At 36.9% G+C, this 121,896-nt stretch overlaps 7 protein-coding genes across 11 annotated transcripts in view; 4 read left to right on the top strand and 3 right to left on the bottom strand.

Annotated features, from left to right (window-relative positions):
* Positions 1-341: 341 nt before the first annotated feature.
* On the top strand, positions 342-22,922 carry ptprh (protein tyrosine phosphatase receptor type H). The gene is made up of 18 exons (XM_058376867.1): positions 342-561; positions 5,257-5,320; positions 7,471-7,728; positions 8,338-8,601; positions 9,550-9,813; positions 10,308-10,571; positions 12,282-12,545; positions 13,004-13,258; positions 13,476-13,566; positions 15,827-15,874; positions 15,973-16,054; positions 16,152-16,242; positions 16,342-16,415; positions 16,497-16,634; positions 17,466-17,588; positions 19,978-20,138; positions 20,537-20,672; positions 21,622-22,922. The coding sequence occupies exons 1-18, from the start codon at positions 508-510 to the stop codon at positions 21,769-21,771; spliced, it is 2,781 nt and encodes a 926-aa protein (XP_058232850.1). The 5' UTR covers positions 342-507; the 3' UTR covers positions 21,772-22,922.
* A 1,917-nt stretch (positions 22,923-24,839) lies between these two features.
* Positions 24,840-31,136, bottom strand: si:dkey-197c15.6 (putative nuclease HARBI1). The gene is made up of 2 exons (XM_058376868.1): positions 30,108-31,136; positions 24,840-27,761 (listed from the first exon to the last, which is right to left on the bottom strand). Exons 1-2 carry the CDS (start codon positions 30,859-30,861, stop codon positions 27,274-27,276), a joined length of 1,242 nt encoding a protein of 413 aa, XP_058232851.1. The 5' UTR covers positions 30,862-31,136; the 3' UTR covers positions 24,840-27,273.
* A 4,844-nt stretch (positions 31,137-35,980) lies between these two features.
* zgc:101569 (uncharacterized protein LOC449822 homolog) lies at positions 35,981-44,350 on the top strand. Its single transcript, XM_058377009.1, has 7 exons — positions 35,981-36,266; positions 36,348-36,452; positions 37,694-37,858; positions 38,042-38,139; positions 38,850-38,994; positions 41,975-42,124; positions 43,033-44,350. Exons 1-7 carry the CDS (start codon positions 36,230-36,232, stop codon positions 43,254-43,256), a joined length of 924 nt encoding a protein of 307 aa, XP_058232992.1. The 5' UTR covers positions 35,981-36,229; the 3' UTR covers positions 43,257-44,350.
* Positions 44,351-47,554: 3,204 nt separating this feature from the next.
* On the top strand, positions 47,555-79,798 carry bmp6 (bone morphogenetic protein 6). Of its 2 annotated transcripts, none has more exons than XM_058375924.1 (7): positions 47,555-48,384; positions 64,574-64,769; positions 71,758-71,906; positions 75,861-76,055; positions 76,388-76,464; positions 78,879-78,989; positions 79,121-79,798. In XM_058375924.1, the coding sequence occupies exons 1-7, from the start codon at positions 47,982-47,984 to the stop codon at positions 79,268-79,270; spliced, it is 1,281 nt and encodes a 426-aa protein (XP_058231907.1). In that variant the 5' UTR covers positions 47,555-47,981; the 3' UTR covers positions 79,271-79,798. The 2 variants fall into 2 exon arrangements, with proteins under 2 accessions (XP_058231907.1, XP_058231906.1); XM_058375923.1 differs by having other exon boundaries at positions 76,385-76,464.
* A 2,158-nt stretch (positions 79,799-81,956) lies between these two features.
* Positions 81,957-95,375, bottom strand: txndc5 (thioredoxin domain containing 5). The gene is made up of 10 exons (XM_058376357.1): positions 95,064-95,375; positions 94,306-94,458; positions 92,582-92,687; positions 92,254-92,350; positions 91,535-91,650; positions 91,321-91,407; positions 87,154-87,303; positions 86,557-86,639; positions 85,224-85,353; positions 81,957-83,139 (listed from the first exon to the last, which is right to left on the bottom strand). Exons 1-10 carry the CDS (start codon positions 95,249-95,251, stop codon positions 83,017-83,019), a joined length of 1,233 nt encoding a protein of 410 aa, XP_058232340.1. The 5' UTR covers positions 95,252-95,375; the 3' UTR covers positions 81,957-83,016.
* Positions 95,376-96,028: 653 nt separating this feature from the next.
* Positions 96,029-102,232, bottom strand: bloc1s5 (biogenesis of lysosomal organelles complex-1, subunit 5, muted). The gene is made up of 5 exons (XM_058376358.1): positions 102,040-102,232; positions 99,796-99,878; positions 99,540-99,669; positions 99,038-99,096; positions 96,029-98,900 (listed from the first exon to the last, which is right to left on the bottom strand). The coding sequence occupies exons 1-5, from the start codon at positions 102,056-102,058 to the stop codon at positions 98,727-98,729; spliced, it is 465 nt and encodes a 154-aa protein (XP_058232341.1). The 5' UTR covers positions 102,059-102,232; the 3' UTR covers positions 96,029-98,726.
* Positions 102,233-112,198: 9,966 nt separating this feature from the next.
* The window catches only part of tfap2a (transcription factor AP-2 alpha), an 11,649-nt gene continuing 1,951 nt past the window's right edge, over positions 112,199-121,896 (top strand). Inside the window, exons 1-6 of one of the 4 annotated variants that reach the window (XM_058377008.1) lie at positions 112,199-112,341; positions 116,782-117,195; positions 118,125-118,176; positions 119,594-119,822; positions 120,219-120,337; positions 121,568-121,709. In XM_058377008.1, coding sequence (XP_058232991.1) covers positions 112,309-112,341; positions 116,782-117,195; positions 118,125-118,176; positions 119,594-119,822; positions 120,219-120,337; positions 121,568-121,709 — 989 coding nt within the window. In that variant the 5' untranslated portion in view covers positions 112,199-112,308. Of the gene's footprint in view, positions 112,342-114,118; positions 114,271-115,226; positions 115,518-115,728; positions 116,249-116,781; positions 117,196-118,124; positions 118,177-119,593; positions 119,823-120,218; positions 120,338-121,567; positions 121,710-121,896 lie in introns of those variants that run through there. The other 3 variants (XM_058377005.1, XM_058377006.1, XM_058377007.1) reach the window with 3 other exon arrangements.

Here is a 121,896-nt window from a genome sequence, read left to right as displayed (position 1 = left end):
CCTTTCCATAGGTCTGTGCTTTCACCTGAAAGATTAGCCTGAATAATTATTTATAATTTATTTATTTTTAATTTGGCAGAAATATTTCATCTAAATAAAAAGAGTGTGCTTTTTTAACAGTACAGTATGGTTAAAGCAAAATGGGTCAAATTAATCGGGCATAAAAAAAAAAATATAAGACATATAAGTTCATGTGCATTAATACTGATAATACAAGAATAGAGATTCAAATAAGGAAGTACAGTTTAGGGAGGGCAAAGTGCTTGTTTATTCCCAGCAGCATTAAAAAGAGAAGTGCCATCAAAACAAGGTGTGATAAGTCAGAGTCAGGGAGTGATAGGGTGTGTTTCTACAAAAGGAAACCAAATACAAACTAGGAAGTACTTTTCTATTATCCATGCACAATAACTGTTGTACTAAAACTGAAGAGGAAGGTGATCGTTAGACTGTAGTGTGTCAGCAGTGCACCCCATTAAGCTTTCTGCACTGCTAAAAACTGGTTTCATCATGGAATGGATTTGGGTGCTGCTCTTTCTGTATCACTTTGTGGTTCCTGTGTGGGTGAGTTCAGTTCAATATTTTTTTTTCAATGACAAAAAATTACTTTATAGAAATATATAAATTCAGGATACAAGTTTGAAATTTATCCATAATTAGCAAGCCAGAGGAAAAACTCCCTGGGACGATATGAGGAAGAAACCTTGAGAGATTAAGCCTTGGTTTGCCCTGGATAGAGATGCAAATATATATGTATATATTTACACACAAAGAAATTTTGATCAGATTTACATGACATGTACTAGAGAAATTATGTTTTAATTGTACAGTTTAAGAGGGAAAACAACTTAGAACGCCAGTTCTAACACTAGTTGACCATTACACTCAGTTACGTTTCCTAATCCTCAGAGAAATTACCCTGATCTATAGACCCTTTTATGGCATATATTGTAAAAAAAAAAAAAAAAAAAAAAAAAAAAAAAAAAAAAAAAAAACATTAACAGCAGCTTGACTGTTGACACAGTTCTAAACTTTTAACTCTTAAATTAAATAGGCATGGCAATCTATTTTTTAAGCAATTTTTCAATTTCAAGCAATACATTTTTGCTTTGTTTTTTTAACCTAATTTGGTATACAATATTATATAATATATATAAGAAAAACAGAAATGTTTGTAAAATTTACTAGAAATAATTTTATAGCTATAATAATGTTTCATTCCTGAGGTGACAGCCATCTAGAGTGATCCACAACAACAACACTAATATAATATACTCACCAGTCACTTTAAAAAGGGCACCTGTAAACCTGCCTATTTATGCAGTTATTCAATCAGCCAATTGTGTTGCACAATGCATTAAATCATGGATATCAATCAGGTCAAGACCTTTAGTTGATGTTCACATCAAACATCAGAATGGGTAAAAAAAAAAAAGGATGAGCTGAGAGTGGATGAGCTACAAGGGCTGAAAAAAGTCCAGGTGAGCCTGTGCACATGATAGCCTTAGATTCCTGCCAATACCCATGCCACTATCAAAGCCACATCTTTTCTTCATTCTGTTGTATGATTTGAACGTTAATCAAAGCTATTGACCTGTACTGGCATGATATTTTAGATTGTGCTGCTGTCACATGATTGGCTGAACTGCACACATCTGCAGGTGTACAGGTGTTCCTAATAAAGTGGATGGTGAGTGAACATGCTAAATTGAGACCTTTTTAATATTAATAATTATCTATGATATCATTTAAGCCTAAATCATTTGCATGTTCAGCATTGCAGAATATGGAAAAACTCACTTATTTCTGCATATTGCTCTGTAAAGGTTTTAAGACTATTTTCCTATGGAAAAATAAATTATAAAAAAATTAAAAAATAAATAAAGAAAGAAAGAAAGAAAGAAAGAAAGAAAGAAAGAAAGAAAGAAAGAAAGAAAGAAAGAAAGAAAGAAAGTAATTTTATTTTCCAGCATAAATCATGAACTTCAGTTTTATCACAAAAATGTACGGTGTAAATAAGTTGCAGAGATATACTATATACTAATTATGATGTAAACCTATACATTATATAAGTGCAGAACAGACTAATAAGGAAATAGCAATAAAAAGTTGGATTACTGGAATAACGACTGGGTAATTTTATATATTGCCACAATAAAAAGACAACCATTCCGTGTCAAAGTACAAAGCCTTGTAGTAATTATGTTTGCTGATGTAAGTGATAATGTAATCATCCTTTGGCTTCTACCTCAATGCTCCACTCCACCATTTCAGCATGAGGTGGATTTTCTACACCCTCATTATGTACTGGAGACAAGCTTATTAAGCTTCTATATTAAATTAATTAATTATCAAAACTTTATACCCTTGTGAATCAGTATTACTCTTAATACTCTTAATTACTCTACAGACCAAAATACACTAAAACTAAAGTGCCACTGGACGATAATGTTAATGCTACAGCATACAAAGACATTTTAAACAATTGCATACTTGGGGCAGCATTTTGGAGAAGGCTCTTTCCTTTTCTAGAATATGTCCCCTTTGCATAAAATGATGTCCATAAAGACATGAGTTTAAAGAGTTTGGTGAGGGGTAATCAGAGATGTGAACACCTTTAGGCACAACTGGACTGTTGTGTAAGGGAATCTACAGTTTCTGCATTGAAGGAACTTTTCAATTTAAGGAATATAACTTTAATAAACTTATTGAATAAACTTTATTCACTTTGATCAGCTCAGAGTGGGAAAATATCCCCCTAATGCTTCCATAGCGGAGCAACAATTCATCCAGTGATAAATGCACAGTAACAAGATTGGCAGCTTAAGACTTAATCTATCTATCTATCTATCTATCTATCTATCTATCTATCTATCTATCTATCTATCTATCTATCTATCTATCTATCTATCTATCCCTCCATCCATCCATCCATCCATCCATCCATCCATCCATCCATCCATCCATCCATCTAGAAGTCTATCCCATGAGTTTGATTCAAGTTTAAGCAAAAAAGGGGGCAATATATATATGTACATTGTGGGCCCAAAATCTGACATAAAGCTGAAATAAAATTCTTTTGAAATTACCACTTAGTAATACCCTTATTGACTTAACACATGTCTGGTAGCATGAAATGAGTGGAGTTTGAGTGGAGTCTTTGCCCTGTTGCATGTAAACATTTACCTCAATAGTGCATTGCCTACAGTGAAGTGAAGCCAGGACATATTTAAAAACAAATATAGGTCCAGAAAAAAAGGAAACTGGCTTTACATTATTCCCACTTCCCCTCTTTGTGTGCACAAGAAATAATACATTTCAGTTTTTAGAAAAATGATTCAGACTCTGTCTGTGGTTACTTGTGATTGGTCTCTTATCAGGTTTTTTCCCTCACAGCCAGAGACTGTCTCTTTATCCTTCTTTATTAATTTAACTATGTAAATTACAGCAAGTAGAGCTGTTAAACAACAAACAACAACATTTAGAGCTCCATACTGACTTCTTCTACTGGAGTTGGTGTAGCAGAAAGTCAAGTTGAAATGTGATGAATCAGAATGTGCCCCAATACAAAAACTAACAAAAAATAACAGGTCAAATAACAAAAATGTGTCCAAAAATGTGTCTGCTGTTTAATGTGTGGTGTATGAGTGGCAACAGAAATTAATTAAGTAACAAAAAATTGTTCTGCAATAACCTGTCTTGCAGGGTCAATATTCTTGAATATTAACCCCGTGAAGCTGCCAACAAACAGTTTTGGGGGAAACAAGAGTCAAGGTGCATATATAGTTTGCAGTGAGTTGGGCAGCTATGGTTTTATGCATTTTTTAAGCAATCTGGGTACCCCAACATCTTTTACTCGTGTCACAGACGAGCCAGCAAGCTGCACACCAATAATGTGATCTCTTTCACACTCTGATATGTCTACCATTATGTTGCATGGATTGTAGTATTTTATGTACAGCTGTGCTACTGATCTTCTAATTCAACCTTACTTATGGAAAATCAGTGAAAACTGGACACCAGGCCACACACCAACACCTTCCAACACTATATTGTTTCAGTTTCATTGTCCAACCCCTTCACATGCTGAAAACATAACAAATAGTAGTCAACTATCTGCTATTCAGTGAATTTATTTATTTTCATGGAAACTCTAGGGATTCTGTCTCTTCTTGAAAATTCCAGAACACCATAACAATCCAAAGGAATTTAATAAAGTTGTTTCTTGATATTGGTAAATTGTTTAAACGAACACACCAGTTTCTTAATTTTTTTTAACAGAATACATGTTTTAACATTGTTTGCTTCAGAGCTCTATTCTGCAAAGTATCCATAATAGACAAAAACACTCTGTACATACCACTAATTACACAATCCTGGATTGGCTTTGCCATTGCCAGGAGCAATTTTTACTAGCTTTGACTAGATCATCTTAAACACGTTGAATCATTATGCACTTTAAGGGCAATTTTGAGCTAGAATTGGGCAGAACCACAATTACTTGTTGAGATCATTCATTACTTGCTAGCTAAAGATGCTGGTTTCACTGTTGAGCTATTTATATATTTATAATACTGACTATACTGATGAAATAGAGAGAAAGGGTGTCCATTGTAAAACTGAAGGAAGTCACAAGGTCTGATGTGTAACTGCATTTGTATGCTGTTAGGAGAAATCCATTAAGAAACAGTAATCCTGAGCATGCATTAATAGTGCCTGTGGGGCCTTCTACCACCATTGTCACTTGGGAGGCTCATATGGTTTTTCAGGTGTTTGAGAGATAGATGTTTGTGATGGGCTTAAGTCAGTGGAACACTGGTTGCAAAGGGTGCATATTAGAAGAAGGACTGATGTACAATGCATCATGGGAATGAACGCTGTGAGAGAGCAGTATATGTATAATTATATACGCTATGGAACACTGCTGCAGATGCATTAGGAATGTAAGCTCTAGTTGTTTTCAAGTCTAGAATAGAAAATGTATTTGTTTAACTCCTTTATAGTTCTTGGGTGTTTTACCTTACGAAAGTACTTGTTCATAAATCATAGTAATACTTATATGTAGATTTACAATTCATTCATCAATAATTGTAGGCACTTCATCACAAAATACTTACTCTATTAAGCTATTTTATGTTAAGCACATTAAGATTCGGGATTTAAAACAATAATACTATATAGATGATGTTTATTATTATTATTATTATTATTATTTTATCACTCATGGCTACTTTATTATTTATTTCATTTTGTTCACAGGGACTCTCAACAACAAGTGTAACTACTGCCACTACCACTAAAACCACACTGTCCACCCCACCATGTAAGGTTTTTCATTTTTATCTTTTATTTTAAAATGAAATGAAACAGCCTTTATTTGTCACATATACATTACAGCACAGTGAAATTCTTTCTTCGCATATCCCATCCTTGGAGGTTGGGGTCAGAGCGCAGGGTCAGCCATGATACGGTGCCCCTGGAGCAGAGAGGGTTAAGGGCCTTGCTCAAGGGCCCAACAGTGGCAACTTGGCGGTGCTGGGGCTTGAACCCCTGATCTTCCGGTCAACGACCCAGAGCCTTAACCACTTGAGCCACCACTGCCCCATTTTATTTCTTCTTTTATTATTATTATTATTATTATTGTTATTCTTATTATTATTAATATTGTTATTATTGCAAAAAGAACATAATTGAGGGGACAGCATTAGCTGCGATGTATAGATATTTGTTCAATGGTTTGGAAACATGGAAATGGAAAAAATGGTTTCATGTGCTTCATTGTTATAATATATAATATAAATTGTGATACAGTATCAATATCGATACAATATTATATTATATTATTTATGATGCCTTGCTCAAATTGTAGAAAGTGATAACTTCACCCCTGTCCTGTGGAGGTTGTTTTTGACCTTGACCTGTTTGATGTCTGGTTGTTAATACACCATTGGTTTCTTCATATTTTAGGACAGTCCAAATTATTTTACTGGCTATGCCCAGTGCTTGGGCAGTGGCTCTCATTGATTTTCCATCTTTTCTCAGCTTCAAAATTATTTGCTTTTCTAGATGTAAATATAAGAAACTGAATGCTGAAATTCTGATCTAGAGTCTCATATTCATATTTTGATCTCAATTCCAAATGTTTTCAGTGTACAGAAAAAAACAACAGAACTGGCCTTGTCATTCCAGTACTTTTGGAGGGTACTGCATTAGCTGCCTTGTATCTATTGTAAGAAAAATAAAACGATGAGGGCGTTGAAGATAATAAAGATAATACTTCTTAATAAAGAAGTTTATTGCAGTGTCGCAGTGACAAAATACATGAAGTTCTTTGGGTTCATTGGAGTCAAGAAGAACGCAGGACAAATCCTGCTCAAACATTTTATATGGTGTTTCATGTGTGTAATTTAAATGAGTTTCACTTTAAATGTAAATTATTATAAGAACTGAGTATCCCCCGAATGGCCAGGTGATACTGTCATCTAGCCGGATGTCCTTAAATGGTAATCACGGTTACGTACACCTTGGATAGGTATTGTTATACTATAGTATATAGTATCACCCAAATGGTCAGGCAATACTAAATGGTAATCACGGTCACATATACTCTTTGTTCAGTGCTAGTCCTTGATGTCTTGCTGCTGCTCCCATACTAATAATTGATTGGATTAAGTGTTCTAAATGTTTGGTAACGCTGCTTTAAGCCAATGTAAAAATACCAAATAGATAAACTGAATTGAATTAAACATTTCTATATGATATGTATGCTTTTTTGGGAATGAGCTCTTTCAGATGTGTACTGTGGAGTGGAATCTGGGTTGAGGCAGTCTGGAGTTTCATACACTATCCATAGATTATGTTGTTCACTACATTTAAAAATTGTTTTCGTGAACACTTGACTGCATAAATTACTTTCTTGCCTTGTATAGCATAATTTCAAGGACTCAAAAAGTGCCACATTTTGAACTGGTAAAAAGTTTGTGAACATCTGCCCATATATACATTTGTTGACCCATACCAAAACCCTGGTCATTAATATAGAGATGAGCCTTGCTGATATAACAATTTCCAATCTGTTGGGAAGGCTGTCCACTAGACCTTTTGAAACATTGATTATATGTGCTCATTCAGCCACAAGCACATTAGTGAGGTCGGGCAGCTGAGAAGGCCTGGCACAGAGCTGGTGTTCCAATTCCTCCTAAAGGTATTAAGTGGAGTTAGGGTTTGGGCTCTGTGCAGGTCACCCACGTTTGGACTCCTGGGTCCAGCAAAGAGAAAATGTAATTCCACATATGGATGTGACAGTCAGATCTTAATGTACATTACTGTGAAAAAGTGTTTGGTAATTATGTAGGAAAAAATCTTCAGCCTTTTTATATGCTAGCCTTTGACTTCAGATGTACTTGTGATGTGTCACACTCAAAATACATTATAACAATAATTTTTCTAATTCTTTTTCTGTTTCTCTCTTAGATCTTAATGATGTTGACAAAGTTTTTGTAATAAATCGCACTGAAACAACACTAGCATTGCAATGGAACAGCACCAACAGCAATTACAATTACACCCTAATCTACAATAATCAGACAAACAATATCAGTGGATCAGTTCTTGGTTCTGTAGTGACACACACAGTCACAAATCTTACTTCTGGGACTGAATACAGCTTTACACTCTACACTGTTTCTGGTAATGACCAGAGCACTGGACTCAAATTTACTGCTGTCACAAGTAAGTGTGATCTCTCAGTTAAACTTTATTCTAACTTTAATTTGAACATTTACTGTACAAAATGTGAAGGTTTGAATAAAAATTAAAGTCAAGGAACCAATTAGATATGGTTCTTAATTTCCTTGTTCTTAATTTTCTTTAATTTCATCCTGTGTCCTAATTTATTCAACTGCATATTTACTTCTTTTTTTTTTACCATAATTTTATGTACCATTTTTTATTGGACAGTTTGTTATTTGCCTATTTAAGTGTTCTTAAAATAGGATTTCCAGGATTAAATATAAATATCTAATTAGGTATTTAGCAGAATTTGTCAAATTATAAAGATTTTAAAATATGTTATGATGCAGTTCTGAACAGATCAGTTATCAATAGTCTTTAACATTAAAAGTAATCTTGCTCACTGCACAGTGACATAATATTTGCATTTCATTTCAGATTCTGCACTTTGCAGAAGCATGGAAAATGATTATACATGTACAGTTGTTAATCAATTATGCTGCATTATTTTCGTTTTTTTTTCATTATTATTATTGTTTGGATATCAGAGTGATTAAGTGACATTTGGAAAGGTCATATTCTGAATTCTGCCATCTTTATTTGTTGCAGACCCTGAAAATGTTAAAACAATTTCTGTAAAGAATCGCAATGAGACTACATTAATATTGAAATGGAATATAGTAAAGAACAACAGCATTTACAATTACACACTGTGCTACAATGATCAGAATGTCAGCATCAGTACATTGAAAGGAGTTTCTACAGTGACATACACAGCCCCAGATCTTACTGCTGGCACGGAATACACCTTCATACTCTACACTGTATTTAAAGGAGTTCAGAGCACTGGATACAATTTTACTACTGTCACTAGTAAGTGTGAACTCTCTTCACTTAAACTTGAGTTTAAATATCTTTAAATTAGTCTTTTGCAGTACAATTCAGGTAAAATGTGTTTTTTCTTTTAATATTTTAGAAAATGAAGAAATATTTTTCAGATTTCTAAATATAATTCATGTATTAAATTACAGAGCACTGAAATGAAAGAAGAGTTTATTGGTGTAGCTACCAATTAGAAATGTTTTTTTTAAATCCCATGATGCTTACAAGTTTATTTCAACCTGTGCCCTGTCTGTAGACTTGTCTAGCTAATATATTCTGTTGCATATTTACTTAACCATAATTTTAATGTACTAGTTTAAAGTTTAAAAGTTTTAAGCTTAAAATATGGCTTTCATAATTGAATATAAATGTCCAATTATGTGAGAATATTGGTTAAATTATAAGGATTGTGAAATGTATTATTATTCAGCTCTGAACAGATTAATTGTAATATAGTCTCTAGAATAGTCTTTATTATCTAAAACAGAAACTGATTCATTTTAATGCTACATGGCATTGGGATTTCCCAATAATATTTGGTGTAATTTGATTTTTAATATAACTTAACCATGATTTAAACTGTGAACTTTGCATAGACATAGAAAAAATTATACATAAACACTCTTATGTTCAAATGGTTGTTTATTTTAATTTTCTAACCATTTACAATGCAGAATTATTAAGTGGCACTGGGCCATAAAAATGACCATGTTCTTATACTGAAATTTACTTTTTGTTTCTTGAAGCTCCCCAACAGGTTATTAATACTTCTGTAAAAGTCGCAATAAGATTGAATGTACTGTTGTTGATTAATTATGCTGCTTTTCTTTAAATTATATTCTTTTCGTTTGTTTGTTTTTTTACTATTTGGATATCAGAGTGATTAAGTGACACTGGGAAAGTTTTTATTCTGAATTCTGCAATTTTTATTTGTTGCAGCTCCCAAGAGTGTTAAAACAACTTCTGTAATGAATCGCAGTGAGACTGCATTAACATTGAAATGGGATAAAGTAGACAACAACAGTAATTACAATTACACACTGTGCTACAATGATCAGAACGTCAGCATCAGTAACTTGGAAGGAGGTTCTACAGTGACATACACAGTTCCAGATCTCACTTCTGGCATGGAATACACCTTCATACTCTACACTGTATTTAAAGGAGTTCAGAGCACTGGGTACAGTTTTACTACTGTCACTAGTAAGTGTGAACTCTCTTCACTTAGACTTAAGTTTAAATATCTTTATATTTGTCTTCTGCAGTAGGATACAGTATTACTAACTAATATATTCTGTTGCATATTTATTTAACAATAATTCTGATGTACCAGTAATTTCCATAACTGAATATAAATGTCCAATTTAGTGACAATATTGCTCAAATTATAAGGATTATGAAATGTCTTATGAACAGATGAATTGTACTATGGTCTCTAGAATAGTCTTTATTATCTAAAACATAAACTGATTCATTTGAATGCTACATGTCATTGGAATTTCACAATATATTTGGTGAATTTTGATTTTTAAAACAACTTAAACATGTTTTAAACTTTGCAGAGACATGGAAAATGATTATACATATACAGTCTTTCGTTCAAATGGTTATGTATTTTTAGTTTCTGACCATTAACAACACAAAATTATTTAGAATCACTGGGCAATTTAAAGTGACCATGTTTTTATTTCTTGAAGCTCCCGAACAGGTTGACAACATATCTGTAAAGAATCGCAATGAGACTGCATTAATATTGGAATGGGATAAAGTAAAAAACAACAACATCTACAGTTACACACTGTGCTACAATGATCAGAATGTCAGCATCAGTACATTGAAAGGAGTTTCTACAGTGACATACACAGTTCCAGATCTTACTGCTGGCACGGAATACACCTTCATTCTCTACACTGTATTTAAAGGAGTTCAGAGCACTGCGAACAATATTACCACAGTAACTAGTAAGTGTGAATTGTCTTCAGATAGATTTAACTTTAAATAACCTTAAATAAAACTTTTGAGTTTTCACAGCCGCCAACTTTCAACACACTAGCAACCAGCTTGGTTAGCATAGCAACACACTAGCAACCACGTGGAATACCATAGAAGGCCCTTAGCAAGAATGAAGAATACCATAGCAACTACCTAGAATAGCAACATCCTAGCAACTAAATGGATTAGCAAAATAACAACTTAACAACCCCTAGTAATTCCCTGAAAAATCATATGATCCACCAAGCAACATCCTAGCAATCAAGTCGGTGAGCATATTAATTACCTAGGGATGCACTAGGAACTAATTTATAATAGAAAGTTATCTATAAAATAATCTATAATAGAAACCTCATAGTAATATCCTTGCAGTCAGCTAGGGTAGCATAGCAACCACCCAGATTGTTGTAGCAAAATTTACATTATGCTTTAACAATTTATTACTTTAACCTTTAAACTTTAAACCAAATCTGATTTTTAATATTTTAAAATTATAACTATTATACTCTTTACCCCTTATATGCTAAACTGTTAACCTTACAGAATCTCAGTTATTACTGCTCAAATTAGAACATTGCTTGTATTTAACTTGCATTTACTGTGTTTACTTAAACTGCAGACAGTTTTACACTGATAGTAGTCAAAGTTGGTAGTCAAAGAAAACATGCATCATCCTGATTAGTTAATCCTGTTTCTCACCATAGTATTTGGTAAATATTCAAACACATTCAACTTTCAAATTTTAAAAATAGATGTTTGTATTGTCCATAATGACATTATAATGTTGTCATCATTGACCTTTATTTACCATGCAAAGCAATATTTGACTCATAATATTAAGAGTGGATGGAGAAATAGTTGTGTGTCACTGACATAACAGCTATAAGAGTAGCCATGATACCTGATCACTATTCAGCTAGCAATGAAACATCCCAGTTCATCAAAGTCTATGCCCATGAGATCTGCTCCTTTAACTATGAAAAAACTATTCATAAAATGCTTAGAAAATGCATCATAAAATGGACTTAAACACTGAGACTGTGTCTGAGAACACTAATTAGAAGGCTGGTCCATAACGTTTTTAAAACTTGTTCCATAGCTTTGTAAGAAAAAGCTCTGCCCCCTGCTGCAACAAACTGCCTGCACCTTTTGATTGACCATTTCAGCGATCTCAGGACAGCCCTTCATGTGCCAGTGCCAATCAATACTATAGCTAATGATATCATCTAAACAGGCAGCAGCATACAACCCTTGTGGGCAGAGGATTCAGTCCATGAGTCGCTGGAATGTTGCTGGGGCTACAAACAACTGCAAAGGAAGGGTCATGAATTGGTGTAACCCAAACGGAGTGGCGGTTTATTTTTCACAAGATATTGGAGTGAAGATGTCTACCAATATCCCATTATCAAATCCAGTGTCGAGAAAAAGCAAGTCACAATTAACCGATCAAGCAGTTCATCAGTGTGAGGCATCAAACATGTTTGCATCAAACTTTTCCAAATAGAACCAGACCAACCCATCTGCCTTGGGAACTAAAACTACTAGGCTGAACTTGTCGTTGTGTAACTTGATATTAGCAAAATATGATCAAAATGAACGCTGGAAATGCACAGGGAACTGTATATTACTCATTTTTGCTGTTTGTATTTAATTGTATATATTCTCTCCCTTTTTTGCAGCTCCCCAAAACATTACCAAGATTTCTGTAAAGAATTTCGGTGAGACTTCATTAATATTGGAATGGAATAAAGTGAACGACAACACCCTTTACAATTACAGACTGAGCTACAATAGTAAGAATGTCAGCATCAGTGGGTCAAATGAAGGTTCTGTTGTGACATACATAGTCACTGATCTTACCGCTGGGACTGAATACATCTTTACTCTCTATACTGTATTTAAAGAAGCGGAAAGCAGAGGTTCCAACATTGCATGGCACACTAGTCAGTATGTCTTTTGTTTCTGATATAAAATATGATATATTGCAATCAGTGTGTGAAATATCCTATGATATTCAGGGAATCCCTATGTGTCTTGAACAATATGTATTACCCTATTATCGTGGAATATAAATTCATTCAGATGCTATTAATTATGTAGCATAGGTATTGGCATAGGTATTAGGTACCAGATGAATTACATCATGCACAAATAGGATAAGCATTCTGCCAAAAAAATTATAAAATAAAATAAAATAAAATAAAATAAAATAAAAACTGTAATATTCTGACCAGCATTCCTAACAGCTATTGTTCATGACACTTGTAGTCAAACAGATTAATTAGGCCAGTATTTTGCACCTTGATTGCAATTTCTTTATATTTATTATTGAATTTTAATTCATTTTATTTATTGATTTTTAATTTGAGCTGTGTATTTACTATGACTCTTTTCTATCTAGTTCCAAATATTGTTACTGGATTACACTGTAAGTATTCATCAGGGGGATATGGTCTAACTCTTGTTTGGGATCCTCCAAATGGTGGGAGGACGGCAGTACAGGTCAACATGAGCAGCACAAGCTTTAGAAACACAGGGGAAAGACTGTATATCGATGGACTGCTGCCTGCTCAGTGGTATACCTTTACTGCGTCTGCATTCTCTGGACCTATGCAGAGTATCCCAGTTTCAATTACCTGTCAGACTGACCCCAGAGGTAAGAAAGACTGGACATCTGACAGATGACAAATTAAAGGAAAAGCTGTTCGGGACCTCCACTACAATCATTACAAGAACGGTTCTGGGAATATCTTTTGTTCTCGTTCTGATAATCTGTAGTGTCCCAACATTTAAATCCTTTAATTTGTCACCCATTTGGATATATTTGTAACTCCACACTTGGAATATATAACTTTAAATATATATTTTTACAGGTGTCATAGCGGGTGTAACATCTCTTCTGCTGGTCATTCTCATCCTCTGTATTGGTATCTTTATATGGCATCACAAGACAAATATATCCAGGTGGGTGTTGCTATTGGTTTTGAGAGAGAGAATGTTACCACACATGGTAACAATTAGGAGGTTTCCGACCATGATTATTTTCAGTGCTGTCTCATTTTCTGAAAACAACAATAATTAATAATAAATAATGAATAAAACAAAATAGAGTGTACTGTTATAGGAAAATAATGCCTGTGAAGATGGTGTGGTATGGCCTACGGCTTGCCTATAACAGACAAGGACCAAAGTGTTTTATTCATCTTAGGCCGAAGTAATTTATCAATTATAACAATTTTGAATATATTGATGAACATTTATGCAATTTATCACAGCAAAACAAAAAAACAACCCAGACAGTGCAAAGGTAAAACCTAAGCAAACAAATCTGATAATTAGACAAATGATTAATCATGCTCTAAATAGCATGATAAAAATTTTTAATATAAGACATTTTGTTGACACTTGCAAAAGGAAAAAATGGACAATACCATTTAACAAACCTATGAAAAGTAACCTAGGCAAAATTATAGATACATCTCAACATTGCTCCCATATGTGGTCCTTCCCAGACTGTTGGCACAACCGTCTAAATGTCTTTGTATGTAACTTTAATTTAGCATTAGATCTTGAGTGGCCTGCACACAGCCTTGACTTCAACTGAAAAATACCTCACTTTTGGTGAATGCTTTTGTGGTTGGATGCGCATGCTCATGTTTTAGTCTGGTGGAAAGCCTTCACAGAGGAATGCGGTTGTTATTGCAGCAAAGGAACTGCCAACTCCATATTACTTCCCACCAGGTTTTGAAATGGGGTGTTCAAAAAGTGTATATTGTGTAATGTAAGTTTATAAGTGTATATAAGTATATAACATTAATAATAAATATAACATTAATTAACATTAATTATAAATCAGGTCAATATATAAATAATAGAAGTTAAAAAAAAATTAGCCATGAATGAAACACAGATGGCATTTACATGTGCAAGTAAAATGTGCAAACTTAAGTAGCAAGGTATAAAGTGGTGTGTACAGTATGGAATGAGATGCAGTATTGCACTGGAGGGAGTTCAAAGGTAGATTAATTGTTTAGCAGATGAATGGGGGAATAAAGTGTTCTTGTGCCTGGATGTCATGGCCGAATTTTCAAAGTGGTGGTGTTTTTCAAGCTGTGGGGGATCCAGAGTAATTCTACATGAACATGTTTCTTTATTCTGGATAATCCTGTCAGCAGTTATAACTGTCCATTTTGGTTTCCTTCTATCCAGTTTGATGGCTGAGCTAAATCAAACTCCGATCGAATTGCACGTCACAGACTCAGTGATAGCTGAGTAGAACTGTGTTAGCAGCTCCTGTGACAGGTTGAACTTCCTCAGCTGGTGAAAAAAGAACAATCTCTGCTAGGCCTTCTACACAATAGAGTCAATGTATGTCTCCCACTTCATGTACAGCCCAGGAATTGAAATGACTTCACTGTATCCATAGTGCTGTCCAGGATAGTGAGGGCGGGTAGTGCTGGGGGGTTTCCTCCTGAAGTCTAGAGTAAAGGTGGACTCATCAGAGTCAATACATGTTTCATATTGTCCACAGCCCAAGCTTTACACTGCTGACACCATTAAAGCCAGTGCTTGTCATTGGAATGAGTGAGCTGAGGTTTGGCTATAGTAGTCCAATCATGAATATTGACCCTGTGGCACTCCTGATGAACAGTTTTAGTGGAAATAATAGAGTCAAGGTGCATTTTTAATTCTGCAGTGAGATGGGTAGCTGTGGTTTTATGTTTTTTGAATTTTAGTTAGTACCCGGACATCCCTTTTAGACAGGGATTCCTTTTGTGTCGATAATTACTCCTGTTGAATGGGGTACATCTTTTGTGGTGGTATCCTGGTATTACCCTAGATGCGCTCCATATACTACAAAGACTTGCAGTCCTGGTCACAGTTGTGCCAGCATGATGTGCACCAACAATTTGTCTTCTCTGATATGCTAATGTTCTGCTATTTCATGTATGGAATGTGAAATCACTAAAAATTGGCCACTAGGCCATTCATATAAAGACTTAAAAACCCTAGCACTATGTTGGCCAGTGTTTCAGTTTCATTGCCCAATCCTTGTGTATATTTTGACATGTACCACCTACCTAGACCACATATATGAGCATTAGCTAAAGCTTTCAATCTGAATCTGAATGATTTTATGCACTGTGCTGCTGCCACATGACTGGCTGATTGGATAACTGCAATTTTTGTTAACAGTTTAATTTGTGCAATTGCTTTGTTCCAGTTTGTTTGAATCCTCAAATGAGACCAAAGTATCCAGTAATAAGTACAAGTAAGTGGATTGACTATATATATTTTTTTTAATTTACACATTTTAAATTAATTTGGAAGGTCTGCATATTCAGCATAGCTTTTTCATTTTTTCTTTAGACCAATTCCCCTGAAGAACTTTCCAATGCACTTTAGCTCAATGAGCTGTGATGAGAACCGTGGTTTCAGTGCAGAATATGAGGTACAGAAACATATATTGTGTATATGTAGGTGTTTATTCTAAAATGGCATGCAAAATATGTTTGGATAAATAATGCTTTTTCACATGATGTTTACAGGATTTAAGTACAGTGGGTGCAGATCAGAGTTGTACTGTGGCTACACTTCCTGAAAACAAGGGCAAAAACCGATTTACCAATGTTCTAGCCTGTGAGTGTTAAGCACAAGTAAACAGAATTTACACATTAAGTGAAAACCTTTTGACCAGTTAAAGGTTGTTATAATATTCATTTTCTTTTTACTCTCTAGATGATTCATCTCGTGTGAAACTTGCTGCAAATCCTGGCTCTGATTCTGACTACATTAATGCTAACTACATTCATGTAATTCTTTTACCAACACACTTATTGTATTACATATTTAGTAATAAAGCCAGGCAATAAAAGACCTGATGCTGTTTTTAGGGTTATGGCAAGAAAAATAAGCAGTACATTGCTGCTCAGGGTCCCAACCCCTCCACTGTCAATGACTTCTGGAGAATGGTGTGGGAGCAGAAGTCTTCAGCCATTGTTATGCTGACCAACTGTACTGAGGGAGGAAAGGTATGCTTGTGAAAATGTTGAGCAAAAGTGGCCACTAAAATACACTTTTAAACAATCTCCATGTAATGAATAATGCTTTATTGTGATGATGAAAAGACCATGACTATGCAGTACTCTCTCTGAAGGCTTGCTACTTCAGAGTTTCAAAGCTGAAAGCACTTCCTCTGCTTGGGGGCTATTTGGAACTTGTTAAAACTTATTTTTTAAATCTGAAGCCAGAGCTCTATCATCACACAATCTTTGACACATATGCAAACAAGAACGAGTATCTTAACTTGACAAATGCCAGGTTCTTTCATTAATTCATCTTCTGTATCTGCTTTATGCTGTGCTGAGTTGTGGTGGTTTTGGAACATATTCAGGACCACTCAGCATAAGGGAAAATTAACCCCAATAGAAATGGCAGTCCACCACAGGGCACCATTCACACACACATTTATACCTAGAGACAATTTTACTAGCTAGTTCCTAGTTATTGGACACTGGTAAGAAAACAGAGGACCTGGAGAAAAATTACATAACCAAGGAAAAAACTGGCAAAACTATGCACATACAGTAAGACAAGCTAAGATATAACTCTAGCCCCTGAAGTGGTGAGGCTGCAGTGCAACCCAGTACACTACCATGCCACCATACTCCAGCTTCATTAGTTATGAATTTAGAAATGCAAACAATTATACATTCTATAGGCTGTTACTTCAGTTAGTAATAAAGCATATTAAAAACATTATTTGCCTCAGCAAAGCTTTCAGATGGTTTATTCCTTTTAGTTATAATATCCTACTGTAACATAAATTTTCTGAAATGTTCATATTTTCCTTTTGGTTCCAGATTAAATGTGAGCATTATTGGCCAATGGACTACATGCCCTGCCTCTATGGAAAACTTATGGTCACTATCCAATCGGAGCAGAAAGAGAGTTGCTGGATTCAACGAGAATTTGTTCTCAGAAATGTGAGCCTGATGATCAAACTATCAATACAGCATAACCTTTGATATTATACAGTATGATTGAAAATCATTATATTAGAATCAGATTATATATTAGATATATCAGACTATCAGAATATTAAATGATAGCTAGGAATTTTAACTTTCATGTCTTGATATTTACATAAGTATGTGTTAAACAATTTTGAGCATGGCACCTTTGGTGGCAGATGGCACAATTTTTAAGTGAGCAAAAATACTGGTTTCATATCTCCTTTTTGGGAGGTGAAATAGATGTTCAGTTTGGGTAAGGTCTGATGATTGACATTGCCAATTTAAAAATATTTACTTCTATCCCCTTTTTTTGTACTGGCAGTGTATTTTGGGTTAATGTCTTGCTGTATGATGACCTTCTCAGCCACACTGGCTTACATAAATTACATTTCTCTGTAAATTGGCAGACAAAAGGTTTCTGCAGACTTCTGAATTCATTCTGTTTCTATCATCAATAAAGATTAGCAAGCCCATTCCAGAAGCAACTCTGCAAGCCGAAGCCATGATACTCCCTTCACTGTGCTTGACCAATAAGCTTGTATGTTTTGGATCATGGGTATTTCCTTCCATTCTACACATTTTGGTTTTTCCATTACTTTGGTAGAGGTTAATCTTGGTTCTAGTACTCAAAAATCAACTCAAGATGGTGGCACAGCAATAGCATGCAGAAGCCACTCCAGATAAAAAATGGTGGTATTATTTTCTTTAGCTAGACTTTTTCACAGCATATGGACATCAGAAAAATCTATGCATAATGATAAGCTATGTGATCAAGACTTCTGTTAGATTCAGACCATTTTATTTACCACAGGAATTCACCACTGTTTTTATAGTCGAAATGGAGGCACTTTGTGAACTCAATGGGGCTATTAGGGAACTGCAGAATGCTGACCTTGATGGACTGTTTATTGTCACCAGAGATTTAAACCATGCATTAAATCTCAAATCTGTGCGCCCTAAATTTAACGTGTGCATTGCAACAAGAAGGAAGCACATGCTGGATCTTATTTACACAAACATCCCTGGTGCATATGATGTGGAGCCCTGTCCCCACCCTTCCTATTCAGACCACATCTTTGTTATGCTAGTTCCAGCACACACACGACTCGTCAGACGCTCTAAACCAAGTGAAATCAGACGCTGAATCAAGTGAAAACCTGGCCAGCTGAAGCCATGTTTTCTCTTCGACTTCACCAACTTGGAGTAATACATGGCATCAGTGACCAGCTACATCACCAAAGGTACATGCACTGCTTAAGACCAGAGACTTGGCCTTCAGAGCAGGTTACATGGTAACCCTAAGAACAGGGTATCGAGGGCATCACTAACTAAACTACGTCTTTGCTCAGTTTGAGCTACAGAATATGGCAGCAAAGAAGACCAACTCTCCTCCCAATTATTTGGTGCTTTGTCTTATGTCAAGTTCACACTGCACGATTTTAGCCCTTATTTTCACTCGCCGACTTTGCGAAATCGCAGACAAATGCCTGAAATCAGAGACAAATTGGTGCTTGTTCACGCGAGTGACAATCACGTGGTGTGAATTATCAAAGATGCAATCTGAGAGAATCACAGGTGAGCTGCCGATGTCTGAGATCATAAGAGTTTTACTTCCTTCCATCAACACTTCCATTTACACCAAAAGCTGCAGCCGCATTTCTAAAAGCATAGTGGATACCAAAGCATTCGGGCTCTCCCAACCAGACAGTGTAACAGTTTTATCCCCCCAAAGTATTAGACTCCTTAATTCCCAGAGACTGGACTGACACCAACATACACACATGCACTTTTTACTCAACTAATGGCTTGCATTTCACCATAAACAGCTCTCTGGTCTTCATTTTGGTTTATCCTTTTAAACAATAAATGCAGTCTTCTCAGCCAAGGCCTAGAGCTCAATTCAAGCATAGACATTTCTGAGCTATGAAGTGTTTAAACAATCAATATAACAGTACGCACATGGGCAACAAGAAACTCCTGTCAGTAACGTTCATTTTTAATCCCTTGGTGGGTTCAAGCAAATGGTAATTTCAGCTACCGAGGAAGACTCAATCAGCCAATCCATCTTGTGGGAGATGCTCCAGGAAGCATGGGGTGAAATCTCATCAGATTATCTTGAAAAATTGACAGCAAGAATGCCCAGGCTGTAATTGCTGCAAAAGGTGTTTTTTTTTGTTTTTTTTGATGAAGGCAAAGTTTGAAGAAAACATTCATCATTTCCTGTTCTTTTGCTATATTTTCTATTCAGACTAATTTCGTGTGTGTTTCCTTGGAAAACAATAACATTTTTGAGTCATCCCAAACTTTTGAGTGGTAGTGTATATGTAAATATATTCTCTCTCTCTCTGTATGTGTGCAGGAATCTTCCTCTGAGGAGCAAGCAGTAACACACTTCCATTTCACAGCATGGTCTGATCATGGAGTTCCTATAAGAACAGAAGAGCTGATTCAATTCCGTTGGATAGTCCGTAAGCACATCGAGACCTTCCCATTTAGTGGACCTACAGTGGTACACTGCAGGTTAGCAAATCACATAACCCAATATGTACACTGCATGTATGCACTTAATTAACAGTAGCAATTCTTCTTCTTTAAATCACAACCCTAGTCACCCAGGACTAGATAGATAGATAGACAGATAGACAGATAGATAGATAGATAGATAGATAGATAGATAGATAGATAGATAGATAGATAGATAGATAGATATCTTAGAATAGTCAGTATACACAGGGTAATGTGATAATTGACCAGAAATTTCTAGTGCATGTTAAGAACAAAAACTACAAGATAAGAAGCAAATAATAATAATAATAAAATAAATAACAAGCAAATAAAGGACTAATAACATGTAACTTTATTCATCTACTAACCTTCTAAGGTTTTACACCTTATTTTTTGTACATGTCTCTCTGCAGTGCTGGAGTGGGTAGGACAGGTACTCTAATCGCCCTTGACATGTTACTGCAGCAGATGGACAAAGAGGAAGTGGTTAACATTGCTGATTGTGTACATCGCATGAGGCTTAACCGGCCTCTCATGGTACAGACTCAGGTAGGAATTATAAGTACAGCACATTAAAGGGCTATTATCAATATTCACATCGGCCTGAAAAACTAGTAAGCACATAAAGTACAGAAGGCTTAACTCCTGAAGCAATGTATAATTACCAGATGAACTGAATTAAGTGTGTTAGTTTTGTGTGAATAGAGCAGAGAGTATGAGCAGAGAAACACAAACCTTAAAGGGGTAGCAGTACTGACTTGTTGTTATCACATTAGAGCCCAATGCATGTTTCACATTTCATATTATGAATTACACCAGATCAAAAACCACAGATGGTATCATATTCTTTTTATTTATTATTTGACTTTGTTGTTTTCTTTGATGTTTTGAGGTTCTGCAAATTGCCTATATTCAATTCAGTCACACACTCAGGTCAGCAGTCCTCTTACTCTCTATTAATGATGGTTGGTGATATGACCTTAAGCAGGAACCCCAGATTTGGCAACAGGGCCAAAAGTGTACGCAAAGTGGACAGCCAAAACCGATGCCGATGTACTAGTCTTATTGCTAAATTGACTGCCAGCAAGAAGTCTTCAGTGAATCATTTTAATTCAACATCCTGTATGCGCTCTTGATGTCAGTGTTTTTAACAAAAGGCAGGACTTTTGGGAGAACACAATGGGATAATGACTAGTTGTGAGGGCCTACTGAAATACTATCCAACGAGTATTGCCATGTGCAGCAAAGCTGATACATATATTTTCAGTGTACATGGAGATCTGCCTTTGTCTAGCAATTCCTGCCAAAAGGTTAAACTTTCAGTACTACACAGTGTAATGTATCTATATGGTGGCATACATACCATTCAAAGAATAGTTAGGAGTCGCTTCAGTTTCTGTTGTTGGAATAAATCTGGTAGCTGACATATTCCTAAATTAAAATAAAGATATGTAGACCCCTAGTTACTAAAACAGAATTATCCCTTTCTCTCTCACAGTCTCAGTATGTGTTCCTGCACCAGTGCATCATGGAATCTCTGCAACCCAAAGAGGACTCCATTCCTGAGCCTATATATGAAAATTCTGATATGATCTACTCTAATGCACTGGTTCTAAATGAGTATAAGGCAGCCAACACGGGAGTCTGAAAACACACACACACACACACGCACACACACACAGAGGATCTCATTGCATCAAAACCACATCATTGCTCATGTAATAATATTTATTTCAAGAATACATAAAAATCCCCCAACATATTTGTTGCGATGCCCCTGTGCATAATGTATTCCTGGGTTCTTTGCCAGTCCACTCAAGAAACACACATTGATGTTTGTTTTGCTAAATATTAAATTGTATTTTCATTGAAATGCAATTTAATTTAAATGTAGAATTCAAAAGTTTTATTATGCTTGTGTTGGCTTGACAGTGTCAACATAATGTTCTCCATAATCATCATCATATTATTAGTCTGTTCAAAGATTTGTACTGCTTCTCAAAGTCGCAATTTTTGATATAGAAACATGAAATTCAGCACAGAATTAAAACCCATATTGTAATAGGGAGTTTGTGCATTTGGGCAAATTTGGAATTACAGTTGCCATATAGCAACAATCTAAAGTGAATCATTTGATAGTAGGGAAGTCTTCTTGCAGGCCAAAACATAGGAGCTACAGACATGAAACCTGATCATTATGTAGAGACCGGCAACATCTTAGCAACCACTTGGAATATCATAGCAGCTATCTAGAAAAACCATAGGGACCAATTACAATAGCAAAATAACAACCTAACAACATCCATGCAACCACCTTTAATATCAAAGCAACCATGCAGCAACACTGATTGAAATAAATTGGATATTATAGCAAACACCTAGCATCACCCTACTATTCAGCTTTACTTGCTGAAAGACCTTTAACTGTTAAACTTAACAACAAAGCACTGTAAAATTATTTAACCCATTAACAAATTTAGCAGCCTTTATCAAGCTAATCCATGAACTTTAACTTTCTAGTTCCTGATTTATGGTTAATCTGATCTGCCTATGTGGGTAAAAAGCAAGCAAGTCTTCTAACCACTCAAACAAACTGCAAGCCTAATCATCATGCACTATTTGGGGTGAGAGAGAATACCTTTATAACTTTCATTTTTGCTCAATGCTCAATCAAAAAGAAGACATAATGCAACATTATACAATGTTTTATTATAAAAAACTAATATAGAAACAGTAAATGTGAGAAATTACATGATATTTTTATTTTTTTTAAATACATTTTTTATTAATTCGGTGAAAATAAAAGCAGCTGTGATTGTTTTTTTTTTACTGTTCCTGAATAAATGTTTCACTGTTTTTATTATTATTATTATTATTATTATTATTATTATTATTATTATTATGCTTACTTGACTAGGCAAAGATAGATAAGTCTGTCCTAGCACATGTCTTCAAATGTATATTTATTGTGATTTGGCTTTTTGTCAGCTTTTTAATTTTTTTTGTCAGCAATTTTAATAGATTTAAAGGGTAGTTCTCAGTATTGCAGTAAAAAGAATTTGTGGGATTTTTTTTAATACATTCAGTGGAGGAAAAAGGATTAAACTTTATAATAATGTAGCACCCAGAATGACAATTGAGCCCTGGAGAGTACTGTAAGACAGATGTTCCACAGATGTCTGCACTGATTGGTAGATTCTCTGGGTTCTGTGAACACTTTGGAGACATTTTCTATATCTAAGTAAATTTATATATAAGTAAATAAACAATTAAATACATTGTTTAATGTGTAAAAATATATAAAAAGGTATTGTAAAAATAGTACAAAAAAGTGTAATATTACATGTGAAGTGTATGTTGCTGGATATATGATATTTTAGAAACAAATCAAAGGATTCATTGTCTTCTAAATCTGCTTTACAGAAATGTAAGCATACAGGAGACAGAAGCTTGATGCACCATAAATTTAATAATGGTTAAATCCTATAATGGTTTAAGAAAAGTAGATTGTGCACAGAAAACAGGCCAGGATGCCAGCAAGAGTGGCTATAACAGAATAAGTCAGGAGAGACACAACGTAACATAGGCATGAGGGCACACTGAATCATAAAATGGCCAAACACTTCACTGCAAAAAAAACCTGAGTAATTGCTTGAAAATGATGGGGTGACAGCATCCAAACATCCCAGTTTGCCAAAGTACTCTCTGCCCAATATCCCTCTAGATTTATAACTTTACTTTAGAAAAAAGCTAATAACAAAAGGCTTGTCTTAATAAATATTTTTTATTATACTTTTAAAAACTTAAAGTTAAACACTTTCAACAAAGATCCTGCACCTTTTAATAGAAAGTCTAGGTGACAGTTCAAAGAATATGCTCAGATACTGTGGGATGAGACAATGCTCTATAGGCCTTGTAATATATATATTACCATAATATATATTAATATATATATTAAGAATTATTATATTTATATAATATATATAGTTATATAGTAGTAGAATATTATGACTAAGACACATTTTAATAAGGTCGACTATATTTTGCATTTTTAGCTCAGGGAACATTTTGCCGTGTTGGCATAAGGCCAGAGCATACTACTGCATCACACATTGCCTTTGCTAATTTAAACACCTTTACAGTGTTAGTATCCTCTGACTGGCCAAAGCATACATCATTATTTCCTTTGTGGAAAAAGATCTTTGAAAACCTATGCTTGCCTGAGATCCTAAGATTACATGCTATGTCTGGCTCTATGGCTCCCAGTATACACCTAACTAGTGTTTTTGTCACCAATATTTTAATGATATGTTCTTACACATTTATTGCATCATATATTTTCTGCCATGCTGCTTCTGTATTTGGTGATGTGTTTCCTTTCTTTAACAAAGTGATTGTTTAGTTGGTGTGGGAAAATAATCTATTCTCTCATTCACCGTCACATGTCATGGCTGATTATATTTCGTGTGCATTCGACCCTCAATTAGCAATGTCTGGATTAGCCTGTTGCACAAGCAAGGCTTTTTCAAATCAGCATTATATTTATTAGCCTGCTTCATGGAATATCCCCTAATGCATAACAGAAAAAAAACAATAATATTGTATTTTGTAGTACTACCATTTTTTCTTATTTCATCAAACAACTGTTATATGCTATTACTACTGCTAGTAAAGATGTAAAAAAAATGCATTTGCACCACTATAAATATATACAAATACGCGCCGCCATTTTATTAGGAACACCTGCACATCCATCCATTCATTGTCTATACCCGCTTTATTCCTAATTAGGGTCACAGGGGTCTGCTGGAGCCTATCCCAGCACACATAGGGCGAAAGGCAGGGGTACACCCTGGACAGGTTGCCAGTCCATCGCAGGGCCACATATAGACAGACAACCACACACACTCACACTCAACCCAGGACCTTCTTGCTGTGAGGCAACAGTGCTAACCACTAAGCCACCGTGCTGCCCCTGCACATTCATGAAATATTTAATTACCCAACCATGTGACAGCAATACATAAAATCATGCAGATACATCAGAATAGAAAAAGAGATAATCAATTAAATTTGAGAATCATTGTATTGGCTTGCAGTATGTCCAGTTTTGCTGAGTCTGTGCACACTGTAGCTTCAGGTTCCTCTTCTTGGCTGACAGTAGCTCCATCTACCTCAAGAGGTTTGACAAAAGAGTATCTTTATTCTGATATGTTTTTTCAACTCAACATAGATATAAAGAGTGGTTATTTGAGTTGCCATCACCTCTCTCTGACCAAAACATCTGATTTTGTCATATTTAATGGGTTGGCTTTAAGAATCAAACAAGGTCCTTCTGATTTAAGAAGTATGTGAAATACACTTTCAAATGTACCTTTCTCCATGGGGTAAACTGTAAAGCTACTTAGTGAGATTAATAATTAGTTTTTTAGGCATGCAAAAAGCTAGACTCTGCATGAATCAAGTGAATTGTGAATTTCAACACAAAGTCTCTTTGCTGATACAATAGTAATGTTTTTAGTATGGGAATGTAGCCATAGTTTATAGGTCATATGCGTAATACCCTACTGAAGAGATGGTCCAAAGCTGCAAAAAAAACTTACAGGGACAGAGAATTTCAGATATTTAAATAAGTAAATTGATGTAGCAGTTGCAAGTGGCAAGAGATCATATTCCAGTGTAAGGACTGTGCTAAACATTATATTTTATTTTGTGCAATGTATTCAAAAAAAGTAAAAAATTTATATTTCAAACATTTGCATTGTCAGGCAAAGCAATCTGAATTTGGGGTGTTCGGGGATTTCAGCCTGTATTTGTTCCCCAGCATTTTGTTTGATTTATTTATGTAAGTACCAACTGTGGGAGTGCGATACTACACCTGGTGTTGGTATGAAAGTGTATATAAAGGGTAACATGCCAATCCTACTCTGCATACCTTTACCAGTTCCAACATGATCACAGAATTTCTCTTAAATGAGGAATGCTCGATCATTTTTGTAAAGCACAAACACAGCTACTAAGGAAAGAGTCTTTTAATCGAAGCTACACATTAAGGAAAAAATCAGATGGAATATCAATGATCAATATTTTGTATATTTTTTTACATCTGGATTTTATCTATATGCAGGATTTGTTGCAATTAAAGAATAATTTTAGGGCTGACAAAAGATAAATTTACAAATTCACAACTTAATACATACACTGAAAAAGAAAAAAAAAAACAAAATCTGGCTTTTCTTTTATTTATTGCAAAATAATAAAAGCAAACTTTTAATTTTCTACAGTAAATCTATGATATTTTCCATGTATCTATGTTATAGCTATAACAATGTTTTGAGCACAAAACAGAGTAATGTAAACTTGTACATTATTCACACACCAAATGAACAATTTCTGCAGTTTCCTGAAAATATCTAGTATCCAATAACAAGGTATACTTCTGCATCCATGTGTCTGTGTACATGCAAGAGTCTGTGTGCACAAGCAGTCACCTGGGCCTCCATCTTCATACTTGAATATAATGCGTCAATTAGCCAACAAACTTGCTCATGTTAAGAATTTTTAAGTCAGGGTCAAATTAAGTCAGTTAGCTTATTAAGATGAACTCATTATTTTAGCTTAGTTATTTTGCATACTCTTGATTTTCTCAGTTGTAACACTGAAATGTAGACCTCTCACATTTTGTCAAGGTAAATGGAGGATGTTTTGAGTGTATCCATGTGAAATAAACTCCATCCATTTATGTTTGACAATGTTTGCTAGTTTTAGGTTACAGTGACTGTCCATAGCATGTAGTGAACATCAGTATTACTAGTATTATTAGGAATATTTCAACCTGAAAATTTTTTCCTGTCAAACTATTTTTCCCTTAAATTTTAAATGGTTTGAACTTTTTATATAACTGCACTTTTTCCAGTAGACAAAAGCGTGAAAATGACTGAATAGAGAAGGTCAACAACGCTGTGTAAAATCTACACAGTCAAGCCTGTCCAGGTAGAAACTGGGGTAACCACAGGCAAGTACAAAAGCCTCTCATTTGTTTTAGCTAAAAAGACTATATAGGCAGGAGTGCATATTCCTCCTCAGGGTGGCATTCTGCAATGGGGCTGTTAGGTGGGAGTCAGGTTGCAGATCTCCTTCGCAATGTCTTTCAAGATTCAGAAAAGTTCTGGTGTGAGTTGTGATCACCATTTTGTTTGCTCCTCTTCTCAATATCCTCAGTGTTTTTCATTTTTTGTGACCATTCATTCCCAGAATTCCCAAAACACATCTCTATCATGTCTTCTATTGCCTCTTCTGTGTCAACAAAGTTCTCCTCGTCCTCTTGCCTCATCTCTGGATCTGGGTGTAAATGTTCCAGGACCAGCTTGTTGGGTAATGGCACTGAAAACTTTTTAGAGATGTTGTGGAGAACACAGCAAGCACTGACAACGCGAGCTACATGCTTGAGATTATCAGCCAGCACAGCTCCAAGATTATGCAAACAACGGAAGCGGGTTTTCAAACAGCCTAGGACATGTTGAGAGGATTTCCAAACCTGAGAATGAGCAGAGTTGAAACGTGTGGCAGCATCGACCTTGATCCGGGAGCTTTTCACAGGGCTCAGCACATGCTTAGCTTTAGACAGACCTTTACCACCTGCAGATATAAGGATGAGGGTTAGGTCAGAAATATATAGCTTTTTTTGGACATCAGTGGTGCATGATCTTGACTTTAAGGTGTAAAGCCCTAAATGGTTGTTTTTCTGTTTAAATAGCGTACTGAGTTATTTATCATTCATTCAATCATTTTGAACCACTTCTTGAAGTTCATACACAAATATTTAAAAATTCCATGATGTACAGTTGACTGAGTAGTGAAGAATGAGCTTATAAAGACATTAATCCATTAAAGCAACTGCCAAATTCAGAGATCAGAGTGTAAGTGACAAAAAGACCTGTCAGAGAGCTAGCAAGGAATGAGTCTATGTCAACAGCAAAGGAAGTCATACGCCTAGGATAAGGACTAGTTCATTTCATCTTACCATATCTTTCCTTTAAGTCAACTAGGGTATCTATTTCCAAAAGAAGTCATTTTCAATTAAAAAATCTGATTTATAAACACTGATTTATAGAAAATGGCATTGCTTTTAATTAAACTTTAATCAAAAGCTTGGGTAGCCTTCCACAGGTTTTACACAGTACTGGAATTTTTGCCCATTCCTCCTGGCAGAACGGGTCAGTTAAATTTATCACCCTTGTGCAGACAAGCATTTTTAGTTCAGTCTACATGTTTTTTTTAAGAATCAGATATAGGTCAGGGCTTTGTGGTGGTCACTCACTATACTTTAACAATTTAATAGTTTCAATTTATTTTCTTTAAAACATTTTGTTAAAACTACGGAGGTATTCTTGGGATCTAAAGGTGAAATAAATCTATTTGTAATTAACAGTTTTAAAGTCATCTCTGAAGTAGACACTCTACTTCATTTTCCAAAAGAAATGTATGCTAACATGAAATGTGTGGAGTTGTGAAAAGAGTTCCTTTTTTGATCCTTCCTTGTAGAGTTTCATCAACAGAGAAATTAGATTGGTTGCTATGTTCAGTAACTTTAAGATAAGACCAATAATTAAGTCCAAAATTTAACGATTTTTTAGATAGAAAAAAAAAAATATGATTTTTTTAGATAAATATAATTTATTTACTTATTTATATGTACATACACATATACACACACCAAACAGCCATAAGATTAAAACTACCTGCCTCTTTGTCATGTTCCTCAAACCATTCCTGAACAATTTTTGCAGTCTGGGGTGTACTTAGTTTGCAACTATATTTAAGTAGGTTGTATGTGTGACAATAACAGCCACATAATTGCCACGACCCAAGATTTACCAGCAGAACACTGCCCAGATCATCACACTGCCTCTGCTGGCTTGCCTTCTTTCCATATTGCATCCTGGTGCCATCTCTTCCCCAGGTAAATGACACGTACACACCCAGCCATCCACATGACGTAAACAAAACCGTGATTCCTCAGACCAGGTCACCTTCTTCTATTGCTTTATGCACCTTCTTCTGTTGCTTTACAGTTCTGATGCTCCTGTGCCCACTATAGGCAATACTGGTGGTTGACTGGGGTGAACACTCTGGTCTGCAACTATGCAGCCCCATGTAAAACAAGCATTGATGTCCTGTGTGTTCTGACACAGTACTGTGCTCTTTCTATCATAGATACCATTACCTTTTTCTGCAATTTGTGTTACAGTAGCTCTTCAGTAGGATCATGCCTAGATGGGCTAGCCTTCACTGCCTATGCTATGCCTATTCAATGGCTTGTTCACCCATTCAGTTCAATTCAATTTTATTTGTATAGTGCTTTTAACAAAGAACATTGTCTCAAAGCAGCTTTACATAAGAAACAACATAAGAAAACAAACATATAAACAGACAAACAGTCCAAGATGTTATCCCAAGTGAGCAAGCCCGAGGTGACTGAGGCGACTGTGGAAAGGAAAAAAACCCTTAGATGGTATGAGGAAGAAACCTTGAGAGGAACCAGACTCAAAAGGGAACAGTCTGCTGGGTGACAGCGGAGAGTGTGATTATATTGTGCATTTATGTGTAGTCTGTTGTGTGATGCCGATACAGCATGTACCCATGACCCTGTCCCCGGTTCACCCGTTGCCTCAACAGTTGTCAAGCTGCTTTGACATAATGTCCACTCTTAAAAGCACTATACAAAAAAAAAACTAAATTGAAAGTCACTTAGATTCAACACATCAACTTTGAGAACTGACTGGTCACTTGGTGCAATGTTATTCACTTCGCCTGTCAGTGGTTTATACTTTTATGGCTGATCAGTGTGTGTGTGTGTGTGTGTGTGTGTGTGTGTGTGTCATACTCACAAATGTCAAAAACTCTCCAGCTCACTATGGGCTTTCAATGCCCTTGTTGGACATATTTGTGCATCCAATTTGTATTTTTAGGTGATCTACTCACCCAGGATCCAGGTCTGCCCATGCTGAAGTCTGTTAAACTCTTGACAAATATCTGAGCTTTCCCAAACGGTCTGTTCCTGAGTTCCTCCAGGACAACACTGTTCAACACTCAGCAGATTTCCATCCACATCACTGATGATCTGCACCATTACTGAATGGAAACCCCTGGTGTTAAGGAAAAGACTCTCCTCAGCTGGACAAGGGGTCACATGGACATGTAACCAAGTCAACACTCCCACCACATTTGGAATGCCACTTATATCTTTAAACCCCTTTGCAACTCCCATGCGATCGTCGTAAGTGCCAGGGAAAGTAATGAAGTGAGGGCACATGTCCTCCAGGACCTTAGACACCTTGTTGACCGCGTCGCTCGCGCTTGCGTGCTCCAATCCCAACGCGTCTGTGATTTTCCTCGGGAGAAATCCATGCGCGTAGAAATATAGTGCGGCAAGGGTCATTGCTTCAATGGAAGCGGAGTCGCCACTGGGTCTAAACACGTCCTTTTTCATGCGCGCTTTAACGCAGTCCACTATAAACGTCAGACACTGGCGAGTGAAATGAAAACACTGTGACAAAAAGTAGTCATCGAAGATGTCCAGTCGACTTACTGACTCGTTGCTGAGCTGACCTGTGCCTCGGGGGTTCGTGCTAATGCCACTACTGTCGCTGTGAAGAGTTTTAGGAGTCGGGTCATTACACACACCTCTGTACAAGTCCTCCTGAACAGCGAGCCACACTGCCCCGGGGTAGGACATGCTGACAGACAGGTGAAGAAAGTACTAACTAAAGTGATCTAAACCCCGAACTGGACCCGAACACCAGACAATCAGTCCGGTAATACACTAACGTAAAACATTTCGAGCTATTTAGGTATTAAAGAGCTTTTGATAGATGTTGAATACAGTAACTGTGTAAAGCCTCATTTCTGTTCCACTCGCTGAACCTAATAATTAATCACAACAAAAACGTATAGAGGCAGAGTGGCATGAACAACAATAGGGAAATTAGAACATTTTACTTCCTGTGGAATTCCACAGGATGTTGTCAAATTAAAAGTTTCATAAACACAAGAATAGGTAGAGCTTGAGAAAATAGTTATAATCAAACAAATGAAAAGAAACATAAAATGGTGTAAAGAAATTATTTTTGCCATAAGCGTCTGCTTCTTTAAGGATTGTGTCACGATACAAGGTGTATATGAATAAAAGTTGCAGCTGGAGTGTATTCAAGATGCCATAAAGAATTTTTAAGCATCCTTCCTTGCTCATTAATAAACCAGTATTACATGGAGTCTGAAGTTGCAAATGAATAAACTTTACAATCGCACTGCAACCACCAAGTGAATATCACAAAAAACTGGAATACCTGAAAACTAAAAATTCGGTCCATTCCTGATTACATGAAGCACTGCTGAAAAATTCAGAAAAAAAGGGCAGTTTGTCACATTTAGCATATCCCAAGTGTGGAGGCTATAAAATAAATAAAATAATTTCAGTCCAACAACAAGAAAGACAAAATCGCTGTGCTCAAGCAAACTTTAAAGACAATAATGAATCGAGAAAGAACCTACCTTACATCTGCTACATGTTATTATGGGGGCTCAAGAAGCTTCAGACAATATTGATGCCTATGCCATAGACCTAAAGGGCAAAGACTGTGAGTTCAACCAGATAATTCAATTCAATTCAATTCAATTCAATTTATTTGTATAGTGCTTTTAACAATGGTCATTTTCTCAAAGCAGCTTTACAGAAGTATAGAAACAGAGAAAAGAAAAAAAAAAGTTAAATAACTATTTTAGATAAGACTGTGACCATGTAAGAGGCAGACTTCGAGGGACAGAGCACACATTACCTAAATCTGTTGATATTTGACATGATAGTGAGTCACTTCTATCCAAGTAAAAGTACTCAGTGAAGAAATAGACATAAATAGAAGTGGAAATAGAAACTCGCCAAATGTGACAAAGAAGTCACATTTAATGTGGACAACGGAGAAAATGCAATGTTCCTTTAAGATTATTTGAAGATTTTTAACTTTACTTAAAGGAGAAACAGAATAAATTCATCTGCAAGTTTCTTACCTACTTTGGCCAGCAGATGTCGCCATTGGACCAGAAAGTGCTGAAGTGAGTCCAAGAAAGAAAAAAAAATTCCAGATCATAAATCAGGATGCACCTACAACAGCAGGAAGAATATCGTGTCATACATTAATGAATGATAAAAAAGAGTACATGATAAACCACACAGGAATATGATCACAGACTATAAAACTCCCACAAAGAAAAACAGAGTACACACTTGGACCAATGGACTCAAACCAGGTGATGAGAAAGAGAGAGTTTCCAGTTACCACAACCAAATGTCAAACAAGCTCTACAGAGTTTTCTGAGAATGCTACAATATCTTTCCAAGTTCATTACCGATTTGTCAGAAATAAGTGCTAAAAAAAAAGCTCCTTAAAATGACAGATCTGGGGTAGTGAAAAAGAGAGAAGCTTTCAAAAGCTGAAAATACTGCATTAAATGCACCAGCAGGCTAGATGTCCTCTAGTTTTGTCTGTAGATGCTAGCTATGACAGAACAGAAGCAGTCTTACTGCAAGATTAAAGACCAGTAGTGAGAGGATAACAAGTACTCACAGTGCATACATCAAAGCACATACAGAAGACTTGCTTAAAGAGTTGGAGGGCAAACTGCATCACACCTCTGCTGCTATGTCAACTCAAATAGAGTACATTGTATCTCAGTGTGCTACAAGAAACACTCACATAAACATTCACTAAAAAAAAGAACCATTACTATCACTCACATTGCCAGGAATTCCATTGGCGAAGATAGCTACTGGGATATTCCAATGGGTCTGAGTACTTATTACTCCAAGTTTCCACAAATTGCAAAACTGAGTGAACTGAGAAGCAAATCAGCTTGTCAATCAAGTTGGCAAACTAAAAGGACTGTTCAAACAATCAAGAACATATTCGGAAAGTCACAAGTTGAGAAAGGCAAAGGGACAAACACAGACTTCCAGGTGATGAAATGAGAATATAACAAAGGCAGGTGTGGAATCCAGCAACTGTTCTGGATTTGACTAAAGTGAAAGTATAATATATTATTTGATTGATAAAGATTTATGTCCGTTTTGTGTGTTTTGCTCATCTGTTTCTTACAAGTCCACATGAAAAAAGGCATATATATTTTTCCATTACATGCTTTATTGAAAGTGATGAAATCAAAAAAAGACAAAAATACATGAAAGGATTCACCCATCTTGCATTATGTTGTATACAATGTTCTGATCTTTCCAGCACATGATCTGACATTTTTACAGTACTGTTTGAATAAGAATTTTATTCCAAGTGTGTTGTGTGTAACAGTACACTGATTTTTGACAATTTACTGATTGTCAGATGTTTACTTCCCAGCAGATTGGGCATTTTTTTTAAACAAAATAAGAAAAAAACAAAATGCATTAACATTAATTAAACATTAATTTATAGGCATTAGTGATGCATCAGTCAGCCACCATTGATGACATACACCGTGTAACACAGTGAACACTACACAGTTGCTGCACACAGTCTGAAAATCTTCCTTGGAGATTGTACTGAATGCAAATGAAAGCATAGCAACATACTCAGTGACTTCTGCATAGTCACAGTCAGTGTCGGCATTAGTGTATCATCAGGGTTCAATCCATCAGATGAGTTTGTAGCCAAGGAAACTCATTGCAGTCAGCTTGAACTTGCATTTGCCTTCATTCAGTTTCAGACCAGCTTCACTAATACTGTGCAGAATAGCTTTGAGGTTTGCAGTGACACTGGCTGGCTTCAGATGAGCCATGGATAAACACATTGTCCAAGTTGCACTGTACACCTTCAATGCCTTTTAGGATCATTGTCATCATGTGTTGAAAAACAGATAGGGCCAAACACAGGCCGTAGGGTCAATAGGCTGCAAAACTGATATAGGCCTCATGAGTAGTAAGGACAGTAGGTCTCCTGCTCTGATCATGTAGCTATACCTGGTAATGTGTTTTAAAGATTAGAAGTAGAGAGCATTACTGACCCATATAACTCTTCAGTAAGTGGTAAAGAATAGCTATCTGGCACTGCTGCCTGGTTGGGCTTTTATACTGTATGTCAATGTATACATGGTGTTTTTTATTTATTAATTTTTGTAAACACTATGGGGAAAAGCGACTTCAACTCTTCCAGTCTAATCTAGTGTCTCAGTTTTCCATTCAACTCTTCTGACTGCGTGAGTTTTGTTTAACAGGCTTGACCCCTAGGTGGATCTTTACTTTGTCTACGAATTTTTTAGCTCAACCAAATCCAGGAGCAGTTGATACAGAAGTAGCTCTCTCTGATGTAGTGCTGGATGGCTGAAGCATTTCTTACAGGTTCAATCATGAATCACTTTAATTTCATTGTCTAATGTTTCACTTAGGTCGCATTCAATGAGGGGTTCCTGATTTTGTTAGGTTAAACTCACCAACAAAAGTCTTTCCATAATATCAAATTCACTTTATATAAATAAATAAGTGATATAAATAAATAAATAAGTTTATTTCTCACATACATAATCATACACAGTACAGCATATAGAGAAATTATAAGGATAAAAGTAAAAATAAATAAATAAATAAAATAAGAAAAAATATATTTAAAAAAATAATAATACAGAGAGTAGAATTTTAATAAAATTACACCTCAAATAGAATTAAAAATAGAGTTTCCCTGACTCAACAGAGAGAAGACTTCATTGTTCGGTTGGCTGAGGTCTTTCAATATCTTCCTGGCCTTAGTCCAGCACCACCTGCTGTAGATTGACCGCAGGTGAGGGAGTTTGATGTGGATGGTATGCTCAGCTGATTGTACCACCCTCTGGAGAGCCCATCTGTTCAGCTCTTTAGCATCTAAGGTGGTAAAGATGCTGCCAGAACTTCCTCACCCGGCTGTTGATATGACAGAACTGTGACAGGACCATGACAGGTCCTGCATGGTGTGAATATCCAGGTATCTGTCCACTGCCTCCCCTGGGGACCTGTCCATTTAAGTCACAGTGATTTTGTCCTTTGAGTAGTTCAGGGGGTACATGAATGATTGGCTACTGTCAAAACATTTAATAATGAGACTTATGCCAGAATGTTAAGAAACTGTCAAGAACTGCCATAATGGTGAAAATAACAGGAGATAATTCTCTCTCTCTCTCTCTCTCTCATTTAAAAAAATGCACAAAGAACCAGAGCAAGACAAACCTACAGTAGGCCAGTATACTTTACATACCAAATCTACCAATCTCCTGAATTATATTGTCTAACAGCTCCCTCATGGCAAGCAGGTAGGCCAAAAAGGACAGTCATCAAAACTTGTTAGCATAAGAAATAACAAGATGTTGAATTAATGTAACTGCATAGAGTAGGTGATAAATAATTGGTGTGACATGAACACAAAGGAGTAATGTTACGCCAAGCATGTTACAGGAAAACTGATAAGCCGGCTTTCATCTAAAAAAAAACCCCAAAACATTGTTTTTTAAACACTGTTTCCCTCACAACTGACTACTAAATCTTATGTCTGCTAAAGCAGTTATTTACAGGTTTGCACAGATAAGCCAACCTGTACAGCATGGATGCATGTGTGTATTTATTCATTTTTCTGTCTTAATTCTTTACTATTCTTTCTATTCTTTTCTTTATTTTTCATATTCATTAATTAATGGCAATAGTATTAAAGGACTACGATTCACAAAAAATCCTCAGACCTTGAGGACCAGTATGCTCTAGTCTATGCAAAGTTAAATGATAGAATGGGGAGTATTTAAATTACATGGCCGTAAATGGCTTTTATTTTGATATCGAAATCGATTGACTATTTCTGGCTTCAACAGTCTAAATCTCCTCACTAACTTTGGACCAAAGGTTTTCTGGTTAAAATCTAATTCCAAACGCTTGGATGTCTGTTGTTTTAAAGGTTAACAATTTTTCTAAAACACGATTAATCTCATGATCACGATTTATTTGTAGCCGTTTGCTCATTGCCGGCTTTAGCGGAGATTTATAGATTCAGTATACAGACTGAGGGAGCAGAAAGTGACAGATTTAGAATCAACTATCTCACACGATGCTCTATAAGTTTCCACGGCCATCCTTCCTTATTAGTAAGTCTAAACAAACATTTAAACAAGGATTTTTAACATATCGGCATTTAGTTATAAACTTAAGGTTTTCTCCGCATACAGATTTTTTTCTGACCGGAAGAGCTGGACTACATGACCGCTGTATTCTTGGTACAGGAAAGCGCTTCCGGAGCTCCGGGTGCACTTCCCATCAGCATCCTACATCAGGTAATAAGTTACGATAACAAGCTCTACCGACAGGGGGCAGTGCATAACTTTCCAAATAGAATTGTAAGCCTGGCTGTAAAAAAAATCCTCGATTACAATGCAGGTTTTCTTTATACTGTAGATTTATTTGCAACTTATCAAGTCCAAATATCAATCAGTCTTATTGACTGGGAATATAGTTCACACTCACCATCTGCTTCATTAGGAACCTGCACACCTGCTCTGTTACACAGTTATCCAGTTCTTCAAGCATGTGGCAACAGCGCAAGATATAAAGTCATACAGATCAAGTGCTTCAGTGAATATGAACGTCAAGTATCAGAATAAGCAAAAGTGTGATCTCGATGATGCTGATCTTGTCATGGTTGTTGGTGCCAGACAGTCTGGTTTAAGTATTTAAGGAACTGCTGATCTCCTAAGAATGGACAGTTCAAGATTTGATGAACTTTTGATGTTGAGGACAGTCAGCTCTTTATTATGCTTTACACCCATGGTGAGCAGAAAAGCATCTCAGAAAGAGCAACATGCCAAACCTTGAGGTGGCTGGGCTACAACAACAGAAGAGCACAGTGGGTTCCAGTCCTGTCAGTAAAAACAGGAATCTGAGGCTGCAGTAGACACAGTCTCACCCAAACATGACAGACTGGATAAAGACAAGGTGACATTTGTCAAATCAACAACTGTCCCAGTCCCTGGATTTGTGCAGTTTCTGAAATAGTCAAATCAGTCTTTCTGGCACCAACAGCTATTATACAGTCAAAGTCACTGAGATCATATTTTTTCCTCTATTCTGATGTATGATATTAAGATTAAGATTTGTATCTGAACAATTTTATGCATTGTGCTGCAGCCACATGATTGACTGATGAGTGTGTGTGCACACATAGGTGTTTCTAAAAAAAAAAAAAAAAGTAGACAGTGGGTGTACACCTATAGCTAACTGCTAAATCTGTAAGAAACAGAAATGGTTCTTGAGGACCACTGTCCTAATCTAAACCTTACTAAAAAAAAAAAAAAGAAGAAATGTATAATGGAAAGTTTACTATTTCATTAATTTCCAGAAGAAATCTCTTAAGTGGCCCATTGATGATTAAAAAAAGCCAGACAAAATTTTTCAGATTGGTGAAATGGCTAACTAAAACATTTGCTAATTTTACTTACAGTGATAATGATGATGCTATATTGTTGTGCTGACTGTGCAGCTCACTAAGTCGTGTGGTTACTCATTTCTGTGACTTCAGGTCAGACAGTGGTTGTTGAAAAGCAAGGTCCAGTGCTCACTGTGGGAATTAATAGGCCAGAGGTGCGTAATGCAGTGAACCAGGAGACATCCCAGCGGTTATTTGAAGAATTTTCAGCCTTTGAACAAGATGATACCTTGAGTGTAGCTGTGCTACATGGAATAGGTTAGTGTTGTTCACCTGAAATTGCTTTGTTAATGAGCCTATAATTATACTGATGAATATCACCAATTTTCTTGTATACATGCATATATATTTTTCCTTGTAAACATGAACATATATATTTCTTTCTTTTTTGTGTTTATTCTCATTTATTGTGCTTTTTTTATTTTTTCTGCTTTTTTTCAGGAGGGAATTTTTGTGCTGGTTATGATCTTAAAGAACTCTCTCAGGATTCCAGTTCCCTCAAACTGGAGCAAAATGTTACCCAAGGTCCTGCACCAATGGTAGGAGGAGAAACATAACCTTGTTCCTTTTTCAGATTTAAGTATTTAAACTACAGCCTTATAGGAATACTTCATTAGATACGCTGGTTAGTTGTGTATCCGTAGTTTGACTCTTTGGTTTTATTTATTGTATCTTTTCAACAATTATTATTAACTCTAACTGGAAAGGTTTATCAATTATTCATTTGCCCGAGCTGTAATTGCCTAGTGTTTGTACTAGCTACATATTCTACGCACAGATACCATGGAGAAAACGCTGAAAAGCACACACGAAAGAAATGGTTTAAAAGAGATTGAGTAACAAATGAAATACATGCACTGTCCACTGTATTAGGCACATTATTGCAATTAGTTAATCATCCATTCATGTGGCAGCAGTGCAATGCAAAATTCATGTGGGTACATGTTAATGTTCACATTTCTGAAATACTCAAATCACCCCATTTGGCACCAACAACCATTTATGTCAAGTCAGAGAGATCCAATTTTTTCCTCATTCTGATGTTTGATGTGAAAATTAACTGAAAAACAGATTAAAACTTTTCAACTGAGTTTACACATTGCAATGCTGCGACATGATAAGACAGACTCTTGCATATGTTGCATCTGTCATTAATTCTAACAGCTGTAAAGCTGTCCATATTTACCCATATACTAAATTTACTGTTTGAATCACTTTTCAATGGATTGTCTACTTTGTTTGCTTGAAGGGTCCCTCTCGCCTGAGGCTATCAAAGCCACTGATTGCAGCAGTAAGTGGTTATGCTGTGGCAGGGGGGTTGGAATTGTCCCTGCTAGCTGATCTCCGGATTGTGGAAACCAGTGCCATATTTGGGGTTTTCTGCCGCAGATTTGGTAAAAAAAAACAAAAAAAAAAAACATTTGACTTGATTTCCTCTTTTTTAGTGGGTTTTATTTATATACAGCTCTGGAAAGAAAAAAGAGACCACTGCAAAATAATCAGTTTCTTATGTTTTTTTCTTACAGGTGCATGTATTGGTGAGATGAACAGTTTTGTTTCATTTTTTTGTGAACTGCTGACAATATTTCTCCTAAATTCAAAATATAACTATTGTTATTTAGATTGTATATTTAAAGGAAATGACAACACATCAAAATAACCCAAGATCATGCAGTATCTGCAGAGCTTTAATAACTCAAATAAAACAAAATGCAAATAATTTGTAAACAAATTGTGTTAATGCTTTGGCTAAATAACATTAAGAAATCAGTATTTGGTGGAATAACCCCGATTTACATGCGTTTTGGCTCCATGCTCTCCACCAGTTTTTCACATTTCACATTGCATCACATGACATTCCAGAAGTTTTCAGTAGGGTTCAAATCTGGAGATTGGGCAACGGTCTCTTTTTTTTTTTCTAGAGCTGTATATGTATATATATATATTAACTGATTGTGTATATAGGAACTGATTTTGCAACATGTTATTTATTCTTTAAACCTAGCATTAGAAGAGATTCTATAAGTCATCATGTAATCCGACCAATGTCTTCCACAATGCTCCAGACCATCTCACAAGACCTCCTGCCCTTCATCACTATGATCATTGATGGCTCCATAACATCTGTTCATTCACCAACTACTTGCAAAAAACCTGCTCTGGATCCCTCAGACATCAGCAGACTGATATCACTTCTCTTTTTTTCTTTCTAAAAATGCACTGGTTACAGTCAAATTTGTAACTCTTTCACAGAACAACCTCCAAGATCCCAACCAGTCTGACTTCAATGTGGCACATTCCACAGAGACTACCCTTTTGGCTGTCACAGAAAAAATCTACATGATGCTGGTTCAGCCAGTTGACCCTTCAGCAGCATTTGACAAGACTCTCCTTTTCACCAATCATTCATATCAGGTGGCAGGGATTGACATCTGCTCCATGTATACTCTCCATTGGTGTCCTCTTCATCCCAGGTGATTCATCCCCATGTCAGTGTCTTGGAATCTTCCTGGACAACTTGGTATCTCCCCTTCGGCCACTGCATGCAACCTTGGGGTAGCCATGGACAATCAACTGTCCTTTTCCTTGCATGTTGCTAATTTGACACACTCCTGTCAGTATCTCCTTTACAATATCAGAAGGATTTGGCCATTTTTATTAACAAATTCAATACTGGACTACTGCAACTCACTCTTTGCAGGTCTACCTCATTTGACACAATTCAGACTCTACAAATGATCCAAAATGCAACTAAGCAATTTGTTTTTAACCTTCCAAAATTCTCACACATTACTCCATTGTTGTGCTCCCTCCACTGGTATCCAGTAGCTACCCAAATCAGATTTAAAACACTGATGCTTCCCTACAAAGCCAAAAACAGTCCAGCACCCTCTTACCTCAAAGCTCTTATCACTTCCTAAACTGCACCACAATCCCTCAGATCTTCAAGCACTGCTCGACTAGTCCCACCATCTCTAAGGGTTTAAGGTAGGTATAGATCAACATTCTTCTCTGTTGTGACACATAAGTGGTGGAATGCACTTCCCCTAAATGCAAGAACAGCCAAGTCACTGGCTGTCTTCAAACAACATGTGGATATCTCTTCCTGAAATTCCTAAACTTGTTTTGTGTAAAATTAAATAAATATAATAATAATAATAATAATAATAACAACAACAACAATAATAATAATAATAAATTGTTTTCTGTGTGCTATTCTTGCTGTATTATCTCCCAACAGAGATTTAGATTGTTGGTATTATTAATCTATGACCTAGTGGACCAGTATTGATGTATTTATTGACAGTGACTCAAAAGCACTTTTGTACATAACTCTGGATAAGAGCATCTGCCTCATCTCATCTGTGGTGAAGAGCAGGGATTCTGTTTGGTTTCTAGGGGTCACTGAGGCCTGGTAGGTTCATTTGTGGATCTCAGTCTAGTGATCTCCAGGTGGTGGGTGATAATCCAAAGTACACCAGGTCTCATCCCTCCGCATGTCACCACCACCACCACCACCACCACAGTAAGCCATGAGACTGCTGTGGATTTCACCACTTGTAGACTATGGCGCCAACTTTGAACTGCTCTTGTGGTGGTCAGTTTTGCCATCAGATCTTCATCAGTGAAGTGAAGGAATTAGTGTCAAATCTTTAATGAGTTCAGTAATTACACTAACCTATAAGTTGCTCAGGAGCTCTTGGTTGCAAAACTCTACTTGACTATAGTATATAAAGGACATTTTTTCTCTCCAGTGTCACCCAAATAAGGATGGATTCCCTTTTGAGTCTGGTTCCTCTCAAAGTTTCTTCTTAATATCATCTCAGGGAGTTTTTCCTTGCCACAGGTGCCTCAGACTTGCTCATGAGAGATAAATAAATATAAATTTAATTTTCAACTTTTTTTAAAAAATTTTCTTCTATGTTTCATGTTTCTTTAAAAAACTGTTATGTCCACTGATAAAATTCTGAAAATTTAAAATTGAAACTCAGATTGGCTACCCTCATGCTCTCTATTAATTATACTGTTTAAACACTTTCAATTTTGTGCACTAGCACAAAGAGGCCTAGTGCTTCTTTTTGCTTTCAATACAAAATCAGCAACTTCTGCTTCAGAAAATGGCTACCCATGTTTTTGTAACACCCTGGCAGCTCTTTGCAAACATTTATGCTCTTTTTTATATTATCTTATTTGCATGATCACTTAATTAATTAACACACGTTATGTTGAATATGTTGAAGCTCTGCATGATCTATATTGTGTTCAGAATAGGTGTGTTTGTGTATTTGTGTTTTCAATTCATTTTTCAACAAAAGATCCTTCAGCAAAAATACTATCAGACTCTACTCTTCTGTTGTCTTCCCACCTTTCTAGGTGTGCCACTCATTGATGGTGGGACAGTGCGGCTGCCACAGCTAATTGGTTTGTCTCGGGCTCTAGACCTTATTTTGACTGGAAGACCTGTAGGATCTCAAGAGGCACTAGCATTTGGACTAGCAAACAGAGTGGTGCCAGATGGACAAGGTACAGTATAGTTTTTTAATGTGGCACTGGTTAAAATCTCTGTTAATATTGGATATATAAATCCATTATGTGTGTGTATATATATATATATATATAAATAAATACATTTTTTTAAACAGCATTATGACTAAATCTGTTTTTCACTGTTTGTTGTATTTGCCGCACTAACCACTCAAGTAAACACTGTTCTAATAATGGAACAAAATGGTTGCTTTCATAGGAAAGCAGGAAAAGTAACTAATAAAAAAAAGACATGTCCCCTTCTCTCTTATTTGCTGTTATTGGCTCAAAGAGCATCATGCATATTTTTAAAACATTTTAACGCTGCATGAGGACATCTGTCAATTTCCTGCTTATTTGCTCACCTTGGCGTGGCAAAATTTTGTTTCTTCATGTTCAGGATGACATGGATAATACACAATGGTGTGCAAACAGTTTAATCAGTAGGTGTTTTGTCCTTCATTTTACAGTGTAAAGGGTATGGGTACTGTGAAGAACACTTTAAACCACCATCAGTCTGTTACACACACAGACAGATAACAAAGTTATAGACACTTGTGATATCAATTAAAGTATTTGTAGCATTTTGTAAGAAAATGTTAGTTCTTTAAAGAGTTTATAATCCATTTGTCTATTCATTACTGTAGGTATTCCTTAGTTCACTTACAGGAGATGTTGGCTAGAGTCAATTCATGTCTGATGTCAATTCATATCTGAGATATGGAAACATAGACAAATACAAACATGTTGATATAAAATGGTTAAATCCATTTATATTGGCTGTATAGTATAAAATGTTTATAGATCATTAATGATCCTCAAATCTCTCTCTCTCTCACTCTCTCTGACCCCAACCCCGCCCCTTCTACGATATCTATGTTTCTGTCAAATTTCTTTCTGTGTGTCAGCCTTACAGGTAGCTGTGGAGCTTGCTGAGCAGATAAGCTCCTTTCCTCAGCTCTGTCTCCGTGCAGACCGTAACTCTGCCTATCATGCATCTTTTGACTCCAGCTCGTTCACCCAGGCCATGCAATATGAAACAGACTATGGCCTGCCAGTAATCACAGCTGAAGCTATCCCTGGGGCAACCAGGTTCAGCTCGGGCACTGGAAGAGGTGGAACATTTTCTTGAAAGACATGATAAATGTTTTATACTCCAAAAAAAAGTGCTAGTAATTAGTCATGTTTGTATTGTATTTGAGAGAAAAAACCATCACAGTTTTGACAAAGGTTTAAATTGAACAGCACAGAGTTTTGGTAGTGATTGTCTTCCTGTGAACAGTCAGCATTTATGATCACTATAAAGCTAACAGAAGAACCTATGTGTTGCAAAAATAATCTTTACAGTTTGAATGTAGTCCAGGATCATGTATTTTATGTTTTTGTGATTGCTGCCCTTTCTATATTAATAAATCAACATACCGAAGCAAAAATTGTATTGAAATTTAGTAGATGCAGGAATTTCAGTGTCACACTGTGCATTGCTGCAATTCTCCTTGAGTTTGACTGTAGAAAGGCTTTAAGTGTTGTAAGTGAATGGTCTGTAGAGTCCTGTGTAGTTGTATAGTTGTATATACAACTGTACTATTCAAATCAGTGGCTATTGGAATGAGCAAATGTGTCTGAAATTGCAACCGAAACAGTACGTTAATTTCCACACATATATCTTTTTCCTTTGCCATTTCATTATACAGTATATATACTCAACTATGAATTTCACCATTGCTGTTCTCTTGATTGCCCCAGCTTTGAGTAAATCAAACTTATTATATCATCCTGTGAAGAGAGATGCATATACATTATCCATTTACACTAGCAGTCTAAAATTCATGTGTGGTCTGCACATAGAGACTTTTACAGATATCATACTGCCTAATAAATATCCACTCCTTTTCAGATATTGAGATTTTGAAAATAACTAAACATACAGGAGGCAGCACAGTGGGGCACAGAGTTGCATTGCCACCTGACAACCCCAGGTTCCAGGGCCCAAGTTACTGTCTGAATGGAGTTTTACTTACAGAATGAATGTGGATTGATGCTGCTTGGCTGGTCATAAATCCAACAGTGAATACAAGTTCCTCTTTTTGGATTTACTCTTGAATGCATTCTAATTACAATTTGCAGAAGCAACATGAATGTAATGAATGCTGAATATTGTATTTAACTTTTTATCATGCCAAACACCATGTGACAGTTATTCAGGATTTTGTTTTGTTGTCGTGAAATTTGAATTCTATAATAAATTAATATAATTATATTGAAATAACAGCATCTATAGTTGGTGTGGGTTTGTGGGTGAAGAACTGATGATCTCCTCATCATGGCACCTGTTAGTGGGTGGGATATATTAGGCAGCAAGTGAACATTTTGTCCTCAATGTTGATGTGTTAGAAGCAGGAAAAATGGGCAAGTGTAAGGATTTGAGCGAGTTTAACAAGCGTGTGATGGCTAGATGGCTAGATGATGTGTGTGACATCAGTGTGATGGCTAGATGACTGGATCAGAGCATCTCCAAAACTGCAGCTCTTGTGGGGTGTTCCCTGTCTGCAGTGGTCAGTATCTATCAAATGTGGTCCAAGGAAGAAACAGTGGTGAACCGGCAACAAGGTCATGGTCGGTCAAGGCTCATTGATGCACATGGGGAGTGAAGGCTGGCTCGTGTGATTTGATCCAACAGATGAGCTACTGTTGCTCAAATTGCTGAAGAAGTTAATGCTGGTTCTGATAAAAAGGTGTCACACAGGTGTTTATAAAGTTATGCCTGATTATAAGGTTATGCCAATCCATGAATAACAAATGTAGAGTACAGACTCATAGGTCACTTTATTAGGATCACCTTTTGATATGCCCAATTATATGGCAGCAGTACAATAACATCATGCAATGTCAGGTTAAGAGTGCAATGTTTTTAGGCAACCATAAATTTTACAGTTAATAACTGTTGTTTGTTTATGGTAAATTACTGTTAAAACATTTAGAAAACCATTTTAATGGAATGTGCTGTAAAAATAACTGCTATAACAGTAAACTATTTTAAAACAACAAACTGTAAATCTAATTACAGTTTATCTCAATGATAAACACTGTGTAACTGTATGATATTACAGTATTGTATTGCAAAGGTCACCTTTACAGTAAATCATCTGCAGATGAAGTTTCCAGAATTTCATTGCAAAAATTATGCAGTACTCAAATAATTACAGTTGGTTGCCATTGACTTTACATCAACAATTACAAAGACATTAACAAATTAAAAAAAAAGCTCATTTTAGAATTCTCGTTTTAGAGTATCATTGACACACTTTACAAAAAAGTGTCTTTACATTTTCACATTTTACATTTTATTGAACTGTGTTGAACTCTTGAAAATACAGCATGAAAAACTACAGTATCTGCTTGCTTTGGCCTCTCAGACAATTAATTATTGATTTGTGATTCATGTGACGCTATCTGTTTTCTTTTTAACCTCTAAATTTGGCACATGGGTTCTATGGTCTATCTATTTTCCATTTCATAAATTTATCACTCCTGACACAGGGTTTTAAATCCACACTGTCCAAGTTACGATTCTATCAATCTACTGTAAACTATCTGGGTTTCACTTTGTCTCAAAGACAGTGTCAACACTCCACTGATCATCATCAGGGTATCCAAGATGTCCTTCCTCCAAAGACATCCTTGGCTTGTCCTTGGCTTTCTGTGCCTTTGTTGATCATTCATCCTTGACTTTGATTAAATGTAACTGACCCCAGGTTGACAGCTGTGGGTGTCCTGGCCCAAAAGTACAGCAGGTCCTACCATCCTGTTGCTTACTTGTCTGCCTTTATGGCTGTTGCCGCTTGGGTGCTGATGGTACAAGCCGCTGAAATTGTATTGTGACATCCTCTCACTTTGCACACCTCCCATCAGGTGCACACAATCCTTCATAACTGCTCTATTCAACATACAACTGCTCAGTGCCATTCAGCTTATGAAGTACACCTGTTACATTTGCTCTTCACTCCATGCTGACTTCCTTGGTCCTTTTCTGCCTTACACTAATGATGTTAACTTATTTGTGGTTTCAACTCGCCACCCTCATTATAACATGCACATTAGCAAAACTGACTGTGATTTACACTTACTCCTGTTATGCATTTAGCTTTATACATGCATCTCTGATTTATTACATGCGTGTCTGCTACCCAAAGAATTCGCTTTAGTAAACATGAAGGCATATAGCACTGATGATTGAAATGCAGTAGCTGGTGTAGTGGAACTTTGGGCTGCCAAAGAGGGCATTTTGTCACGTTTTGTTTCAAAAAGGCTGCTCATTGTACTTTTTTCCACCACTCTTTGTTACCATCTGATATTGACATTATGTTTCTCCAATCCCACACAACACCTGCAGATTTTGAGTTTTGGGCATCTCACTAGTGTATTTTTTTTACTAAAATCTTATATTTCACTGTAGATTTGTGTGTTTTCTACATTACATTGTGACATGTGATATTTGTTATGTATAATGTTTTTGATTTAAAGTAATTCAATGTGTCTACTACAGTGATATACTACTTTGGATTTTTTTTTTTACTGATGCTCTTTGACAGTTTAATTTCTACAAGCTAAAAAATGTTGGTACCCAGAATGTTGCCAGAGCACAGATTTTTAAGCTTTGCTTTTGGTTAGCCAGGACATTTTCTTAAAAAAATAAATAAATAAACAAATAGAAAGTAGAGATAACAGATTACCCCCCCAATAATTTAATCTGACTTAATAATAATAATAATAATAATAATAATAATAATAATAACAACAACAACAACAACAATAATAATAAAAATACAAGAGAAACTATGATATGTAAGAAAACAAACTTTTTTTAACTTATAAATCATCTGACTTTAACTTATAAACTTATTAATTTTTTTCTGTGAATTAGTTTATACATACAGTTCACCCTTTTATTGTATTATCGACATCTTTGGGCATTTTATAGCAAAATTTTATTTATTTATTTATTTATTTTTTAACTTTGGCCTACTTCTAGAACATGAAGCACAGAGAATGCGCATCACATATGCTCTGTCTTTCGTTTTGTTTGTTCTTTTTTAAATCATTTATGAAGCCATTGCCAACGTTTTCGTTTATTATATCGTAATCAAACCATTATCTCGTACAGGTGCCATGTTAATGTTAACATATTTGCTTGTATTTCAATAATTTACTTCTCAACTTCTGAGACAAGTAATTATTAAATTTGAACAACTTTGCCGCCAACTACAGGCGTTGTATCCATTGATTTCACCGTGTTTGGCTGACACACTTTGTGATGGCGTTCATGTGAGTTCAACTCGTAAATACGATCATTCCGACATGACTTGAACGCAGTCTATCCTGTGGGCTCCGGTAGCTCCACCTCTCCACCTCTCATCTTGGGCGGGTGTAGCAGCCGTTATATTGCGTTCTTCCACTGTGCGCAGTTCACCCTGGACCGAGAATGACTTTTCTCCGAACCTGCTTATTGAACTATAATGGAAATTAAAGTCTATTCCTGTCGTGTTATTTTGGAACACATTCTATTGAACCTTCTTATTTTAGAATTAATGTGAGCGTGACACGCTTGAACCACGTCTCCCTCAGGTGTCCCATATTTTATAAGGCAACCATCGCGCTTTGGATTAAATGGATTTGATTTTTAATTAAGGACTTTTCCTGTCCTTGTCTTCTAGAGGATGGTACCTGCTGTGGCGTGAAAAAGATTTTCTCATAAAGAGCCGTGATCAATTCATCCCTCCTCCGGATAAACCTTTATTATTTTCAGAAGTTTGGAAAGTCCACAGTTGCTCACTTATCACGACATACTGGATCTAAAATGAAAAGCCGGTTTGTATTTGCGGGGTTTTGGTGGAGTTCCTATTGTGTGTTGCTTATAGCAGGTAGTAGTTATTTGATTGACAGCACCAGTGAACTACATTCGAGATCCACACACCGGCGTTTACGAACTCAAGAAAAGAGAGAGATGCAGAAAGAAATTTTGTCTATCCTGGGACTGTCGCACAGACCCAGACCTCATCTATGGAATGCCAAATACAACTCAGCACCCCTTTTCATGCTGGACCTGTACAATGCAGTAAACGTCGAAGAAAAAACTAAAGTTGATGGGATTTTGGAGCCTTATAAGTCATTGTTCACAACTCAAGAACCCCATTTAGCCACAATTCAAGACAACGTGTACTTAAATGAAGCTGACATGGTGATGAGCTTTGTGAATTTAGGTAAGCGTAAATTTCCTCTTTTTTCTGCCATGTTTTGAAGTGTTTATTGTTTGGATATAGTCGATGGTTATGAAGGGGTAGTCAGACCCAGAAGTCTGGATGTGGATGTGTTTGGTCAACACAGTAAGACTGTGCAGGTAATTAGGGGCTATACTACTGTAGTCATTCCACCACCTGTCGCTATAAATATAAACAGTTGGTGACACATCATTTATCTAAAACTTTTTTATCTAAAAGTCCCTCCGTCTTTATACTATTATATGCTATTCGTCTTCTATTAATACAGCCAGGAAGGATTTTGGTCTGTTTTATTACTCTGGTGTTGGAACAACATAGGCAGGATGGTCGCTTGGTAGGTCAGGTGTATAAGTTACTCAAACTCTATGACAAAGATGTTGGAGGTGGCATAGGTTCCAAAAGTACCATAAAGGCAAGGCCAATTAAATTTGTTTTTATCATTCATCCAACTATGAATGTGGCACCTTTGGCAGCAGAACACCCTTTTTAGGTAAGCAAAACTACTAGAAAAAATTAAAGTAGATAACACTTAATATTTACTTGCACATCCCTTGCTTGCAATGACCATTATCAAGCCAGTGATCTAATGACATAACCAAACAGTGGCATTCATCCACCATTCATCACCAAAGCTTAATTTAGTTTCTGGTTGTTTGGGGAAGTTTTCCCTTCAATCTCCTCATCAGGAGATTGTGCTCAATCAGGTAAAGGTGTGCCAATTGACTTAGCCAATTTAAAACCTTATTACACTTTCTAAAACACCATTTCCCTTATGTAGTCCTTTGCTGTGTTTATAGTGTGATTTGGATCATTGTCTTGCTGCATGATGAAGTTCCAACAGATTCGATTGGATGCATCTCTCTCTAAATTATTTGACTTTGAAATTAGCAGGCAGGATTTTTCTATAGACTTCTGCATTCATTCTGCTGCTCCCATCATGATTTATATAATCAGTAAAGATTAGTGAGCCCATTCCAAAAGCAGCAATTCAAGCCCATGCAATAACACTACCTCTACCTTGCGTGACCAATGACTGATGTCTCTCATCATGAGCAGACCCAGTCTTTCTCTACACATTGCCATTTCTATCACTAAGGTAGATTAATCTTGGTTACAGAACTTTTTCATCTCTGTATTTCTTTTAAAATAAATTTGGCTTTCCGATTGGTACTGTTGATACTTGTTTTGCATCTTGTGGTATGGGCTCTATATTTCTGCTCTCTTCTTCTTTTGACAATGAATTGTGATATCACTTTTGCCATATGGAGATTTTTGGGTATGTCACTGACTGTTGTTTCAGGATTTTCTTTACAGCTATCACAGTGTTTTGTCAGTAACTACTGTTGTTTTTTCTTGGCCAATATTTGCCAAGAAGGTTGTTAGTACAGTGCTTTCTGTTTTGTTTTTTTCAAGACAGTCCAATTCGTATTGGGTATGCCCAATGCATTGTGCAGTGTGGCAGTATGGGAGCTGCCATACTGTTGCATTTTGAGCAATTACTTCATTCAACAGAAGCAGGCCTGGTCCCAGTCACCTCCCCCTCTACTAATCTGGAAGCTAAGATTTAGGAGAAAAGTGTCCCTATTGTAGTTAAATCATTGTAGCAATCTAGTCTTTCATTGTAGTAGCCTAGCCTTTCATTGTAGTAACCTAGCATTTTATTTTGTACAGGTAGTGAGGCCTATAGTTGTGTGAAATTCAGGTGGAAATTAATTAGTGAGATGTATATTGTTTCAGACTAATTTGAGTTTAAATTTAGTCCGTAATTGCTGGTTTGAAATGGAGGAATTGAACAGTTAACGTAGCCAGAGTTTGCAGAGTATTGATGAGTTAACTGAAGATCTTAAACAAGGCATGACTATATAAAATATTCATACAAGTTTAAATAAATTTAAAAATTAAATATCAAATAGAAATATTTTTCTATACAAATCACATTATTTGTTATTACCATCAACTGCCAGGTATGTAGGTCTAATAAAAAAAACTAAAATCTGTATTTTCAAGCCTGTGGTTTGTGGAATTAAAAATGGCAAATTTGTAAGTATACTTTGGCCTATATTCCTATCCTGAGGTTTAAGGCTGATCACTCAGAACATCTCTAATGTAATGTGTCGGGTGTGATTAGCATATTTGGCTATACTAGATGTGTGTAGATCAACCCTGCATAATCTGTCCTGTGTACTGGGGACATTATTAGGGCCTGAATAGTGCAGGTTTCAAAATCACAAATCCACCATAGGACAGTCCGTTTCGGACTTTTAAGTAGAACAAACTGTTTATGCATTCCAGTCCCCACAAGAGTCTTACTGAACTCATGGTTTCAAGAATCACTGTAGGCACAGCTCAAAGAGTGCTCAAACTGCAGGTGCTCTGCACTCTCTGTGTCTAATGAGAGGTCTGGTCTCATCTTGACTGTTATAAACAGACTTGGATCACTACTTTTTGATGCACAAAAGGGGACACAACAACTTTGTGTTTCATAAATAACAGCTAGTAAATAGTTGTCTTTGTCAGTTTAGTCTGGTTTCTCCTTTTTGTAGAATTTTTATGATTGTAAACCCATTTTACATGTAAAGCATCATGGCTTGTTCACATTGGGGCATGGAGCTTCGATGATGCTTTGCTGTTTTTTTTGCACTGGTTTAGTTTTATTATAAACATGCATTAATACTAAATAATCACAAAGAGCCTCATTTATGAAGCAAGACAGAAGGGTATTTATTCATAAATCTTTTGTAGGAGCATTTTATCATTCCTTATACCTTTTTAATTATTACATAATATATAAATCAGGTTCATATGCATAGCCCTAAGATTGTAGCTAATGATCATTTGATCTGTTTTTGTTACATTTATTAGTTGGATTATTTAAAAAAAAAAAAAAAAAAAAAGAAATATATATATATATATATATATATATATATATATATATATATATATATATATATATATATATGTGAAAGTATGTTTTAATAAATATAAAAATATTTAATAATTCTTTGCAGAATTTCATTAAGTTCATAATGTTTTATGTTGGCCAAGATGAATACTGAAAGAGAAAGAAAAATCCTGAAAGAGCCCCTTCACAATTTGAGCCCAATGAATCCTGGCATTGTCATCTTGGAATATGCCTGTGCCATCAGGGAATTAAAAACAAAACATTGATAGAAATCAATCTCCTATCACGGTCATTCAGGATTTCTTTCTGACCACATTTCTTTCTTGAAGATGATGGCATAACACTATCCTTCCATGTTTTAATAATGAATTGGACAGTTCTTAACCAAATTTGAGTAGTTCTCCTTAGTTGTTTTCTGTGCTTGAATAATTTAATAAATTATTTTTAAATTTTCTTGTAGAATTCTCAGTGTTAGTTGTTTAGTGAAGCTGAAAATATATGGTAAGATTGCTGAGGGAGAGGCAGCAGCAGCAGGTGCAAGTGGCCAAGCAGCATAGTTCCAAGTGTCCCATTAACAGAGAGAGACATTGCAAATGCTCTGACAAACAGTGCCATCTTTGTACATGCTAAAGTGTTTTCAAAGATATATTAGACCTGTGCGAAACATTAGATGCTGTGAGAGAACAGCTCCAGTTCCACTTTTGTAGGCACCTACCCCAACCAAGAACAGGAGTGAAGGATAGGGCTAGGCAGAATGACGTTTTAGTCTTACTTTAAGGGTGAAAATATTATTGGTCCAATAGGTCAACATATATTATTTGTCCATCTTCACTCCACTTTTGTTAAGGATTTAGCCAAGGGCCTTGAATGAGGGGCAATGAAATGCACATTTCTCCAGCTTATGCATATGCCTGAGCATATGACTTTGTTTCTGAAGCTGGCAAAATGGGAATATCTTCAATTTACCCTATGTATTGATTTATGAATTTTAAGAATTTATGACCCAATTAATGAATGTTCAGAAGACAAAAGCACAAATGTCATGATCAGATATTCATAGTGTCTAGTGGTTCTGTTAGTCTTCCATTCATCACCTTCTCTTTTGATCAGATCTTTTTATCAGATCAGGAAGCTGGAGACATACATGAAACATCTCAACATGTGTTTTATGTTATGGGTTTCACCTTCTCATTTCAGCTATTATATTTTGTCAAAGCATACAGTTTACTGCCACACAATTCCCTATAGGTGTGCAGATATACATACATTTTTCACAGTGTCAAATCTCAGATTATGAATACCCAAGATTAACTGTGCTTGGCCAAGCGTGAAACAATATATTCTAGGTTTAAATTCAATTGGGAAAAGCCCACTTTTCTACTGAGCTCTGACAAAGTGAATGGTCTAGAGGAATGTGCAGTCAGCAAGTGGGACAGTAGCACTTAAGGGGAAAAAAGAGAGTTTGGCCGAGGTATTTGTATCTCTGGAATGTGAACCACCAATATTTTGACTTCTCCTTTGGAAACAGCTGCGTTTCCTTTTTCAAAGATATTTTTCCTTATTTATCAGATCCCTCAGGAGAGATTCATCTCTGCCATCTGACAGTGGCTTCCTCCTTACATCTGCCCTTTTGGCTAGCTTTGGGTCTGCACTTTCATGCACACACACACACACACACACACACACACACACACACACACACACACATATATATACAGAGCAACACACACAGATCATTCTAGCAGGCCTTTGCATAATATACTAATATGGACAAAAAGCAGTAGCCCACATGCTTTGCAGGAAAAGTACATGCTGACTGAACCTTATACTTTTATTTCGTTTGAAGTAAACTCTAGAAACATGGCATTAAATAACATTTCAAAAAGGCCAAAAAGCCAACATGAGAATAATTGTTTTGGGGTTTTGATTTTGGGTTCTTTTAAAATGAGTCCTTTTTACCTACTGTAAATGTAGTAGACCAACTAGTAGTAGAACTTTTTTTTTTTTTTACAAGGCTACAAGGCTTTTTTCAGCTTACAATCTTAAAATCTCCAGTTTGGATTAAACACCTTATACTGTGTCAAGTCATCTCAAATTACAAATTGTCATATTACTATGAAAATAATTTTAGACAAACACTTACTGGAAATTGGTCAAACATTTAACTAAAGGAAATTTGAGTGAGAGAGGAAATATAACAATAATGTATTACAGTGAAATAAATTCAGGGTTATATTTTGCTATTTACTAGGTGATTTATGTTATTTTTAAATTTCTTACAGTTTATACAGTATTATGCAGTTATTGGAATTATTCTATCAAAATTCGATGATTTTTACAGAATAAGCATTAAAAACATACAGTACTATGTGCTAGGAATTGAAACATTTTGTGTAGCTAAAGGTAAAAAGTTCACTGGAAGCTACTAATGCATTTTTAAAGCTACATGCTTGTATGCATGCCTGACAATGTCGGGGCATGCCCCTAATGAGATGAGGGATGGTGTCCTGGGGTATTTCCTCCTAAATCTGGACCAGGGCATCACTGAACTCCTGTACAGACTGAGGTGCAACCTGGTGGTGTCGGATGGACCGAAATATAATGTCCCAGAGGTGGTCTATTGGATTTAGGTCAGATGAGTGTGGGGGGGCAGTCAGTGGTATCAATTCCTTCGTCCTCCAGGAACTGCCTGCATACTTTCGCCAAATGAGGCCGGGCATTGTCATGCAGAAGGAGGAACCCAGGACCCACTGCAACAGTGTAGGGTCTGACAATGGGTCGAAGGATTTCATCCTGATACCTAATGATAGTCAGGGTGCCATGGTATAGCCTGTAGAGGTCTGTGCATCCCTCCATGAATATGCTTCCCCAGACCATCACTGATACACCACCAAAATGGTCATGCTGAACGATGTTACAGGGAGCATAATGTTTTCCACAGCTTCTCCAGACCCACATGTCTGTCACATGTGCTCAGGGTGAACCTGCTCTCATCTGTGAAAAGCACAGGACGCCAGTGGCTTACCTGCCAATTCTGGTGTTCAATGAGAAATGCCAATTGAGTTCCACGGTGCTAGGTGCCCTGAACACAGGGGCCACAAGAGGACGTTGAGCCCTCAGGCCACCCTCATGAAAGTCTGTTTCAGATTTTTTGGTCAGAGACATTCACACCAGTGGCCTGCTGGAGGGCATTTTGTAGGGCTCTGGCAATGCTCATCCTCTTCCTCCTTGCACAAAGGAGCAGATACCGGTCCTGCTGATGAGTTAAGGACCTTCTACAGCCCTGTTCAACTCTCCTAGTGTAACTGCCTGTGTCCTGGAATCTCCTCCATGCTTTTGAGACAGTGCTGGGAGACACAGCAAACCTTCTGGCGATGGCATGTATTGATGTGTCATCCTGGAGGAGTTGGACTGCCTGTGCAACCTCTGTAGGGTCCAGGTATCACCTCATGCCTCCAGTAGTGACACTGACCCTAGCCAAATGCAAAACTAGTGAAAAAAAATCAGAAAAGATTAGTAGGGGGAAAAATTTCAGTGGCCTGCACCAGTAAAACCATGTTGAACTTTATGTGGGCTTATCCTTTATAACAACAAATGCAATCTTCACAGCTGAAACTAAAAGCTAAAACTAAGAGTAGGAACCCTGTAGGAACTGTGGCTCTAGTTTTCTCCCATAGTGCTGCTTCACTTACTTCACCACTCTACACACTTTGTAGGACACATCCTTGTACTTGTCGATGTTCTCTGTGGTGAGCCCCACTTTACAGGCAGCAGTGTATGATCTCAGAGTGTCACAGGTGGTTTTATCCATCCATGGCTTCTCTTTGGGGAAATGTTCTTATAGTGGTTTTGTGGACTGTATCATCTGCCAATATCACAATGACTTCTGAAATTGATGTTCAAAGTAGTTTAAAGCCACCACCATGGTCTCCAAGTGGTTCTATCCACAGCAGTCCTGTGTATCTCCAGGCTGTCTGTGTGGTGCCATCTGCAGCAACAGTGAGCACCTCCAAGTGATGAGACTGCAATCAGAAGTGGGGCATCAAGGTGGATCAGTGAGGTCCAAAGAGCAGAAGCATTCAGAAAGACTGGGAGCTCAGGAGTGGCATGTGCAGCTTGACTGAGAGAAAGAGGTGCTTGTGATCATGTAAGGACATGTACATTGTGTGCAAAGTGCAGGCAGGGACTCCAGCAAAATTAGCTATGACAACATTACTAAATGGGAGAGCCAGATGGTGACACAGACATGAGGGCTTTCTGGAACATAAAGCAGCCAGACACTCCACCATCAACAAACCTGAGTGAATGCTTAAGAGTGGGGAAATGACAGCAAACATCCCAGTTCAGCAAAACTCTCTGATCCCATGAACCTCCAGATCTCCTTATAGAGAGCCCTGAACCCTAACTGGAAGACTGTTCTGTAACTGCAGGACTCTATATGTAAAAGCTCAGTGCGAATAGTTGCTTATTACACCACCATCTGAAGACCCTGTTTATCCTGCATGGTGCTGTTCCCAAACCAGGCTGCTGTAAGTAGTGCAGTTGTAAGTTTATTAGCACCGTAGAGTGCTTTTAAAGCTTCTTTAATGACTGACAGGACCATGAAAGGTCCTGCGTGTTTTGAACACTAATGTATCAGAAACAGTTCACTGTCTTTACTAGGGTCCTGTCAATCCTAAGGGGGTGGTAGCTCCTCTACTGCCCCACATTACAGGCAGCAGTGCAAGATCTCAAAGTGTCACATATGGTTTTATACATCAATGGCTGTTTGGGTTTCTGATTATGGTTTGTGGTTTGTGGTTTTGTGGACTGTATCATTTGCCAGTTTTCTGATAAATCCCACAACAGCTTCCATAAAAACTCTGTCAGCCATTGTGCGTTAAAATGTATATGTATTATTTAATTTGTGCGGTTCGCTGCCTCTGACTACTCCAATTATCCAATCAAAGGATGGGAAATGGCTGACGTAATCGTATGCCTGCTAGATGGCCCCAGTGACGCCAACTCGAAATCCGATTGGTTAATGTAACAATTTCATTGCCACTTATTTTAAGTTACGGGCGTCTGCACTGTTGATTCTGAAGGCCTTAAGACAGATTTCTTTCACCCTGGCAACACATGATGTCAGCCACTGGCTGAAATATGATTGGATAAATACTCTTCACTGCTGTTTAGGCCAGCAGAGAAGGCCTTGCTGGCCCTGACGACCCACCACTGCTTTTAACAGAACTCAATCTAGCACTGACAGCTTAAAGTGTCCACTGATGGGTTTGGTTTAAATGCAATGCAATTAAATTTTATTTGTATAGTGCTTTTAACAATGAACAATGTCACAAAGCAGCTTTACTAGACTATATAAATTCAGGATAGAAATTATACATTTTAAATGTGTTTTACGACTTTCTTTAGTTGTTCATTCTTCAGTGTATCTTTAGCTATTTCTGCCCATTTTGCAGTTGACACTTGCATTTGTGCTCTGATTTTTCACAGCCAAGCATTGCACCGAGTGTCTTTTTCCTATTTGAGCATAGTTTCTTTCTGCAGAGGTAATTGTGCATATTTCATATGTGACTGGGTTAAAGTCCAATAGAATTTCAGCTCCAATTCTTGAACATCCAGATTCCATGTGCCCATCCATAGTGTAGGTGGATGTTTCAGACATAACATTGTGAGCCATTCTACAGGAATGACAAGGTAATCCTTATAATCTGCACCCATGTGCCTTCTAATTACATAAATTAGAGGGGTCTTAGTATGGGCTCACACAGTAGTAGTAATTTGAGACCCAGCTTTTTTTCTTGCACAATCCAGATTTCAAGACAAACATTTAGGCCCTTACTGACTCAGGATACAACTAACAATGTGAATTCTTGCAGTGCATGTACATGAACTAAATCTCCTTGATCACTTCAGCTAGAACGATTATGCTTTTATCCATACCACAGAGGCCCTGTGTGGAAAGGACCAACCAGGAAATTGGAAAATTATTTAGAATCCACCATCTTGACCAACAGGATAAATGGTTCAGATGCATCCCTTTGGGCTGGGTACACCCAGAGATCTTTAAGACATTCATCCACAGGGCTAACTTCATTCCACCATGTACCTGGCTACCAACTACAATTGTTATCTTGCAACCTTCAGACACAGAGAGAATCCAACAGCAAAACATTAGCCAGCACTAAATCGGCACTGCAGTTCCACTCCAATTCATAATCAACTCCACAGGCCTTCTGAGCAAATTTGTCCTTAATTTGATGCTCCTTATCTCAGAATATATACATTTTCAGGTGTTATTAGCATAGTATTATGACTTCAATATTTGTAATTTCTTTGACTTCACGATTTCAGGTCGAGGTTTTCCTTTACTTATTCTTTGTTTTGGTGATGACTTCCAAACTTGTTTGTAACTCTGAGTTTGTCTGTCTATTTGGAGTTATTAAAAGGAATATACAAGCAACTCATTCTACCAGTGGTGGGCTGTCAGGGCCAGCAAGGTCTTCTCTGCTGGCCTAAACAGCAGTGATCTGAATCACTGACTTGCATTTTAATATATTTAATATATTTTTCCATGAATGTGTGTTAAATTATTCCCAGTAGTCTATTCTCTACATTTCATAGCTTTTCTCTCGGTTGTACTGCTTCCAGTAGTGTATATTTATGATAAGAGTATTTATCCAATCATATTTCAGCCAGTGGCTGAAATCATGTGTTGCCAGGGAGAAAGAAATCTGCCTTAAGGCCTTCAGAATCAATAGTGCAGGCACCCGTAGCTTAAAATAAGTGGCAGTGAAATTGTTACATTAACCAGTCAGATTTCGAGTTGGCGTCACTGGGGCCATCTAGCAGGCATACAATTACATCAGAAATTTCCCATCCTTTGATTGGATAATTGGAGTAGTCAGAGGCAACAAAATAACTAAATAAAATATATATATTTTAACTCACAATGGCTGACAGAGGATAAGAAATCAATTTGGTGAAGGCCAGTGAAGGCCTAGGTGTGAAATGCACAGCCCATCACTGCATTCTACCCAGTTTGTTACAATTGTGAGCTGGAGCATGGGGGGAGGGGTAAATTAATGTGCTTGTGTTTGAAGATGTTGGTTCCCAACCCTTTTTTTTTTCAAGACAAATCTGGCAACCTAGAAGGCTTGAACTACACGTTAGTAATTGGAATAATCTAAATAAGGGAGCCCAGATAATTGACATAAGCAGGTTCTTAATACATCTCTGAGTATGAGTAATTGTCCATCCAAGTACTGGAAGTTAAATAAATTGTCATGTTTTTAAGCAAAAACAGAGACATTGTAATCATTTTATTTTAAAAATTATTGTCTTAAATACTGGAATGTCATTTGAGATTCAGGAACAGACAAATAGGGACTGATAAATAGCTATTTAGCTTTAAAAATTATTACAATTGACTCAGGTGTTTGTGTGTATTAGATTAGATTAGATTAGATTAGATTAGATTAGATTAGATTAGATTAGATTAGATTAGATTAGATTAGATTAGATTAGATTAGATTCAACTTTGTCATTGAGCAGAGTACATGTACAGAGCCAATGAAATGCAGAAGTGGATAAGTGGCATATTTACAATAAATTACAATAAGGATATACAGCTATGGGAATGATATGAAAAGGAGAAGGATGTCCTATGTACAGGTGTAGTAGGAAATATAAATAGGTATAAAAAATGTCTGTATATGTATGTACAATCACTGTATAGTAACAAAGAATTAACATGCTAAGCAAGATATACAGATGGGTATATGTATGTTTTACATATATATATATATATATATATATATATATGTATGTTTTACATATATATATATATATATATATATATATATATATATATATATATATGTATATATATCTATATATATGTGTGTGTGTGGTGTGTGTGTGTGTGTGTGTGTTTAAATAGTACTGTTTTTGTACAGGATAAAAAATGTACAGTAGTGCAAAACCAGTTTTTTATTTTCTATAGTGCAAAGACGCCAGGTGGATAAGTGAGGTAAAGTGAATGTACACAGATATTGCGTCTTTAATAATGCCTTTCGCCCTCTGCAGGCAGCGTTTATTGTAAATGCTACTGATGGTGGGTAGCTGAGTGGCACTGATACGTTGGGCGGTTTTCACCACCCGCTGAAGGGCTTTATGATCTGTAGCTGTGCAATTGCTAAGAATTCTTCAAGTTCTCAAGAATCTTGGAGCAGAGGTGCGCCTTTTTCAGTCTCCTCAGAAAATAAAGGCACTGTTGTGCCTTTTTTTAACCAGGAAGGAGGCATTCATAGACCAGGTGAGGTCCTCTGAGATGTGGACCCCGAGGAACTTAAAGCTGGGTACACGCTCAACAGCAGCTCCGTTGATGTGAATGGGAGCATGAGTCACGTCTGAGCACGTCTGAAGTCCATGACCTCCTTTTAGGGTACAAGTTAATTATTTTAAAAATATTTGTCATGTTAACACAGGACTCGGCATCATACAGCTCCCAGAACACAACACAGCCTTCAAACATGGCTGCCACAACCTACAATATTTTGCAAACTATCACATTCAAGATCACTGTTTTTCCAAAGACACACAACTGAACACAATCACATTCTTCAAAAAGTCCTAGCTCACTATTTCACTGTTAAAAATGCACCCTGTGTCTTTGTTGCCTGTCATTACCAAGCCTTATTTTGTTATTGTGATACTCTTCTAGATTCTTGTTTTGTCACTTTTATGCTGTTTGCCAGAACATTGTCTGGTTTTTGTTACTGAGATTGTCTCACATTTTCGATTTGTCTGCCAGCTTTTTAAATAAAACTTGCTGCCTGACAATATAAAATATATTAATTAAGAATATTTGTTCTTTATTTGTAATCATTAATAAATAAATAAATAAATAAATAAATAACCTAAATACCAAATTGTGGACTCTATAGTGCATTATTTAGTAGCTCTACAGGAACAAGCAATTGGGAAATTAGTAGTTTAATAAAGTTATAAGTATTTCTGCAAAAGAAATGTACTCAGGAATTACTTAGTAGTTAATATTGAACTTGTTGATGAAGCACTTTTCATCTTATGTACTGCATAGTTAGTATGTAACAGAAGTGTAAAGTGTTACTGATGGCACAGTGCTGAGCCTTCATTTAGTGCAGTGTGTCTTTCAAAATGCTTTTCCCTGCTTTAAACAAATATATACACTCGCACACACCTCACTTATACTTCCAAAACCAAATATGAGTCAACAGTATGGGAAATGGCAATAAATAAAAATTCTGGAGGAGGAGCAATAAAGAGGTATGTGTGTGTGCATGTGTGTGTGTGTGTGGGAGAGAGAGAGAGACAGGCTGTATTTTCCATCAGTGGAGCTGTCTGTGTCACTGTGTGGGCTAATGACTATACCACAGAAGAGACACAGCCAAACGTTATGCAAGTAAAAACATAAAATAGGCCTTATTTATGATCATTTATTTAAGGTGGGTCATATTATGCTAATCTATTTAAGGACAAGTTTTAAGTGGATAAAACAGGTTAGTATGACTGTGCATAAATTATTTAAAGCTTGTGGTTTCGAGGAGCAACAGGTAAGAAAATGCAAATTCAGTATATTCAGATAGTCAGCTGACCTCATTTTTTGGGCACATAATATTGCTGAACCTAGACCAACTGAAGCAACCATAGGTAATTACACTGTACCGACAGGCTTGTATCATAGGCACTAAGCATGATGGGTTGCTCCAGGGACCAAACTTTTCTTTGCTTGATACAGGCCAATAAGTTGACCCTTCTGAAACTGATCAACTTCTTTTCCACAACCACAGGATATGTCTTTCGACTTGGTTGTTTAATAAATGAGAATCTAGTAATTGCAGCAGTTAGGATTAATAACTTGTTGCCAGATGAAACATATTAATCACTTCTGTAATTATCCAGTGGACAGCTCTTACCTATATGGTTAGTTAAATCCAGGTGGTAACATTTTTTGGCTAGACAGTGTATTTTGTTATTAATGTCACATCTGTGGCCCTGTTCCAATCTGGCATTAACATGCATTCTTGGTAATCAAGAATCACAAGTTGTCAGCACTGAGTATGGGTATGAATGGGGTTGTTGTGATTTCTTTCTTGATGATCAAAACACTCCAGTTCATGCGAAGCAAAATGACTAAAAAAAGACATCAGAAAAATAAATCTTAGTGAAAGTGTCCCAAATGGCTCTCCCCATTACATATTTTGAGGATTTCCTTTAACCAGTGATCCACCACTACCACTTGAGAACCAATCACTCAGGATCCATTCAAGCCTACTTTACTTTATTGTCATTGTGTATCCTCATCCCCCTATATCAGTTATGAATCTCTTGTACAATATCTATTACATGATGTTGGACCAGAAGAGACAAAGTATTTAGACAAACAAAAAAGACCTTTGTAAAGCCACCTCCATCTCCACATCCACCCCTAACATACACCATGTTTCAGTTCCCCTATCCCTGGGTTATAGTATGCTAATCTGGACACAAATGTCTAGTTACACTATAGAATGCTATAAGTAAGTCTATTTATATAAGAATTAGTCTTATAAAATATCCCATTTTTAGTTTTAAATTTAGAAATGAACATTGAAAACTTTCAAATAAGTCATAATCATGCACCATCAAACACACACTATCAAACCAAAGCTCTGTCATACATAATCAAACTCACACAAACAGGAGACAGGAGAGTCATACTCTCTCTCACACACCATCAAACCTCTAACCTTCGATAGTGTGAGAGAGAGTGTGTGCGAGACATATTTTGTGTGTTCATTGGACAGATTTGAATGTGTGTGAAAGGCTTTAAAAGTGCTTGGGGCCTTTTTTTGTGTGTGAGACTGATTTTGAGTGTATGAAAGAGTGTTTGGGTGTGTACATGAGAGAGAGAGAGAGAGAGAGAGAGAGAGAGAGAGAGAGAGAGAGTGAGTTTAAAATTCAGTTTCTGATTGGTTTAATGTTACAGATGCAATTTTCCCTTCTTCACTGGACCACTTCCCCAATTTACACAGTTATCTGCATTTGTGTTACCAAATATCAATACATTATTTGGATAAAGCAACAAAGGCCTATCTGAACTGTACATGGATTATTTGGGGGGTTTGTAGAATACTTGCTAGCTTCATGTACATCTGAATCCTGCAGGATGAAATGAATAGTCCCACAAGCACAAGGCTTTTACTTTTAAGGTGCAGCTTTAAAAGTACAACTTATGGAAACTTGTGGGGAGGGTTGCCGGTTTTCAACATTATTCAGCCCTCACTACAATCCAGCTCATGGAACAAAGATCAAGTTTATTCAAATAAGCCTATATGAACCAGAGCTGCTCTGTATGTTTTTTCCATCAGTGGTTTTCTCCAGTAGTCCAGCCTAAACACTGCTGAGGTCCAAAATAAAAACATATTTCTGTACAAACTGTAGAAATGTATTTAGATCAGTTGCTCCATATCACCCATGAAGCTTCATATCTCAGCTTTATAGCTCTACTGGCTCTCCCCAAATAATCATTTAATAAAGGGAATTTAAAATGTATTAACTTGTGTGTTTATTGCACACATTGTCCCTTGTTCTATACTAAAAAGTCTTTTGTATCAAAAAGAAGTTAACTGTTTACTGATAGAAACTTGAGTGTAAACTGTTTTTAGCAATCATAGTCTTTAGGCTCTTCAAGGAAGAACATCCTAAGGTATCTTTTGGGTGTCTGTGGAGTACTAGCCACAGTAATCTCATGGTGATCTGTAGGTTATCTATGTAGGTCATCCTCAGTAGCAGTGAGAAATAGGGAAACTGAAATAGGACATCAGGAAAGAGTCAAAGAGTCAGGATGGCATTTCACTGTTACACTGATACACTAGTACAGTTTCACTGGTATTTCAGGAGTAGCTTATGTAGTTTGACATAGAGAGAAAGATAGAGAGAAGGTGTGCACTTGTTCTGTAATGGTGAGAAAAAAGTTCATTACCAAAAGGCTTGACTAAACAGATATGTTTTCAGCATAGACTGTGGTTTAATTGAAGTGTGATGGATAGTAAAAGACCAGAAGGTTTCTCACGTACCATTCAGTTCTATATATGTAAATAGTAGTATTTTACAATTAACACAGATTTGGAGCCAGTCCAATGTGGATAAGTAGTAATGTCGTCATATTTTATAGTTCTAAAGACTCTGCTACAGTCTGGAATAAATTGAGCTTGTTTGTGCACCTACTGGAAAATCCAGACAGCAAGGCATTACAGTAATCCAACCTAGAGGTAACAATATTTTGTAGTGACATTACTTTTCCTCACTATACTTTGGAGATGAAAGAGGACTATCCTAGTAATATTATAAACATGTGCTTTATGTGAGACTGGAGTCAATAATCACATCAAGGTTTTTTACTGTTGCACATGATGTAACTGAAGTGCCATGCAGAGTTATTAGGTAATCAGAAAGATTGCATTTTATTCACAAAACTCTAATTTTCTTCAGAAATATGCTTATTGTGAATATGTGCAAGGGATGAGGGAAAAGGCTTTGTTTCAATGCTGGAGATTAGTTATGGAACTCTGACCTCCTTTTGCTATTTCTGCAAACCAGAATGGAACATCTGAGGAGTGAACAGAGGTGGTAAATAGTTTTTCTCCTAACTGAATATCTATTCACTAGTTTAATTTAATCTTCAGGCATTTCCGCCTCTACTTGTCTCTTTTCTCAACCCTTCTCTGTGTAAAAAATGGGTTTGGAGTGTGGGATGGGACATGGAAATCCAATCAGCACAAAACACTTCATCCTGGAACAGGGGTATCCGGTCTGACATATACTTATGTGGCAAGAATGATAGAGGAAGTCTGGGAAGCAAAGCACGAGTTTTTGGAGTGTGTGTGTCTGTGTGTGTGTTTGGGGTGTCATTATGCCTTTTAGTTTTAGTTTTTTTTTTTTTAATGACAAATTTGGTATTTGGTTAAAGGCACAAAAAGACATCCATCCCCCTTTCCTGTTGCTGTTTTACTATATTTATGCACATATGCAAATTTCCCTTTGGGGATCTGTCTGTCTGCCTGTCTGAGTAATATGATGTTCTTTACTGTAAGATCTATCTTGACCAAATGGTTAATTAAACTCACCAGAAATAAATAATTCTTTATGTCAGAATTTCATACCGTATGTGCAAATGTTGTATACTATGTTTTTCTGCCTGAAAGTTTGAGTTCCTAAGATACTGTGTTCCCATGTCTCTTTGGGCAGTGGAGTATGACCGGGAGTTGTCTCCAGAAGACAGAAGACACCATAAGGTGTTCAAGTTCAATCTGTCTCAGATCCCAGAGGGAGAGACAGTTGCAGCTGCAGAGTTCAAGATCTACAAGGAATGTGTGGGCACTGCTTTTCACAATGAAACCATCCAGCTGAGTGTTTTTGAGGTGGTGGGGAAACATCTAGACAGGTGAGGATAGCTGGATAATTGATTACAAATTTTAAAATCCCACTTTGTGCAAATTTCAAAGTGTGTGAATTAACGCATTAATAGTGACTACATGCTAATAATTTCTGTATGTTTTCGCTTGTGCAAAAATCTGTATACATTATCTTTATTATAAGAGCCAAATGCAATTATAAATGTGTCTTATGGACAAAGTGTGTGCTTGCAAATGACTTAATAAGAAGATAATCAGGTTTTGTACATGAATAAGTATTCATAAATAAGATTGTTGATGCATTTTGCTACGATGTGTTCATAGGCCCGTCCTCAATCTGCACTACGATGCACTGTGCATTTGGAGTCAGGATTTTTTTTCTATTTTTATACCTGCATGTTTTGTTATTCAAAATGATATTAAAATTACTACCTTTACTTCTAACATAATAATTTACTTAAGTATTGCCTAAAAAGCATGTTTAATTATAATTCGTGTCACGAGGAGGTTGAAACTTTTATAAACACTGTGGCAAACAGTATACAAACATAAACAAGTTGAAACCAGAAAACAGGCAAAGGTTGGGCGATCCGCAAACAGATTTTAATAGTTTAGGACAAAAACACAGAAAACAAAATGTCAAAAACATGTGAGCTAAATGTGAAACAATATATGGCTCTGGCTTATCGAAAAATATTAAACAGGAACCAAATCTTCGTACAGCAATCACAAAGATACAACATAAATAATTTGCATCACAAGGACATAACAGACAAGGGTTTAAATAATAACATAAATCAGGCATGAAGCTGAAAAGAAGTGAAAACAATCAGGACACATGCAGGAAACAGAAAATTACAGGAACCAAGATGGACAGGAATCAAAACAAAGACATTTGGCAAAGTAAATAAACAAAGAACAAGTAGAACATAAACGGAATACATGCAGAAATGCAGGGCAGAGATTTATGACAACTGGCATAATTGATAGAGACTGGCATAAACCTAAGGGTAGATACTGTATACCCTTCAGGTCTATGTAGGTCAGTGGATGCTGTTTATGGAATATTTTGGAATAAACATTTGCTACTACGACAGTATCTCAAATTCCTTACAAATTTAGAGGCGGTCATTCAGTTAAAAAGGAATGATTCCTCTTCACTGGAGAGGCCATGATTTAGTGGTATGCATACAAGAAAATATCCTAACAAGCAATTAACAAATTCTATTAAAATACAGTAGTATAAACATTTTACAGCCTTACATTTTAAGGCTGCTGGTCATTTCACAAGCTCTCAGACTTTGTTTGCATTTGTGACCGAATGCAATTATTCAGAATTTTGAATAGAATAAAACAGACACATTCAAGTTTTCTACCATGTAGTTTGTTTAGTCTAAACCATGACCACAGTGCCTGACTGAAAATAGGTTGATGCCTAAAAAAGAACCAAGCTAAACATGCCAGACTCTGACACTGTGGAAGAGAGGAGGCAGAATTTTCATGAATCAAGCAACATGATTGGATGTTGTGTCCACTGTCAAAAAGCAACCCTTTAAGTGACGATATTTTACCAAAAAAAAAAAGTAGCAAAAAGATGTGTGGTAGACACTGGCTCTACACATAGCTAAACACATAAGCTCTCTGTTCCTTGTCTCCATGTTTTCATGGGGATGTTGGTCAAGTTTTTAGTATTTTATGTTTGCTAGTTTTGGCATCAGAATAAAACCCTGTCCCTTAATCGTTTACACAATACAGGTGGTTAACAATGAAAAAAACAACATAAAGTTCTTTAGTAATGAACATCTTTATTGTACCATGCCACAGATTAGAGAAATCCTTGAAACTTTACAGGTGGTATCAGCATTCTTTCAGGAAGATATTCCCTTAATTGGTCCTTTGATAGTGGTAAAGATCACTCTCTCACACAGTTCATTCCAAAGTGTCCCAGTTGCACTGAGATCTGGAGACTAGAAAGGGCATGTCCCCACTGCAAAATTCTTGCCCTGATTTCCCAATCATCAGCTAATTTGGGCACTTTGCATCGACAGAAGACGATGCCTTCTTGGGACAGAAGACCCCCAGCATGGCAACTACTTGCTGTATGTTCCTATAGTGACTGCTCATGTAGTATGAGCAATTCAGTAACATCATTTTGTCTGCCTACGTTAATATTTTCAATCACAAGGTTATTGCTAGCAGTGCACATTATAAAAATGACTACTTTTATACATTGTACATCTGGTTTGCTCCTTGATGTTGTGCTGGAGAAGCAGGATGGTGTCATAGAAAGTTACATTTATTGGTCACTTAGTGTTGGCTCCACTAAAGCATTGCACTGCATTTAGAAAATGCTGAGGCAAAAATATTTCTGTTGTGTGACATTCTCACACATAACAAAGTCATCTAGATAGTTTGCATGTCACCCTCCAATGATGGTTTTTATAACATCATCAGTTAAGTGTGTCTTTTGTTTATCGATTAAATCAGACCCCTTGGGGGATTCGGTCATCTCATCCTGTTATAAAATGTAAATAGATGTGTCACATCTTATGAACTAGTCACTAAATGTAAATATTAACTCATAATAAGAAGTATACGAAGGAGGTTAGGAGAGTGTTGGAAGAGAATAGCTTTTCCATCAAGTCTCAAGGAAAATCTTAGATCTGATCTGTAAAAATCTTAGATCTAATCTGATCTGCAATTCCATCTACATCTAATGCTAACAACATCGGTCCGTTCACATTTTTTGCGTATACATATTTTGAAGTCTTTAAAGGGTTTTCAATTTAAGCCCAAACTGCCCACATTCTCCACCAAAAATATGTAGGAAAAACTAGGAGATTAGCTCAGAAGGTGAAATTTTGCAAACTTTAATTTTTAAAAGTTGATCAACTCTATTCAGTGATAATTTGAACTTAATGTACCTTATTAAGTCTGAGAGGGATATTACCTTTGTGGCCACTGGCAATAATATCCTGATGTCATGAGATGCAGATTATGAGCTTAAGAACAAGATCAAACACTATTTTCAATATCATTTCATTCTAACACAAATCTAACATGTAGAAACACACACACACACATTATTGAGAATGGTTTTGACAGAGAATGAATGAAAAAGTTTCTTGCAATGTATGCTGTTTCTCAGACTATGTCTTGAACGAACCATCAGCTTATCAAGTTAAACTTCTTATTGTTTTTTAACTTTGTTTCAAATGCACCAGTACAGAGAGAATCTGGGAGCAAGCATGATCTCCTCATGATAGGAACCACCTCTCCAGGTTTTCCTCCACCTGATCCCTTTCTCCACTACAGATCACAATGTCATCTGCAAACATCATTGTCCAAGGAGACTCCTGTCTGACCTCCTCTGATAACTGGTCCATCACCATAGCAAACAGGAAGGGGCTCAGAGCCGATCCCTGATGCAGTCCTACCTCCACTTTGAACTCCTCTGTCTGACCTACAGCACACCTCACCACTGTCCTGCTCCTCTCATACATGTCCTGCACCACTCTGACATACTTCTCTGCTACTCCTGACTTCCTCATACAGTACCACAGCTCTTCTCTTGGCACCCTGTCATACGCTTTCTCCAAGTCTACAAACACACAGTGCAACTCTCTCTGACCATCCGTATACTTCTCCATCAACATTCTCAGAGCAAAAATTGCATCGGTTGTGCTCTTTCTGGGCATGAAGCCATACTGCTGCTCACAAATTTCCAATACCTTCCTTAACCTAGCTTCCACTACTCTTTCCCATAGCTTCATTGTATTGTATTGGCTCATCAGCTTTATCCCCTTATAGTTGCTGCAACTCTGCATGTCACCCTTATTCTTAAAGATCGGCACTAATACACTTCTTCTCCATTCTTCAGGCATCTTCTCACTCTCTAAAACCCTGTTAAACAAACTAGTTAAAAACTCCACTGCTGCCTCTTCTAGACACTTCCAGACCTCCACCGGGATGTCGTCAGGACCAACTGCCTTTCCACTTTTCATCCTCTTCAAAGCATTCCTGACTTCATCCTTTCTAGTCTTATCTAGTTTCTGTTCCACAGAGTTCACTCCTTCTACTCTTTCTTCCCCCTCATTTTTCTCATTCATCAGCTCTTCAAAGTACTCCTTCCATCTCCTCTGTACATTCTTCTTACTTGTGAGCACCTTTCCATCTCCATCCTTAATAACTCTAACTTGCTGCACACCCTTCCCATCTCAATCCTTCTGCCTAGCTAACCTGTCCAAGTCCTTCTCTCCATCTCTAGTGTCTAACCTAGTGTACAACTTGTCATATGCCTTCTGCTTGGCCTTAGACACCTCCCTCTTCACTCTGCGCTGTAACTCCTTGTATTCCTGTCTATTCTCTTCAGTCCTGTCCATGTCCCACTTCTTCTTGGCTAACCTCTTCCTCTGAATACTATCCTGTACTTCTTCATTCCACCACCAATCTTCTTTCCTCCTTCTTTCCAGATGACACACCCAGCACCTTTCTTCCTGTCTCCCTGATCACTTCTGCTGTAGTTTTCCAGTCATCTGGCAGCACTACCTGACCACCCAGAGCCTGCCTCAACTTCTGTCTAAATTCCTTACAACATTTCTCCATTTTCAGCTTCCACCACTTAGTTTTCTTCTCCATCTCTATCTTTGACCTCTTCTTCTTACAGACCATCAGAGTCGTCCACCACACCACCATCCTATGCTGTCTGGCTACACTCTCTCCCATTACCACTTTACAGTCACTAATCTCTTTCAGATTGCCTCTTCTACATAGCATGTAGTCTACCTGTGTGCTCCTACCTCCACTCTTGTAAGTCACTCTATGCTCCATTCTCTTCTGAAAATAAGTGTTAACACAGCCATGCCCATCCTCTTAGCAAAGTCCACTACCATCTGTCCTTCAGGGTTCCTTTCCTTAACTCCAAACTTGCCCATCACCTCCTCATCACCTGTGTTCCCCTCACCAACATGTCCATTAAAATCTGCTCCTATCACCACTCTCTCACCCGTGGGAATAGTCTCTATCACCTCATCTAATTCACTCTAGAATCTCTCTTTCTCCTCTAACTCACAACCTGTCTGTGGGGCATAACCACTAACAACATTCAGCATCACCCCTTCAATCTCTAACCTCAGACTCATCACCCTGTCTGACACTCTCTTCACCTCCAGAACATTCCTCACAAACTCCTCCTTCATAACCACACCTACCTCATTTCTCTTACTATCCACACCATAATAAAACAGCTTGAAGCCTGCTCCTATACTACGAGCCTTACTACCCTTCCTCTACACACAGTATATCCACCTTCCTTCTCTCCATCATATCAGCCAGCTCTCTACCTTTCCCTGTCATAGTACCAACATTCAGGGTTCCTATTCTTAATCCTACACTTTAAACTTTCCTCTTCTCCCTCTGTCTACACACTCTCCTCCCTCCTATACTTCTTCAACCAACAGCAGACAAATTTCCGTCAGCGCCCTGTAGGTCAGCAGTGCTGATGGCAGTCATTGTTAACCTGGGCCTTGACCGATCCAGTATGAAATTCAGAGAACTGATGATTTTCATTTTTAAATTTGGCAGTGTTTTAAGCTGGATGCCCTTCCTGATGCAGCCCTCTCTATTTATCCTGGCTTGGGACCAGAAAAGAAGTCACTGGACTGTGACTCCCATGCCACAGTCAGGAGCAAAAGTTGGATGTGCATGTTTTACTAAAATTATGAGATATTCAGAAATACCAATCCTTGTGTTAATGTGTAAAAAGAAGTATGAATAAATCCATTCATATTCAACTTGATAAATGAGACCTAATATCAAAGTCAAATGACAGCTCTCACATTTACTTTTATTTATTTTTATGAATATTTTTATGAGCACTTTGGTGTAGATTTCTGTTGGTGAAAGATAGTATAGTGTGTGAGCCTTGTTTGTAAGCAAACACCAAACAAATGATCAGAAGTGTTTAAAGTTGTGTTTTTTCAAGCAGTTTTTTTCTTCAGCAATATTTTTTGATTCTGATTATTTGCACATTTTTCACAGTGGGTGGGTCTTAAAATAAGGTGTTCACTTCTTCACTTTAAATCTAAAAATTTTGGAATAGGAGGTGCTCTCAATGTTAACAATGCAATTAATAGCTGAGCTGCCTCTGACTTGGTGGAATGAATTAAGGGGAGGTATCCAGCAGAAGCGAAACACTGTTGTAGCATTAAAACACTGACAAAAATATTACAAGCAGCTACTGATCTATAGATGTATTCATACATATTTCTTTATCATACAAGTGATAAGGAAATTCTTTACTAGATTTTCCATACAGATCTTACAATCCTGTACCTGTAGATGGTGCAGACTCAAATCACAATTACATTTTCATACACTATTTTCACCAAATGGCGAGGCCCAGATAGCTGTAACACAGATCTCCTTGAGAATGACTCTCATTAGTGCACATTCATGATGAAATGATGAAACACTCCTTGTGGAATGGTACATCATGATAGTGGCTGACCCCAAAGCCTGTTCATTAGCTGTGATGATGACCTGTGTAATACAATGATCTGTTTTTACAGTGGAGACCCTCATGCACTGTAATGAATAAATAACTAGTTCCATCATAACAGCCATATGGTTTTGTACTATAAGGCACACACTGGGCATAGGGATGTTATTATTACACATAGGCATATTATTAATGCAATATGGATAGGTCTCTAATTTTCTAATTATGTAAACGTATACACGAAAAATAAACCTCTAATATAATGGCCAATCAGTTAAATGCTGTCATGCTTTTGTGTTTCATTAATCACATGGATCCCTCAAATATGTTATTATATATGGAGCGCAAGTAGAACTGAAACAAATGACATTGAAATTGTGCAGATATATCTGGCCAAGGTCCCAAAATTTGTTTAACAAACAAACAAACAATTAAATTAATCATTGCTTTGTTGATTTAGTCACTCTCACTTGCAGTTCAGTTGACAGATTGTACATGTAAATGTGTTTTCTACGTAGAGATGCAGACCTTTTTCTGTTGGAGACCCGCCAGCTGTGGGCAGTGGAAGAAGGCTGGCTGGGGTTTGACATCACAGCCACTAGTAACCTCTGGGTAATGAATCCACATCATAATCTGGGTCTGCAGATAAGTGTGGAAACTAACAATGGTAAGAGATTATATTTCTATAAAGTCTAAATTGTAAAAACAATATTTTACTAAGAAACCTCAGCATGCTATAATAGAGGGCTAGAAATAAGAGGTTACCAGACCAGTCACTTCAACATTTTTTTTTTTTTTTTACATTTTTTGGTCCTAAAAGATTTAATCCAAATGATCAAACAATTGTAAAGGCCTTCAAAAGCTGTCCTATTAGGTGTATTAAAAATGTGTATAATAAGTGTTGTATTGTTTAATATTATAGTGTGGTATCCTCTAGACATGAGCAAAATCTGACCCAGCTTCTTCAACGTTTCAATAAAAAATTGAAAAAAAAGATTTGTGTGTAAATTGAATGCCACTGGTATAGGACTGAGTTTTGAGGATCAAATGTAAACTCTCAAATGTAAAACATTGAACTAATGCTTGTTTTCCTCTTATATATTTTTTTTATTTAATGCCATTCTGATAGATTTATGTAGCAATATCAGCAATATTATATCAGACACCAGTGTTAAGTTTCAGTGTAAACAATAAATGTAAATGTAAAATGTTTTGTTCATGTGCTAATTCAGGTTTGCTTACTTGGATTGTGTGTCATGGGAAACAGCACTGCAAGGTTTACACCATATTGTGCTAGTTTTGAAACAAAGTTCTTGTTTTAAAGCAAATAATAAGAATTAAATCAAACAATTCCTACCAACAAACAATTTCTTACCAGCTATGGCAAGATGTAAAATTTAAATGCAGACAGTGTAGGCCTATGTACAATGTACAGAACTATTTCTGTTTTCTGTGGAAGTCCAGAAAGCCCACAAGTTTTTTTTTCTTACACTTATTTTTTTCATGTTGTCAAAATGCATGATTAGGCATGTCAATTTATTTAAATCAGTGAGTGCTGCCAGAGGCAATAGCTGGCACAGTGATAAAGATTTGCTTTTCATTTTTCAACACCAAAGTTTGGGGTTTGATCCTTACACTTGGGGTTAGGGTTGCCAAGTGCATAGGTGATGATGTTATTTGTAAGGCTCAGTATGCTTGCTTTGAATCATGATCTCCTTTGTACAACTGTTAAGCTGACCTCCTGCCAGCTTGTGCTGTGGGTGCTACCTACTTTTTACATAAACTTCTTCTGTAAATTAATATAAGTTTATATAACATGTTTAGTTTCTGATCAAAACATGATTACATTGCTTATGCTAAATGCATAGTTCAGCCATGAAACTCACCTGGGCTTGACCTTATTCCACACTAAAATCTATGAATTGCTTAGAATTTTTTTTCCCTCTGCCACCTAGATCCACCCCAGCTATGGCTAAGCAGAAGCACCTTATGCCAGATAGCATAATAGGCAACAACAGTGCTTCACAGCTCCAGGGTCCATAGTTTGATCCATAGTTCGGGTGAACAAGTTTACAGTATTTTTTTCCCCACAGCTTTGAAAATAAATGATTAAATTAAAAAGAAACTGCAACTTAGTTCAGTCATATTCAGCCAGTGTACAGATTTGAATCAAGTAAACTCAAAGAACATTTTTTCTTAGTGTCATTTCATAGAGAAGAATAATTTCAGGATTTATCAGTTGTAATGATAACATTGTGGTCCCAACATTGTGGTCAATATGTGAATATTTAGGTAATTGAAGTGTAGACATTCAGCTTAAATTCAAGGGTTTTAATGCAAGTTTTACTGCCATTTTGCAGTATTAAACTGTATTGTATTAGACTTGTATACAGCAGTACATTGCATTTTTACAGGGAGATACTGTAATTACTGGTTTTCATACTACACTTATAGATTGAATTACTGGTCATTAAATAATTAAAAATATCTTTATCAACAATAGTGGCAATAGGAAATGGAAAACCACATTTTCTTTTATGAATTTTAAAACATTTTTTAAAGCAAGGAGCAGAAAATTGTCTTTGCACTTACAGGTGAAGTGAATAACACTGATTATCTCCTCATCATGGCACTTGTTAGTGGGTGGGAAATATTAGGCAGCAAGTGAACATTTTGTGCTCAAAGTTGATGTGTTAGACGCAGGAAAAATGGGCAAGCGTAATGATTTGAGTGAGTTTGACAAGGACCAAAATTTTAATAGCTAGACGAGCAAAACTGCAGCTCTTGTGGGGCATTCCCGGTCTCCAGTGGTCAGTATCACAGTGCATCACAGTTTGTTGCGAATGGGGCTGCATAGCCACAGATAAGACAGGGTGCCCATGCTGACCCCTGTGCACCACCGAAAGCGCCAACAATGGGCACGTGAGCATTAGAACTAGAGCAATGGAAGAAGGTGGCCTGGTCTGATGAATCACGTTTTCTTTTACATGACTTGGATGTCCGGGTGCATGTGCGTCACTTACTTGGGGAACACATGGCACCAGAATGCACTATGGGCAAGCCGGCGGAGACACTGTCATGCTTTGGGCAATGTTCTGCTGGGAATCCTTGGGTCCTGCCATCCATGTGGATGTTACTTTGACACATACTACCTTTCTGAGCATTGCTGCAGACCATGTACACCCTTTTATGGAAACGGTGTTCCCTGATGATAATTTGCTGTGCCACAAAGCAAAAATGGTTCAGGAATGGTTTGATGAGCACAACATCAAGTTTGAGGTGTTGACCTGGCCTCCAAATTCCCAGGTCTCAGTCCAATCGAGCATCTATGGGACGTGCTGGACAAACAAGTCCGATCCATGGAGGCCCATCCATCTCGCAACTTACAGGACTCAAAGGATCTGCTCCTAACATCTTGGTGCCAGATACAGCAAACCTTTAGGGATCTAGTGGAGTCCATGCCTTAAGGGGTCAGGGCTGTTTTGGCAGCAAAAGGAGGACCAACACAATATTAGACAGGTGGTCATAATGTTATGCCTGTTCGGTGTTTATACCTTTCCAGAGAATGTTGTATGAAGGATATATGGTTACTTTTACCATATAACATTAAACATCAAAGTATAACTGAGTGAAGAGTTGAAAGCAGAGTGAACTGTTTCACAGGATTAAAGCAAAAGTGCGAAAAGTTTATTGTCATAAGGTCAAACCATTTGTGGAAGCAGAGTAGAAGTGAATATGAAAAGTTCGAGAAAATATTGGGTTACTGTATTAATATTCAGACAAACAATCATTTATGTCTTCTCATGCTCCAAAGTCCATTTATACTCATCACAGACTCTAATGTTAGATTTTAAAGTCCCACTGACAAATCAAGTTTGGCTGCAGTACAGACACAAACGTCTGTTAATCACATTAAACCCTGACACAAAGATAAACTTAATTTGCTAGACCTAGAAACTTCTAGAATTTGAAATGGCCATGAAAAAATCTGTCTCTACAGCATGATTGATGCATTGTGGATGAAGCAGGCTGAGAAAAGAAAATTGTTGTATATTTATAGCCATACTGTAAAAAATACAGCCTGTTAATGTTTATGGAAATACAGTAAAATACTGTTAGAAATTACCTGTACATTTTTATATAGTAAACAGTTACAGTGTACTTTTGGGTCTGTGAAAATGCACACTGCGACTGTGACTATGCACAAAAAATGGCTGTAAATTTTAAGTGGTCAATGCATTGCTTGTTAAACACCTTGCTATTGTTTATATATAAATATATAAATAAAATATAAACATAAATATATATTTAGTATATTTACCATTTACACAAAATTGAAAACTATTATTTGACATGAGTTGCTATATAAATTTATCAGAATGGCCTTAAATATTTAAAAAAGTGAGAGAGTATTCAACTTTTTACATTTGGCACCCTATAACTGAGAACCTCTGATTTAAGAGTCAGTGCTGAGGCTACGTCATGTTGCAGTGTGATCCAAATATTACCTTATTTTTAATAAATAGATGAATATTTAGGCTAGTGTTTAAGTTTTTTAAATACAACTTGTAAATCTTTAAATGTGATGTGCCACATTTATTATGACAGATTATTATTACAGGACAGAGCATTACCCCTAGAGAGGCAGGGCTAGTCGGTCAGGATGGACCTCTGGAGAAACAGCCCTTTATGGTGGCCTTTTTCAAGGTAAAAAAGCTCCACATCCGCACAACCCGCTCTGTAGGAAAATCCAGACAGCAGAGTCACAATCGTTCCAATTATCCACAGGAGGCACAAAAAGGCCCAGGAGACACAGGTTGGTTCCATATTCCACTACTGCTTAGGACTTTTACATTTTGAAACAGCTTTGTGTACTGTTTAATTAATACTCATGATCTTGCACATGAGACTCAATTTCCTGCACATACATTTGGTTTCCATTACACATTATGCGCATTAAACAGATTGGGATTTCAGCATGGAGTGCACAAGCTAGTTTAGATTACATTTTTTTTTACAGACTGTGGTTTTAGTCTGAATTTGCTCTAGAATGTAGAATTTTCTTTTCTTTTTTAACTGATTGAAATGATTTGATTTCATTTTTATGATTTACTGTTTATTATGTTCACACTCTCTTTTCTCTAGCAGATTATAATAGCAGTGATCAGAAGACAGCCTGCAGAAAACATGAACTATATGTTAGCTTCAGAGACCTGGGCTGGCAGGTAAGAGCAGACACAAACATTTAAACATTGTCATGTCCCTTAACCCTTTCCCCCTTTTTTTTCCTTTTCACTAGTTGGCTGTCTAATACAGTGTAAACATACTCTCTCTGACCACTTTATTAAGAATACCTGAAAACCTGCACATTGACCACCACATGCACTTATCCAGTGAGTTTGAGTATTAAAGAAACTACTGACCTAACAAGTCTCGGGTTTACACAGAATGAAAAAAAAAATCATTTTGGCAGTGGAATTTGAGATGAGAGAGGGCAGACAAGAATGGCCAGACTATTTCAAGCTGAAAGGAAGGATCCAGTAATCATTCTTTACAATGCATGTAAACACATCACAGTGAGTTGGATGGGCTAGCAGAAGACAACATCAGGTTCCACTCCTGCCAGCCAAAAAAAGGAATTTGAGGTTACAGCCGGCACAGGTTTAACGAAACTGGAGATTTGAAGATTAGACCAGGAGAGGGAGACATTTTTTTCCAATCTTTAGCTGTCCAGTCCTTGGATATCAGCAGTTTCTGAACTACTCACACCAACCCATCTGGCACCAGCATGCATGTCATATTCAGAGTCACTGTGGTCACATTTCCCAATATTGTTATGTTTGATGTGAACATATTTGCATGTGTATCTGCATATCATGCATTGCACTGCTACCCCATGATTAGCAAATTGGATAATTACATGAATGATGTATAAATATGAAAAAGTGGTTCCTGTAAAATGGTACTATTTTACAATTACACAAACTTGGTTACGTACAAATTTGTGAGTATATCCGTGTTGGATGAGGATGAACACACACAGTGAAAGTGATTCACTGATTGGCAGATGTACCTCAGCATTAGCTAAAAGTGGGTGGGTTCATTTCCAGAAGGCAGCTGATATCACTCTGTCTCTCTGTTTATTATCTTGTACCTGGACTACAGAAAAGCTCAGCTCTTATCATTCACATTGACTTCACCTCTCTGTGGCTTGCTGAGCCTAATTAATAGTTTCATTCATGGTCATGGTCACATGTCCATAATATTATATATATTAATATGGAGACTGTCAGAATATATTTTATTTAATGGCCGTAGAAACCACGGTATACGTATAACCACAATATAAAGCCAAATTTTGGGTAGACCAGTATACATGCTAGGCTATTACAAATTAAACAGAAATTAATAAAAGAAATTGTGAGGAATAGTTTATTGGATGTTATGTATTGTCCCATAAAAATTCATGTTTTTAGAGAAATATCTATCTATCTATCTATCTATCTATCTATCTATCTATCTATCTATCTATCTATCTATCTATCTATCTATCTATCTATCTATCTATCTATCTATCTATCTATCCTTATGTTGTGTAGGTACCTCTAGGCACCAACGTGTTAACATTAGATCTTTTAAGTCCTGTGAGCTACTACATGGGGCTGCCATGGATCGAACTTGCTTGTCCAGCAAATCCCACAAATGCTTGATCAGTTTGAACTCTTTGTCCTGTTCCTTACAACATTCCTAAACAATTTGTGACAGGGCACATTATCCTACTTATAGAGGCCATGGCCAATAGGGAATGCCGTTACCATGAAGGTGTGTACTTGTTGTACAACTTATGTTTAAGTCGGCCATATGTGTCACAGTAATATCCACAAGATAGTCAAACCCAAGATTTCCCAGTAGAAAATTGCCAAGAGCACTCTGTCAGTTTGCCTTTTTCCCCTAGTGCCTCCTGGTGCCATCTCTTTCCCAGCTAATTATGCACACACAAACATGGCCATTTTATATTCAACCATACTATTGTAATTTTTTTATTTTTCCCCCAAACATTTTTTAAATTGTTTTTCACTTAAGTTTTTCTTAATTATTTTACTTAATTTCACATTGAGGGTGAAATAAGTTCTGACATGATTTATCTTGGTTTTCATTTATTTATTTATTTATTTATTTATTTTTACATCACACCGTCTATTTTAACAGGGATATGTAGACTTTTTCTATCTATTGTGCACATATTTCAATTATCCCATTTTGATGAGCCTGTACCCACTACAGCATCAGCCTCATTTGAAAATGAAATATTTACAGTTTCAAGAATTTCTTCTGCTGCTATTCCTCTCCTTCTTGGCCGTTGTTATACATGTCTGCATTAAACAACTCCAGCATGACATCAGATTTCATAAAATATAATTAGAAAGCTTCCACAAATGGTAACATGACATTCTAAGAACTGGACATAACCTGTCATGACAATTTGAAACAGAGTATGATGTCTACTATGTCATTTATATTTTATGTGATCCTAGTAAACAAATACAGGATTTAAGCAAAGCAAATATATTTCAGCCAGATTATGGCAACTGAAACAACCTTATTTTCATTCATTTAATTTGTTTTTGTCTGATGCTAGGATTGGATTATTGCACCTGAAGGCTATGCAGCTAATTATTGTGATGGAGAATGCTCATTCCCATTAAATGCTCACATGAATGCCACGAATCACGCTATTGTACAGACACTGGTGAGGAATAATGTACCACACAGTAATATATGCATGCATGCTCAAATATACCATACTGCACACACCTTCCGCAGTATACATTATTACAGATTTATTTATTTTTTTTGTTATGCTGCTTAACTTCCCTGCAGGTCCACCTGATGAACCCGGAGAATGTCCCAAAGCCATGCTGTGCTCCAACCAAGCTCCATGCCATCTCTGTGCTATATTTTGATGACAACTCCAATGTCATCCTGAAAAAGTACAAAAACATGGTGGTGCGTGCATGTGGCTGTCACTGATATTGAGGAGGGCATGCAAGATTGCCCTTGCCATATAGCTGCAGCTCAGAATGTGGGAGCATGCATGTGTGTAAGAGAAAGATGGATTATTTGGGGGAATATTTTGGATTATTAAGGACTATGTGAGGAATGTGTTATTTTTCTTCTCTTTCCTGTCTGTTTTTATGTACTCCTGCCACCCCTGGAGAGTATGGACACTCAGCATCCTGTCTAACTTTTATATATAATATATTTTATATTTATTCTGTATTTAACTAAAGATTTATTTTACCAACTAATATTGTCATGAACAAATAAATGACAACTAATGTCACATAGATCCATAAAATAGCACAAAAAAAGAGATATTTTACTGTTTTTAGGTCTTAATAAAATAGCACTTTTATTTCTCAAAAGTTGCCCTAAATCTTAGTGGTTTGCCTTAACCAACCAAAGATGACACCTGAGACCTCAACAATGTGTGTGCATGTATATGCGATTATTTTTTTGGCTTCTGTATGATACCTGTACAGGTTAGAATAAAATACATTTTGGTTTTTAAAAACAAGTTTATGGTGACTTTTTGCAGTTTGCAATAGAGATCGGGGTCCTAGAAGCTTCAGCACATATTGCCCCAGTGGCCAATTCTGGCCAAGTTGAATAGAACAATAAAAATTCTATAAATGAACAAAATGTAAAACAAAAGTGTAAAATGTATAAATGATCCCAAAAGCCATTTGGCTGAAGATAGAGTCAAGTTACCCAGTAGAACTGAAAATACAACTTTAAGCAAAATAATTTAATCCATCCATTTTCTGTTTCACTTTCCTAGACAGGGTTTCAGTAAAACAGGGTACAAGGCTGGGGACACCCTGGATGGAATACCAACCCATTACTGGGCTGTTTTATTAAATCAAGCTCTGCCCTACTTGGATTGATTGGCTTTTGGAAGACATGTTATTTGAAAATCTCTGCTTTTAAATGCCTGTGGAAGGATGCCTGGCCGATGTGTTTTAATTAATTATGTTAATATAAAAAAAATTTGGTGACAGGTTAACACATAGTTGCCCCACTCACTTTTGTATCACCATTTCCCAAAATGCAAAGAGTACACTGCCTTGTTAGTACTGTCTAACAAGTGGTGGCCATTTTGTTTACAAATATGAATGTTTGAATGTTTAAAGAATTATTGAGAGAACCCAACGTATCAGTGGAAAAACACACAAAAAGCAAAAAACAACTTCGTTAAGTCCTTACTACACATCACATACTCATTTCAGATTGGACACGGGGTATAGCTATGATTGCGAAAAGGAACTATGCTTTTCCACTATGCTGTTAGGCTGTGAAACTATTCTTCTTGAAACACCTATACAGGACAAGATTCTGAGGTTATGCATGAAGAGTGGAGCTAAGGTCAGATGACTGTTTCTTAAGTTTACTTTAGATGATATTTTGTATGTGGCATCTCTATACTAATCTGCAACTGGATCTTTGATGATAACCCACAATCATGCTTAACTTGATCATTTACATTTTTGCACTTATAAACAATCATTTATTTTGTGTAGTATGAGTAGTGAAGAGTTTAAAAATGTGCCTTTTGAACCATTTAGCTCTGTCCACTCAGATTTTTAACAATTTACTTAATATGTGAAACATGCTTTTAGGAACTTGTTCTAATGAGGTAGAGCCTAATTTTAGTTAGTTATAAGCCAGGGTTATCATTGACATACTGGAACCAGATTTGGTAGTTACCGATAACAACCTAAAGGGGTCACTATAATAAATGAATTTACCTTGTCAATATCTTCCCAACGGCAGGGAACAACCTAAAAATTTTATATCAGCAGAATTCCTGAGTTTTCCTTCTAGCAACAGGTTTAATTATGTTTGATGGCTATACATCCTGCCATCTGTAATGTTCTAAAAATTTATATAAAATTCTTTTTCAAACTAGTTCTAGGCTGTTCATCTGATCAGAATAATATATGAACTCTAACAACTAGAGAAGTTGCTGACACAAACACACTGATAGAGTTTTCATTGGCCAAACCATCTGGCTGCTACAGCCTAATTAAACTTTAGGCAATAGCATGTTTCCACTAAAATAACTGAATTTTTAATTGCAAAGTCAAATCCTTTCCAATAGATAGATAGTAGGACACTCTATGGTCCCCCTTGTATTGCCAAAACAGCTCTCAGCTGTTGAGCCTCATTCAGCAGGATGAAGCATCCTGCCACACTGCAATAATTGCTCAGGAAAGGTTTGAAGAACATGACAAGAATTCACTGTGTTAAATTTACTTAACATATTTGTGCCAGATACCACAGTGAAACTTCAGAAGTCTTATGGAGTCCATGCCTTAATGGGACAGAGCTGTTTTGGCAGTACAAGGCACCTACACAATATTAAGCTTGTGGTGTTTTTTTTTTTTATCTTATGGCTGATCAGTGCACGTGAAACCTTAATCTTCAGCCAAAGCACTTGTTTACAGCACATGGTTATAAAAAGGCTGACTGGTCCTCCATTTATATGCTACTATTTCATTAATCATAGAAAAAATTGTCATGAGTTAAACATTTTGTTCCAAGTACCTTCCAAGTACTCCAGGTTTGTAATTCCAAGCCACTGTATCTGTGTGCAAATTTGTTGATATCTTTGGCACCCTTTTAGGAAGTATTTTATAGAGTTATTAGAGCCCAATTTTGGGATTAAAAAATTTTAATGACATTTGTAGTACAATTTTTCAAATATTTTGTACAAAATCATTTGGTACTGAAATACATTTGTCTATTTCTGCATTTGCTGCATTCTACATGGACAAAATGTATGTTTCCCCCCCCCAAATTAATCTATAGGTATAGAAACAGGTATAGAAGAAACCCAGTAACATGGATTGGATAATAATCATATGCATAAAATTGCAGTGTTTTTTTTAAACATAAGTACTGGTAAAATTGACATTTCAGTATTTCAGTTTTCAAGTTTCATATGATGATAATTCTAGCATTAAAATGATACATTTTCTATTCAAAGATTTAAACAAAATGAAGAAAAATGTGAGAAAGGACTCCTAGAAGCTGTGTTTTGCCTGCACTAATGCACTGTGCACTAGCTGTAAATGAGTTTTATAACTAACTGGTAGGGTGTAATAAGTAAGCCGAGTTGGGGGAAAATATAGACCAGCTATGACTGAAGCTGGCTTTAAATTCTGAGTTTTCCCCACAAGGAAACCTTATATAACTGATATGTGAGGCAAACCACAATTGTGTAGTTTTTAATTGTAAAGAAGTCAACACAATTCAACATATAATAGGAACTGAGTGAAAAGGGCAATAAAAATGGCAGAATGAACAACCTCTTATATTTAAAACAAAAAAATTCTCCCTGAGAGCCAAGGTACAAGAATCTTCTTACAGTCACAACAAACTATTGCTGGACCAATAAACCAGACTATAATGCCTACCAAATGTTGAATAGACAGGTTTGGGGTAAGGAAAAGAGGAGGTATTTCTGTTCCTGGTGAAGTGGTTGTCAATCAGAAGTACCTTTTCAATCCGTTGGTCTCCAAGTAAAACAGACTTGCATTCGGATTTCATTTAATGATAAAGTTATAGTAATTGCTCATATAAAAAATAGGCAAAAAAGCTGAAGAATGGCTCTTGAATATTTCTGCAGGAGGATGTTTTCATTTATAGAAATAAGTGCTGCCTAGCTGAGAGAGAAAACATAGAACAAGATAGGTGCGAGTAATGAGGTAGTGCTACAGTTCATCTCTGGCTTGCTTCATAACAAAGCTGTGCAAGCTCTCCAAGTCCCGTCCACTGTTATACTCTTCAACCAGTTGTCCTCCTCTGAATATCAGCAGTGTCGGGTATCCGTTCACCTGCAGTGATGAAACATCAACAAAAGATTTGGTTCAATATGTAGGGTTTTTTTCTTTATTCCAAATCAAAATTAAAATTTCACATCAATATTAATAACACAAAATATAAAATATACCTACTCTCCTTGAACGTTTTGGAAAGAGAAAGGTCAATTCTTTTTTGCTATCCACTGAAGACATTTACATTTAACATCAAAAGATAAAAACTAAATCAGAATTTCAGCTTTCTTGATATTTACTAGTTTTGTTAAACAATTTAGAACATATAACCTTTGCTGTCAGACCACCCAATATTTAAGTGAATAAAATGATCAGATTGGAACAGACAAGAGATAAGAACAGAAAAGGGAATTGCCCTTAATATTTGGTTGCATATCCATTGCTTGTAATAACTGCATCAAGCCAGAACCAAATGACATTATTTCAGTTGTTGCTTGTCTTGGGGCATTTCCCTTTTCAGTCTCCTCTTCAGGAGGTGAAATGGATGTTCAAGGATAGGTTTTGGTGAGTGACTTGGTGCTTTTGCTGGACATTTCAAAAATTTTGTATTGTATCAGCTCTGATTTTTTCTCCATTCTTAGCTTAAAGATGCTGTTCTTACAGACAGTTTTTTTGGTATTCATGCTACTTTATCCTTCTTAACAAATGCAGTCTTTACAGGTGAACCCAGGGCTCAAACCAAAACTAGTCATTCAGCAATATTACATGTTTTAAACAATTAATCTAACAGAGCACATCTAGGCAACAAGAAACACCAGTCAGTCATGTGTTCCAATATTTCTGATTCTTGAAAAATTGGTGGGTTTAAACAAAGGCCATGTACAAACAATATCAAGAATGAAAGCTGACATTCTATCATACCCATTTTGGTCACAATGCCAAATGTCTACAGTGTACAGTAAAACAAAAAAATGATTGCCCTTCCTAGAGGGGACTGTATATACAGTCAGGTCCATAACTTTATTTTGCCTCTCTATACCATCGAAATGGATTTAAAATCTGATCAAAATGTAGACTTTTTAGCTATAAATCAAGAGAATTAACAAAAATATAGCATTAACTGTTTAGCAGCCATTTATTTACATAGTTTCTCCATTTTCACAGGCTCAAATTTATTGGACATGTACCATAATTTTAAGAATTATTTTTAATACTTGGAAGAACATCCTTTGTAGTCAATGACTGCCTGGAGTCTGGAACCCATACATCAAAAATACATTAAAAAATATGTTGTTTGCTCCCTTGAATGCATTTCCAGGGCTTTACTGCAGCCACCATCAGTTGCAGCATGTGGGAAGGTTCCATTTCTTTACCTTAGAAACTCCTTGATTGCTTTTGCAGTATTTGTTTCTGTCATTATTCATCTGTACTATGTAGTGACGCCCTATCAGTTTTGCAGTATTTAACCGAATCTGACCAGAATGTATAACTCTAATATACACTTTAGAATTCACCCTGATACTTCCATTAACAATCACATCAATAAACACCAGAGACTCCCATATATGCTCACAAGATTTGACAGATATGCCTTGTTTTGGCTTGTGATCCCTTCTTTTCTTTCTCCAAACTCATCTCTTCCCATCGTTCTGGTACAAGTTAATCTTGGTTTCATCTGTCCAAGGAATGTAATTACAGAACTGGGTAGATTTTGACTGGGATTTTATCTAGCTAGTCTAGTTTGATCTGGTCTATCTGTTCTTGAGTGTTACCAGTGGTTTTCCTCTTGAGGTACAACCCCTGTATTTACATTCATGAAATAGTCTCTTGATCATAGACTTTGATAATGATACCTCTGAGTGTGCTTGGAAGGACACAGAACAAATTATCTTTGAAGCTGAATGCTTCTAACTGCTGCTACAAGTAGTTTGCAATTGTTTTGTACACTGTATTGTTGCCAATTATATTGCAAGCAGCTTACACTGATTTTCTAAAGTGTGTTTCCATTTAACGTACTCATAACTAGTACCTAATAAACAGGAAAGTATTTATACAAATAAAGAAATGAGACAGAGGTAAAGAAAACTAGCTATTCAAATGAAAAAAAAAAATCTTATTTGCAGGACCAGCAGTATGTGACTCACAGAAAATCTGTTGCAGAGTGTTCTCTCTACAGTACAGTCCACTTTAGCAATCTTGACATCGGTCAGGCCAGGAAAGTCCTTCTTAGACAGGTCCTCCCACACGGGAGCCAAGTTTTTGCAGTGGCCACACCTACAAAATAACACACATTGTACATTGGCATTCTGAGTATGAGTCACTGCCTTCAGAAATACAGACCTGTTTGTGACCTGCAATCCTGGGGCTTCCTTTCACAAATTACCTATCTATTAATATGTAAAATGCTAAATTGCTACTAGTTGCTAGCTAGCTGGTTAATCAATCATGTTAAATCAATGTATTCTCAGTATAATTAGCGAACACAAACAACCAAAAATATAGCAACTTCACAATCCACACACTATTTTGAGGTAAAAATAATAGTATTCAATCCACTAATAATAGTATTCAATCCAGTAGTATTGTTGCTCTTTAAACTTTTCATGTAGCTGTCATTCCAAAAGAATGGAAAAGAATTCTTGTAAGCTTTTGGTCTGTCAGTAGATGTAGCTTGAAAAGAACCGACTGTCTAAACATACCAAGCTACTTTGAGTGTTTAGCTAAGGTCATACAGTCATTAAAAAATGCTATGAAATTTAGCTTTTGGTATTTGCCTTGGTTCACTCACATAGGTTTGCTAGTTAGCCTATATCAGTAGTACAGTGTGCTAGCTTAGACGTCAAAATGAACAACAATGGCAGAAAAATGTAAACAAAGGACTGCTGGCTGAGGGAACATAATACAGAAACAATTATTTCCAAATCATCTCATCAATACATGCTTTTAATTTTCAAATAACTCAAAACTAATCTATATATAGATGATTCAACTCAATCATAGTAGGAGAATGAATTCAGAAGTCTTCAGAAACATTCTGTCTGACAACTTACAAAAAAAATGCATTCTATCTAATTGGGAAAAGCTTGTCATGCAGCAAGACAGTGACCCAAAACACACGGCCAATACACAAGCACCTCATCCGGGGAAAGTTTTAGACTGACCAAGTCAAAAAAACCGAAAGAACTCCGGTACAAGCAGTTGTGGTGTCAGTGGGTCACAGGCTTGATACAATTATTGCAAGCAAGGGATGTGTAACTTTTATTTACTTTTAGAAACATGGTCCTATACTTGCTCATCTAAAAAACTGAGTGGTCTACCGCCAAAGTTGCCAAGTATTTTAACCCAACTACAGTAGATGTAAATACCAGAAATTCTGATCTGTAATCCTTTACTGCAAGTGAAATTGTTATGCTTTTTAAGTAAAACTGTAAAACCTTTAAAATGGAAAGTCGAAAAAAGCAATTGAGAAGTACTTACCATGGAGCATAAAACTTGATGAAGGAAATCCCTTTAGCAATAGACTCGTCAAAGTTGCCTTCAGTGAGGATTTTAACATTGGACTTAAAAGAGAGAAATAAACAAACAAATAAACAGACAAGAACAGACAAAGGCAGAAATTCTTGAATAATAAGCTGCAGAGGTTTATTGATAAGATTATCTATTGTTTGTACTGATGTGGTTTAAAAGTGGTATGGACGAAAATTATGCAAAAGATGTCTACCCTAAAGTGACCTACAGAAGAAAATTTTCAGTAGCTGCATTTTGGATGTCATACTTTGTGCATCATGCTCAGATGGCTAAAACTGAACCAGACAATTCCATAGAATTGTGCATTTTCACCAGCATGTGGAAATAGAAGCTATAATGTTGGGATCGGAAGCATGATGCTAGACTAGTTGAGCTCCAAAAAAAAGGCAGAGGGGGCACACAGCTCCTCGTTTTGTACGATTATTATTAATAAACACTGAGGATATCCAAATGTTCAGTAGTATGCGGAAAATTTACATATTAAACACGAGTTTCAATAAATATTTTAATTCCACTGTTAGAAATCTTTTCACATACACGCCTTACCTCATCTTTAACAGACTCTGTGTTCTGTGGAACTTCATTGCCTTTTGCATCCTCAGCATCAGCCTGTTCTTTTAAAGAGGCAGCTGCTAACTGATTATCCACAAATTCTTTAAAGGCCTCCAGATCACGTTTTCCCCGGTACTGATCTACCTGCAAACAAACCAACCAGGTGAAGGTTCAAGTTAAAAACTAAAGCTTGCAATAAAAGGCTGAATGAAGAGTACAACGTGGTTTGTCATTTCTGTGGAAGACACCTCTGAACAAGGTTTTTGCACCAAGATGTCTATGTTTAAATTAAAAATTATCATTTTTCACTGGCCCTCTTAATAAATCTTAACATTTATCAGCTATAGAAATAAATAACATTGATTATCTCTTTAAAGGGGCACCTGTGAAGGCGTGGGATATACCCGTCCACTGATGGACAAGTGCTGTTTTGCCAACATGAATGGGACCTACCCAATAATAGGCAGGTTATTTTAATGTCATGGCTGGTCAGTGTATGAGGTTCTCAAAAGAAAAATCTTATTACATTAAGGCAGCCATTTTTCGTCCTCAGCCACTGTAGACAGTGTTAAAAAAAAGTTACCACCTAATAGTGGTGTTCATATGCAAAGTTGTTTTCCAATCTTAACATAAATATTGCAATGCAGATAGGTAAAAGAAAAATTGACAGGGAAACTGTCAATTTTCAAATACTGCAAAAGTCCAGTCGTAATTATTCGAACCAAAAAAAAAAAAAACACAATTGCATGCATGGGCAGGTACGAGCAGACAAAATATTGAAACTAAAAAAAAAATGAAAGACAAGTTCAATTGTACCCATCAAGCATTCTGGCCAGGTTTGTGGACGTTTGTCCTAACAAAAAGATGCTACAGTAATCCCCCGTTTATCACGGGAGTTACATTCCAAAACCAGCCGCGATAAACGAAAATCCGCAATACATGGACGCCACCCCCAAATGCTTTTTTTTTTTTTTTATTGTTTAAGCCGTAAATGACCCTCCCACACTCTTTAAACACACACAGAAAACATTTGCAAGCATATAGCAAGTGAATTTTTGGTAAATTCGTAGAAATCTCATTTATAGTGAGTACTGTATGCATGTATGTTCCTTGCCAGAAGCCTTAGATGGTACAGAGCATTTGGGTGACATAACAGGGCTTGCAGAAAAAAAACGTAAAAATACAACGTATACAGAACAACACGACACTCGGGACAGTGACACTCTAAAGAACTGGAGAAATCTGCTTCCCTTTCCCCAACTGCACGCATAGCCAGCAGCCAATCACAACCATGATTAAATGAATGGGGCATTTTGATTGGCCAGACTTGTTCCTCCAGCTTCCCCGCACCGTACTTTTCTTGGTCTCGAGTAAATTAACAGTATTTTATATATTATTAACATTTTACTTCATTTTAATTAATGTTTATATTTTGAAATTAATAATTATATTTTTATTAATAAATTACCTTATTTCAACATAAAAACAATTCACTATAAGGTTTGCAGATACTGCGATATACTGGGAAAATCCACCAAAAAAAATTAGTTATGTTCCAAATAAAAATACACGATATATCTGGACCGTGATATATGAACCGCAATATAGAGGGGGTCTGACTGCAAGATAAATCTAAACATTTTGACTGAATGCAAAACACTGGGCATCTTCACACATACACATATACATATATACATAAATACAAAAAGTATGTACAACACTGTAAAAGTACAACACTGAGGTTTGACAAATAATGTATTACTTGGGACATGACTGGGCGAAGCTCACAAATGTAACAACTGTTGGTGCACACAAAGCATGGTCATGTTGCTTCCTGGGTCAAAATATAATTTGGTGTCACACTCTCTTCCTCTCTTTTTTAATCAGTTACAAGTGCATTCATGGCTGGCCACTGGCTGATTAGACATGTGGAGATGACGTAAGAGATAAATGTTAAACCACTGATAAAAGTGCTCTTTCTTCTCATCACTACCGACCAGACCCATGTGATACACAATTGTTGTGATTTTAACCTGGGAGATTAGTGTTTATCTATTCAACCCAGAACCCCTTTTTGTACTATATATTTGAGTATAGTATATAAAATTAACCTTAACTGGATTACTAATGTTATATGCATGTTTCTCTCATTTTTTTGTTTTTATTTATTTATTTATTTTAGGGGCTATTCTTATGAGGATTTTAGTCTTGTGGTTGGTGAACAGGAAAGTACTGGGAGACACTCTTGTTTATGTTGCAGGCTACCTAGATGAGTTGTAACAGTTAGCACAATGCAGGGACTTCTTGACCTCATCACTAAGGGGATGGATGAATGAGACTAAACACACCTGCTACATATCCACAAATTAATTCATTGGCAAGCCTTGTGTTGCAAAGTGATCAACTGAAATTCTATCATGAAGGTTGTGGTGTCGTGTTGAAACTTTATCAGAGCAACTGGGCAAACGTTTTGTCTATGCTACACTGATTAGAAAACCACAAAGAAGTCAGATGGCCGAGTCGAGTTTTGAGATGCTTTTATGAGCTGCCTTTATTTTTTAATCCGCTTTTTTTTTCCCCCAGACCAAAGGCCAAACTGTCAAAGAGCTGACTGACCCAGACTGGAAAGGGTCAGTCAACAGACATGACAGAATTGCTGAACAGCATTAATCTGCAAATTCCAACAAGGAAACCCTCGGCTGTGATAAGGGCATATTCTACAGAAAGTGGGCAGAATTTCTCTTTTTTCTGATGAAAATCAATCTGTTTTACTTGGCCTTTTTTCACTAAAAGGAGAATTCACATCAAATTTCAGACCTCACCCAATCATAACCTGGTAAAATAAAGGGGTTTAGAAATGAATAAACAAACAAATAAATAATCTAAATAATCTGAAGCTTCATAGAAAGAATTTCTCTCAGTCTATCTGTAATATTTTGCACAGGAAATCTCAATTCTTTGTGTGTACACAGCAGTTCATTAATTCATTTACAAATGCAATCTACGTCTGTGCCACTCCTTTCCCCCTAATTTCAACTGTTATTTTCCACAAAGAACGAGATCTCACATATTTCCACAAAGATTACATATTTCTCTTCTTGAATAAGTCATTTGAATCGATCGTTACTACAGCGGACATAATATTTCTAACTAATTTAGAGAAAAAATATTGCAAAATTACTCACTTGCAGATGTTGCACTCAAGATCCGATGATCCCTAGCACATGCACTTTTTTACAGTCACGCTTAACTTACAGTAAAAGTAGCTCTTGCGATGTAAATTTCTCAAGCATTACTCCTCTGGCATGGACAGAATTAACATTCACCTTACAGAATTAACATTCACCTTACACCGTACAGTTCCTTAAGCCTGGATTAAGGGATAATCCGAAAGTCTTCACTGATAATAGCAACAAGGAGGTCGGGAGTTAAACTTCCAATGTACTTCAGTGTGAGTGCATCCATCATTTGATGAATAATAAAGGGTGTTGATAAAATTTCAGGTGGACAGATGAACATATTGCATTCACAACTAGGATAAAGCATCGTTTTCTGTATAAGGGGTTGTTTTATGCTCATTTTCAAAGTATTTTCTGAAATAAAATCATGCTAAGTGAAAAATAACAAATCTAAAAACACTGAATGCTAACAACATATTCAAATGTGACCACTTTCTAAAGAATATGCCAGATGTATTCAAGAGAAATCATTCAAAGTCATTAACACGACTTCAATGACAAAGTCTACATTTTTCCTGCGAAACTGAAGTCATCAATTTAGAAACCACTGATCCAATTCCAAGACATAAATTGTATCGAAGATTTAGAATTGCTCAAGAGGGAGTTTGAGGTGAGAATGAAATTACAGCAATGAGGTTAAATATCAGTGATGAATTTATACATCAGCCACTGAGACTGGCTGTGACAAGATTTGAAAAATGTCTCATCAATAATGTGGCCTCAAAAAACCTGCCCAAAGGGCAAATTTCTGCGTCAGGGAAAGAATATATATAAGGGAAGAATTATGTTTCCACGATTTAGAGTCTTTGCACCAAAAGCACATTAATCTGCTAATTTTTCTTATTTACTTGGATCTACACACAAATTTTCACAAATGACTGTTCCCTAGCATAAGACCACTGGAAAAGAGTATATTCCTTACCTTTTCTCCATCTTTAAAGAAGAGCAAAGTGGGGTAGCCTCGCACCTGGTTCTCTGAACAGATCTCATAATGCTGAGTACAGTCTATCTGCAGCAAACAACAAACACAAACACAACATGAAACATCACAAAAGAAATCTTTTATAAAATTCTATATATAATGTCAGAACTAGATCATACAAAGACAACTTCATCAACAGTATTAATAGATGTACCTTGCCAATCTTGACCAAGTCCGAGTGTTCGAAGCTAGTGGCAAGCTGCTCCCATGTGGGAGCCATAGCTTTGCAATGACCACACCATGGTGCAAAAAACTTCACAAAGTGAGAGCCTGCGAAAGAAATGACAAGAAAAATCAATTTGGCTTCTATCTTTTACCATCATGTCAGTGTTTTAGAATGTAATTTAAAAAAATTAGTGCCATTTTGACTATTTTGGGCCAAATTTGAACAAATTATAAAAAATTAGAGATCATGGAATCTAAAAAAATTGCCATAATATTCCCAAAGTAAAACTGTTTCAGGCTATACAAATGAATTTGACACAGCAAAATTAAGCACAGTCTGAGTCTGTCTTAAGTTTTCCTTTTCGATATTACAAATGTACAATAATCTAAAACGACACTGGGCCAAGCTTTTACTGGTGTGCACTGGTTTTCAGGTGTTGCAGCTTAACTGACTAAAATTGTAAGAGAATCTTAATAGAAGGTTAAGAGAAGAGTGTTACTTTTAAACCCTGCTTTGAGATAAAGAAGAAAGGAAAGTAAGCACATATAAGACATTTTATGACAAAAAGCATCCTTTAAAATGAAGTCTGTTGAAGGTGATTGATAAGCAGACATAGTGAATTGAGAGCCTTCTATCAAATTATTTTTGATAATTATAATTATATAATTATAATTTTTTTATTTTATTATTATTTTAAGCTTTCATACCTTTGGAGACATGTGATTTGAAGTTGGAGGCAGTAAGCTCATACATGCCCTGCAAAGGCTCTGGCACTTTGGGAGGCTCAGGCTCACTTTGTGGCACCTGGGAAACACAGAAATATCAAAAGACATACCAAAGGAAAATCACACACGTTTCTGCTTGTTTTAGGCAGATGGAATTTTGTTTTTACAAATTTCTAAAGCTATAAAAACAATTATCAGCTACTGACCACTTCCATTGTTTCAACAGTTTCAAAAAAAAGTATGAAACAAAAAGGCACCCAGTAGCAAATAATTCGTGCTAAAGGCAGGGGGTCAGAGAGACAGTTCTTACCTCTGGTTCCTCCTGAAGAGTTTTCAGCATCCAGGTCTCTAGGGATTGCAGGTCTCTTGGGCCCTGATATTTCACTGCCTCCTGCTCAGGTTTAAATAACTTCAAACTATACACAAAAAACACACACTTATGTGGTGCAAGCAGGTTATTTCCCTCAACATGTATAAACCTATTATCTAGAGTCTAGAAAACTGTTTAACATTTAACAGATAACCATGTTGGAGCAAAACACAGAAGCGGTTTACTACTAATTGTAGGTCATAAAAGGGTCACAGACTTGACAATCTGCTCACGTAACAATTTCAAAGAGTGCACTTTGAGTATATACACATAATATAGCAATACTGCCTCAGCAGAAGTCAAGACTCATCAGAACATGTTTCCAGTCTTAAACTGTCCATTCAGTTTTGGTTAGCCTGCACCACAGTCATGCCACAGTCAAAATAAGTCCATTCCCAATTTTGATGGTTGATACGGGCCTGTAGCTTTGGGTATTGTTCACATCTGACATGAGTTATGCACTGCTGCCACAGGACTGGCTGATTAGTTAAATTGCATGAATGAGAATGTGTCCCATGTTTGAAGATTTAAATAGAAAATCCAATTGATTTTTAAACAAATTTTTAAAAGGCTATTTTAAACACAGTTATTTTGATACATAGAAACTTTACATTTTGTTACCATCAGCATATTTCATTATAAAATATGCTGAAATCTGCCTTACAAACATTTTATAAATAAGTGTACCACATTATTTACATGCATGTTGTGTGTACAGCAATCAGATTTTAGTTGCCCAGGGCTTAAAGATGACCACTTATTACTTCCTGTACTAGTCATACCTCTGTTAACTGCAGAAACTCTCCAAAGACTCTGTGGTGGTCAGGGACAACAGAGAGATAGACAGGAAGAGAAGTACAGGGACCTAGAAAACAACTTGGTTGAGTGGGTTGGTAAGAACCATCTATTCTTTAAGGTGACCAAGAAGGTGAGGACTGACTTCAGGAGCAAGAGGACCATGACAGTAAATATCATGGGATATTTTATTTAGCTGGGTGACACCTGCAAATATCTTATTGTCTATTTAAACAACAGCCTGGAGAGTAAGATCAGTGACTACTTTCTGAGGAAGCTTAGGTCCTTTTATGTTTCCAGCAAGAGGTTTGAGACCCTCTAACAGTCTACAAGTGCGGTCTTCTCTGTAGCAAAATGCTAGCATATAAGCTGACAAGCAATAGGGGAAAAAAAACTGAAAGAAAGATAGCTGTGTCCTGGGTTCTGATGATGTGGCAAAGAGGACAGTAAACAAATTATTAACCATCCTGGACAATGAATTATAGCCCAACAATAATCCACTGGTCAAGCAGCAGAACAGCTTCAGGAACAGACTCATTCAAGCTCCCCTGTAAAAGGAGGTTGTTCATACCATCAGCAATCAACCTGTGCGCAACAGTTCGTCATGTGCCAGGACATTATTGTGTGTTAAGCCATATTCCTAGAATAAGCTCATTGGACAGTGTACTGGGGTTTAGTGGGTTAGATTTACTTTACACTTCTATTTTATCACTATTTCATCATTTTTACTTAAACTGTTGGGTTTTTTATTCATTTTGAATAGTTTTAACTTGCTCTCTTCTGTGATGTGTATTTGTAATTTCCCTGTGGGAACTCATTTTAGCCTTACAAACTAAAGATCTCAAGAAAAGTAAACTTGTACTGCTTACGTAGGATATCCCCGGATCCCATGGTTGCTGGAGCAAAACTTTGTGTCCTTTGTGCAGTCTACTTTAACCACATAGACAGGGGGAGATTCCATGCTGTTGTATTTATCTGCCAGCTCATTCCAGGTCCCCTGCAACCTCTGACAATGACCACACCTGTGCAGGACAAAGTACATGTTGTAGCTCTCCTAAAACAAGGTAATGTAAATGACCACTTTTACAAGCACAGGTCATGCAATAATAAGATAAAATAGTTTTAACGATGTACTGGTTTACAATAAACTAGATATTGACCATGACGTGAAAAAAAGACTCTCGCCACGTAGGCTGAAGGAGTGTCTCGTGCTGATGGACCCGGCTAGCTTAGACTGCCTTAGCATTGTTCTTCTGTTCAACACTTCCTGCTAGCGTGAGGGAAAATGCTACAGATTTTTCCAAACTAATGTTTATTTTGCCCAGTAACAAGATACTGTTGTAAACCATCGATGTAACATCCATTTGTAACACGAGGAATAACTATCTAGCTAACGCTACTTTTCACAGCTAGCAAACCTCAGCAATTAAGGAACTTTTTTCCATTCCAAAACCAAGACCCTGTAACCAAATGATGTGCGATAATTGCGGGGAATTTTACAAGTACTATTATTACACAGCTAGGTGTACTACAGTAGGGAATTAGATTAAATAAAGCAAGTTAACGCAAACTCTAAACCGCAATTCTAAAGATCACAGCTAGCTAGCAAAGTTAAAGAGAACTTTACCAAGGTGCGAAGAACATCACGAAGTGTGGAGCAGTCGAAATAGCGTTATTAAACATCTCCACTGTGTAAGTGTGCTTGGTATGCTCGTCCTCTTCAGTGTCATTATCGCACAATATTACACTGAAAAGAAATGCACTGCAAAGGACACTCATTAAAACGCGGTGCATTTTCAGCGCTGATGTGGCCATGATGATCCTAAAGCAAAGAGCTGCACAGTGAATGAAACGCTGCTTCAGCTTTCGGAGAGGCCCCAATCCACCGATTACTCTGCAGCAGATTCGCAACTCAGCAATTACTTGCTTATTTCATTGACTCCCGCAAGAGAGTATTAGTCACGCATTACGCTCTTGTATAGCCCGGAAAAGCAGGGTTGCCAGGTCTGAGATTTTACTACTTTCACCCGACAAACGTTGTTCACATTCACCACATAATTTATATATACACATAAAATATATAAAATACAGCTCTGGAAAAAAAATAAGAGACCACTGCCCAATCTCCAGATTTGAACCCTACTGAAAAAATCTGGAATGTCATCAAGAGGAAGATGGATGGTCACAAACCATCAAGCAAAGCTGAGCTGTTTGCTTTTTTGCAAAAAGTGGTATAAAGTTCCCCAACAGCAATGTGAGAAACTGGTGGAGAGCATGGAGCCAGAACGCATGCAAATCGGGGTTATTCCACCAAATACTGATTTCTTAATGTTATTTAGCCAAAGCATTAACACAATTTGTTTACAAATTATTTACATTTTGTGTTATATGACTTATTAAAGCTCTGCAGATACTGCATGATCTTGGGTTATTTTCATGTGTTGTCATTTCCTTTAAATATACACTCTAAATAACAATAGTTATGTTTTGAATTTAGGAGAAATATTGTCAGCAGTTCACAAAAAAAATCAAACAAAAATGTTCATTTTTCCATGTTCAATTATATATATATATAAATAATTTTTATTTATATTTTTAATACAACAAAAGTATGTGCATATTCTATCATGTATGTATTTGGGCTGTGGTAAAGATAAATTTTTTAGTACATTAAAGATTAACTATACATGATTATACATATATATACCCCAAAATAAAAATAAAAAATCATCCGCAAGTCCAAGTTCTGCCAGTGTTGTTAAATCAATGTGGCTGTTCAAAGCATCAGCAGTAAACAAAGTAGCACTCCTTTACCTTTGTACAGTATATACTGTATAAACAACATACAGACATCAGGTGACATGGAGGAAATCAACAATTCCTAATGCAGACTTTCCACTTTTGTCCCACAAGGCTCAGTGCTTGGTCCGCTTCTGTTCTTCTTCCATACCCACTCTCTTGTTGACGTTATATCCTCACATGAGTTTTCATACCACTGTAATGTAGATGATGCTCAACTTATCCTCTCCTTTCCTGCTTTAGACACTCTTGTTTCTTCTTCAGACACTCATGCAGCTAATCACCTGAAGCAAAAATTAGCTGTTGTTTGTCCCCGGGAGATGCATCCCAACATCAGGATCTTGTGATCTGCCTGGACAACTCTCAGATCTCACTACACTCTCTCTGTCACTGCACACAACCTTTGGGTAATCATTGGCAATCATCTGTCCTTCTCACTGCACATTACTAAACTGGCACACTCATGCTGGTTTTTCCCATACAGGATTCATCAATTTCTATCTACTGAGGCATGCAGGTTCTTACAGTCCCTTGTTGTTTCAAGGCTGAGCTAGTGCAACTTGCTCCTAGCAGATTTGGCTTTGCATGCTATTCATCTTCTGCAACTGATCCAGACTTGTCAAATGCAAAGAAACTAAATGTCCAATATCTTGAATATTAAATATTCAATGTTCTACACTATTTCTAGGTCCATATTTAAATGGGAGCATATAAAAATTGACCATGTTAACTCCTTTGCACAAAAGGTCAAGTTTTCTTTAAACCTTATCCATTCCATTAAACATTCAGAGAAAGAGTTTAGATGACACTCCAGTGTATTTTACATCATAAATCATCAGGTTTTACAAACTAGTGGAGTTCATGCCATATGTGCTGTCATTAGAGAAATACCAAATAATAAAAATTCTGAAAATCATGTAAATGTAACTTTATAACTCATAACTGCTGGCAATATAATTACATTTAATAATTTAAATTAAATGCAAAAATGGGAGCATTTTCACTAGCAGTTTCAGAATTTTTTCAGTTTTAGAATTACACACTAATCAACTGTAACATTAAAACCACATGCCAAATATTGAGTAGGTCCCCCTTGTGCCACCAAAACAGAGAGAGACATGTCAATACATCAATTCAAAAAACCTCTGAAGGTGTGCTGTGATATCTGGCACAAACCCGTTAGCAGCAGATCCATTCAGTCCTATAAGCTGTGTGGTTGGGCTTCCATGAATTGGATTTGCTTGTCCAGCACCTGATTCTGGATCAGATTGAGAGCTGGAGAATTTGGAGCCAAATTCAATACCATGATCTCTCTGTCATGTTCCTTAAACTATTCCTGAACAGTTTTTGCAGTGTGGCAGAGCACATTATCCTGCCACTGCCATTTGAGAATTACCATTGCCATGAAGTGATGCTTGGTCTGCAACAATATTTAGGTAGGTGGTATGGGTCAAAGCATCCTACACATGAGGACCCATGGTTTCCCTGCAGAACTTTGACCAGAGCTCCTTCCCATAGTGCATCCTGGTTCCATCTCTTCCGCAAGTAAGCAATACTGCCTGGTGCCCTTTATACAAAAAGTAGTATTTAGCCAAAGGTTTTACGGTATAACACTCAATACAGTACTCATTGTAGGCCTGGAGGGCCACACAAATTTTGCCCATGAAGCTGATGAACCTTCTGACACAATCCTGGAATGTAGATGTGTTCAATGCACCTCATAATTAATTAAAAACTAAAACATGTATATTAAATTATAAAAACAATAGGACTTATTCTGTTCAAAATTTATATTTTGGTAAATTATACCTGGTATAATAATCAAACTTTTCTTTCTAGACGTTTGAGATGTAAAATGCAGATACGCATCTGTGTATTTATATCTTACATATTCAATATGCACATTAAATGGCCTAAAATGTAGACATAACACACATAAGAGGGTCTTCCCTGAACTATTGCCACAATGTTGGAAACACACAAAAGTCCCGAATGTCTTTACATAAAGACATGGTTTTCCAAGGTAGGTGTAGAAATACAGATCTCTGAACTCTCAACCCTATTGAACACCCTGGAGGTCTAGATCTAGACGTTCTTTCCAGACATTAATGCAATACCCTTTTGTGCTTCTGTGGATGAATGGGGACAAATCCCTGCCCTTGGTCCAAAATATAGTGGGAAATCACCTCAGAAGACTGGAAGCTGTGATAACAGAGGGATACACCTCAATAGAGCTTCAAGGAATTCAGTGAATTACAGTCACGACACTCTTAATAACTAAATCTTTTTAAGTAAACCCCTCATTTTCTCTTAAATTTGACCACATATTGAATTCCAGTACTTGCAGACTAAATAAAGCAAGCATGAAGATTCTCTGAAAAACAAATTAGGGTTCCTAATTTGTAGGTTTTTCTGTGTACGTTGTATAGCAAGTGGCAGAAGAACATAAAAAAAAAATACTGTCCAAAAACAGGAACATCCATGAAAGGCATCAGAAGTGGGAAAACTTGGCATGGTCTTTTCTTATCTCACTGTACTGGGTACTGAGTCTGCCCACAGCTTTAGCATGCTCCTCGTCCACCTCCTCCCTTAGCCGAGACTGCTGTTTCACAAAGTCCTCCCAGTCTGCTTTGTGTTTCTCCATACCCTCCTGAAGAACTATGCTCTACACACACACACACAGAGAGAGAGAGAGAGAGAGAGAGAGAGAGAGAGAGAAAGTTTCACATAATCACATAATTTAGTCTGCACTTTTGTATTTTATTTTAATAATTTTCTTGCAGAAACAGTCTGTGGATTTACATATTGTGTGTCTAGCTCCCTCTCCGGGATTCTCTGCATCCTATGAGTTACAGCTTCCACTGTGTAAGAGAAGGATTTTTTTAGTAGCTAATTCAACAACTCATGTCCTGTGTTTTTTTCATAATTGTATAACAGTATACTATATATTATATAAAAATGATCAAAAATACATTATTTTCATTATATACACATTAAGTTCACACTGAAATTAAGGTTATGATCAAACTAGATTCCCTGTCATCAAACCAAAACTACTTTTGAATAATGTCAGATCCACATGCATTCATTTTTTCATTCATCTTTGCTAATCATTGTTCAAGATTGTGGTGGATCCGGAGCCTAACCCAGAAACACCAGCCCCGAAGAATACTTGAATGGGAAGACAGTCCATAACAGGCCACCAGACACCAACAAACAAAAAGTTAAACAGAAACTATAACAACAGAGCCACACTTAATCACATTCAATCTTGTTAGAATAATGAAAAAACATTTCTACATACAGCAGCTGAGAGCTTCAGGTAAATTTGCTTGCATGTTGTTGGTGCATCTGGGCAATACTTGCTCATTGGTCTCAATCACCAGCTTGTTCAAGTTTTCTAACAGACGGCACTCCCTAAAGCCCCGCTTCTCCTGTGGGGCAAAAATATTCAGTAGGGTTGAGGAAGAAATAGCATATGATGCCATAGCCATTTTAATCATAATCATAAAGTAACAAAAGTAACACAACAAACAAAGCAACACAAAACATATTCTTACCTCAAATTCTCGTACAAAGTACCTGATCTCTCCTTGTAGGACTGGCCTATGGTCCAGTAACCTTGACTGAATGTCACCAACATCTGCTTAAAAAAAACATATACTAAACCAGTAGCCAATTTTCTTTAAGAAATTCACATATACAAACTGTAAGACTGAGTACTGCAAAATAAGTACTTACAGCACTTGCAAAGCACTGCACAGTTATTCCACATACTACTACTTCTACTTATTATTATTATTAAAAAATAGTCCCTCACTGCCAACTGTCTCCAACCCCAAAATAAATGAACACTGCACTCTAATTTTCCTAAATGTACAAATAAATAATGCTCCCAAATGCAACAATAAATATTCTCCTGAACACTACCACATCAGCATCTCAAAAAATACTAGCATTTCATTTGATTCAATTCAATTTGATTTACAATGTTACGGTCAAAATTTGATATTAAGAAAATATTTGAAAAAAAAAAATTAAACTGTAATCAAGTAATCAATAAAAATATTATGAAACCTAAATAAAACAAATGGCAAAGCGAGAGCAGTGGGGAAACAATAAGGGACAGAAAATATGATTAGAGCAAGGCAGCACTGGAGCTACTAGGCACAGCAAACACTGGGACATATGGTGATACTTGTGTCATTATAAAAGTCAGTGATTTAAATGACTAGATGTAATCACTCTGATAAATTGATTATAATCAATAATTTATTGTGTATTTATTGTCACTGTCAAAATGTGTGCAAAAACACCTGCTGGGTAAAAAATAATTCATGTTTTTATTTAATTAATTTAATAGTCTAGCAAGGTGATTCGCCTTTGAAATCATCATCATCATCATTTACACCGTCATCATTCGTCATGATTGAAGAGTAGACTTAGACTAGATTCTGAAAGTTGGACACATAAATCGAAGGATACCAAATCAAACTGTATCACTCACTCACTCATAGATTCAGTGGATATCAGATCATTGCTATGTCCAAATGGAAATCGTATCACACTGTAGCCTGATGTTTACAGCCCTAGTTGATTGCAACATAGGGTGCCAATTTATTCAGAACTGCTGACAACTTGCTTTGCTTTTTATTGTGGCAAAAACAGAGCTAAAAAAGTAGACAGCATGTTTCACTCTTCCATTAAAGATATGACTCTTTTATGGTAACATGCAGGACCTTGCATAAGCATCCATTACAATGCTAAAAAACTTAGCTCTGGTAAAACCATGTCCCATCAGTGACATAGGGAATTAATCAAATTACCTAGACTTGTGGGAAATTAAAGTGTAACATAATTTCAGAGGTTGCCAGAGTTTGTTAGAGAACATACATGCATCATGAAGGCACATAAGCTATCAAATGAAGCCCATAACAAAGAGTTGCTCATTAGGGATCTACACCAATCAGCCATAACATTATGAGCAGTGAGAGGTGAAGTGAATTATCTCCTCACTGATTATCTCCTCATCATGGCATCTGTTAGTGGGTGGGATATATTAGGCAGCAAGTGAACATTTTGTCCTCAAAGTTGATGTGTTAGAAGCAGGAAAAATGGGCAAGTGAAAGGATTCGAGCGAGTTTGACGAAGAGCCAAATTGTGATGGCTAGACGACTGGATCAGAGCATCTCCAAATCTGCAGCTCTTGTGGGGTGTTCCCGGTCTGCAGTGGTCAGTATCCTTTAAGTCCTGTAAGTATCCTTTAAGTGCTGTGGGCCTCACCTCGCAACTTACAGGACTTAAAGGATCTGCTGCTAACATCTTGGTGCCAGATACCACAGCACACCTTTAGGGATGTAGTGGAGTCCAGGCCTCAATGTGTCAGGGCTGTTTTGGCAGCAAAAGTGGGACCAACACAATATTAGGCAGGTGGTCATAATGTTATGCCGGATCAGTGTATATATAAAACTGCTCCATCATGTCAAGGCATATTGTCAAGAGTGTTATATAAATAATATTAAATTGAAATTGCATCAGGCCATAATCGCATTTCTTTGTACGGTGCATGACTTGTTTTCACGTGATGCCTTTTGGTACTTGCCATGGGAAAGTAAAAAATCAGTTTACCTGAGTACTTTACTTACACCTTTCACTGAAGTCCCATGTGGCTAGCTAAAATGTAATAGTCTAGTTCTTTTTCTACAATTACTATTACTGACAGTTTTGCGTAGTTACAGCGTTTCAGTAAAAGAATAAAATTGTGCAGCAGCTGATAATGCTCATGTGTTGACATTCTTACTTACCGTGGGCTATTTTATCCATGTTTACGAAACGACACAAAAAAGACTCGTGTCTATAGCCGGTTCATCAAAATATACCGTTTTTACGCGGTGTGAAATAATAAAATTGGATATAATTTGCTGATCAACGCTAACAAACGCTCTCGAACAGCAATGGCTAAACGACAACAACTTTCATGGCTTGAGGTTTAGAGCGTTTGACAGATCACTTTAGTCGCATTAGCGCCACCTAGTGAACGGGAGTGTATATTATTATTATTATTATTATTATTATTATTATTATTATTATTATTATTATTATTATTATTATTATACAAAGCCAACATTCTGTTTTTCTTCATCATCATCATCTTCATTTTTAACCTCGTATAATAGTATATAACTTCTCACACTGTTACATGTTACAGAAACACTGTTTCTATTACATAAATGTTCCATGATTTTTCCATGTGATCCAAATGTTCACCACCAGGCCAGGATGTTCATGATTTAAACAGTTCACAAATCTCACAAACACACACCTGTATGCAGAAAGCCTCAAGCCCCTCTTGTCTCCCTAAGCCAATGTAGCTAGAACAGAGACTCTCACTTCATTTCTCTCTCTATCAGTGACGCACTCTCGATCCATCTCTCTATCAATCTACAAGTAGCACACACACAATCTCGCTCAACAGTCTACCTGTACCGTTCTCTCACACCATCTGCCTTTCTACGTATAACACACTCTCTCTATTCATCTCTCTCTTATTCTGTTTGCATGCACATGACTTTACATGAGTCATTTTTAATGTAAAATATAAAATTGCTGTAAAGATTGCTGAAAAGTAAGAACACTTTTAAAAATACAGGTGTTAATAGTTTCTTGTTACCAATTAACAAAATGGAAAGTAAACGAACAGAAAATAAATTCAAATCAAATTAATATTTGGTGTGAGCGCCCTTTGCCTGCAAAACAGCATCAATTCTTCTAGGTACACTTGCACACAGTTTTTGAAGAAACTCAGAAGGTAAGTTGTTCCGAACATCTTGGAGAACTAAGCACAGATCAGTCTGCTTTGAAATCTTTGCCTGAGAGAGACCTTGCTGATGCAGTATAACTACCTTGTGTCCTGTAGCTGTGCTCTTTCTTACCATGGTGTATGACCTGTGACATGAAACTGTATTCCACAACCTCACCTTAGCAGTATAGCTGTTCCTTACCCAGTTTTAAGCCTCCTACACAGCTGTTTCTGTTTTAGTTAATGAGTTTCAACCTACATAGGAAATTGATGATCATTAGCACCTGCTCGATATAATTGGTTAATTATACACCTGACGCTAATCTAGCCAATGGGGGTCACAGTCCAGTGACTTCTGTGCCGGTCCCAAGCCCGGATAAATAGAGAGGGCTGCATCAGGAAGGGCATCCGGCGTAAAACATTGCCATATTTAATCATGAGAATCGTTAGTACTCTGAATTTCATACCGGATCGGTCGAGACCCAGGTTAACAACAACTGCCATTGGCACTGTTGCAGTGTGAAGAGGGAGGTGTCTAAGGCCAAGCAGAAGGCATATGACGAGTTGTACACTAGGTTAGACACTAGAGAAGGAGAGAAAGATTTGTACAGGTTACCTAGGCAGAAGGATTGAGATGGGAAGGATGTGCAGCAAGTTATAGGATATAAGATATATAGGATAGAGATGGAAAGGTGCACACAAGTAAGGAGAGTGTACAGAGGAGATGGAAGGAGTTCTTTGAAGAGCTGATGAATGAGAAAAATGAGAGGGGGAAAAAAGAGTAGAAGGGGTGAACTCTGTTTAACAGAAAGTAGATAAGATTAATTGATTTACATAACTTATTGATTTACATAACACTATACACATGCTGTACCTGCATCACACAATTGTCGGAGGATGGGTTCCCTTTTGAGTCTGGTTCCTCTCAAGGTTTCATCCTCATGTCATCTAATGGAGTTTTTCTTTGCCACAGTCGCCTCAGTCACCTCAGGCTTGCTCACTTGGGATAACATCTAGGACTGTCTGTCTGTTTGTCTGTTTATATGTTTGTTGTTTTCTTATGTCGTTTCTCATGTAAAGCTGCTTTGAGACAATGCTCTTTGTTAAAAGCGCTATACAAATAAATTGAATTGAATTGTATTGAATTGAATTAAAAAGGATGAAGTCAGGAAGGCTTTGAAGAGGATGAAAAGTGGAAAGGCAGTTGGTCCTGACAACATCCCAATGGAGATCTGGAAGTGTCTAGGAGAAGCAGCAGTGGAATTTTTAACTAGTTTGTTTAACAGGGTTTTAGAGAGTAAGAAGATGCCTGAGGAATGGAGAAGTGTATTAGTGCCGATCTTTACGAATAAGGGTGACGTGCAGAGTTGCAGCAACTACAGGGGGATAAAGTTGATGAGCCATATAATGAAGCTATGGGAAAGAGTAGTGGAAGCTAGGTAAAGGAATGTAGTGGACATTTGTGAGCAGCTGTATGTCTTCATGCCCAGAAAGAGCACAACAGATGCAATTTTTGATGGAGAAGTATAGGGATGGTCAGAGAGAGTTGCACTGTGTGTTTGTAGACTTGGAGAAAGCATATGACAGGGTGCCAAGACTTCTCTTGACATACTTCTCTGCTACTCCTGACTTCCTCATACAGTACCACAGCTCTTCAGCTGTGGTACTGTATGAGGAAGTCAGGAGTAGTAGAGAAGTATGTCAGAGTGGTGCAGGACATGTATGAGAGGAGCAGGACAGTGGTGAGGTGTGCTGTAGGTCAGAGAGAAGAGTTCAAAGTGGAGGTAGGACTGCATCAGGGATCGGCTCTGAGCCCCTTCCTGTTTGCTATGGTGATGGACCAGTTGTCAGAGGAGGTCAGACAGGAGTCTCCTTGGACAATGATGTTTGCAGATGACATTGTGATCTGTAGTGAGAGCAGGGAGCAGGTAGAGGAAAACCTGGAGAGGTGGATGTTTGCACTGGAGAGAAGAGGAATGAAAGTCAGTCATAGTAAGACAGTACATGTGTGTGAATGACAGGGAGGGAAGTGGAACAGTAAGATGGTGTACAAGAAGGTGTCTTACAGAGGTGAAGAAGGTACAGGAGTTTACATACCTGGGGTCAACAGTCCAGAGTAATGGAGAGTGTGGGAAAGAGGTAAAGAAGCGAGTGCAGGCAGGTTGGAATGGGTGGAGAAAGGTTTTGGGAGTTCTGTGTGATAGAAAAATATCAGTGAGAATCAAGGGGAATCAGCCGGCTATGCTGTATGGTTTAGAGGCAGTGTCACTGAGGAAGACACAGGAGTCAGGGCTGGAGGTAGCAGAGTTGAAGATGTTGAAGTTCTCTTTGGGAGTGACACGGTTGGACAGGATTAGGAATGAGTACATCAGAAGGACAGCTCATGTTGGACGTTTGGGGAACAAAGAGAGGGAGGCCAGATTAAGATGGTTTGGACATGTTCAGAGGAGGGAGAGTGAGTATATTGGTAGGAGAATGTTGGACATGGAGCTGCCAGGCAGGAGGAAAAGAGGAAGGCCAAAGAGGAGGTATATGGATGTAATAAATGAGGATATGAAGCTAGTGGGTGTAAGTGTTGAGGATGCAGAAGATAGTGACCCCTGAAGGGAAAAGCCAAAAGAAGAAGAATAAGATAATCCTAACTCAGATCCTACAAAATCCATGACTTTGTGCAAGTGTAAGAATTGATGCTGACAAAAGGGTAGTCACCCCAAATACTGATATGATTTGGATTTTTCTTCCGTTCACTCACTTTACATTTTGTAAATTGACAATAAATAATCAATTCAAATATTTTTAAAAAAGCATTCTTATGCTGCTGCATTTTTTCACATGTTCAAAGTATTAACACAATTTGCTTTCAAATCATTTGCATTTTGTTTTATTTGAGTTATTAAAGCTCTGCAAATACTGTTATTTTGATGTGTTGTCATTTCCTTTAAATATATACTCAAAATAACGAATAATGAATAATGAATTTAGGAGAAATATTAGCAGCAGTTCACAAAAAATTTAACAAAAATGTTCATCTCACCAATACATGCACCTGTAAGAAAAAAAATATATATATATATACAGGTACAACCTGTATATATACTAATTACGGTACTAATTACAACTTAATTTGACCTTCTCTACACTTTTGAATGCACATGTCCAACTGTTCAGTGTTTCAGTACTTTTTGCATAACTTGCTGTTCTCTAAAAAGGTGATTAACGGCAAAATTCACAACTGGTGTTTGATCCATGAATCGACCGATACATTTTCTGGTTCAATTAGAACTGGTATTTAAACAGTCCTCTTCATCATGCTGTTCACATTTTGACATCATGAGACCATTTACGACACCTATCAACTGATCAACAGTACCTCGCCATTGCAAGGCTTCAAACAGGATGTTCTCAGAGGGAAGTGGCCACTGAGCTTAAAGTGTCACAGAGTTTCATCAGCAGGTTGCGACAGAGATACAGAGAGACTGGAAGAGTCACAGAAAGGCATAGAAGTGGACGTCCTTTGGCCATATCTCACGTTGATGAACGCTTCATTGTGAACAGTGCCCTGCGGAACCGGATGATGAATGCCACTCAACTCCAGGCACATTTAAGGGAGGTGAGAGGCACCCAAGTGTCACGTCGGACCATTTGAAACCTGCTAGGGTACCTGACCACACCACCAGGCACAGGCATCATCGTCTGTGCATGGGCCAGGGAGCATTTATGCTGGACGAGGGACCAGTGGGCCTCAGTGCTCTTCTCTGATGAAAGTCGATTCACGTTGAGCTGAAATGTTGGCCGCCAACGATATTGGAGACGTCAAGGAGAGTGCTATGCATCAGCCGCTGTTGTCGCCAGACGAGCCTTTGGTGGTGGTGTTACAGTCTGTGCAGGTGTGTCTACTCAATACAGAACTGCCCTACATCTTGTGAATGGTACAGTGACAAGCCAATACTACCTGAATAACATCATTAATCCAGTCATTGTGCCCCTGCATGAATAATTTCATTCCCCTGCAATGCCTAATTTCATCTTCATGGATGACAATGCTCCAGCTCATCAAGGTCGCATCATTAGGGAACGGCTGCTGGAGGTTGGGGTACCTCATGGAGTGGCCTGCACTTTCTCCAGACCTGAATCCCATAGAAAACCTATGGGATTAGCTGAGTAGCCGTGTAGAGGCTCGTAACCCTACACCCCAGAACCTCAATGACCTGAGGGCCGCCCTTCAAGAAGAGTGGAATGCCATGCCTCAGCAGACAATAAGTCGACTCGTGAACAGCATGAGACGTCGTTGTCAAGCTGTAATTGATGGTCAAGGGCACATGACAAATTATTGAGACATTGACATTTTTTGTTGTGGTATACCCACCACTGTTGTTGGCTTTTGTTTCAAAAATTGTTTGAGATGAGGAAATCACCATTGCATGCTTCTACTTAAATGCCCTACTTTCATGATAAGGTGTTCTGTTTGTGACAGCATGTGACATTACTAGAATACCCATCACATCTGATGTATCACAATGACTCAGTAAGGAAAATTGCATTAAGGTGTTCAAGTAACTTGTGTGTAAACAGAATGTCATTAATCCTGTTATATTTATAATAATATTTATATGTAACTACTCATACCACATGTGCAGGTGCATGTTTGTGTTGAATTTTTGTACCAGCAAGAGAAAATCTACCTATCTAGTTGTTAATAAAAATCTATCTATTTTTTTTTAATCTACATGTATCACTCTCCCACTCCTTCTGCCTGTCTACTAATAACACTCTGTCCATCCATCTCTCTAACAATCTAGCACGTACACACACACACACACACACACACACAAAACATATTTATTTTTTTATAAATTCACCTGTATAACTCTCTCAATCCTTCTGTGTTACTAATAACACTCTGTCTATTAATCTCTCTATAAATTTACTAGAAGCAACAGCTAAAGTAAGTGGAATCACAAAACTACAGCAACATAAACATGCGACAAATCAAATCACTTGCCTTAATGAGCACATTTGTTTTAAGGATATTCTAGTGACATCTTGTGCATACACCATAGACAAAAAATCGGGCAAAAAAAATTTTTTGTTGAAAGAATGTTTAGAATCTGTCTTGGAATGTTCATTATAATTATACAAACTCCAATTATAAAATTATTATAATTATATAAACTCCTATTGTCAAATCTCACACATACCTGCATGTGCAAAGCCTGACGTTCCACTTCTCTCCCTCTTCCTCTGTCAATGCATCTGTAACATAGACTCTCACTTCACCTATCTTTCTATCAGTGCCATATATTCTCCCAACAATTTCTATCAATCTACCAGTAGCACTCATATCTTCACTCTCACAGACAGAGTCAGAATTTGGCACCAGCAGCATGAATCCATAGAGCCAACTTGGCTTGAGTCAACAGTCTAGCCATCATCCATTGCCTACATCCAGCATGTAATGGACCATGTCACCAAAAAGTTTTATGAACATAACAATGAGTTCAATGTATTCCAGTCCCTTTCTTGGTCCCTGGATCTGAATCCAAACAAGCACTTTTGGGATGTGTTTGAACAGGAGAGTCAGCATGAAAGTGCACCTGAAAAATCTGGAGGAATTGTGTGATGATTGTATGATCATTATGTCAATGTAGAATTGAGGAATCCATGCAACAAAGAATCTGAAGGTGTTTTGAGAGCAAAAGGAGGCCCTGTCAGCATTAGCATAGTGTTCCTAATAAAGTGCTCAGTGAGTGGAAAACTGTCCTGTCTGCCTGTGTCACTTATATATATATTTTCCCTGTTAGAATATGACTTTTTAATGGTAAAATCACTTGGTTTGAGATGTCTCTTTATGCTATGTTGGAAGTGTTGTGTTTGTTCAGTTATTGAGTGCTCCACAACAAAGAGACAGAGAATGAACAATTTACTATTTTGAAAGAAGACATGTAGACATTTTGTTGATATCAGTCATTTTTTTTCTGGCGATCTCAAACAGTGAACAGCCAAAAGAAGGAGAAGAAGAACAACAGCAACATTTTTTACACAACATTTAGGCTGTATTCACAAGCACCACTAGGGGGCCTGAACAGGTTGTGACTTCCTTCATTGGAACTAAGAGGCCTAGCCATGTGAAGCACCCTCGGACCATTATTCCTGCTTTATTAAACTTTACAGTTGGTATTATGCATAGAGGCTGGTAGAATTCTCTTGGCCTCTGCAAAATCTAGAATAGTAAAAACTGAAGCATGATTAATCATTCCAGACAAATTGTTTCCACTGTTACAGAGTCAAGTCGTAGTGTTCTTTACACTATTCCAGCTGATGCTTGGCAGTAAGTGTAAGCTTAGGCTTGTGCGCAGCTGCTTGGCAATGAAATCCACTTTTATGAAGCTCCTCATAAACAGCTCTGTGAGCTTTGCATGGTCTACCACTTCATGACTTAAACCACTGTTATTCCTAGTAGCCTTCTCTTTGGAATAACAGCTTGTACAATTGACCAGGGCCACTTTAGCTGTGCAAAAATTTTGATGAACAGATTTGTTGTAAAGGTGGCATGATATGGATATGATTTGATTTTATTCACTTTTTATAAATGTGTATGGTTTAAATAGACAAATATAAATTGGGCAATGTAGTGTATGTTGAACCCTACAACAGAAGGTTCCATGTAGGTCCCTTTTGGAAGTCTTGTGCATTTATGTGGTATAATGTACATATACTGTGTATTTAATACATTTCTACATATACACTGTACAGAAAAAGTATGAGGACACCTGACCATAATACACATGTGGGCCTTTCCCAGACTCACCCCATACTCATGGCCACAGGTTTGGATGTCTAGAATGTCATTGCATGCTGTAGCATTAATAATTCCTTTTACTGGACCCTAGCCAAGAATCCTAGCCAAGATTTGTTCCAGCAAGACAATTGCAGTCACTCCAGGTTGGTGATGGTGGATTGGATGGTCACTTTTTGTCCTGACACCCTCATGTCTCTGTTACCTTCTGGTTCTTTTAGTCAAGCTGTCATAGCAAGTCATGCCAGAATTCCTGGCATGAAATGTTACTCCTAAGATACCAGTGATCTTGAGTCCTTCTGCTCTCTAAATTTGCCTGATCCATCCTACTGGTCAACTTCTTTCTGGAGCCTTGCTTACTATCACTGCTACTGAAGATGGCTCTGCATAGATAGCCTACACATCACAGTGAGTTTTCTGTGGATGGTACTATACAGTCACCCTTGATCTAAATGTCTGTGGATAATTTTTCAGCAATTGCTAAGAATAATCATTGAACAGCTGATAAACTGAAAATGTGTCTGCTGATATCAAGATGATCTTTTTGAGTCTGTTTTTTTTTTCCCAATGTTGTTGCCTCAGGGAGTTTGTCCTTGCTACTGTCACCTCTGAATTTTATGGATAAAATTAAATTTATTTATTAAATATTAAATATTTAAATAAAAAAAGCTATTTTGTGACAATATGCACTAAGTAAGATCAGTAAAGACATGGTTTGGTCCAATGTTGGTGTGGAGGAAGTTGAATGACAGCTATTAGAGCAGGATGAGGAAGCAATTCAATATTATTGCCCAAGATTTTGGAATTGGATGGTCAACACTCAGTAACCACATAATTTGGCCATATAGTGTATCTAAAACAAAACAAAACAAACAAAGAAACAAAAAATACTCAGGGTTATTTATAGTACAGTGCATTAACTCATTGCCATTTATGACACTTAACTGTATCATAGAACTTTTCCAGAAAAACCCCAAAGAGGCAGAAGAGGCTCAGTCATGCTATTCTTCAATATTACATTCTTAGAAAATGTTGAATCCTTAAATGTTTTTGGTGGGAAAACCATTAAAAACTCTATGTGGAACCCTTTCACAGGGCATTCTCCGATCAGAATTGGTTCCAAGTAGCTTTTTTGAACCTACAAATTCTTAATAGTCCAAATTAACCTTAAACAATCTTCAGTCGTTTAATACCAATACTTCAATACCAATCATTATACTGTATTTTACTGCAACATATGATTGACATCCCCCATTGTAATTGTTACTGCCATGTAAAATCTTATATAAAGGAAAAATATTGAAATCTTATATAAAATCTGAAGTCTAATTCGTTATTTATGAATCATCATGACTGAAAAGCAGCCATTGCCATTTTGTTAAAGTAATATTTAAGCATTAGGCTCGGATTATGAACAGTATTTAGCAGCAGATATTCTAAAGAAAGGCGTGATCTGCCCTTTACTGCCAAAAGATGGCGACAGAGAACGACTGAAGAAAGGTAGAACGGAAATAGTGCGGCGGGTCATTCGGCTCCACAATAATTCAACAATCCCTGTAATTAGTATTTTACAGCCAGGCATATGTTGTGGAAGCTGGGAAATGGCTCAATAAATGGAGAACATTGATAAACCCCTGCAAGGTACTATACAGCGAGAGGTTCGAACAAACAAACATACATACATTTAACGATAATAATAATAATAATAATAATAATAATAATAATAATAATAATAATAATAATGTGCAAACATTACACTGTAATATATAATTAAGCTTTCAAACCACACACACACACACACACGCATGGAAGACACAAGTGCTACTGTTTGATTTGGCAAGTTTGAATATGTAGGTCATTCATTACAATTACCAATCTGGGTATTGTAGGAGGATGTTTTAAGGAAAATACCTACCTGCAACTGTCCAATCAACCAAAATGTTCGCACAAACAATAGCCTATTAAAACATTAAAAAAAACTAAACAAAATATTTTAGGAAAACACTAAATTCCTTTCCATGTTTGCATACACATTTGAACATATATGAATACAGATTCAGACAAAACCAATTATGCATAAATCACTAAAACAAGTTCTCAAATGTACTGTTTTTCCCCCTCTTTTTCCTTTCCGTTTTTTTTAAACTCTTGTTTTAATGTTCTCAAAATACTACTAAATTCCCCTCTGTAACATGCATTTTGTTCAGTTTCGATAACCATGTCTCAAATTGGTGTTCTTCGTCAATTTGGAGAAGAAAAGCCTAGGAAAGTTGCTGGGAGGCATTTCTCAAGTAGTTTACTTTCTCGTGTAGTTTAAGCTTAGACATACGCAATACAGTGCGCATGCGCCACAAGTTGAGTGTTTTTTTTTATGACCAGGTGAGTAGATTTTGTTCAGGTAAAAGTGGAATTTGGCTTAAGGACAGGATAGGACTAAATGCGATAGCACGACGTGTGATTCACCGAGAAGATTCACCGATGTCAATAGTTGGCGTAATGGGAGATTGGCAGGTACGTGTTCCCCAGTGGGTCATTGAAGGTGTATGCTTTTAATTTTTACTGTCAACAGACAATGCGACTTGCTTATACAGCCGCATTCTGAGGTGAAATCAATTTATTTTATATCATGCATTGTAATTAAGTTCGCAGCATGCAAACTTTACTTTGAAACGATATATGAATTCGAACTAGGTGAAAAGTAAATCATGCGAATCCATTTGTAAACAGTTGTGTTAGGACTGAATACGATCGTACTTCTGTTCTTTGACTGGTCGTCTAAATTCGAAAACACATTTCAATAAATATAAGGAACTTACACGTGAGTACTTATAGCACACCGGAAAGGTAACAGTTTTTTGGCAAACTTTTTTTTTTGTTGCATGTCACATTTAAGGATTTCGAACGATGCTGGTTCATCTCAGACCTCTTGATTTGCAAAAAGCGCCAGATTTTTTTAAAAAAAATTTTGGTTTATTATATTTCATTTAGTAAAGAAATTCATCAGCATTCATATAAGCCCACGCAGATCTGAAACTGGAACATGTTCCTTTTAGCATAATACTTTAAAGGGAACGGTTCTGACGTGTCAGTGTTCAATAATACAACAATTCTAAATTAAGAAATGAATGTACCGTTATTTAGATTGGAGTGTGGTAACAATAACGAATTAAAAATATATAAAATTACTAAAATAGTTTAAAAAATAACCTATTACTGGCAGAATATCAGAACATTTCCACTATGTGTGAGGCGGATATTCTGTGAAATTATTTATATATATATATATATATATATATATATATATATATATATATATATATATATATATATAAATGTATATATATATATATGTGTGTGTGTGTGTGTTAGTAGTTTCTGAGGAGGCGGCTGGTTTCACTGTGCGGTATTACCTAAGCGTGAAACCCCCACTAAAAGATCCGTTTCTATTTTACTATTCTCTGTGGTTATTGCCATTCTGAGCAAAGTTTCTTTCGTCCTCTCATTAATGACAACTGTTCAGGGGGTTCCCCACCAAAATGATAATGGCGACCAGAGAAGACCAACGCCTTAACCCGGTCGACCTGTCCCTGACTGGCAACCCGGGGTGCTCGTGTCGCCTCTCTCGAGCGCCTAAACCCCGCTCGCCCAGTCGCTCATTCATATTTAACAACCCATGTTGTTGTGTTAATTATTTACATTTCTAAAATCGCACACTTTACTTGTCTCGTGCACACACAAGGAGTGACCTCTTTGCATAACAGTGACAGTACTGCCTCACGGTCAAAGATCCCAATGGGTCTAAAACAACAGTTTACGAAAATCAGTGTGGCAACAAAGTATTTTTGGCGACGGAGAGACGTGGAGTATTTGCATTGCATGACAGGCTCAATGATATGCTTAAAGATCTTAGTTTGAGAGCTGTCAATGTGACAGTGTTAAAAATGCATATATATAAATTTTAGGTTTGACCATTGGAAATAATGGAGCAGTTTCGTTATCATTTTCTATTTTCCGGCTTAATATTGGTTATTATGGACAAATTATAAAGAAGCTTTATATATTAAAGAAACACTGTTCATGTTTGCCTTGTTTGAAGATTTCACCTCTACACATACACTATGCAATCGTGACTTGAAAAAGAAAATAAATAAATAAAAGTACCTGATTTTACCTGAGCATAGTTATGAATGTTGAGTAATGAGAACGGAGCGGCGGTTAATATGCTAATGAGGAACGCCAGTGTTCCTACAGTAGTGCGCGAGGCTCTTAACTTTCGCCATTAGAGGGAGATCTGAGAGCGCACACAGCTCAAGCTGCCAAAAGCCTGTCCTGCTTAGCTTTCGCGCACTGTGTAAAACTAGGCAATAGACGCTGTTCAATCAACAACTCATGAAAATGCTTTGGAAATTAACTGATAATATTAAATATGAAGACTGTGAGGTAAGACAGCTTAAACGATATTTTTTCAAAGACCCATTGCTATTGCAATTTTTAGACTGTGTTATATTATTTGTAATACACCCGTTTCACTACAGTGCTAAATGTATGGTGTTGAATGGTATGGTAAAACTACTACTAGTGCTACTACTACTACTACTACTACTACTATTACTACTACTACTACTACTACTACTACTACTACTTATTACCATTACCACCACCACCATCAACATAATTATCATCATCATCATCATCATCATTATTATTATTATTATTATTATTATTATTATTGTTGTTGTTGTTGTTGTTACATTTAATTCATACATTTAGTTATAGTCCACAAAAATATACTTTGATCTCGTGTATTTAAACAACAACAACAACAACAACCAACAATAATAATAATATTATGACAAACCCATGGTCGTATTCCATGGCCTCTTATATATATATATATATATATATATATATATATATATATATATATATATATATATATATATATATATATATATATAGTACAGTATATAGGGTGTATGTATGGTAGGGTTTCATTCATGTTTCATGTCTGTGTTTTTTAACTTTGCACTTGTGCTATTTTGCGATGAGAAAGGTTAGCGCCGTTTGAAATCTTTCAGCGGTAATATTTGGGAGCTGTTGTGGACTTGTGCATCCAGTTGAACATGTTTTTGACCGCCTCTGGAGGACAGGCATGTTACAAACAAGAAAGAAACTTTGGTGGTTCTTCCTAATTCTGATGATCCAACTTCATTATTAAGGCTTGCATATTATCATTTTTTTTCGGTGAACAGTCGGTCCTTTATTATCATTATTATTATTTTTTTTTTTTATTATTGCATTTCTTTTTAACTAAAAAAAAATAGATGTTCGGTTTCGTAATCAGGTTAATAAATTGCCTCCGTGAACCCAAAACAGAATCGCGTGCGGAAACGCCGAGAAAGAGAGGGAGTGGAGTTTTTTCTTCCCCAAGTCAAGTGTGTTTGCATGGTGAATGTGGAATCGTAAACTTCGGAGTATATTTGCTCAGATGGCGATTTAATTTGTTCGATGTAGAATGGCTGTTTAATTCTCTGGGACGGCTTGTAGAAGGCCATGGAGCGCAGAAAGACGGAAAACGAAGCAAAAGACAATGAGACAGACAGCGCAGACGACCGCCCTGCCAAAACTAAAAAAAAATGCAAAATGAAATGGGCTCAGTGCATGCTGGATTTTCACACGAATCAGAGGTGCACTGTTTTCTTCCTTCATTCTTTATTTCGTCGTTTCCCACTTAATTCTATGTTTTTTTCACTTTTGCTTGCCCTCGAACCTTTTAAAATGTTTACCCCTCTCTCTCTCTCTCTCTCTGATTCGTCAGACGCAAGAGAATGTCCCTCTTTTTTGTCTCCCTCCCTCCCTCCCTCCCTCCCTCTCTTTCTCTCACTCCCCTCTCTTTCTCACCCCATCTCTGATTAGATATACCGATTCCTCGTTCAATGGACGTCATTTAGTGCAGAGTCTGCCTTGAGTTGCTTCCTCGCTTCACGCTCGATTTCCGACCATTCTTCTCTTAAGCGTTCGTGTAATATTAATAGTCATGAATATCTTCTATTAGGAATCCAGAAGAAGACTCAGCTCATTGCTACTATGCGCCCAAGCAAGGGATCAGCTCACTGACAGAGCGAAGCGATGGAAAAGGGATTCAAGACACTTTAATCAGTTATCCGCAAAAATCTAACCGCTGCATTTTAAGAGCAGATGAAGAACACTGGGAATCTACCCAAACTCTGATGGATTATCCTGGTTCTTCTTCACTTATCTGAACACTGGTCTCCGTGATTTCGACGCAGAATACAGTGCTGAGTTTGAGTCGTTTGTTTATTTTCGCTGTTTTGTCGACACTCGTCTTTCCCAAATTCTCGCGTTTAAAAACGCTCGGAAATCTTCGCAGATGTTAGTGCACAGTTTTTCCGCGATGGTGAGTGACAAGCAAGCCTACAGTTTAGACAATATCTCACATTTAGAGTCTTCTCTTTTATCTTCTAGCGTCGTGCAGACTGTACTTTTGTTTTTGTTTTGTTTTTTTTTTTTTAACATAAAACGCTATTAATAAGCAAACTTGTATTCGAGTTATCATATCTTTTTTCGTCTCTTACCTTAAAATGTGAAACAAATTACCATTAAGTCTGCAGCTTGCCCAGTGATTTATAATGCGCCAAATCATTTGCTTCAATTTTCGCTAGTCAGAAATGTATTATTATTTTATTATTGTCACCATGAAATGAAACCCACCATTTAATAAAAAAGAGGCATGCGTTCTGATATATATATATATATATATATATATATATATATATATATATATATATATATATATATATATATATATATAAATTAAAAACAAATTGGTTTGGAAAACTGAGCATGACGCTTCCAGATGTGGAACAAATGCTGAAAAAAAAATCGGTCACAACGAATCTTGAATGTTTTATTCTTTTTCTCTCTGTACAGGATCGTCACGACGGCACCAGCAACGGCACAGCCAGGCTACCTCAGCTGGGCAGCGTGGGTCAGTACAGCAGCGCACCGCCGCTCTCCCACACGCCGAACTCGGACTTCCAGCCGCCGTACTTTCCGCCGCCCTACCAGCCCATCTACCCGCAGTCTCAGGACCCCTACTCTCACGTGAACGATCCATACTCCATAAACTCGCTGCATGCGCAGCCTCAGCCGCAGCATCCGGCCTGGCCGAGCCAGAGACAGAGCCAGGAAAGTGGCCTGCTGCACCAGCACCGTGGCCTGCCACACCAGCTCTGCAGGGAGTACCGCCGAGAAGTGTTGCTGCCTTCGGCACACGGCATTGACACTGGACTCACAGACTCGATCCCCATCCATGGAATACCTCATTCTTTAGACGATGTACAGGTAAGATGAAGCGTCAACTTTAGCGTTACCCCCGGGGTGTGTTAGAAGCTACATTCTACCGGTGTTTTGTAGAACCATTTCCCTCATCAAACAAAAAAATGTTCTGAGTTTGTGCAACATTTATACCTTAAACATTTTCATTGACCCTATGCCAGCGCTCTTTGCTGAATGCTGGCAAAACCAATGCGCGATTAAAGATTAAACTTACCATTAAAATGATCTTATTATTGTCAAATTATTGGTGCCACAAACAGCAGTGCAATCGGCGCCGGCGTGCTAATTATTGTCCATTTTAGTATCAGCATTGCCTTAATGCATTGTATAAAAATTAAAAATGTTTTCAAAATGTTTAAATAAATAATCCTCAAGCCACAGGTTTTTTCCTTAGAATAAATTCTAAAATAAAGCACACGTTAAATAGAGAAAAAGAACATAGATTGCTGTACATTAATATTAAAACTATATTTTTCCACATGAAAAAGAGACCATGCTTTATTGCACATTTTCCTTAATACTGCCTGGCATTTTTGGACCTGGGTTTTGGTTTCCCGCATTTCAGCATTGATTTAATTGTCTGCTCACTGAAAAGATTCAGGCGAATAGAAAAGACAAGGCTAAGTGATGAATTCCAAACAGAACCATTGCATGCAAAAGCAGAAAGCATATCGAGACTTTTTTCATTTTCACACAGGAAGTGAATTAGAAAGAGCTAATTATTAAGAGAACATCCTTGCCATCTCTCGTTTGTTGAGAAAGATTTTTCTTTTCTATTAAAGTGAATTGGAATTTTGTCACAAATGCTAATACGAAAAAACGGCGAAATCTTCCCTCTTTTACGTAAAAATATAAGCTTATCTATTAAGACAAATTGATATATTTTTCGATGCTTTCTAGTATGATTCTTAATATCTTGCTTTCATCGTTTGTAGCACGTTGAGGATCAAGGAATTCACGTCCCTGACCAAACCGTAATCAAGAAAGGTAAGCAATTTCCTTTTAAATACCGTACGTGCCTCGACTGGCTGCTCGACTATTGTAAAGCCTAGTCGAACTTGCTCTGAAGAGTACACTGGGTTAATTTGTAGGCTTTCAGTTAGCTTGCCGATGGGGCACTATCCATTTTAAATAAGCCCTTTACAGCGGTCTCTTGCTAACATTCGCCTGAAATGTGTAACTTGGCATGTTAATACAATACTATTTCTTTCATCGTGTCTTGCTCTCCACGTCGTTGGAAATTCAAGTACGAAAATGGCACCATTAACGATTTATGCTACGTATGCGCACAGACACCATATACTACACTACAAATACGATATCCATAAATATGTATACATATATGAATCTAAATTAAGAAAGTTTATGTTCAATAGGATATTTCCATTTGATGGTCTGCATTTGTTTTGTACCGTTTCTGGTGCACACAATTGGAGCAGAACAAATTCAGAAAAGATTTCCAAAAATTTATGTCACGACTGTAGCTATTGGTAGCTATAATTTTCTTTTCCGACATGAAATCTTTGTTACTTTTGATACGTTGCGGATACATTTCACCGATGTATTTTTCATATCTGCACGATAATTGGTTGTTATACCAGCAATCTCCGGAGTTCGCTTAACTGCCATTGTCTCTATTAGCCTCCGCTGAGCCATTAATGTCACAAGTGATCTATCCAAAAGTGCTTAGCTCTTTGTCTCCGTTTACCGTGGAAAGAACGACAAAGAAACAACACGCGTTGCAGTCGGATACGAGCGCGCACGGTGTGTGCGTGTGTGTGTGTGGGAATGTAGAAAATGTGCAATAAGCAGATTAGGCCATTTTATTTCTTTAGAAATTAGTTCCACAAGAATAGTGAATTAGATTAGAAACAACAATGCCATATATATGTATATATATATATATATATATATATATATATATATATATATATATATATATATGCCATATATATAAATTATTATTATTATTTATAATAATAATAATTTCGTTAGTCATGGCCTCACTTATTGCTTATAGATGTTCCGTTTCCTTCATTAACTCGCCTAACAGGACTCAATTCAGTGTCCATATCGAACCAATACCGTGCACGCTCCTCTGTTATATTCCCACGTCACGACTGTGATAATATTAAATATTTTGATGGCCAGACCACTTTATTACCCGAGGCGTATTCGCAGTTACATTCATGAGCTGAATGAAAAGTCATTGCTATCGTATCTATTTTTCTACAACTAGGGGCCTTCCTTTTTGATAAGAAGCTACTGCCTACAACGGTACACTCGTCATAAGCGAACACGCCTAGTCTTATTTAGGTTGTCTGGCGGATAGCAATCCATTCTTTTGTTTATGTTTCAAGTACATGAAAATCCGAAATAACGATGTGTCCTTTTTTTCTCTTAGGTCCTGTTTCATTATCCAAGAACAGCAGCAACGTTTCGGCTATTCCTATAAATAAGGATGGCCTTTTTGGCGGCGTGGTGAATCCAAACGAAGTTTTCTGTTCTGTTCCGGGTCGGCTGTCTCTTCTCAGCTCTACATCAAAGTACAAGGTCACAGTAGCGGAAGTGCAAAGACGCCTCTCGCCGCCTGAGTGCCTCAACGCCTCCTTGCTCGGTGGGGTGTTGAGAAGGTGAGACGGTCTTCCATGTTTTTGCTCTTTACCTTCCTTTTCAAGTGCCAGCAATAATTACATCGACCTGCATATTTAGAGTGGATTTCTTAGGCTTCGTGTATATATATATATATATATATATATATATATATATATATATATATATATATATATATATACATAAATGAAGAAAATTGCCCTCACTATCCTAAAATAATACAAGGCAAACAATACAAATAAACAGCAATAGAATTATAAATGAATTGTGTGCCTTTAAGTGTGGTAACATTTTACGTAGTAGTAATTTGTGTATGCTCTTCGGTATGATAAAGAAACCACCGGATGACGCATAATGCTGTTTATCTTATAACAGAAGAAACAAGATATATGACTGTTTTACCCTTCGGTCAACAGGGCAAAATCTAAAAATGGTGGAAGATCACTCAGAGAGAAGCTGGACAAAATCGGATTAAATCTACCGGCAGGAAGACGCAAAGCAGCAAACGTTACTCTGCTGACGTCACTTGTGGAAGGTAAGTCTCATTATAAGTGCGGGTTAAAGTAGTTCAGCAGCAGACCTAACGTTGTTGTAGGTCATTATGCAGACCTGTGGCCTACTCTAATCCATAATTTTAATCTGTTGTTTTTGTGGTCCGTTGTCCTAAAATATGCTACTGTTTTTGCCTCGTGTGATTCTGGTGGCGTCGATTGGCTGATTAACGACACTTTAGATTAATCTTTCTTTCTTTCTTTCTTTCTTTCTTTCTTTCTTTCTTCTTCCTCCTCCTCCTCCTCCTCGTCCTCCTCCTCCTCCTCCTCATTATTATTATTATTATTATTATTATTATTATTATTATTATTATTATTATTATTATTTACATGCATTGTCTTGCTTTCTGCTTGCAAAGTTAAATGTGATTATTCTGTGCGGTGGTATTTGGTTTTTAAAGGTGAAAGTTTGAGATGGTTCACTGGTTCTTGTTAATCATTGTTGCTGAAGACTGAAAGCAATATTCATCCTGCTTCATTGAAATTTGGTTTTGTATGTTAATGAGCCTGTTGAAATGTATGGTTCTTTCACGATAAAATGGAGGGGCCTAGGGGACGAGGAGCCGAGTAGTGATATGTTAGGACAGCGGGTTTCTGAATTGATGTTATTGCTTACTGTGCTCCGTTTTATGGAAAGCGGTTTACTGGACCAGAGCTTGCTAATTGGCGCATGCGTGCTTCCGGGGGTTAGACTTATGGCAGGAAAGCCTGAAGTTAAAATCCAACTGTTTCAGGAAATTAAAACCAAAGACTTGGGAAAATCAACAAAACAGACCTAGATTAAATGACCTAGTGATTCTCAAGGTTGAAATATTCCTGTCTCTAAGAGCTTTACTTGCTGATGCTTGTATGTGGTTCACTGTGCATCTCTTCAACCGCCAATAAATTTTGAAATATTACGAATCAGTGTATTGGGGTCTGTGTGACGCCCATATTATCAAGTACTATTTACTTTTATTGTTTCTCTTGTGCTGGCAAGGCTGGTATATTTTGACATACTAATTTTTGACATAATTTTCCATTATTCGACAGAAAATAAAGAGCTGTTAATAATTTGATTGATAAATGTAGGCTTTTGGAAGAATGCCCTGTCCTTTTGCCGAGAACGTTAATTAGATGATAAATGTGCAACGTGAAGGTGTTAATTGGTCTACATTTGGTGTCAGTAATTTAAAGTAATATATTACACACTCAATCCATTTTTTTCTTCTTAGGCGAAGCTGTGCATCTTGCCAGAGATTTCGGTTATGTATGCGAGACCGAATTCCCAGCCAAGGCAGTAGCTGAATATGTAAACCGTCAGCATTCCGACCCAAATGAACAAGTCCAAAGAAAAAATATGTTACTGGCAACGAAGTAAGTGATATCTTTTTGCTTTTCAAATGACCAAAAGTGTATTTGAGGCATTGCAATTTTTACAAGCGCATAGTCGAAGTCCAAAACACAGGCGCGATTGCATAACATTTTATTAGTGGCTGTAATTCAGTAACAATTGCTATACATTTTTCATGCGTTAATTTCATGGGCTTGTAATATTTATGTA

The sequence above is a fragment of the Hemibagrus wyckioides genome, linkage group LG23 (assembly GCF_019097595.1).
Source record: "Hemibagrus wyckioides isolate EC202008001 linkage group LG23, SWU_Hwy_1.0, whole genome shotgun sequence".
Taxonomy (NCBI): domain Eukaryota; kingdom Metazoa; phylum Chordata; class Actinopteri; order Siluriformes; family Bagridae; genus Hemibagrus; species Hemibagrus wyckioides.
Note: the sequence above shows the minus strand (reverse complement) of the source record. Positions and strands in the feature narration are given on the sequence as shown.

Coding starts and splice junctions, on each gene's coding strand:
- zgc:101569 (XM_058377009.1), top strand. CDS start 36,230: ATGCTCTATAAGTTTCCACGGCCATCCTTCCTTATTA. Junction 38,140..38,849: donor CCCAAGGTCCTGCACCAATG/GTAGGAGGAGAA, acceptor GTTTGCTTGAAG/GGTCCCTCTCGCCTGAGGCT. Junction 42,125..43,032: donor AGTGGTGCCAGATGGACAAG/GTACAGTATAGT, acceptor TCTGTGTGTCAG/CCTTACAGGTAGCTGTGGAG.
- bmp6 (XM_058375923.1), top strand. CDS start 47,982: ATGAAAAGCCGGTTTGTATTTGCGGGGTTTTGGTGGAGTTCCTATTGT. Junction 48,385..64,573: donor GATGAGCTTTGTGAATTTAG/GTAAGCGTAAAT, acceptor CTCTTTGGGCAG/TGGAGTATGACCGGGAGTTG. Junction 64,770..71,757: donor GTGGGGAAACATCTAGACAG/GTGAGGATAGCT, acceptor TTTTCTACGTAG/AGATGCAGACCTTTTTCTGT.
- bloc1s5 (XM_058376358.1), bottom strand. Junction 99,670..99,795: donor ACTTTGTACGAGAATTTGAG/GTAAGAATATGT, acceptor TTTGCCCCACAG/GAGAAGCGGGGCTTTAGGGA. Junction 98,901..99,037: donor GGGAGCTAGACACACAATAT/GTAAATCCACAG, acceptor GTGTGTGTGTAG/AGCATAGTTCTTCAGGAGGG.
- si:dkey-197c15.6 (XM_058376868.1), bottom strand. CDS start 30,861: ATGTCCTACCCCGGGGCAGTGTGGCTCGCTGTTCAGGAGGACTTGTAC. Junction 27,762..30,107: donor TGGGCAGACCTGGATCCTGG/GTGAGTAGATCA, acceptor TTATATCTGCAG/GTGGTAAAGGTCTGTCTAAA.
- ptprh (XM_058376867.1), top strand. CDS start 508: ATGGAATGGATTTGGGTGCTGCTCTTTCTGTATCACTTTGTGGTTCCT. Junction 16,635..17,465: donor ACTGTACTGAGGGAGGAAAG/GTATGCTTGTGA, acceptor TTTTGGTTCCAG/ATTAAATGTGAGCATTATTG. Junction 17,589..19,977: donor GAGAATTTGTTCTCAGAAAT/GTGAGCCTGATG, acceptor GTATGTGTGCAG/GAATCTTCCTCTGAGGAGCA.
- txndc5 (XM_058376357.1), bottom strand. CDS start 95,251: ATGGCCACATCAGCGCTGAAAATGCACCGCGTTTTAATGAGTGTCCTT. Junction 92,688..94,305: donor GGGATCCGGGGATATCCTAC/GTAAGCAGTACA, acceptor TTTTGTGTATAG/TTTGAAGTTATTTAAACCTG. Junction 87,304..91,320: donor TCTTTAAAGATGGAGAAAAG/GTAAGGAATATA, acceptor GTTTGTTTGCAG/GTAGATCAGTACCGGGGAAA.